The following is a 144,179-nucleotide window of genomic DNA, read 5'->3' as shown; positions in this document are numbered from 1 at the left end:
CGATTTGCAAAGCCATTCAGACCATGGGATGTAGCAATATCAGATGATAATGAATACTTTATGTTAGATTATAATAACAGACAAGTAGTTGTGAGTGATGTGAACGAAAAGTTAATTAGATGTTTCGGATGTCCCCAAATTGATAATCCATGTGGAATTGCAATTAATCCTGTTAATAAGAATGTGTATGTGAGTGAATGGAATGGAGATTGTATTAGAAAGTATACACATAGAGGTGTGTATATTAAGTCTTTTGGGGATAGCGGAGACAAGCAGGGAGAGTTCATTTGCCCTTGTATGCTAGCTATTAATAGTAAGGGGTTGGTGTATATACCAGATTGTTACAACAACCGTATTCAGGTATTCAATTCTGATGACCAGTTTATGTTTGAATTTTCCTCCAATGGTGACAGTCCAATGAATCGTCCCAAAGGAGTAGCTATAGATAAGAATGATTATGTATATGTAAGCAGTTTACATGAGGTCACAAAGTATGACAGCTATGGTCAGTTCATTTGTAGGATTGACAGTGATAATGATGCACTGAGTTCTCCATGGGGTGTAGCATGCAATGCTGGAAGAGTAGCTGTAGTGAGCAGGGGCAATGATTGCATCAAAGTGTTTGTAGAATGAAGCAAAATTGTAAAATTTGAATTTATGTATTAAGAGTTATTTATTATTCCCTATACATGTTAACTGTGGTCGGCATTTCTTAGTCCCTGTGAAGCAGTACATGACATTGTTGTGTATGTAGCCATGATACTGAGTTATACTCCTGTGATGTCACCAGTACATGTTCAACCTGACCAGAAATCTACGTGGATAAAATGTCTCATGCATGGTAAAATTAAGCAAGAAGGGAGTAGAATGACTATATATTTTCGGGCAGCTTTGACAATTTCATAAATTTTTGGATTATCTATCCTCAAAATCTGGAATTTTGGTAGATGATAGACCCATACGAAGAAGTTTGTTATTTTCATTTTGTTATATTTTTCATTCATTTTATTTTAGTTTATTTCACTCATATTAGCCATGGTATCAAACAACATGTATTTCACACGCACTTTATGTGTACTTTATATGGAATGACAAAAAGATGAAACGAATATGGGGTATTATTAAAAGTTACAGCTGTATAACAATCTATTCAGAAACCATGACAATAGTGATAATTTCAGTTACGTTATAACCACAAAATAAACCAAATCTATTGTGGAGCTATATATGCGTATGGTTATGAGAAATATTTTTGTTTCAAGATATAATTAAGTCATTTTATCTCAAGGAATGGACATCTTTTGAATTTTATTGTTATCTGTTTTTTACATTGTACAATTTCTGTTTTGTTTGTAATTATTTTATCTATTTTCACCATTCTAATGGATATTTGTTGATTGAATAAATAAATCCAATGAGTTGTCAAAAAATATGATAAAATGTCTACTAAAATGCTCCCAGTTTTGTAATCTTGCTTCAATGAAATACACAGAATCTATTCAGAAACCATGACAATATGAATGATAATCTCAGTTAGATTATAACAACAGAATAATCCAAATCTATTGTGGAACTATATACGCTAGTATGATTATGAGAAATATATTTGTTTCAAGATAAAATCTGCATCAAGTAATTTTTATCTCAAGGAATATGTACATGTAATGAGTATATTTCATAATCTTTTATTTTTTTTAGATTTGTGTCTGTGTTTTTTTTAGATTGTAAAGTTTTTGGTTAATATGCATCTATTTCCACCTTCCAATGGATATTTGTTGACTGAATAAATAAATAAATAAATTCAATGATTTGTGAAAGAATATATTGAAATGTCTACCAAAATGCTTGCAGTTTTGTAATCCTGCTTCAATTAAATATTCTGTTTATTCAGCCTCATGGTAGAAACGGAGATAATCTTGTGTAAAATATAAGTCCTAGCTAGCCAATCAGAAGCCAAAATATGAAGCTCTGGTATCGTTAAGGTTCAAATCTTACACAATGCTGAATAGTAAACTACGTCCCAAACATTGACACGTTCTAGGTTATTGACGTCTGATTCTAACTCAGACAGTATGGTTCACAACAACCCCCGGTATGGGCCGGTCGATATGACACCACGCTGCTTGTGTGCATACTTCGCAATACTCATTTGACAACCTGATAATATACCCTTCTCATTGTGACATGTTGTTATTCAATACAGCCCTGAACTGTCAACTGAAACACAACCTAGTTCTCTCAGTTAGTGCCGTTTAAAATCTGGGGAAGGGACTGAAAAAAACATAAGTCAATTGCAATCTTTGTCATACTGCTGTTGCCTGAACAACGTTTTTTTTTCATTGATTTCATCCCACATAAAATTATTGTTAAAACACCTATATTTTAAATGATATTTACTATCCGACTATCGGGACTGTACCCTGTATTGTATCAAGAAAGACCCAATCATGTGAAACTGTAAGACAATAGATAACTATGGCTCTGGTACATGTATATTTATAATTTTTTAGGTGACTGTAAGGACTAGATTGTGGGTGCAGCCTCCTGTAGCTCTCACTCAAACAGTAAAACAGTAAAAATGCTCAACGAACCAGTTTCATCTCCCCTGCTTAAATAAACTAGATTTATGATTAATATACACTGTTTTTTTAAAAACTAACCACTTCACTACCAGTAACGAGTACATGTTTATGTTAGTATTTGTAATTATTTGGTAAAAATGGTAAGAGTATTCAGCATTGTGTTCTACAATACTGATAATGAAACAAATGTATTGAACCCGGAATATGACTGAATAAATAAATGATTACTGAGTAGTATTTTCTACAATTAAGTGTAGAAGTTTAAGTAAAAGTTTCACAAAATTATTTACATCATCAATGCAGTGTATTACTTCAAGAAAAAGTAAATTAAAAATATCTCTACCTTTAGTCTGGGAGATTAACAACAAAACTAAAAAACAAGTATGAAAAAAAATGAAGTGAACAACACAATCAAACACAGCACTATATTGAATTGATAACAAATTGAAATAAGGAAGAATAAAATAAACCTGCCCAATTTTTTTCAGGAATTGAAAAAACAATTTTTACAAACCCAAACAAAATTTCTTCTTAAACATTTAACTCATAATATATTTGTGTATATTCGTTATATGGTCTGACAGATAGATTTACAACATAACTAATAAAACAAGTAACCTAAATTATCAAATAGCCAAATAAAGCAATCAATCACAACACTACATTACAATGAGTCGTTAAAAAATTTAATTCAAATGAGGAAGAATCAAATGAATGTATTTTTCATTAACTTTAGCTACCAACTCATATTTGTTATGAATTGGAAAATATTATTTTATACAAATCAAAACAAAATTTGTTATCAGACATTTAACTAATATAAATAATATATTGTTGTACATATCTGTTATGGCTTGTAGATTTACGACATAATTAATATAACAAGTATGAAATAACTCAGTTGTCCTTGAAATCAACATCACTATAAAACACAGTACTGCATTGAGTTGATAACAAGTAGTAGTTTGAATTAGGAAGAATTAATTAAACATGTTTTCAAAAACCATAGCTACCTGAGCATATTGTTTGGGAAATGAAAAATATGATTTAAATTAAACCAAAACAATTACGCTCATAAAACAGTTTATACATTTCATATATTGTATCAATGATAGATTTACAACATAACGAATAAAACAAGTGATCTCAAGTACGGAATAGCCCAGTGGTTGTATTATTTAAATTATTGTACTTCCTTCTTCGTAGTCAAAGACATGTACTAGTAGTTGTATTTAGGAAATACATGTATTTTATGGAAACTAACTGACAGCAAAGCTGAATAGTTGATCTAGTCGTATGTACAGTTTTGAATAGAAAGACGGAACAGCGTCTGTAGTCACACATTTATTTGGGTCAGTATCAAACCACATGTTGGAGATACACTGATAACAAAGCCCCCTAAGCAGGTAACAATTTTCAAATTTTTTAACCGGACTTGTCATCAGGACATTGTAAATATCAATAAAACGAAAATACACATTGCAAATTTACACTTTCTTAAAGTGCTCATGTTATATAACAGTTCAAACATTTTGTCCACCATGGCTCAGGCACCTGTCGCACCAAAGTCTCTCCTCGATGAAATTAGTGAAGATTTCCTCAGTTGTTCAATCTGTTTGGAGATCTACAAGAATCCTAAAGTTCTGCCATGTCTTCATACATTTTGTCAGCAATGTTTGGTGACTTTTAAGGCTAAATCAGGAGGTGTTTTGAAGTGTGCAACATGCAGAATTCAGTATGACACACCCATCCAGGATCTGAAGTACAATTTCTTTTTCACAAGCCTACTTGACACATTCCAGAGACAGAGGCAGCTGAGTACTGACCATCCACAGCGATGTGATATATGTCAAGAGAAGACAGCAAGTCACAGGTGTGTAGACTGTGTCCAGTTCAATTGCGACGGATGTGTTACTATTCATGAACGAATACCAGCTCTCCGTTCTCATGAAGTACTTACACTTGACAAGTACAAGGAGATAGAATCTAGCGGTCATTTCAAGGTGCAGACAAAGGTTTTCTGTAGTGTCCATAAAGACAGCCATTTAGAATTTTTCTGTTACACATGCCAAGTACCTGTTTGCTGCAAGTGTACTATAGTTGAACACAGAGTTCCTGAACACATTCATATAAAGTTGCAGAAGGTAGCAGATAAGTATAAAACACAACTGAGGGAAATGTTAGGACAGTTAAAAGTGAAAGAGGAACAAGTTGAAGTAGAAAAATCCGTTGTTATATCTACAAAAGAAGAAATTCAAAATCAGTGTGAGGCAGAGAAACAGAAAGTTGTAACAAGAGCAAAGGAAATGATAGAGAGAGTAAAGAGAGATGCGAAGAAGCTGATAGATGACTTAGACGAAAAAGCCCAGATAGGATTGAAAGATATGGAAATGAACATCAATGAGATAGAATTTCACCATGGCAACATAGTCAGCACACATCATTATCTAGAAAAACTGGTGCATCATGGGAATTCTGTTCATCTACTATCTACAAGAACTGAAACTATGAAGCACATACAAAAGATGATTACTATGGAAACCAAACCACCAATCAGTAATTAAATCGCTGAGTTCCATCCAGGAAGTGACCTTGCTGCACACGCATTTATGGGGGTGATCAAATCAGACGTCTGTCCATCCAAATGTACAGTTGAAAACATTCCGAAACAACTCCTGAAAGGTGAATCTGTTAAGCTGCTCATCACGACCAGAGATTCCAGAGGAAAACAAGTCATTCCTCGTCAAGATCTCACAGTGAAGTCAATAAATCCTGATGCATCATGGGAAGACATTGATGTTACGGACAATTACATTGGGACTTTTCAAGTGATGATAGTAGAAAAAATGGTAGAAACACATCAAGTTGCCATAACGATTGGGAACCAACATATTCCAGGATCGCCTTTCAATATTTCTGTTCCAACCAGAGGGTGGGTACAGACAGTGGGAAAAGTAGCAACTGATGGAAAGTTTGGATATCCCTGGGGACTATCGAATAATAAACATGGTGACTTTGTCACAGCTGACACAGGGAAACACAGAGTGACCATTCATGACAGGTAATTACAGACAATCATTCAGATTTACTGATCAGTTTGCAAAGCCATTCAGTCCATGTGATGTAGCAATATCAGATGATAATGAATACTTTATGTTAGATGATAATAACAAACAAATAGTAGTGAGTGATGAAAATGGAAAGATGATTAGAAAGTTTGGTAGCTCTGAAATTGATAATCCACGTGGAATTGCAATTAATCCTGTTAATAAGAATGTGTATGTGAGTGAGTATGAGATTGATTGTATTAGAGAGTATACCCAGGGTGGCGTGTATATAAATTCATATGGAAGAGCGGGAGAGAGCAGAGAGAGTTCAATGGGCCTTGCATGTTAGCAGCTAATAGTAAAGGGTTGGTGTATGTGCCAGATTGTTACAACCACCGTATCCAGGTATTCAATTCTGATGACCAGTATATGTTTGAATTCTCTTCAACAGGTGACAGTACACTGAGTTATCCAAAAGCAGTGGCCATAGATAAGAAAGATTATGTGTATGTGAGTAGTGATAATAAAATCACTAAACATGACAAGTATGGACAGTTTATTTGTAGGATTGATAGTGAGAAAGATGGACTGAGTTGCCCCTATGGTGTAGCAGTATGTAATGATGGTAGAATAGTTGTAGTGGACAATGATTGCATCAAAGTATTTGTACAGTGAGGTAGTTTCACAAGAGTTACATTTCAAGGGTAAATAAAAACAAAGGCAGGCAACAAATCATACACTACAAATGGAGATCACAGTGAAATTAAGTGATCATATATTTTTTGTTATTAAATATGCAAAATAAATATTTGAAATTAAATATTTGCAAACAAATAAAATAAATATAATCATACATGAATAGAATGTAACAATTAATTGTTAACTATATAAATTAATCCATCCAAAAAAAGATAAAATTATTAGTATGCAAATCAGCTAATTAATTTGTATGCAGTATTGTAGTTATTCACATGTACAAAGTTTCAAGTCAACTGAGAAAACTATTGTTACGATATAGAATAAACAAGCAGAAGACAATTAATATGTTAATTAGCTCATTAATATCCACACATAATCTCAGTTGAAAAAGCTTGTGGTATTTGTAGTAATTAATGAATTATGAAATTGTATGTATTTTGATTGATTTTCAAATCAAAATAGCTGATTAACCCTGCATCGGAATCACTTTATCACTGTTTCTATGGAAACAAGTTTGGGTACCCATTCATTTCCTTTTCTTTTTATTATTTATTGAATGATTTTACTCAACAAAATGAGTAGTTTTATTTTAGACATGTTAAGGGGGAAGCTGTTAATCTTTGGGACTGCATCAATGAATTATGGGCCAACATTGATTTTGTTATTTACATTATTATTGTAAATTTAATCCAGTAAATTGCATATTATATTTGAACTTGAGGTGACCTTTTCTTCACATACTATGGTCATCAATCAATTATACATATTCTAATAGCTCAGTGAAAATTGTTAAACCACGGTTAGTATTTTTTTTAAATCTATGTAAAGCTGTACATGGCATCGTTTTGTATGTTACCATGGTAACTGTGATGTCACCAATTTTCCGTACAATCTGAAGACGTTATGAGGAGAAAAGTTTCTATTTATTTATTTCCATGGTTACTACGTTATTGAAAGCATTCAAAAGACAGAAAATGAGGAGGTAGTGGGCTCATAAGTGTGTGTGAATAAAATTATTAAAATAAAAATATTTGTTTTGTATATTCATCAATTATTTCAACAATTTCAAAAGATAAACTTGGTGACTGTATGAAATCAACATGTTTAGTACAAAACTGAACTTGGAATAGTAAAATATCTGAAATCTATGTGGCTTGCATGGTAGCTAATGTTAATGTTTTTATAAAGATCTATTTAGAACATGTGACAACACAAATGAGAATCTTAGTTAAGTTATAACCACTAAATAAATCAAATCTATTGTGCTATTACAATGTATGTATGTATGATAATACACGTATGAGAAATGTTTCATGATAAAATCTACATTTTTTTTTAAATTAACCGTACTGACCAAGTCAATTTTATCTTAAGCATGTACATGTACATGTCAATCTCAAAACATCAATCATAATTTTTTCAATTTTTAAATTTCTTGTCTTGAATTCATAATTGTATTGTTATTTGTAGTTTTTACATTGTATTACACCCGTTTTTTTATATATTTGTGTCTTTCCATCATTGCAGAGGATGTTGGTTGATAAAATACATAAATTCAATGAAAGAAGGGAATAAAGGATGACCCACTGCCCATTATTGCGTCTTAATATGGCAAGAATCGGCATGAGCTCAATAATGAGTGAAAAGTAGTTCATCCCATTGATTTATGCAGACTACCCCACCCCATCCCTTCTCTCAATTAATGGGGAGACCTTTATTTAAATTATAATACCCTACTCTTCAAAAAAATTGAGTTATTTTTTTTCCTCACATGAAATGTGTTTTTTTTCTCATCACATCATTTTTTTCAACAAAATCCTCTATCCCCCCAATTTTAAACGGGTTATGCTTTATTTACACGACACGGCACATTAGCTCAGGTATATATCCTCGGGGCGGAGCTACATCACAAGACGTTCCACGTTGCTAAGACGCGCACCACTGTACCATGTATTATATGGGTTCTGCATGCGCTGCTGAGGAACGCTGAGCGAAGAGCCGGTGAAAATTCGAGAAAACAACAGTAACTCAACTTTGAAGTAATCCTGAACAATCAAAATTATATGAGTTACACACACAGGGTTAATCTTGTTACACTGTTCAGGGGAGTCTCAACAACCATCCCTAAGTACCGTTTCTGAGATTTGTCGGCCTTTGTTTTCACCGTGATTGTTGCCATGCACTAAAAATGCCCGGATGTCCGTTTTGAGAATAGGTGATAGGTGCAGTCAACCTACCTCTCACATAAACAGTGGAAATCCTCAACAAGTCGGTTGTCACCTCCCTACCTAAACAATTTTAACGTGAACGAGATTTATGATTTCATACACTGTATTGATGTCAATTCCGCAAAACGTTTTATTTTACACAGATCACAGAGACTATGCACGGTGCACAGAGACTGTGTAAGGTCAACCTTGGGTTAAACAACTAACCTCTTTTGATATGCAAATTTCCAGTGATACCAGGACAGGACTTCGCCACTCCGCATTGATTGTTTATCTATTGTTACTTACCTTCTATAATTTGACACTCTAATATTATGCATAATTCATATATACACATTCGTATTTTTGGGCAATGTTGAGACGCTCTCAGGCTATTTGAAATTTTACCAAATGTTGGCAAATTTATAGAAACGTAGACAATCACCATTTCCATGATGTGTCTGAAGTGGCAAATGGCAAAAAAGGGAAATGAAAAACAGATTATCCTGGAAAACCGAAGATAAAATAACGATGCTGTTTGTTGCTACTTACACACTATTGTTAATAAATAACTTATGGGCAATACAACTGTTATATTGAGTATCGAGTAGGCAAGAAATTAGACCAGCATAAGAAGTCCCAACGTCATCCCAGCATTTGCACCAGAAAACAAAAACGCTGACATAGTTTTGATATTCAGCTGCCATGCCCACCCACAATGCATTGCGTGGAAAATACGCACCAGGCTGAAGAACACAGGAATCTCTTATCAGTGTCAACAAAAATGCTGACACAGTTTTAATATTCAGCTTACATGGCCTCCCAAAAAGGAAGATGAATATTCAAGTGTAGAACTGATCAAGAACATGAATAATCATGAATGTTGATCAATAGAACAAAAGAAAATAGATATCTGAAATTTACCACTGACACATTATGTTATTTGTTCAAATAGTTAAGAAAATGCTGTGCACACATATACAAATAAACAAATACTGAACCTAAAATTCCTTGAGTACAACCCCCTTTACAGCAGGTGAGCTGGTATACGATTTAAAAAAAATGTACATAAATCAGTATTAAGTAATATGCTCCAAATATCAAACTATCACCACTGGTGGCGCACTCATGGATCCTGTACTCAGCCACAGATGACCAACTTTGTGTTTCTTTTCTTTTTATTTAAATATTTATTTGGACTAGTTATAAAAATAGTGTCTTTCAATTAAATCTATGTTTTAATGCATAAAAGTGATTCGTAATTTAAGATATGGCTGCCATCGCTGTCTATGTCTATGTTATATTTTCATTATTTCCCATGTGATCGCTTTTTGGCTCCGAAAAACAATGTAGTACTAGCCAATATGACAAAAACTATTTCACTTTTCACTCGGTAAATACACCAACAAAAGGGTGCAGACATCAAAAATAACATACATACTCGATTGCATACACCAAAGTGGCCGATATCACAGTCGATGTCATGTGACCATTTGACTTTGAGCGTCGACCATCCCTCAATACCAATATTTGTTGTATTTGACAAATAATCTAAAATTAAATTCATCTCATGTTCTTCTTCTTGTTCATCGTCATAGAAACCACCATCTTCTCCAGTGAAACTTCAAAAGTTGAATCAGTTCTGTGTCATATTAATAATATATAATAAACAAAAATATTGTTTTACTGAGTTTCAACATCAAGACTACATGCACAATATATGGTCTTAGTGTAACTTAACATTTAGCTAGCTAGCTCAGTTTGCTTTCAAATCGCAATATATCTACATATTGGTCTAAATTGTTCAGTGCAATCTGCCTAAGTATGTTTTACTACAAAAATAGTTAAAAATTTAAAATCTAAAAATATCTGTGGCTTGAGAGCTGCATCATTATACGTCCCCAACTCTTAGCGATATACAATGTAGCTCTTACGTTTCCCAAGCTAAAATATTAGGGAATAATATACAAGTATTTTCTCAATTATTAGTGTACGCGCTTACATAAATAACAGACATGTGTCTATGGTAACTACAGTACAGTCAAAGTGTCACGATATCATACAAATGTACAATATTAAAGTGCAGAGTTTGAGGTAATATGACAAAAACATGAAATAAAGGATGCTGACAGTATACTTTTCAATAATTTCAACTCACGTTATGCATGTCGAATTAATGCTGGGTCAAATTGCCAATTATTGTCCTGTAATTTCACGCAACACCACCATAAAGTCGTTCACATCCATGTCATCAATTTGACGAGCAATTCGTTTACACTATGACTTCCATACCTCAGGTATTGAGGACAATTTGGTAGATCGTGACAGTGATATAAAACATCATTGGGAAACCACCACCATTGATGAAAAACTCACACCTTCCTTAGAAAACATCATTGTGCTCACATGGTTACGCCTCTTAAACCCAGAGCTACCAAGCTTAGTGAAACAACAGTATGGCACTGTGTTACGCTCAAAGATGCTTGCTACTCTAAAAAATTAGATTCACTTATGGAGGAGGTTCACGCTTCAGCTGACGCCAAGGTTTTGCGCTATCAGTATATACACACCAAGGACCCTCCAAAACCGACTACAACATCAACCAAGCGCCAGAGCACTAAATCATGCCCATTGTGTAAACAACTGGTCGTCCTAAATACCAACATTTCTTAAGCAATTGTAAATATTTACCGACAGATGATTAGGTCTTCACTTGCTAAATATATAGGAGCTAAAACTCAATATAGTTCACATAAAGCACTCAAGGCTGATGGGCTGACAACACTTTGAGTTATCGGTGAGACTCATATCACACTTTGTAGAAGCGACATTGATCCTACACTCGATGCACTTGTCATTGAAGAATTGAATGTTGACATTTTAGCTGGCACACCGTTCATGACAGTCAATGACATTTCCGTACCCCCAGCTATGCAGCAAATAAACTATCAAAGGCTCTCATGTTAATGTTGTTAGGTATGGAATCAAAGACGACACACTCCATTCACATACAGTCTGCCACACGCAGGCATTTGTATTGCGTTCTCCTCCAGCCTCATCTGTTATTTTGCCCGGCGAATTTCTAGTGAAGTTCAACTACCACCTAATATTGAAGATGTATTTTTGCTATTCAGTCACGTCAAGTTTCACCCACTCCTGACAAATCTCGTCCACGCTCACCAACAATGCACTCAGATAATGTTAACCTTGACCCTGACGCAATTTTGAAGGATGATAAGCGCTCCCAATTTCGCAATCTACTTCGCACATACGACAATGTCTTTGGTCCATCAATTTCTTGTTACAACAGAGCATGTGGTAGCTTTGAGGCATCTGTCATCATGGGCTCCTCAAAGAAAGAGGCGCTCAGGATAAGGTAATAAAATTACAAAAAAAGACGACTTTGAAAAATTGGGGATATTTCGTCAACGTCGGAGCTACAGTAGAGTACTTAAATCCATCATTTCTTGTCAAAAACGGTGGTTATAGACTTGTTACTGCATTCGCCGATGTAGGTCGTTACAGCAAACACAACCTTCGCTAATTATAATGCCGGATGTTGATTCAACACTACAAATCACCGACTGCTGGAAATACATGCTCAAGACTGATCTCACCAGTGCATTATACCAAATCTCATTAGCAAAGGCCTTGATGAAATACTGTGGTGTTGCAACACCTTTTCGTGGTGTGAGAGTATATACCCGTTCAGCAATGGGCATGGCAGGGTAAGAAACTGCTCTTGAGAAGCTAATTTGTTGTATATTGGGTGAGTACATACAAGAAGGGTGTGTTGCAAAACTCACTGATGACCTATATTGTGGAAGAAACACCCCATGCGAACTACTCCAAAACTGGAAAAGCATTAAGTAAGTGTAACATTCACTTGTCAGTTAGCAAAATAAGTATCTTCCCCAAGTCCCTGACCATTCATCATTCCACCTCCTGACACTGTCCGTGGACTACGCTCATTCATCGGCGCCTATAAAGTATGACGCAGTGTTATTATGGATTGTGCATGTAATTGCTCCATTTGAGTCAGCAATTACAGGTCTGTCATTACCAAACGAAATTCAGTGGTAAGACGGCTTACTACACAGCTTTAAAACAGTGCAACAAGTCTTCTTCCTCGTCCCTCAGATCACATATGGATCATAACCGATGGTTCCGTCACCAAGCATGTCATCGGCGCAACTTTCTATGTTACATGCAATGCCAATACTTCACTAGCAAGATTCTTCATGGCCAAACTACGCAAACCCAAATTACATGGCTGCCATGTGAAATCAGTTCACTTCAGTCCGTTTATAATCCAATCAGAGCACCAAACCTGCGTTGTCACTGATAGCAATCCATGTGTACAGGCAATTAACAAACTCTGCCGAGGGGAATTCTCATCAAGCCCACTTCCCTTCTTTCTACTGTCAGTAGGTACCAAGTTGCATTACGCCACCTTGCGGGTTCAGCCAATGTGCCATCCGATTTTGCGGGTCGTAATCCACCAGTGTGAGTGTGATGAACCAAATTGCCAACTCACCCAGCGCACTGAGGACTCGGATGTACGGGCATCCCAGACATCATTAACGGCAAGCTACGCATCCCATTTACCACTAGATCGGCGTGGCTAAGTACACAATCACAGTGTCCAGATTTACGACATGTGCATGCTCACCTAAAACAAGGAACAGGACCATCAAGGAAACTCACCACTATCAGCAATGTGAAAAAGTATGTTGCTATCGCTGTCATGGTATCCTTGTCATTAAACACAACGAGCCCTTCCAAGTGTCATCTGACCTAATCATCATCCCACGCGCAGTTCTTAATTGACTTTTAACGGCTTTACATCAAGTAGATCATCCAACTAAACAACAGCTAAAGCAAGTCGTTAAATGCAATTTCTACGCTCTACGCTACCTGGACAAATCCATAGAGTTAGTGTCACAACAATGCCATGTCTGTATGTCTCTTAGTAAGCTGCCTGATACGCTAATAGAACAAATATCTGAGAACCCACCAAACTCTGTTGGAATATCTTTAACAGCTGATGTAATCAAGCACAATCGCCAACTCATACTCGTCCTTGGAAAATCAACCAATATCGATAGTGAAAACCAAACTGCACTATGTGAAGGTATAACCTGCTTAGTCATAGAAATGTGTGCACTCGATGGCCCATTTGCAGTGGTTTGTGTCGACCATCCATGAACTGGAAGAAGAGCGTCTCCGACAAGAACCGAGTGATGACCCAGTTACTGGTGTAAAACTTGCTATAGCAACCACAAGATTAAACTCTCGCATTCGCAGTCATGGACTATCGGATATGTTGATATGTGGAAATGTGGATACAACATGACCAATTCAATGAGCAAATACCACTTGACGACCATGAGCTCATTACACAACAACATGAGTCATGCACTATTAAGCATCCATAGAGTCAAAAGTCTAAGACATTGCAGTCAGCACCATCAAGGTCGGTGACCTTGTCTACTTACAGTGTGATCGCAACAAGTCACATGCTCACAGTAGATTCCTCATTGTCAGTATCAATGGGGAGTGGTGCTTCATTAGAAAATTCACTGGCTCACAGCCACGCATTACTTCATACAATTCAAATATACTTTGACACCACTACTTACAACTATTCAAGACAACAGTGACATAGAAGCTGATGATCACCAAGTTCCAGCTTCCCTTCTATTCCGATTACACCTGAGACACGAATCGAAATATGTCTCCCCACAATCGATGACAATTTGTATTCTTTAGATAATGTAGTCAGTAATGAGATACAAGAAACAATGAGAATATTGAAATTGAATCATTGCCTAGTCCCCCAATATCTAGACCCCAACGTAAACCTCCAAAGTATTTAGGAGTTTATGTAACATAATAATGTACTCTTTGCGAGATTTATTGGATCATTTGCTTTTTATGCCATTGCCACATGAGCGATGAATTTTCGTGTTTTTTCATTTTAGTTCAAGTTTGATTTTCTTCGAAAATGAAAGAAAGAGGTCACGCTAGTGGCTAGTATTTATAGTTCACCAGCTGCTTATATTTATAGTTGTGTGCGCTCCTTTAGTAGCGCTGTGCATGACGGGTGTCTGCCATTGTTGTTGCTTATCAATAAGGCTATTTCTTATCGTTCACCAGTGTTTATATCTTTACTGGCGTAGGTAAATATTACTATATTAATATATAAAAGAATAAGTTGAAATTATTGACAATCATAATCACTTTGCAAATTATTATTTTTTATAACTGTGCTGTACATGATCCTAATGATAAATAACTTAACTATTCCAGTTGTATGTATGAATAAAGGTATAACGTGGTCAGAGGTCACTCCTTATTTGGGTTAGTGACACCATAGACTACAGAACTTGGTGAACAAGGTATTTGGAATCAGTCTACATGTAGGGGGTATACTGATAACAATGCTTGGATACAAAATACCCCCTAGGCAGGTGACAATGTTATGAACATTCAATTTTAGTTGTCATCTGGTCATAAGGAAATACATATTGCAAATTCACACTTTCCTAAGGAGCTCAGTTTTCGACAGCAGTTGAAACGCTTTGTCCACTATGGCTGCGGTACCTGTCACATCGAAGTCCCTTCTGGATGAAATTAGTGACGATTTCCTCAGCTGCTCCATCTGTTTGGAGATCTACAAGAATCCTAAAGTTCTACCATGTTTTCATACATTCTGTCAGCAATGTTTGGCGACTTTTAAGGCTAAATCAGGAGGTGTTTTGAAGTGTGCAACATGCAGAATTCAGTGTGACACTCCCATCCATGGACTGAAATCCAACTTTTTCTTATCAAGCCTACTTGACACATACCGGCGACAGAGACCGCTGAGTACTGACCATCCACAACAGTGTGAGATATGTCAAGAGAAAACAGCAACTCACAGGTGTGTAGACTGTTCTCATTTTAATTGTGATGGATGTGTTACTATTCATGAACGCATCCCAACTCTCCGTTCTCACGAGGTACTAACACTTGAGAAGTACAAAGAGATAGAATCTAGGGGTCATCTAATGGTGCAGTCCAAAGTGTTCTGTAGTGTCCATAAAGACAGCCATTTAGAATTCTATTGTGAATCATGCCAGGTACCTGTCTGTTACAAGTGTACTATAGTTGAACACAGAGTTCCTGAACACAACCATAGAAACTTGCAGGAGGTAGCAGATGAATATAAAGCACAACTGAAAGAAATTTTAGGACAGTTAAAAGTGAAAGAAAAACAGGCTGAAAAAGAAAAATCAGCTGCTGAATCATTAAGAGAAGCTACCCGCAATCACTATGAGTCAGAGAAAGTGAAAGTTGCAACAAGAGCAAAGGAAATGATAGAGAGAGTAAAAAGAGAAGAGGAGAAGCTCATCGATGCCTTGGATGAAAAAGCCCGGTTTGGATTAAAAGATGTGGAAATGAACATCAATGAGAGAGAATTTCACCATGGCAACATTGTCAGCACACATCATTATCTAGAAACACTGGTGCATCATGGTAATGCTGTTCATCTACTATCTACCAGGACTGAAACAATGAAGAGCATAAAGATGATGGTTTCTATCAAAACCAAACCATTAACTTGTCCGGAAATCACTGAGTTCCATCCATGGAGAGAACATGCAGTGATGGGGGAGATTAAATCAGACATCTGTCCTTTCAAATGTACAGTTGGTAACATACCAAAACAACTTCGGAAAGGTGAATCTGCCAAGCTGCTCATTACAACCAGAGATTCCACAGGAAAACAAGTCATTCCTCGTCAAGATGTCAAAGTGAAGACAAAAAATTCTGATGCATCATGGGAAAGCATTGATGTTGAAAACAATAACGATGGGACATTTAATGTGATGATAATGGAAAAGGAGGTAGAAACACATCAAGTTGATATAGCGATTGGGAACCAACATATTCCAGGATCACCATTCCATATTCCTGTTATTAGATTGGTGCAGACAGTGGGGAAAATAGAAAGTGAAGGACACCTCAGCTATCCTTTGGGACTGACCATAAATAAAAATGGTGACTTTGTCACAGCTGATAGAGGTAACAAGAGAGTGACCATTCATGACAGAGCCGGTAATTACAGACAATCATTCAGATTTACTGATCAGTTTCCAGGGCCATTTATTCCATGTGATGTAGCAATATCAGATGATAATGAATACTTTATGTTAGATGATAGTAACAATCAAATAGTTGTGAGTGATGAATATGGAAATTTGATTAGAAAGTTTGGTAGCTCTGAAATCGATAATCCACGTGGAATTGCAATTAATCCTGTTAATAAGAATGTGTATGTGAGTGAGTATGATAAGGATTGTATAAGGAAGTATTCCCAGAGTGGCGTGTACATAAAGTCATATGGAAAGAGTGGGAGAGAGCAGAGAGAGTTCAATGGGCCTTACATGTTAGCTACTAATAGTAAAGGGTTGGTGTATGTGCCAGATTTGCGCAACAATCGTATCCAGGTATTCAATTCTGATGACCAGTTTATGTTTGAATTCTCCTCTACTGGTGAGAGGACAATGAGTCGACCCAGGGCAGTGGCCATAGATAAGAATGATTATGTATATGTGAGTAGTGAACATAAAGTCACTAAGCATGACATCCACGGTCGGTTTATATGTAGGATTGATAGTGAGAAAGATGGACTGAGTTATCCACATGGTTTAGCAGTATGTGATGATTGTAAATTGGCTGTAGTGGATTATGGAAACACTTGCATCAAAATATTTGTAGAGTGAAACCAGTGTGTAATGATGATAAAATTGTAGAGGACAAGGGCAATGAAGAGCATAGGAGTGTTTGTATATTTGTTTTGCAAGAGATACATTTCAAGGGTGAATAAAAACAGGGCAGACATATCATAAATTGGCAGACAGGCAACTTCCGAAATAATGAAATTAAGTGGTGTCATTTTGTCTTTTTGTAACTAATCATGAAATTGCAAATGAATAAAAGCGGCTAAAATTATTAGAACCATATGTGTATGTGCTTCTATTTTTTAATTGATTGTTACCTATGCAAATTAATTACATTGATTCATTATGGGGATGTGTATTGCTATACTGATAAAACTATTAACATTTAAAAAATGAAAGTAGTTAATTAGGATGCAAATTAGCTTATCAATATGGACATATTAATTACAAACTAGAGGTAGATATAGTTGGGAATCATCACGCCAAACTACACAAAAAGTGTGTATGTATGACTTTCTGAAATATTGATATTATCTGTGAATGACTTTTTACAACTCAGAAAAAAAAAATTGTGGTACCTGTAGTTACTGAATGATGAAGTTGTATGTATTCTGATTAATTTTTAATCCAAAATGGCCACCAGAGCCACCATTGTCTGATTAATTTTTAATCCAAAATGGCCGCCAGAGCCACCATTGATTCTGTTATTTACACTATTGAGGTTTTTTGTTTTGTTTTGTTTTGCCACCAATTAATTGTATATATTTCTGAAATCTCAAGAAAATTTAAAATGTTAATTTTCAGATTTATTTGTTCTGAATTTATTGCTGTCTGTGTGTTTTGACATTGCATTACTCATATTATTTTTCTTTTGTTTTATTGTTATCTATTTTTCAATGAATTGTAGTTGATTAAATAAATTAAATATACCTTACTAAGTTGATTTCATCATCACTCAAAGTAAATTATTCACAGATGAACAAAAACTCGTGTATTCTATGTTTTCCCATTTACATGCTTTTAATTCATCAAAAGGGAATGAGAAATTTATACTTATAATGTAATGAGCAGCAACACCTTGCTATAGGATTAATTAACTGCACTAATGCTGCCTATGAAAAACGAGAAAATTAAAATGTTATTCCATTATGAAATTGCATTTCTTGCTGATATTTGTTCTTTTATCTAACCAAATCATTATTATGTATATGCCCGAAAAAGGAATGTCAAACCTTATTTACGGTGATACTATTCTATTCAATTCTTTCTTTTATAATGACTTGTGCTTAAAGCTTCCCATAAGTCTGCACCACACGAACCCAGGTGCACCACACGAACCCAGGTGCACCGCACCACACAGGTGCACCACACGAACCCAGGTAAGGTGATGGCCTTTTATGGAGCTCAGTCAAAGGCAGGATTTGAACTGATCATAAGACTAAAACAACACCCATAACAATATCCTAAATGATTACCGAGTAGAAGTGATAGTATTTTCTATAATTCAGTATAGATGTTTGAAGTGATTTCACTGTGGTTGGCGTGCATCATTCATAATAGCAAATTCAACACCTGCAATATTATTTACACATTAACGTAGTTTTTTGGCAAAAAAATTGCGTTTCAAAAATTGACATGACATTGCACTGCTTCATGGGGAGGTCGGGTCAAACTATTTTTATATTTAGTCTAGTAAATTTACAACGTAACCAATTAAACAAAATACCTGAGGTATGAAATAGCTTAGTTGTCTTTGGAGTCAACAACGCAATAAAACATAGTACTACATTGAGTTGATAAAAAGTAGTAGTTGAAATAAGGAAGACTGTGTTTTCCAATAACCAAAGCTACATACACATATTTTTTTAGGAATTGAAACATATTATTATATACAAACCAAAACAAAATTAGTTATTGAACATTATAATAATACATTTCATATATCAGATGATAATGAATACTTTATGTTGGATGATAGTAACAAGCAAGTAGTTGTGTGTGACGAGTATGGAGGGTTTATTAGAAAGTTTGGTAGATCTGAAATTAATAATCCATGCGGAATTGCAATTAATCCTGTTAATAAGAACGTGTATGTAAGTGAGTATGATGAAGATTGTATTAGAAAGTATACCCAGGGTGGCGTGTATATAAATTCGTTTGGGGGAATTGGGGAAATGCAGGGCGAATTCATTGGACCTTACATGTTAGCTATTAACAGTAAAGGGTTGGTGTATGTGCCAGATTTACTCAACGACCGTATCCAGGTATTCAATTCTGATGACCAGTACATGTTTGAATTCTCTTCATCTGGTGACAATACAATGAGTTTCCCAAGGCAGTGGCTATAGATAAGAAAGATTATGTATATGTAAGCAGTATTAATAAAGTCACTAAGCATGACAGCTATGGTCAGTTTATTTGCAGGATTGATAGTGACAAGGATGGACTGAGTTTCCCCTATGGTGTAGCAGTATGTAATGATGGTAGAATAGCTGTAGTGGACAACAACAGTGATTGCATCAAAGTATTTGCAGAGTGAAGTAGCTTCACAAGAGATACATTTCAAGGGTAAATAAAAACAGGGGCAGGCAACAAATCATACACTGCAAATGGAGATCACAGTGAAATTAAGTGATCATATATTTTTTGAAATTAAACATGAAATTGCAAAAAATTAAAAAAATATAACAAAATAAAATATAAACAAATAAATATGACAATACATAAATAGAATTTAATAATTAATTGTTAAATATAGAAATTGATCCATTCAAAACTAGCATAGGTACAGTACATATTAATACAGAATAAAAAAAGATAAAATTATTAGTATGCAAATCAGCTAATTAATTTGTACGCAGTATTGTAGTTATTTGTCTTCACGTGTACAAAATCAACTGAGAAACCTATTGATATGGTATAGAATAAACAAGCAGAAAACAATTCAATTAATATGTTAATTAGCTCATTAATATTCACACATAATCTTAGTTGAAAAAACTTGAAGAATTATGAATTATGAAATTGCATCTTTTTTGAGGAGAATGAGGAGAAAAGTTTTTATTTTTTATTTCCATGGCTACTACATTGTTGAAAGCATTCAAAAGTCAGAAAATGAGAAAGTAAGTGTAAGTGAATAAAATATTTGTTTTCTATATTCGTCAATCATTTCAACAATTTCAAAAGATAAACTGGGTGACTGTATGACATGTTTAGTACATGTACAAAACTGAACTTGGAATAGTAAAATATCCAAAATCTATGTGGCTTGCACGGTAACTAACTAACCAGAAAGTATAATAACAATATATTAAGATCTTGAAAATGTACATTTTTTGAGTAACTTTCCACAATTTCAATTTTCAGAATCTGGAATTTGGGTGACAGACCAATAGAAAGTATTTTTTTTTTATTTTTTATTTTTTTATTTTAAAATTGTTTGGCAATGGTATCGAACAAAAAGTATTTTAACGCAGTCCATGTATACTTTACATGGGAACCAAGTTGAATACAATGTGATGTGATGACTGTGAGGCGTTAATGAAAGTTAATGTTTTTATAAAGATCTATTTAGAACACGTGACAACACAAATGAGAATCTTAGTTAGGTTATAACCACTAAATAAATCAAATCTACTGTGATATTGCAATGTATATATGACAATACACGTATGAGAAATATTTCATGATAAAATCTACAATTTTTTTTAAATTAACCGTACTGACTAAGTCAATTTTATCTTAAGCATGTACATACATGTACATGTCAATCTCATAACATCAATCATAATCTTTTCAATTTTTCAATTTCTTGTCTTGAATTCATAATTGTATTGTTATCTGTAGATTTTACATTGTATTACTCCTGTTTTTTTATGTGTGCCTTTTTATCTATTTTCATCATTGCAGAGTATGTTAGTTGATAAAATAAATACATATATTCAATGAGAGAAAAATTGTTTAGTGTTTGGACTGAGCTATTCAGTGAATAAAGGATGCCGCACTGCCCATTATTGCGTCTTAATATGGCAAGGATGGGCATGGGGTCAATAATGAGTGAAAAGTAGTTCATTCCATTGATTTATGCAGACTACCCCACCCCAGCCCTGCTTTCACAATTAATGGGGGAGTCCCTTATTTAAATCATATTACCCTTGACTTCAAAGAAATTGACAGAGAATTATTTTTCCCCCATTGCAGAGCCAGTGGAATGTTATTTTTTTTCTCATCACATCATTTTTTTTCAACAAAATCCTCTATCCCCCCAATTTTAAATGGGTTAGCCTTTATTTACTCTACCAAGAACGACACAGCACATTGGCTCAGGTATATATCCTGGGGGCAGAGCTACGTCGAAAGACGTTTCACGTTGCTATGACGCGCACTAATGTACCATGTATTTCTACGGGCTCTGCTTGCGCTGCTGAGGAACGCGAAACGCCGAATTCAACTTTGAAGTAATCCTGAACAATCAAATTTATATGAGTTACACATGCAGGCGTAATCTTGATACACTGTTCAGGGGAGTCTCAACAACCATCCCAAAGTACCGTTTTCTGAGATTTTTCGGCCTATGTTTTCACCGTGACCGTGATGGTTGGCATACACTGAAAATGCCGGATGTCCGTCCCGAGAATAGGTGGTAGGTGCAGTCTCCTTACCTCTCACATAAACAACAGTGGAAATCCTCAACACGTCCGTTGTCACCTCCCTACCTAACAATCTTAACGTGAACGAGATTTATGAATTATATACACTGTATTGATGTAAAGTCGGCAAAACGTTTCATTTTACCATGGAGGTCTACCTCCATGATTTTACACAGATCACAGAGACTGTGCACGGTGCACAGAGACTGTGTAAGGTCAACCTTGGGTTAAACAACTAACTTCTTTTGATATGCAAATTTCCAGTGATACCAGGACAGGACTTCGCCGCTTTGATTGTTAATATATTGCTACTTACCTTCTATAATTTGACACTTTAGTAACGTACATAATTCGTACATACACATTCGTATTTTTGGGCAATGTTGAGACGCCCTCAGGCTATTTGAATGTTTACAAAATGTCAAATTTATAGAAACTTGGCCAATCACCATCTCCCTAATTTATACAAATTCAAAACTCCAGGATGTGCTTGAAGTGGCAAATGGCAAAAAATGGAAATGAAAAACAGATTATCCTGTTATTGTTAATAATATGGGCAATACAACTGTTATTTTGAGTATCGAGTAGGAGTCCTAACAACCTCTCAGCATGTGCACCAGAAAACACTTGGTTGGTAAATTTGTAAACATCTGCATTCAGTATTTACATTTCGTAAATAATTCATGAGCGCGTATTGAAGTCTTCCTACCAAAACAATCTTCATGTATGAATCTGATCAATCAATAAAGCTGTGTTTGTGAGTGAGAGTCAAAATAAAATTAATAATTTCACTATTCAATTGGAGATCTTTCTTGAATAGTAATGTTCATTTGTTCACCAATGTTCGCAAAAGTGAAAATTACAATTATTTACAAAATATGATATTGTAGGATCATTCATGAGATCGACATTCTATGGGAGTGGGGTGCATAAGGCATTTCATTTGTTTGAAATGATATTGATTTTTAAAATTCCCAGTTTAAGGAGCATTTTGCTCCATTTTTCCTAAATGATTTAGAAGTATTCAGCTCTCGGCCAAAAACCTGCTAGGTTTCAGGCTTCAGTAGTCATTAGATAATCTGAACTAGGTTAATTAAGTTAATAATTTATCCATACAATTAGTGATCTGAAGAAAATTAAAGTGTTACAAAGGATAGTATGGTGTAGGAACATTGTGTGAGCAAATATGTGTAACAATTACAAATTTGAAAATATCTTTTATTGAATAAATAAATATTATGTATTTATAAAATATACAGTACCAGGTACATACTAGATATGTATATATAATCCAACTATATTTTCTCTTTGGTTGACATCGGCATAAACAGTGATTACAGGCAGAGTGTTGTATTAATCTTAGCCGAAGGCGGTAATGAAGAGTGCATGTTGACGTTAACCTAAGAGAAATATTGTGGGATTATATATATATATCATATTAATATTTCCACAGTACAACAAAGTGAAACGGTGGAGTGTTGACAGTGGAAGTATTGCTGAAATACCATCAAATACAAATAAATGATTGCGCACTATTTACGGTAGTTTTGTTGACGCCACTGTGTTCTATTTTATGTGAAAGCCGAGCGCAAGTTGTGTGGTGATTCTCTAGTTCTGAATATTTGCTCAATTTTGTTAAAATATTCTAAAAAATCAGCTGATTTGTTTTTGAACCACTGTTACCACAATCCGTAGTTATTGGACCGTATATAACCTTTGGACAACCTACAATTCGCGGTCTGTGGTAACCTACTGCTACCTCTAATGGCAAGGTCCAATGTCATATTTATTCATGATATCTGCCACAAATTCAAATCTGGTATTTCTGTTCTCCAACCTCCTGAATGGGTCCTGTAAGAATTTCTGAGTATCCGGTGTACTCCTATGGGGGATATGAACAGCCCAGACATCGGGTAGAACCAGTAATTCATATCTGTAATCAAAATAAACCATCAGTAAGGCTAGACATTTATTATCCCTTGTTTCATGAACCGCCGCATGAACAGGAGCCGAAAATTAAATAAAAATAAAATTTTATTTCAGCGTAATTTCTCGCGCCCGCCAACTTGTAAGCGCAAAAAATTGCTCAACAAATATTTATCTTTATTTATTTACCACCCGCCGCATAACAAACCCAAGTTGCATTTTCGTGGGAGTATCATGATCAAAGTACCGAAGTCTCGCGCAGATGAGAAACAAGGTTATACATGGAATAAAATTTTATTTCATTTCTTCTCTCCGATCAATGATCTCACTTACAATTCTTTGAGAATCACACAAATCTAATGAGAAAAAAAAGGATTAATTATATTTTTTTTCGCCCTCCTCAAAAAAATTGTCTTATAAAAACTCGAGAAACAGGAAATAAAAAAAAGTCTGGCCTAAATAACAATATTGTATGAGATGAGAAATGTCAGGTAACTTCACATGACAACTCATCTTATTGGGTGACGTGTCCTGTGACTTAAACCAATGGTGATTTGTCCGTTCAGATAATTTCTTACCCAGCTGCTAATAACTCCATAGTATGTGTAACTTTATTCATACCATATCCTGTGAACCGTTTATCGTACATCGGTGTACGGTCAGTCTTTCTGTTAAGAGAAGACATACATGTATGATTGCGACATTAGTCAACAAATAATGTACTTTGATTCATGGGTAATATTCAATACGCCACCGTTGTGTAACAAACAACGTATTTTACACATGTTGTGTACAACTGTCAAAAACTGGCACAGATGAACACTCTAATTTGCATATGAAGCACTTCTGTGTAATACAAAAGATGAATGATGAATTGCTATTATAATATGACAATCGTCAAATCTTTGTTCAAACAATGAATATGTGGCATATGTTGATGCTGGGTTTAAATTTGTTGCTCAACCACTACTACCGTACTCGACCACGTTAGCACCCAGGGTTCTCAACCCAGAAAATCGTGATTTTTTTTCCCCAGCATATTATGTCGTTGAAAGAAAATAAAATTACGAAATAAGTTTTACAATGAAGAGACAGAAATGGTCACAACAAATATACAAATTTTATTACGAGATTAAAAATATTATAGTCTGTTGGCAGTCGAATTGCACTAAAGTAGGGAGTGGGCGCTTGATCGGGCATGGGTGTCAACACGGTATTTGGACAGTCAGTTTGCAAGATGGCTTGCAGCTTTGCAAAGCTTTGTTCAGGACTTGTCTAGTATGATGATGAAATGATCTAAAATATACACGTGTCACAATCAAGTCTAAACTAGCTGGACAAAAAAACAAATTATTTTGCAAAGCTACAATCCATTTTGCTTACTGACTTTTCGAATTATTCTCAGAATGGCTGTAAATTAGGCAGAAGGTTTTCAACCCGCCTATTCACATAATTCATACCCACCATAGACTCCGGTCAGTCAAAATGACTATTTTAAACTATAGGCATTAATCTGCGATTCAGCCAACAACGGAGAGAGAAATCTAGGTCAGGGGAAGCCCCATGACCTCATAGATTTTCTTCCATTTTCGACGCCATCTTGCCTAATGATCATTTCTGTTTTTTTCTTCGTAAACGAATTTATATTAAAATTACTCAGAATTGTTACACTCCTGTTTCTACGGTATTTATCAACACTTACTTTAAAATAAAATATGGTTCATACTTGTCTTGGTACGTTGTTACTTTGTACGGTTCGTTCGCTGTATACCATTTATGATAATCGGTTGCACGATGAGACTCCGGCGAGTCTACAAAACGTGATATCTAAGCTAAGGAAAAATTATTGTGCAGACAATATGTACGAGTCTGAAAAACATTAACACAGGAATCTCATCAGTGCCAACAAAAATGCGGACACAGTTTTAATATTCAGTTGCCATGGTCACCCACAATGCATTGCAATAATAATATGCATGAGTCTGAATAACATTAACACAGGAATCTCATCAGTGTCAACAAAAATGCTGACACAGTTTTTATATTCAGTTGCCATGACCACCCACAATGCATTGCATTGAAAATATGCATGAGTCTAAATAACATTAACACAGGAATCTCTTATAAGTATCAAAAAATGCTGATATAGATTCGATATTGAGACATCATTACCATAATGCACTGCAAACAATTAGTCTCTGTAATGATTTGGAAACCTAAGAACATCTATATAAATCAGGAACATGAATATTCATAAAAGAATATCAATATTCAAGTGTAAACATGTACAATAACATGAATATTCATAAAAGAATATCAATATTCAAGTGTAAACATGTACAATAACATGAATATTCATAAAAGAATATCAATATTCAAGTGTAAACATGTACAATAACATGAATATTCATGAAAGAATATCAATATTCAAGTGTAAACATGTACAATAACATGAATATTCATAAAAGAATATCAATATTCAAGTGTAAACATGTACAATAACATGAATATTCATGAAAGAATATCAATATTCAAGTGTAAACATGTACAATAACATGAATATTCATAAAAGAATATCAATATTCAAGTGTAAACATGTACAATAACATGAATATTCATGAAAGAATATCAATATTCAAGTGTAAACATGTACAATAACATGAATATTCATGAAAGAATATCAATATTCAAGTGTAAACATGTACAATAACATGAATATTCATAAAAGAATATCAATATTCAAGTGTAAACATGTACAATAACATGAATATTCATGAAAGAATATCAATATTCAAGTGTAAACATGTACAATAACATGAATATTCATGAAAGAATATCAATATTCAAGTGTAAACATGTACAATAACATGAATATTCATGAAAGAATATCAATATTCAAGTGTAAACATGTACATTAACATGAATATTCATGAAAGAATATCAATATTCAAGTGTAAACATGTACAATAACATGAATATTCATGAAAGAATATCAATATTCAAGTGTAAACATGTACAATAACATGAATATTCATAAAAGAATATCAATATTCAAGTGTAAACATGTACAATAACATAAATATTCATTATTGCTTGATTGATGGAACAAAGGAAAATGGATATCATGTAAATCGTTCAAATTGTTTAGAAAAAGCTGTGCACACAAGATACAAATAAACAAATATTGAACATAAAATTCCTTAACTACATCCCCCTGTACGGCAGGTGAGCTGAACAATAAAGGATATGAAATGGTAGAACATTTGGCACGTTGCCAAATATTTGACTGTGAAGTTCATCTTTTGTTTCTGGTATATGTGGAAGTTCCTAATATAAAAAAAGTAAAATTATGATAAATACAACTCAGAATGTTATTTTTTATCATATAAATATGATTTGAACATAAAATAATTAAAAATAACAAAATCATACAAATACAATACATGTATGTAAATGAGTTAGGTATTGAGTAATATCAAAATATCGCCACTGGTGGCGTACTCTTTTTTTTTTTTTTTTTTTATTCTTATACAATTAACAATACATGAAAAGGAAACAGAACAAAAAGTACAACACAATCACAAATACAACAAATTATCAGAGTAAGGTAAAGTACATAAAATTTGACCTATTCGACTGGAAAATCACTCCATTTATTAACATGATGCACCATAATATTTTTACGAGTTGCAATATATTTTTCAATTTTATAAATATTCAATACTAAATGTTTTAATACTATGAAACTGGGTAAGGTATCTTGACACCTAGCAGTGTATATAGCCCGTTTAGCAAGTAATATAACCTGATTTGTAATAGTACTAAAATTTCCATCCCCAAGTAGTAATTGATGTTTATCTGGCAGACTGTTTAGATTTAAAAATTTGCCCCAGTTATGAAATACTTTACCCCAAAGCTCCTTTGAATATTGGCAGTCTACAAATAAATGTAGTAAAGTTTCATCTGTTTTTTTACAAAAAGTACACAGGGGAGATGATGCATAAGCTGGGGACATTTTAAATAAAATAAAATTAATATATAGAATATTTCTCAAAATTTTACAATAAAATGCACGTGACTTAGATTCTATTGTAACCTTGTACGGAAGTGCATACAATTTTTTCCAGTCTAAAGTTATAGTAGGAAACAAATTTTGGTAGTATATTTCGCTTTTCGGGGGGGGAAATTTCCTTTTAACTAGTATTTGGGAAAATATTCTCGTAGACATTTTGCTAATAACTATAATTTTACCATCACTAGGAACACTTACCGGGAGAGTGGGTCTAACAACATAAGAACGTTTAATATGCCAAGTTTTCGGAATTGCATCCACAAGACCAAACCATTTTAAAAAAAGTCTGTGGAATTTCTGCACGACAGTGTTGTGCAGTTAAACAAGGATAAAATAGCATTGGAGGAGAAAGTTAGAAGGATGGAAGAAGAAATTTGTCACCTTAAAACCGAAAATAAAGAGATTAGAGAAGATGGTATCCGGCAACAAAGATATTCAAGGAGTTATAATTTACGTTTCGGAGGGGTGAAAGAAGCTGAAAACGAAAACTGTTTACAAACTATTGCCAACATATTATGTGATCAGTGTGGTTTTGAAAATGCTAAAGATATGCTGGAAAACGCTCATAGAGTCCCCACAGTTAAACGGGCAACTACCAATGCGGATCCGAATAGACCTGCTCGCCATATTATTGTCAAGTTTTTGCGTAGGCCTCAGCGTTTGGAGGTGTTCAAAAAGGCGAAAACGTGTCTCCGTGGTAACATATTCGTGACGGAAGATTACTGCCAAGCCGATTATAAATTAAAGCGTGGGTTGAGATCAGTAATGGAAAATGCGTATAAAACGGGACAGAAACCATACTTCAGTAATGGTCGCTTATTTATTAACGGTAAGCTGTATGTGACAAATAATTAAATTAAGAATCGTTATCTGTGCATTGTTACCACTGCTGATTTGATTTTGGGGACAAAATACAGTCCTCGCTTTGTATGGATTTTATTATATTAATTACCGGACGGGTGTAATTATTATCACTGCTGGTTTGTTTTACAGTATTATGTTTAAATTTTGCCTAGCGGATGGATAGTTAAACCCATTCTATTCTTTAATGCTTTGGGTTTTTCTCTTTTTGTTTTATTTGTTTTTGTTTCGTGGGTGTCTGTGTTTTATTATCAGAGTATTTTTTTATGAAATATGTAATCATTGTGACTTATGCCAGAATTGAATTTTATCTCATTCAATGTACGGGGATTACAGGGATATAAAAAGCGAATGAAAATTTTCAGCTGGATTAGGAACTCGAAAGCTAATATTATTCTGCTTCAAGAAACGCATAGTCTAGAAAAAAATGATCATTTGTGGTGCTCACAGATTAAAGGTAATGTGATATTTTCTCATGGGACGGGGGGATCAAGGGGTGTCATAATAATTATTAGAAATATAGAATGCGAGGTGAATAGTGTTATTAGGGATTCAGAGGGTCGTTTGCTAATTATTCGGATAACCATTGAAGATAATAATTTTCTTATTATAAATACATATGGCCCGAATTACGAACTTGATCATTGTAATTTTTTAAACATCGTTAACAAAAATCTACACAAAATGAATATTAACCCTGATACTCAAATAATTTGGGGAGGTGACCATAATTATGCATTGGATATTGTTTTGGATCGTAAAGGGGGGAATCCAAGAGTATGGCGGCGATCATTAGATTGGTACAACATGTATAATAAACTAATGGAAAAATTTAGCCTCATTGATATCTGGCGTATACAAAACCCAAACTCTCGTTGCTTTACATGGAGTCGTTACAGACCTGAACTCATACAGAGTAGAATCGATTATTTTTTGATTAGTGAATCATTGCAATCTTCTGTATTATCTTCTTCAATGAAACCAGGATTGAAGTCAGATCATTTGGCAATAACTCTCTCCATTTCAATAAAAACATCAAAACGAGGGCCCTCATATTGGAAATTTAACTCTAGTTTAGTGAATGATAGCGTGTATATCGAACAAATCACATACAATTTTCCATTATGGTTACAAAAATATAACAATCTGAGGAATCCCCTTCTAATTTGGGATTTAATGAAATTTCGTATAAGGGGTCTTACAATTACCTATTCAAAGAAAAGAGCTGCAGAAAAAAGAAAGAAGATTCAGAAACTAAATGTTGAAATACTAGCCTTGGAATTGGAATATAATTCGGATCCATCGGAACAGTTGTTGGATAGGCTTGAAGGCAAAAGAAAATCACTAGAAGAAGAATATGACTATATAACGGAAGGGTGTATAATTAGGTCGAGAGCAGATTGCTACGAATTTGGGGAAAAAAATTCAAAATATTTTTTAGGCCTAGAAAAGACTAACCAGACTAAAATTCAGATAAATAATTTAATTGATATATCAGGAAATATAATACATGGGGAAAAGAATATTTTATCAGAAATCGGGAAATTTTATTCAGAATTGTTCCGATCAAAAGTTGTGACTGATAATACAAACATTGAGACATTTTTGAACCCATTGAGACTTCCCCATTTAAAAGAATCTGACAAAAATTTGTGTGAGGGTCCAATTACATTGAAGGAAGCTTACGAGGCTCTGCAAAAAATTCCAAATAATAAAACACCGGGGAATGATGGTCTTAGTGCCGAATTTTATAAAACATTTTGGGCTTTGGTGGGACCCTGTGTGGTGAAAGCATTGAATTATGGGTATGAGGTGAGTAAATTATCAATTACACAAAGACAGGCAGTGATATCATTACTCCCTAAAGAAGGAAAGGACCTCAGATACATTAAAAATTGGCGCCCCATATCGCTGTTAAATTTGGATTATAAGATTGCGGCTAAATGTGTTGCCTTGAGAGTGGAGAAAGTATTACCCTCCCTTATTTCTGAACTCCAGTCTGCTTTTGTTAAAGGTAGATATATAGGTGACTGTGCACGTCTGATAGATGACCTTATGAACTACACAAAAGACAGGAATATACCTGGAATTTTATTTTGCATTGATTTTGAAAAGGCATTTGACTCTTTGGAATGGCAATACATTTTTGCTGTTCTAAAGAAATATAATTTTGGGGAGTCATTTATTAACTGGATTCATTGTTTCTACTCTGATATCTCAAGTTGTGTAATGAACAAAGGCTTTTCAACTGGGTATTTTAACATGAATCGAGGTGTAAGACAAGGTGACCCTTTATCTCCTGCTTTGTTTATTTTAAGTTTGGAACCTTTACTAAATGCTATATCTGAAAATAATAAAATAAATGGTATTCAGATTGGTCCAAATCAAGTGAAATACACTGCTTATGCAGATGATCTCACCACTTTTGTTAGAGACTTGGCTTCTGCTACGGAACTATTTAGCAAATTGGACTGTTTTAGTACTGTATCTGGGCTGAGGGTAAATGCGGATAAAACGGAAGCAATGTGGATAGGTAGCTGGAGACACCGAAAAGACGAACCTTTAAAATTAAAATGGTGTTCAGATTGTGTTAAAATTGTCGGTATATATTTTTCATATAACGATGATCTTGCGACTTCAATGAATTGTGAAAAATATCTTGTGTCAGTTGGAAAGCTTTTAAAATTTTGGGCTTGTCGTAATTTATCTTTACTGGGTAAAATACAAGTTATTAGATCCTTAGCTATTTCCAAATTACTGTATACGTTTAACCTTATTTCCGTTCCTAAATCAGTATTAGTTAAACTCAACTCGATGTTTTATAATTTCCTCTGGAACGGTCCTGATAAGATCGCCAGAAACACTGTGATTGGTAATATGTTAAAGGGGGGTTTGGCTATGCCGGATTTATTGAGCATGTGTGTTGGAGCAAAAGCAAATTGGGTTAAAAAGTTTTTTGATAAAAATTACCATCCATGGAAACAAGTTTTTGATTGGTATCTTAATTCGGTAGGTGGAGCAAATTTGTTGTTCCAGTGTAATTTTAATAGGGAAATGTTACCGATAAACTTGCCACCCTTTTATGAGTCTGTTCTTCATGCATGGTCGTCAGTAAATTTACATAAACCCCCGGAAAATCTTCAAGAAATCGCAAGTGAGATTATTTGGAACAATCAAAATATTATTATTCAAGGAAAATCTATCTTTTATAGGGAATTGTATAACATAGGTATAGTTTATATTACGGATTTATATGATAAGAATGGTAAAATTCTGTCTTGGGATCTATTGGTTAATCGTTTGGAAGGCACGACAATTTTTTTAAAATGGTTTGGTCTGGTGGCGTACTCATACTCATGAAACCTGTACTCAGCCATAGATGTCCAAATTTGTGCTTCTTTTATTTTTATTTTATTTTTTTATTTGAAAGTTTATTTGAACTAGTTATGAAAATACCATCTTTTAAGTAGATCTATGTTTGAATACACAAAAGTGATTTGTAATTCAAGATATGGCTGCCATCGTTAAGTGACAGTTAACTATAGCAGTTACTGTATTTTAATTTGATTTGAGTTCGCTTCTTGTTTAAATGTTATCGCTTGGTGTGACTTGCGAGTTGTGATAACAATTAGTAACAATATAACCGCATCCAATTAAATATTCCTAATTCACAAATGTCTGTTGAGTTCTCGCTGAGAGTGAGAGTGAGAGTGAGAGAGACATATGACTTTTGACCCATCTACCCCAATATTGTTCCCGATCACTGTCCCAAATACCATGATTATCATGATCAGGGGAACGGTGGATGGAATATTGCATTTCGAGTTGAGAAAGGGGATCTCAATGGGACCATTTACAAATTATAAAAGTAAACAGAAAAAAGGATTAATCAGTCCAAGATATACATGTGACCCATTACAAGTAGGTCTCTTGGGAGTAAAAATTCAGTCTAAGAAATACCTACCTCTAGTCCCTCCATGAATTCAAATGCTGGAACAATGAATGCAGTCTGATCGTTATTCCATGTTTTTATGTGAGCTGTAAATTTGTCTCTGAGTTTTGACGATGGTATAAAATCTGCATCAAGTAATAACATGTAGGATGTTCTACTATTTCTGTAATGACAATAAAAATAGTTGATGTTATCAGCTTTTGATGCCTTTGCCAACTCATCGCCTCCAAAAAAACAGAAATGTGTTCCGTATGTACATATACATCATTACTCTTTCAATTATTTGAAATTTTTGTGTGTAAATTATACATTCTGTGTGCATATTAAATCAGGTAATTTGCATATCATCAACACTTTCCCTGCCATTTTCAACTTTTGTCACCTTCCACAAGTTGTTCAATGTTCTGTTTATGCACATTAATTAAATATTTAAACATTTCTCATGATCAATGTGGTCTTTTCAGCATCATCACATCACCATAGTCATATATCTTCTCTCTATTTTATATACTACTTACTTTATTGCTAAATTTCTTAAGTAATTAATTGGATATACATCATATACCTGAAAAACGGAAGACACATTTATTAAATTTAATATCAAACACAATAGAATACATGTTTCATTTGTTCACAATATTTGATTCCTTCAAAAGCATTTCTTTTGATGATCAATATTTTCTTTATTTGGGGTAAACTACCAACAACCATAAGGTTATCACGAGAATACAGCAATTTATGCATGAAGGCAGTACAGTGATCTATTGACCGACACTTAGAAGAGGTGGGTACGACCTGTACTGCCTGAGTGAATACTTTCTGGCATTCTTGTGATAACCTTATTATCATATATCTTTTTCTTGCTTTTAGCAAGAATTCATTGTGAGATGACAATGAAAAATATTCTGTGTTATATGTGTGAGACGGGATTCAATTTCCATTGCGTGCTATAAAGCTTCTGTTTAAAATGTAAACAAAGAAAAGTTTTCAAATTTGAAAAGAATAAGTCAGAACGTGTCAATGTTGGTGACATAGTTCATTACACATAAGGGAAAAATCTAATGCTCAAATGAATGCTGATATTACTTTTTACGGAACAGCAAATTCTAATTGTTTTCTGTTCTACAATGTAGGAATTACCGTAAAAACCCGCAAATAAGCGCCACCCTCAATTAAGAGCCACTCAGTGAAAATTTGGTACATTTGACCCTCCATTAAGAGCCACCAAGAGTTGAGTGGTTTTGTCAATAAGAACCCTGAAATAAGCGCCAGCCGCCCGGTTGTTTACAATCAGGCAGACACCGAGCTTGTCGTGCCTCACTTCCACCCTGCATTGTTTATTGCCCCACAGAAGGTGTGAGACAAATAAAGATTATCCCCATAACTTGCCTGATGTCCTATGTAATTGAGAACGGAAGAATGATAGACGAAAGAAATGCACTGAGAGCGTGAATGTGACTGTCAACTTATCCATTTTATATTTCTGACACACAATCGACCAATTCACAAACTATTCAGTAATAACTACTAGTATGTTTTTTGCCGAAACACCGAAGGACACGTTGAGATATTCATTGTCAATGTTGTCTTTATAACCAAGTAAAGAACGTCACGATTTTAGAACGCCTTTATCGGAAAATCGGAGGTATCGAAAATGCATTCTCACAGACGGACCGGAACAGGAAGTCAGCAGAAAACAAAAGATTTTTTCCTTAGCGTGGGGGAAAACAGAGGTGTTAATCCGGAACGTTTGAGGGATCGTGACGTAGCTCCGACTGTGAGAATGTAATGATTACGCAGCCCACTCTTGCTGATCGTGATTTTGGGTTATTTTTTGCATTTCATTTGAGACGTTCGTTTTGGGGTGATTCGAGACCAAATGTTCAGGGAAGTAACAAAATAACTGGCATTAGTTTGGAGAGGGCTCTCGTGCCGAAAATAATCAAAATCGAAGTCGAATGGATTAGTTCCATAAACTTGCGCGATCAACTTGTCTTACAGCAAAGTGAAGTCTACGTGACCCGCCTGATCCAAATATTTAAATTAGCTATTTGTGAGAATTGAAAATAATCTGAACTTGTACCAATCAGAAAATGCCTTGTAACAGGCCTGGGCTTTCGTGAATGATTTCGTCTCTCCGATTGGTCACAGGAAATTATTTTTAATACATGTAATTGTTACTTTCTCGGTATCGTCTCATATTTGGTTATATAGGGGTGGGGCTATAGTTTGACCCTGTTTGCGTGGACTGTGAAGTACGTGAATATCATTAACATATCATTATAAGCTGGCTTGATTATGAAACAGGAAATATAAACCAAAGCTGTACTGTCAGACTTTTAGCGCAATTAAAACAATGCCCAAGTACCCAAGCTGTAAAAATCTATAGAAAAATGTGTTTTTATTTATTGTTTTTGCCATAAATACAAGTGATTGGGCATCATTTTTTTCATTCGTTCCATGCTTGCTTTGCAAGTATGTCTTCTCCTGTCGCTGCGTGTCAGATCAATTCTATCCGAAACTATTTTATATCGTCACCAAATCAACCACCACGCCCGCCACAGCCACGCAAGTTATTCCCAGTTTTCAAGAAAAAAGTTTGCCGTACCAAACTTGGTAAACAATTGTACAACGGAAGTACAAGTGATTCGAGTGTTGGGTCAGACACTGAGAGTGCTACCAAATCAGACTTCAGGCATCGCTACGCATTGTCAGTGAAACGTGACTTCAGGCATTGCTACACATTGTCGATGAAACGTCGAATCGTCGTATTTATTTGACTTTTGTTATTCCCATAACAGTATTTTTACAGAATAAATTAATTGCAATGATACATCATTAATAATTACTTGTCTGTTTTGGTTGTGTGTGTGTTTGCCTATCCCCTTCCCTATTTCACAATGAAAAAAATTGATGACCCTGGTTTAAGAGCCACTGGCTACAAAGTTGTCAACATGTTACCTCAAATAAGCACCACCCAGAAATGAAAGTGTTACAAAGTGGCTCTTATTTGAGGGTTTTTACGGTAATTAATATTTAAACCATTAAATGATGGAATGATCTAATATATTTTTATTTATCATTAAACACAGTGTCAATATAACTGGTCCAGTAAATAGAATCCTGACACTCGATGCAAATTATTACACGAACACAAATCCCAAATTTAAGCTGTTAATTATCACTAAGTTATGACTATAAGTAAAAGTAAGTAAAATACTAATGTTATTATTAGAATAGTACCAATACAACACAGTATGCAATCTAGAGTGCATTTGCGCCAAGTGACAGTAGAGATCTGTAGCAATGCAAGGCTACCCTGAGGAAGTAGTTTCATGTGATTGTATTGTCAGTTACTGTGAAAATTTTAAAAATATACCCAGTTGCATTGTATGTTTAAAAAAATTGTTTTATACCCATCAATTTCGTCATTTTACCAAAACTTCCCAGGCACTGCGAGCAGGGGCGGTGAAAACTGCCTGAGGCATCCCAGTTGTGACGTCGCTTAGCAGTTGAGTAAAAACTGGACAGACTCGTGGCTTCCCGTGGCTCCCTGAGGCTGCAATGTGAAAGCACTCCTGATGTGTGTCATAGTTTGTGATAATCTCGTAATAACATTATAATAAAATGAACAAATGATGGTATCTTACCGTATTTGCATAAACTGCTGTAATTACAGTGTGTGGTGAAAACTGAGCGGTTTTTAATTTCTTCTGTATATATAAACTGAAATTAAGAAAACAATTAAATTAAATTAATCAAATATTCATTTGACATAGTGTTTGCAGCAAGAATATACAATATAATATATATGGTGAAATTGAAAATGATGTGGTGAAATTGGTGAAATTGGTGAAATATGGTGAAATTGAAGTGTTATGATAGCGACTTCACGTTCGCACATTCGGTTCACACGTCGTTAGATTATTGTCACGCCTTAGAGATTTCACTTTTAATATAGAGGTTGTAAACTTTTGTAAGGGATTTAGAGAGAACGAGAGAACAGTACAGCGAGGGGTCACCTCGGCTGACTGCTTGTGTGAATAAAGCTGGACTGTCTGTAATGAACTTGTGTATTCATTTGGGTCGAATCTGGTACCTCTACGTGTAAGTGACATCAGCCAATCGAGATGAAGTTCCCTGATCCCCGAACACAACGCCAGTGTTCATGACAGAAGGGTCAAAGTTCACAATGTGGTAAAGGGTGGCAGTTGAGATGATGAACATTACAGAACATTTCCTTACCGTTTCCATTCATGATCGGTGTCCAAAGTTTCCGATTTTGTCGGTACGTAGAGAACAATAGACATTGGTCCGTCCCATGATGCAACAATTTTATTTAAAGTGTCAATTCTATCCATTGAAATTTGTGTTACCATGGTTATATCATCTTTGTCCTGTGAAGGGAGTTATTTTTGCTTTATATTTTAACAATATGTTGTATGTAATTTTATAATAAAATTTGAGCAAGTAAACCAGCTGTACGGGTCTCCAGTTAGCTGCATGGTTACTAAACGCCTCTCATAAAAATAAGATCTGTTTCTTACCATGGCTGCACCAGAGTTCAGTACTGTTTCAGTGACAAAATTATGTTCAATTTCACTACTACTTGACAAAGGAGGACACGCTGGGACGTAATTTCTTCTCTGGAAACCATTTTTGAAAAAAGTATCTGAAGAAAAAAAGTATGAATAAATATCATGACAATTAGTGCTTCATTTTTTAATAGTCTGTGAAAGGTGGGAAAACACTAAACAGCCTAAAGAAAATATGTTGTCATGTCAACTGTAATTCAAATCTGAAATAAGAGCAATGAAAATAACTGAAAGACTTACCTGCCACGATTGGACGAACTACGACTGCTAAAAATTTAACGATGCCAGTGTAGCCATAGCAACCAAGCATCACAGTAATACTGACTGGCTGTTTATTCTCAGAAAACATCTGAAAACAAAAAGATGCATCATGGTTATATTACAATGCAGTGTGGGATATTTCCTATAAAAAACAATTCTCTGTATTTAAACTGCTTCCACCTGGACTATTGAATCATGGGTATTTGAACTGTTGCATTATGGGTAGCTGAGTTGTTGCATTGTTGCTACATAAACAGTACAATACATATAAAATGACTTATTTTCACTGGGTTTAAATTTCGCTGATTTACCATTTCGGGCATATTCAGTGGGGTTTAAATTCACGGTTTTATCATTTAGATAATGTGTTCTATGCTCAATTTTACATATTCACTGTGTTTTAATTTAGTGCATTTTCCAGTCAGCAAAATAAGCAAAATTAAAACCCAGTGAATAATTAATCCTTTTACAGTACTCACAATGTTATGCTCTGCTTCTAGGTATGTATGAGTTCCTCCTGGAAAATCTAATCTACAAAAAAAGTGATATCAGAGCGATAGCTTTCACATATTTGAATAAATATATAATCAGAAATTAACAGACACATTTGAGGACACAAAATTATATCTTGTCTTCACATCAACTTTGAACAGAATCTGTCAAACCATGTCCGAGAAATGGTTAGAGACACGTAAAAATAAAAATACAACTTTGAAGCAAATTGATGCAGACATATTTCACAGAAATGACGTCAGACGGACGCAAAAATTCACCAACAGAATTCAGAATATGACCTAAATATAATATATATACATATGATATTCAATTAGAAATCAATTATGTTAATAAATGTAATACCTGATGATGTCATTGCCTCCTGAGCTGTACTTTATCAATGCTATTGCACTGTACATGGAGGTAACTTCCTATGAAGAGGAAAGAGTTATTTTGTTAGGTAGATTTATCTAAACTAGTATGCATAATCAATGGGTCTGTACCTCCTCCTATGTGTGCCACACAATGGGGTTCGTTCCTCCTCCTATGTGTGCCACACAATGGGGTTCGTTCCTCCTCCTATGTGTGCCACCAAACGAGGTCCGTTCACCATCCAATGTGTGCCACTCAATAGGGGTTAAACCGTTAACCCATCCATATGTGCCACCCAATTGGGTTGTACCGTTAATCCTCCCATGTGTACCACTCAAGGAGGTTGGACCGTTAGTCCTCCCATGTGTGCCCCCCATTTGTCACATGGCATACATTTTACAACTTCTGATAGGTCTATTTTACCAACAAGTTATATTTTAAGCCAGTCTATCTCAACCCATGTACACTAAATTGTATACCATGAACAATCATAATAAATTAGACACGTCTTCATTATGAATATTAATATTAATGAACATGTTCTATATTTGAATGTTCCTCGATATGGTCAGGTCTTGTGACAAATTTGTTTATAACAGGGTATCATCAAAGAGTATGAATTTTGACATTTTTTAATTTGGGGTATCATTTCTGACCAAAAAAAATTTGGATCTTGATTACAAAGTATTGTGATTACAAATCCACATCAAGGCATTCTGTGCTACTACCGTAAAAACCCGCAAATAAGCGCCACCCTCAATTAAGAGCCACTCAGTGAAAATTTGTTACATTTGACCCTCCATTAAGAGCCACCAAGATTTGAGTGGTTTTGTCAATAAGAACCCAGAAATAAGCGCCAGCCGCCCGGTTGTTTACAATCAGGCAGACACAAGCTTGTCGTGCCTCACTTCCACCCTGCATTGTTTATTGCCCCACAGAAGGTGTGAGACAAATAAAGATTATCCCCATAGCTTGCCTGATGTCCAGTATAATTGAGAACGGAAGAATGACAGACGAAAGAAATACACTGAGAGCGTGAATGTGACTGTCAACTTGTCTATTTTAAATTTCTGACACACAATCGACCAATTCACAAACTATTTAGTAGTAACTATGTTTTTTGCCGAAACATCGAAGGACACGTTGAGATATTCATTGCCAATGTTGTCTTTATAACCAAGTAAAAAACGTCACGATTTTAGAACGTCTTTATCGGAAAATCGGAGGTATCGAAAATACACAGACGGACCGGAACAGGAAGTCAATAGAAAACAAAAGATTTTTTCCTTAGCGTGGGGGAAATTTGGTTAGCGTGGGGGGAAACAGAGGTGTTAATCCGGTCCTGGCAACGTTTGAGGGATCGTGACTTAGCTCAGACTGTGAGAATGTAATGATTACGCAGCCCACTCTCGCTGATCGTGATTTTGGGTTATTTTTGGCATTTCATTTGAGACGTTCGTTTTGGGGTGATTCGAGACAAAATGTTCAGGGAAGTGACAAAATAACTGGCATTAGTTTGGAGAGGACTCTCTTGCCGAAAATAATCAAAATTGAAGTCGAATGGATTAGTTCCACAAACTTGCGCGATCAACTTGTCTTACAGCAAAGCGAAGTCGACGTGACCCGCCTGACCCAAATATTTAAATTAGCTATTTGTGAGAATTGAAAATAATCTGGAATGGACCAATTAGAAAATGCCTTGTAACAGGCCTGGGCTTTCGTAAATGATTTAGTCTCTCCGATTGGTCACAGGAAATTATTTTTAATACATGTAATTGTTACTTTCTCGGTATCGTTTCGTATTTGGTTATATAGGGGTGGGGCTATAGTTTGACCCCGTTTGCCTGGACAGTGAAGTACGTGAATATCATTAACATATCATTATAAGCTGGCTTGATTATGAAACAGGAAATATATAAACCAAAGCTGTACTTTCAGACGTCTAGCGCAATTAAAACAATGCCCAAGTACCCAAGCTGTAAAAATCTATAGAAAAACGTGTTTTTCTTTATTGTTTTTGCCATAAATACAAATGATTGGGCATCATTTTTTTCATTCGTTCCATGCTCCTGTCGCTGCTGGTCAGATAAATTCTATCGAAACTATTTTATATCGTCACCAAATCAACCACCACGCCAGCCACAGCCACGCAAGTTATTCCCAGTTTTCAAGAAAAAAATTGGAGTTTGCCGTACCAGACTTGGTAAACAATTGTACAACGGGAGTACAAGTGTGGGTCAGACCCTGAGAGTGTTACCAAATCCGACTTCAGGCATCGCTACGCATTGGCAGTGAAACATGACTTCAGGCGTCGCTACACATTGTCGGTGAAACGTCGAATCGTCGTGTACGCTAAGCAGCACGGTCAGCGAGCAGCCGTTCTTATTTATTTGACATTTGTTATTCCCATAACAGTATTTTTACAGAATAAATTATCCCTTCCCCATTTCACAATGAAAAAGTTTGATCACCCTGGTTTAAGAGCCACTGGCTACAAAGTTGTCAAAATGTTACCTCAAATAAGCACCACCCAGAAATGAAAGTGTTACAAAGTGGCTCTTATTTGAGGGTTTTTACGGTAAATACCATACAGCAATTACAGTAATATCCACACTTCACTTACCATGCCTTCGAACATTTTCATTTCTATGGCGGCACTTTTGACTGAAAAAGTGATTCCTTTTAATAGAATATTATTTACAATCTGAAAAAGAAAGCATTCACAGATTATGAAATGTAAATAGAATAAAACAAAATAAACAACAAATATTTATTCCTAGATATTGATGTTAGTTGCATCCACAAAAATAATAACACTGTTTTCAAATTTGATCAGGTAAATGTACAATGATAAGGTTATGACCACATAATGCCAGGATGTGTGACCTTTAGGGGGTCATGCATAATACCAGGATGTGTGACCTTTATGGGTCATGCATAATGCCAGGATGTGTGACCTTTAGGAGTCATGCATAATGCTAGGATGTGTGATCTTTAGGGGTCATGTATAATGCCAGGATGTGTGACCTTTAGGGGTCATGTGTAATGCCAGGATGTGTGACCTTTAGGAGTCATACATAATGCCAGGATGTGTGACCTTTAGGGGTCATGCATAATGCTAGGATGTGTGACCTTTAGGGGTCATGTATAATGCCAGGATGTGTGACCTTTAGGGGTCATGTGTAATGCCAGGATGTGTGACCTTTGGGTGTCATGCATAATGCTAGGATGTGTGACCTTTAGGGGTCATGCATAATGCTAGGATGTGTGACCTTTAGGGGTCATGTAAAATGCCAGGATGTGTGACCTTTAGAAGTCATACATAATGCCAGGATGTGTGACCTTTTGTTAGTGAACTTACCGGTAAATACTGGTATATTGCTCTAACACTCTCTGGTTTACATGACACACTGAGAACCTGTCAATAACAACATAGTGAAAGAATGTAAAGTCAGTTGGCTGCCATTAACCCCTTTAAAGCGGGGAATTCGTCACCTGCGCATGCGTCAGATGCCCATAGCGTGTCACTGTTTTCAAACAAGCGTCTACCCATGAGCCTTTGCATTCTTAGCGTGTGTTGTTATCAACGCTTGGGACTCAATTCCTGCGCGTGTACAGGTGATGATCCTCCTGCTTTAAGTGACAAAGTTCACTTTCCTCACCATTCACAAAATGAAATGTGTTACAATATTTACAGATTTTTTCCAAAATTTTGAGCAAAACATTTATGAATAAAAAAATACAGAAAATACTTAAAAATAGGAATATATTGCACCAAATGTTGGCAAAAAAAATTATGGCACTCAAAAGGTGAAAGTTGTATTATCGGAAGTATTTTGTTTAAATAAGACATATGAAAAATGTTGAACCTGGAACATTGAGCATACAAACTTGAACTTGAGCTAGTTATGTTGAGGTATAAACAATGTAGTACAGTATTAGCCACTACATGTATGGTTAAAACTATTTCACTTTTATCTCAGCTCTGAATCAACAAAGGGGTGCAGACATCAACAAGAACGGCCTAAAATAACATACTTACTCGTTTGCATATACCAAAATGGTCGATATCACAATTGACGTCATGTGACCATTTGACATGTGGCATCCACCATCCCTCAATACCAATATGTGTTGTATCTGACAAATCATCTAAAATTAAATTCATCTGATCAGCTTCTTCTTTTTCCTCATCGTCATAGAAACCATCATCTTGGATATCTCCAGACAAACTGCAAAAGTTAAATCAGTTCTATGTCATAATAATGTAATATAAGTGTAAACTAAGAACTGACCTGTCACGGTAGAGTGAACCAAGTGAAAAAACATCAAGTTTCAACATCAAGGCTATATGCACAGTATATGGTCTGAGTGTAACTTAACATATATTTTAAAGCTAGTTCAATTTGCATCTTTATTTATTTTCATTATTGCAATAATTGTAAAATAAATAAATAAATAAATAAATAAAATAATAATTAATAAATAAATAAATAAATAAATAAATAAATAAATAAATAAATAAATAAATAAATAAATAAATAAATAAATAAATAAATAAATAAATAAATAAACTTAACCACTTGTCAAATAGAGAAAATGTGTTTACTCTTTTGACCGATCTATTTAGGAAATAGAGGACTCCGTACTGCCCATTATTGTGTCATAATAGGGCAAGGATGGGATGTGTGCGATAATGGATTATTTATGCAGACATCACAACCTGCTATCATATTATTATAACATTATTACAAAGACAAATTTAGGGATATTTACAATATAGACCCCATTACCATACCAAAAAAGTCATTCTTAGGAAAAACTAAGAACCACCACACATATTCATGGATTAGTGACATTAATAGAACAGATTCTAAGCTCAGAACTTGCAGCCTCCTTAAAAATGATATCAGTACATCACCCTATCTGCATTTATTACATAATAGAGAAGACGTCAAAATAATGTCACATTTGAAATTGAGCTGCCATAAACTTCAAATTGAAGTTGGCAGACATAAAAGGCCAAAAATACCAGCAGAAAAAAGAATCTGTAAACAATGCACTTCATCAGAAATTGAAGATGAAATACATTTTGTAACAGGGTGTGATTTTTACAATACTGAAAGAGAAATACTTTATACAGAATTCACAAATGTACTTCCCACTTTTCAATCAGAAAACAATATAAACAAATTCAAAATTATAATTAAAGCGAGAGGGTCTTCACCTGAGCATGGGTGGGAATTGAGTGCCAAGCGATGATAACACATGCTAAAAATGCAAGGGCTCATGGGTAGATGCTTGTTTGTAAACAATGACACGCTATGGTCGTCTGACGCATGCACAGGTGATGACTCTCCTGCTTTAATACAAAAGAACATAAATTAATCAAGCATGTGACTAATTACTTAAAACTTTGTTTCAAGAAACATGACACATAGACATGTACTTATCATACATAATTGTATATCACCACACTATCTCAGGCTAATTTGCAATTTTAAACTGCATTTATCTTAATTTTTTTTTAACTTTTATTTTTGTTACTGTTTTTAAAATTTGTTACATAACAGCCTTAAATGATTTGTTAACTTATATTATGGTGTAATAAATGAAATTATTATTATTATTAATGTTGAGTGCAGAGTCCTGTATTTAAATTATAATACCCAGGACTTCGATGAAATTTAGAGAGCCTTATTTTTTTTTTTTCTTTACAGAGCTTGTGGAATATTTTTTTACCCTCATCACATTATTTTTTCTCATCAAAATCCCCTAGCACCCCCCCCAATTAGTTATCCTTTACTAACCCTCCGACCAACAATGACACAATGCCATGGCCCAGGTATAGATAGTGGTTGTGACAGACTAGATTTCGAGTGCAGGCCAAACACTAACAGTACACATTCCTAACGAATCGGTTGTCACCTTCTCTACCTGAACGTACGAATTCCTTGGGGCCCTCTCACACCTAACTCTAATTCTAACCTTGCCCCTCCAGACAGTGCCCCTCCCCAAATTTCCAGGACATGGATAATTATCTGGAGGGGCATATACATGTACAATTACATTAGGGGCTAGCTGGAGTGTTATATTTAAATTTTAGTTTAGGGGTGAGAGAACTCTTTCCATCAAACTTAACATGAATCAGATTTATGATTTTTACATGCACTATATCGATGTTAGTCAGAAAAACGTTTACGTAGAATTTGTCCACAGATCACACAGATTCAGATAAACCTGCAAAACAGTGCACCGTTTTAAGGTCAACCGTGGGTTAAACAACTAAACGCTTTTGATATGCAAATTTCTAATGACAACCCAGGACGGGACTGACACTTCGCCTTGCTGGTTTATCTATTACTACTCACCTTCTAAAATTTGACACTCTGGTAATATGCATAATTCGTAAGTACATCACAATCACTGAAGCAAGCGAGATGGCAAAAATAATCCAAAGAATACAGGTCAAATCGAGTCGAAACACTCGGCGGCAAAACCAAGACGCGAGATACATGGGCGCCGCCATTTTGAAATTGCGGCGAACCAATAGAATTCGTTAGGGTTCATCGATTGAAAATTAAGGGTAGATTTGAAGATTTTGTAAAGAAAAAAAAAGTTTCGAGGGTGAAGTGGGGGAAATGTGGAATGCTCAATAGCTATTCACATAAAAAAATCGGACGGCAATAGAAGTTGAGAATAATAAAATTGTTGTTAAGTAGGATGCATAAAATACGAGTACTTCTACGAGAAACCCTCACCCCGTTTTCAGATGGGTAATCCCTCACATTTCCAGAAGTCCGATTGGCTTCCAGATAGTGTTTTTTTTTTTTTTTAAATACAGTATCAAATCTTAGAAATTAGAAATAATATTCTTATTATACAATCGCGCAAGTTGCATTTGCCAGAAAAAAAAATCGTGCATTCAAAACCGTTAATTAATGTCAGACAGGTACAAGAAAACTCCAGGAGGAAAAACGATTTTTTTTTATAAGCGATGTATTTCAAGAAATATACATTCGTTCTAGATCTAGTCGTATTTATTGCTGGTATGTGCGTATTTGGTTTTGTGTCACTTCGAGCGTGCGCACGCCCTCTAGTGTTCATAACTCACAATAAAAACAAACGTTGTTCCTGAGACGCGCAACGTCACACAGCGTCCATGGTTACAATTCAACATCGAAACGACTATGTCTTGTGACGTAACAGTGAGTCTGACAAATTCAACCGATATTCAATACTTAAATAGTCAGATTGTCGACAGTCGGTGCAGACAGTTTTCAGTAGTTGTCGCAGAATAAGTTCCAGTAGTGCTACTCCGCCACCAACGTCTCAATCATGGCAATGGAATACATAGCCGATAAGGCAAAGACCACGGCCAAAAAAGCCGGGAAAAGGGCGGGAGAAAAGGTAGGTCGATTACATATTAAGAATCGTTGATCTTTCATTTGTGTCTGTTTGGCGGAAGGAAGGCTCAAACCATTTTTTTTTATTCTAGATAAACATGTTATTTTACTCTGACTAGGGGACAACATCAAAAGTTCAATGTCGGATAAAGAACTTAATTCCTTTAGTTTTTTTTCCAAACCCCCTACTCCCACTGAAACTTGGATAGAAAAAACGAACTACAAATACTCCAAGATTTTTTTGACTTCATTAAAATATATAATCGTTTTTGTAGGATAGAAACTTTTTGAGGTCAAAACCTCCCACCCCAAACTAAAGCAAATAAGTTTATTATCGATCTTTTGACGTCGTCCCTTAGCATGACGGGTTAATTATGGAACGCCGTTTGTGCATTTAGTTATATAGCGTTTTTTATGGATTTAAGCTTATTACACGTATTTTTTTTATTATTAAATAAATAATGACGTCTCAAATCAATTATATAAAAATCATCAGTCAACGTTTTGGTTTTGCTTATTAATAATACGATCACACTATTACTGTAGAATACTTTATATTAGCTGGAATTAATTTTCGCTGAAAAGACTTTTTGAGTGTTTCGTATGAAATTTATTTTTACTGATTTTTAACAAGTTGAATGTAGAATAGAAAAAAGGTATATTCGCTAGATTTTATTTTCATTAAACAATTCCTTTAGTGAAAATAGCGAAAATTAATTCCAAGCGAAAATAAAGTATTTAACAGTATATATATATATAATCTTTATTCACACTTTATCATTTATAAAGAATTTCACTGTCATTACTGAAATGATATTCAATTATGACTCGAGATATTTCATAAATATAAAGAAATTTAAAAAAGATGGATTCAGTTGTATGGAACTTCTCGTTACGTCACATACATTCTTCGTCGCTTGAGGGCGTCATTCATAGGCACGGTGTATTATTTATTTTTATTGTAGCTTATTCGTAAAATTGGCGGCGATCAGACACGCGATAGGATGTTCGACGATCTCCAGTTCTCATTTGATCAGCAAGTCGGTCAGGCTGAAAAACTCAAGAAGGAAATACACCGTTACGAAACACTGGTAAAAGGTGAGGATTCAAGGTCGTACTTAATATTTTTTTTAATAATGTTTTTGCGCCAGGCGACAGTTCTGGACAATGAGTGTCACTGTTGTCTCTCCTGACTCCTGACGCAAGCACCTGTAGACCTTAACCAAGGTTCCCCCAAAGTCGCATTCGTTAGTGAATGAATTTCAGCTTGAGGATTTGGTCTTCCCATTGAGCCTGTGCCACACTCACTCAGGGTAGGGGTTGACAACCACTATGCTACCAGTGAGCGGTACTTAATATTAATAAGAATTATTTTTCAACATAATGTTGTCAGTTACTATTCGTATTTGTAAACTTATTTTTATTTATCTATTTTCACGTTATTGGAACATATGATACAAAAAAGAAGCATACAATATTATGAATGGTGTGGACCAAGCAGATAATTGAGCTGAACTAGTCAAGCATCTGACCCTATTGAGGAAACATAAAAATAATTGAATCCTATGTAAAAAAAAAAAAAAAAAAAAAAAAAAAAGTTATTTGATGAATATATTTCTTCATATAAATAAAGTTCGAACTTCGAACGTGACTTTGCTCATAGTATACGGAAGGTCGTATTATTACCTTTTTTGAAATTCAACATGTATATATTGATTTAAATACGTATATGTGGCATGTTAGTGCGCACTTCGAAACTAAAAAGATTTAGCACGGCAAAAATTGAGATAGAACATTGGAATTATTGTTCATGGTTAATTCTTATTATGTCTTTGCACTTCCAGAGGTGAGAAGAAGTATGAAATCTGTCAACGATATCCTCGCCGATTTTTTCGAAGAATTCTGGCCGAGAACCAAAGATTTTCAGATGTGTTTGCAGGTGAGTGTTCACAATTAGTGACTGTCACGTGACATTTTTTAGACATAATGGCCGCTGGTTGACATGTGTCACGTGATTGGAAATGACACGGATGCAGAACTTCTGTGACGTCAGCATATAGGGATGGTTAACGATGATGAATCATCATATATTTGCATACCAGACATAATTTTGAATTGAAGGAACACAACTTTAATCACATTTGCCCGCAAATCGGGCGATATCGATTGTTAAAACGGCAAATAAGGAAAACCGACAGACAAATTATTCCAGAAAACTGAAAATAAAATAACGGAGCAGTTTGTTGCTACTTTATAAAATATATATGTATTTATGTATCGCTGTTAATAAAACAATTTATAGGCAACGTTATCACCGCACATCAGTGAGTATTTTTAAAGCGGCGGAGTCGTCACCTACGCATGCGTCAGGTGGCCATAGCGTGTCGTTGTTTACAAACAAGCGTATACCCACGAGCCTTTGCGATCTTAGCTTGTGTTGTTATCGTCGCTTGGGACTCAGGTGACGACCCTTCCGCTTTAACGAGACACGGTTCGCATGCTGGTTGTTGACAACAAATCCATTTTTTTTTTAACTTTGACAACTTGTGATCTTTCAGGATCAGGAAACACTGTGGAATGATTTGGTGCGGAATGTGCACAAGATGAACGATCCAATCAGAAGATACCAAATCCAGTTCGAAGATATCAAGGTAACGTAAAACGGGTGACTACGTATTTTACGTCAAATGTCAATCGGTGATCGGTTTCACGTTAAACGGCGAAAACGTTGACCATTAGTAGAGTTGTGAAAACACGTAATAGATAATAAACACGTTTTCTACACTATGCGTCATGAATCGAAATGCGACCCCGGGGTTACTCCAAGTAAGACCTGGTACCAATGCTGAAGTATAGATTTTCAAAAAAAGCCTCTAAACACATACTTATTTTTGTGAAATTATCCCCTTTTCAAGTGCAGAAACTTAAAATAGATACCCTATACACATACTAAAATCATACTGATTCCAATTTGATTACGCGTTTTTTTTACTTCAGCTTGTGTACTATATTTTATTCAGAGAACCCCCCCCCCCCCCACCGGGGTGCGAAACTCTGCCAAGCGAGTTTATCAACTGACTTATTGCACGACATGATTGGGTACTAGTAAGAGCAAAATATTTGGAACATTTCGCAAAACAAATTAATTATCTGTGTTCGCTGTATTCATACAAATAAAATAACGTAGAAAGCAAACTCCACAAGTCCATAGTGCAAGTAATTAAGTATGTTTTTTATGTTTTCCATCAGGAGCGCGTCCAGAAACGAGAGAACAAGTTAATGGACTTCGATATCGCACGAAGAGCACTCGAGGTAAGTTTCGCGCGTTGGCGCTTTTATAATGCAATACGGTAGAGCGCCAACGTGATAATAGCCAACGGCTATTATCACAAACGATTTCTTTTTTATGATTGTGGACCATTTTGTTCTCTTCATTGCCATAACTGTGAATATGTTCTCATGTATTTCAGATGGCTTACAATAAGGACAAAGTAACCGGGGACAAGTTGACGAAGGTAGGCATGATTTTATTGAATTGTCACGTTTTCAGTATCGTGATGGCGAGATCTCGGGTGACCTGGTTTTTACCACGATAAGGTAAAAAGGCTTCGAATGCTCTGTCTTAAACCCTAAATAACAAAGAGTATCATTTTTTTGTATATAGCTCGAGGACGATTTTGACGACGCTGAGAAGGAGTATCAGTATATAAACGAGGATCTTTTGAGGGACTTGCCCCCAATCTTAGAAAGGTAAGAGTTCGAAAAAATAAATGCTATCAAACTTCATTCATTTTAGTTTTTAAAGCGCGGTAGTCGTCGCGTTGCACATGTGCGAGATATATGGGTCTCATATAAACAAAGATGGCGACTTTGACTATTGCGCAGATCAACGAGTACGAACTGAGACGTTTCCAAGCTTTAATTAAGTAATTTTCATGTTATTGGAAGATATCAAAGGTGGTAATCATTGCAAGTCGCGCCCAGGTCAAACCTGATACTTGTGATTTCCATTTGAAGAGCGCATTGGATTGTGGGAAAATCAATGTTTATCAACACAAATGTAGCACATGCGCATCGCGACGACTACCGCGCTTTAATATTATGAACAGTTATGATGTATGATTAATCGTGAGACCGATCCGCGGGACATGAAGCGCCGCAGTCGTAACGCAGCGCGTGTTCGAATTTAATGTAAATAAACAATGTATTTTACGCGCGTTTTATACGTCACTATTAGTCCCATATCGAAAAGGACGCGACGATACGACTAGCGATTTAAAGGGTGGTGGTCGTCGCGCCACGTATGCGAGAGATATGGGTCTCTCATAAACAACTTGGCGACTTTGACTGTTGTGTATGCGCAAATTAACAACTGCAAACAAGTGCAGACGTTACCAAGCTTTAATAGGTAATAGGTTGTAAGGTATCGAAAGAGTCACCGGCAGTAATTGGTGCAAGTTGCGCCCAGGTCAAAACTCATACTTGTGATTTCCCTGAGAAGAGCGCATTGGATTGTGGGAAAATCAATATTTACCAACACAAATGTCGCACATGCGCGGCACGGCGACTACCGACAATCATGTATTAAAGTATCCTTGTTTATTTTATGTTTTAGTCGCGGTGGATTTGTCATCGAAGCTTTCTCCAACTTTTTCACCAGCCACGAAATATTTAGCTCAGAGACGTTCAAGGTACATACATATTTACATGAATATTATTATTATGCTCACCACAGTGCACGTGACGCCATTCTATATCTGAGGACCAATCACAGGGCGCGTTTGAATATCATGTAAAAAAAAAAAAACACGCGTTGTATACGTCACATGGTACCCTTATCGTATACGGCGTACGATTTGTAAAAATCAATATCAGACCTAATGAGACAATACTAGCATCGTAGCTAGGCGTGGGCCTGAAATGGCTTATAGCGCCGGTAGACTGGCCCAGCTGTGGTGATTTCTTTTTCAGTTAAATTATAATAATAAAAAACTAGTAGGAAAAAAATAGTTTTGCGAAATTTATGGTGAACGCGAAACCACCACATTTCGCGGTTACAGGGGATTTACACCTCCATTTCGCGATATTTTTTTATTTAATTTGAACTTGAAAAGGAAATCGCCCAGACTGTGCCAGTCTAAGTGCTGGGTACAAAGTCGATTTACGATTTGCAAATTTAATTTATATTGCTGCCTTATATAGAGATGCAATTTAATTAAACTTAATTGCAACTAAATTCAAAGTAGTAAAAATAACACCGTACAAATTGTAACTCGATTTACAGTGGCGGCAGCTCAGGGCCCCCCTCGAAAACAATGTCGCGCCCTCTAAAATCTAGCTGAAACCTTTTGTGTCAGCAAAATTGCCCTTCGAAATGCAGAAAATAGCGTTTCAGAGGGTCTAGGTTTCAATTTTTTTTAAGGGGGAGCATGCCCCCAAATTCCAGTAGTAAAGTCGCACCGACGGGGCAAGGGATGGGGAGCATATCTCGCCCCCTTGCCGACGTCTCTGATTTATAATTGTTTGCGTATCCATACCATACCTCTTTCTATACCCTAAGCTACGCAAACATCAAATAAATATTAATAAATATCAATAAATTACAAATCGCGGTTTAGTAGTGGCCCCTGCCACATACTCTAAGAAAGGAAGCAATGAGGTACGCAACACCAAAACTTGTGATAAAAAATTGCTCGGGCATTTTTTTGATATGCTTTTTAAAGAATATTTGTACATTTTAGTTCAAACTGGGACGAGGGGTTTCTATTAATCGAATTTTCTCAAAAGGTGACTTTATTGCGAACTGCGCTCGTTGATAAACTGGTTAAATTCAACTGCCATTCCCATTACTTTTATAAATACTTATGAAAACTAAAAAAAAAAACTGGTTTGGGGTCATCATACTATCGACACAATAGACCCATTCTCGTCATTTAAATATTTATAAGTTTCAATGGCTGTTCAATCCAACCAGCCAACCAACGCGCTATTTAATGACATCATTTGTAAACATTCTATTGTTATTCCATTGGCCCTCAGACAACCAACCAAACCATCAAGGTGATAACAAAGGTCGAAAACTCTCAGAAAACGGTACTTCGGGATAGTCTAAGACTTCCCTGAACAGATTAACAAAAGATTACCCCTACATGTGCAACGTATATAAATTTGGTTGTTCAGGATTACTTCAAAGTTGAGTTTGTGTTGTTTTCTCAACTTTAGCTGCTTTCACCGGCTATAATTGTAAACTGAGAACAGACTTCTCAAGGTAGAGTGAACCAAGTGAGTATTGGTCATCAGATCCGGGAGGAGAATAACGCACTGGAGAGGAGCACTTGTAAGCCAAGGTGTTTTTGCTCAACTGCTAGGCCTGGAACTGAGTCTAAATACTCACGAGATGTTACATACAATGTATCAATATCGTTATGCAAATAACTAAACTAAACGTTATAACCTCAAATCATTACAATAATGTACGTAAATTTGGTGATAGCGCGGTGTCTCAAGCTTGGAGTTTGTCGCCGCGCGGGTTCCTACAGATGTCGGAGTGAAAAAATCCCCACTGTCTTGAGTTCGTGGGCAGATCTACGCCATTGTTTCTTCTACAGTACCATCTCCTTTTATTTTGATTTGAAATTTCGATAATCATTCGAATACACCGTTCATATAAATCGCGCCCTCTAGCGACAGTTTCCCGTGACGTAATGGGTTAAAAGGTTGTCGTTCAGTGTTCACATTGTTTGATCAATGTCGCCCAACAATAAAATATGCTTTATATCAAAAACAAACTACGTCACTGCTAATTCATCTTTATCATATCACATTCCAAGCTTCGTTTTCGGGCCTACTGCAAAGATACAAGGCTTGGAACAAAAATACTGTAGAATACTTTATTTTCGCTGAAGGGATGCTTCAGTGAAAATGAAATCCAGCGAATATACTTTATTTCCTATATTTCACATTCAAAAATCAGTGAACATAATTTCCAAACAAAACACCCAAAATAAAGTATTTTACAGTAGTCAGCAGTAGTCGACCTACGTCATTTGGACGTCACAGAAGTGTTTCGGCGCTAGAGGGTCGCGACTATTAGAAGGATGTATCTTTCGACTCCATTATGTGAAGCTAAATTTCTCAAGTTTGTTCCCAGGTTCAAGGTATGTTGAAAGAGGTTATAGAGGGACTACGAGGACAGCGTCTCGAAGTCAGTATTGGTCGTGAACGCAAAGGGCGCCAGCGTGGATCTGGCCCCACTCGCTCCGGACAGTGTGGCGAAAGGAAAGGTCGCGGCAAACGTAACAGAGACACCGCACCAGCCGGACAAGCGGTACAACATGGCACACACGAACAAGGAATGAAAATGAAGTATAATGACAGACCAGGACGTAAGTTTTGTTTTTATTATGTATTCCGACCGGGATTGCATTCTCTGTCATTAACATGAATTCTTTTTTCAACGTTTGTTCTTGAGTTTAAAGCGGGAGGGCCGTCACCTGCGCACGCGCGGGAATCGAGTCCCAAACGACGATAACAACACACGCTAAAAACGCAAAGGCTCATGGGTTGACGATTATTTGTAAACGCTATAGCCATCTTACGCATGTGCAGGTGACGACACCCTCGCATTAATAATACAGCTAATGCTAAAGTCAATGGTGGCCAAGTTGCTTATAATGACGATGGTGATGATAATTATGATTACAATAAATTAAAATTCTCTATTTCTTTCCTCCCCTCAGCCTCTGCTGGAATGCCTGGTATGAATGAAATGCAGATGCAAGGTGCCGTGCCAGCATTCGGTAACGGAACAGCACACGTGCCCATATAAGGACATACACTGCAGCGATGATTATTATCAAATAAAGTTTTTTATTTGTCTTACTTAGTCTGTAAAATGAATTTTAACAAATTGTAAATAAATTTGTTCAATAATTTCTGTTGCATATATATGTATATAGAATACGATGCAGTATACAAAAACAATATAGACCATTTTCTGTTTGCTGTAAGATCTCCTCTCATTATGCTCAAAACAAAAACAAGTCATTGGACTTGATTTTTTCAGTTTAGAGCGTGAATTTCTTTATTTTTGCAACAGACAGATTTTTAATTTTTAATAGGCATTCACATAATTCGGGGAAAGGCACCGATCGTGTGATCGATGCCTTTCCCGATATTATGCGAATACCTTTTAAAAATTAGTTTTGTGGTACTGCAGATAACCAGTTATTTGTTGTTATTGATGCTGCACCTTTATTTACACAAGTTCCACCACCTGTACAACGGGGTTGGGTGGGGGTGGGGGGGTTGGGTTTCTTCCATAGAAAAGCTATACCGGGTATGTGTCGCCCCCCACTGGGTGGCTAGCCTTTCACACCAGCTGGTATAGAAGTGTGTATCAATATCGACGTATTTAATGGTCTAGAAGTGGGTTGGACTATTTTAGATGTAAAACATATTTAAACTGTTATTCAGGAGCATACGGCTCTGTTGGGAAACAGGAAACGGTCAGAGCCCCCACTGACCGTTTCTTGTATCCCAACAGAGCCGTATGTATTTTGAATAGGTGATTTTCCGAACAATTGCGAGATCTCGCGAGATGCATGAAAGACGCGCGTCGAACGTCTGCCGCAAAAATCGAACGATTTGATTTTGAACTCGAATTTCTTTATTTCGTAGCTCACATCGACCGGCCGATCTTCGACAGGGGAATATTGCTTCCGAATACCCTCACTTAATCGAAATTGCCTATCATGAAATGTGGACAGCACATTATTAAGCATGGAAATGTCCCCGAAAGTACTTCGCGTTTGTCAAATCCCACGCGATGTTTGACGCGACTACGACGCTATGACCTTTGTTTGTCCTGTTTTTACGTTCGATTTCACGCATAACGCGTGATTCTCGCAGTGAACGGAAAATGGTCTATTCTTACCTGTTCTATATATATTTTGTATGACATCATCGTATGACACTGCACATGCGTAATGCAGTATTGAAATCAGATTAATATGTAGGTCAAGCAAGTAGTGGAAATGTAATTACATGTACTAAAGCAATGGTCTGGGAAGTGGGGGAGTAAAAAATAATTAGGCCAAACACTCCTTACCCAGTGTGTTTGAAAGAAGGAAAGTGCAGACTATAAACGGGACTATTTTTGTGATGAAAAGAGGGAACTTGTGGTTAAAAGGTAAAAATAACGCATCTACTCAACAACACGATGGAACTTTCAGGCCAGCTGCTTTGAAGTTTTCAGTACCAATTATAGGCAATAACACGTGACCATGGCTCGTCTCTACACTAATAATACAAGACATCACAAGCTGCAATGCAAACCACAAATTACATACACGTATAGGCAAGGTGATATATATCGTCTTGTAAACTGAGAACAGACTTCTCAAATTGCAAGGTAGAGTGAACCAAGTGAGTATTGGTCACCAGATCCGGGAGGAGAATAACACACTGGAGAGGAGCACTTGTAGCCAAGGTGTTTATTGCTCAATTGCTAGCTAGGCCTGGAACTGAGTCTAAATACTCACGAGATGTTCCATATACAATGTATCAATATCATTATGCAAATAACTAAACTAAACGTCATAGCCTCAAATCATTAAATTACGTTGTATGTTTGAAAATTGAAATTGCAGCTATAATGTATAAGCCGTACGACCGAAGGCGACATCATATAGATGTTGCCTTCGATCGTACGGCTTACTCGCCCCTATCACGCTCGGGAGCTCCCATCGCATGACGTGACCTTGGGCTGCAAAAGCAGCATTCAGTCCATATAGATTGACATAGAACAGCAAGTTACTCCAAAATTCTTGTATCTAAGTCAGTCCACAAACAAAATTCTCATTTTAATAGTGACAGAAAACTAAAATTCAGTTTTCAAAAACACTCAAACTGTAACATTTTGCATTGAAATACTTAAAGCTGGGGGAGGGGGAGTCGTCACCGGCGCATGCGTCAGATGGCCATAGCGTGTCATTGTTTACAGGCAAGCATCATCTACCCATGAGCCTTTGCATTTTTAGCGTGTGTTGTTATCGTCGTCATGTAACATGTAACTTATTTACTTAATTAATGTATGCCATCGAGAAAGTGATGGACCAATCAGAATACTGGAACCGCTACTAGTTACCGGCCTCTTGTGGCTTGGTATGCCATACACCAATACAGATGGGAAAAGAAAGAAAAAATAAACATCCACAATACTGGTAACGCCTCAAAATGAGAATATATTTACAGGTACGAATTTCAAAATATGTATATTTCTTCATTACTAGGTTCAAGGTATGTTGAAAGAGATAATAGGGGGACTGCGGGGACAACACCTTGAGGTCAGTGTTGGCCGTGAACGCAAAGGACGCATGCGTGGATCTGGACCCACGCGCTCTGGACAGTGTGGTAAAAAGGGCAAACGACGGAGAAACAAAGGGGCAGATGGAGGACAGCCGGAAGAACCAGAAACTGCACCTTTACGTAAGTATATTATAAACAAGTATTTCAAAATAAATATCCGTTTTACGCAAATGGCCGGCGAAATCTCATTAGAGCACGAGAAGTCTGTCTTACCCCTAAAATAATATTCTCCCCCATCGCGTCCACTGTTCCCCTAGGTAAGTCACGTGAGGTAAGTATTGTATTTGGAACAGTGGACAAATGGCGTGGGGGGGATATGAGGGACCAATACAAGCCTGGCGACTTTCTCGGTCTCGGCGAGATTTTGGCGGCCATTTGTGTTTAAAGTATATCTCTGCAAGAAAATGGAAAATGTTTAGAGAATGACGCTAATGAAAAGTTTCAGAAGTGATCAAGATCTCGGCTGTGTTCAAATGACTAAATTCAGTTCATATTTATCAACACCTGTATCAATATAACCATGGCGACGACCACCACGCCAATCAAACAGCGATGACCACATTTCTGAGCGATTATGTATTTATATTTTTTTTCTATCATTCTGCTTGTTTATAGCAATTTCAGCTGAGGCGACTGCAGTTGCTGCTTCAACACATAAGCAAACGGGATTTGTTGGAGGTACCCGGATAGTACAGGGATAAGTGAATTGAAATATGAATACGGTTTGTAAAGTATCATGTATTAAAATCATCAAACAACTCCTCAGTGTCTTTGTGAACTTTGTTAAATCTTTGCCTCTAGAAATGCCACGGTTTGTGTGATTTGAAACCCGTACTGTGAATGCAAAATTACACGAGCAATGTAGCATTCCTATAAATCATGCACTCTAGTGACAAAGTAATTCTATGACGTAAATTGCAACATGGGCGTTTAAGGCGGGAGGGTCGTCATCTGCACACGCGCAGGGGGAATTGAGTCCCAATCGACGATAACAACACACGCTGAAAATGCAAAGGCTCATGGGTAGACGCTTGTTTGTAAATAATGACAAGCTATGGCCATCTGACACATGCGCAGGTGACGACTCCGCCGCTTTAAAGCGTCAAGATCATTTTGATCTGTAGTTGTGTTTCATTGAAGATTATGTCTTAGATTTTACTGTATTCTAGACGACGAATGACTACACAACCGAACACACTGTCCGTCGGTTTGAGCGACATTGCCTTCATCCATATAGTCCAAGAGCCAGATAGGTTTTATTTATGTTGGAAGCGCCAAATGGTCTGAGGAATGATTCTAGACCAAAATGTCCTCAGGAATTCAAAAATCAATTTCTGATGAGGATATAGGTAGACCTAAGACTAGACAATTGAGCTTGAAGTTGGGTACCGTAAAAAAAAAGTTGACAAAAAATGTCAATTTTTCATATTGTCTTTATAGTTATTATGAGCTCTGTCGTGGTGTGTATTAGTTATTTAATAACATATTTCATTGAATTTTATTATCAGCATGTGTTTAGTTGTTTAGATTGATGCATATAGGTTTTGAAAATCCAAGATGGCCGCCATTTTTACTGATGGGTTGTCTTCAAAATCCAAGATGGCTACCATTTTTTACTGATGGGTTGCCTATTTTGTGTCGGTTATCAATATAAATCCTTAATAAAACATTCTGAGAAATTGTGAATTGAACTGTCATCTGGTCTGAGGGTTTATTGTATATGGCAATTAACTCAATTAAACTAAAAAAAAACTGTGGGAAACATAAAGGCTAGGCAAGAAGATTTTGTATGAAGATCTGTGCTGGCATATATGGTGGAAATCGGATATCATCTTAATGTTGCAAGGAGATGTCGGTCGGTATGTAATAATTATCTGTTGACATATTTCAATTGATTCCATTATAGTGATATAATCAGTATTTCATATATCTTGACAATCCAAGGTGACAACGCATAGACATATGTATGTTTGTTATACAAATCTTTGGATAGCATTATAACATTTCTTTACTGACATATTTTCACATGACATATTAATTTTAGAAGCATGTTGCATACTTTATTTAAAGTGGTCAACCTCTAGACAACTTACACTTTAGGTGAGGTTTCTTTTTCCTGAGCACCATTGAATCAACATCACACTAGTATTTCAGAATATATTGTATATCAACATTTATTAAGGTATATTAGATGTACTAAATGATAATAATTTTCAAATGCAAATGCAATGAGCTGAATGTAATATTCTATTTTCAGGTAGATAACTGATTGTAGTGAGATATCATGATGGCAGACAGCAAAATTCCGGAAAGAACTGCCAGGACATGCGTTTTACATTTGGACAGAAAAACATCTGCTGAAGAAATAAAATTGTTTGATAAATCTACCTGGAGGAAAGTTAAATTGTGTCATGCACACAGAAGAAAGCATTGTGGGACATCAAAATATTTGTCCCTGAAACTACCGGAGATGCATGATGATACAATTGGCTACCACACCACTTGCTACAAAAACTACACAGCCATTTCAGTATCTTCAGGTGAAGACGAAGATGATACTGACATTAAACAATATACATTGAGATCAGCCATAGAGGGTACACGTCCACAGCCATCTGGTATCTTTTCAGCAGTATGTCTCTTTTGTGGTATTGCCAAAAAGTCTAAAGGCCGATATAGCAAGGAGATGCTTGGAAACTGTGAAACTACAGATGCAGCTAAGGCCATATACGATTCAGCTCTCATGCTGAATGATGATAAACTGTTAACCCGAATCAGTGGTGTTTGATTGTTCGATTGTTGAAGCTGCCTTCTACTTGAGAGGACTTGTGAAACAAATTGAGAGAAACCTGGACGAATTACCTAAAAGCTTATCTGTAGAGGCTCTTGCTAAAGGTCAAGCAGAACCGCCAGATGAGTTGGTGAAGTTCTTTCGTGTATTGTACACTGGCTCCTTAGGTATCTTAGATTAAAGATGTGTGATATATGTTGTTTGATGTCATGTTTAAAGTCATGTTGTTTTGCCAATTGTCTATTTAAATCTATCTGATTATACTGTGAATTCTGTTTACTCACTGGCAAATTACAGATCCAGTATTTGCGAAAAATTAATACTTAAATATTTCTGTATATTTTGCAGATGAGGAAACCAGTGAGAAAGTGACACGTTTGATCAACTCCACCAGCTGTGATGTCCTATTTGCTGCCAGTTGAGGAGTAATCAAACCTGGAAAACATCTGACGATGGGTCTTGGCATGAAAAGCATCACAGGCTCCCGCAAGGTTATTGATGTCTTGAATCGCATGGGACACAGTATCAGTTACCAGATAACAGAAGAGATGGAGACACGACTTGCTCCAGAAATGAGCGTAAGATTGCAACGCCTGATGGTTTGCTGAGACAGTCTGGTCTGGCAATGGCTTTGGCTGGGGATAACTTTGATCAGAACACAGAAACAGTTTCAGGCAAAGGAACAGTCCACGACACAGTTGGCATTTGCTACCAGAATATACCTACAAGCACCACCACTGATCTAAACAAAGATAAAATCGTCAGTGCTCCTCAAAAGAAAAAGCAAAAGTTAAGAGTATTTGCTGAATCTCAAAAATCTTTAGTACCTTATCGAAAGAAGCCAAATATGTCCAAATTTGATTATGAAAACCGAGAGATTAAGAGACCACCTAATCTTACTCTGGTTGAGTGGAGGGACATCCTTTGGATGATCAGTATGAATTTGGAGTCTGCCTCTCTCTGGACTGGATGGAGTGCTCTAGTTACAGAAGATCTCTTACCTTTACAGAAGATTGAGTACATGGAAAATATCAGCCTCCCACCAACTCAACTTGATGTTGTAGCTGAAACACTTAAAGTATCACAGAAGGTGGCTGAGGAATGTGGAAAGAATGTGCAGTATGCCATTGTTACTTATGATCTTGCCATAGCCAAACCCGCTCTTCAAATCCAAGGTCAGGAATCACCCACCTATGATATTGTGTTCATATGATTTGGTGCCTTCCACATAGCTCTTGCATATTTTGGATGCCTGGGATATTTCATCGATGGTTCAGGTGGCCCAAACATCATAACAGAAATGGAAGTGTTAGGTCCAGGTTCATTCTTGGAAAACACTAAACCGGTGCAAAAGACTACATCCTTTGCTAACTACAACAATGCAATCCCTCCAATTTAATGCCTTTCTAGACAAGATAGGGCCACTGAGTGATGAACTCAGAGACATGCTTCATGATGTGACAGCTTCATTGTCACCATTAACACTTTGAGGAATCCCAGCACTATATAGATCTGATGGTCAAATATGAAACCTATTGTAATGAGACCTTGAGTGGGCAGCATGGGAGCACACAACAGTACTGGTTGATGTATATAAACCTTGTCAGGAGATTCCTCCTCTTCATGCAGAACAAATGATTTGTCTCTCTTTTTATATGCTCTTGAGCAGCTAATTCCAGTATTTTTTGCAGGAAATCATCCAAATTATTCCAGGTGGATGATACGTTATAATCTGAACCTTTTGAATGCAGAACATACTCATCCTGGTATCATCAAAATGCTAGAAGATGGGGCATTCTCAGTGAGAAGAACAAACAAGTCTTTCTCTCGTATGGCAGTTGATATGACACTTGAACAGACGGTGAATGCTGATGCTGCATCACGGCATACAGGCATGGGGTCTTTTGTGCACTCAGAAAATGCTCGAAAGCGTTGGATGATAACAAGGTTAGTACGTAGTTCAATCGTCAGCAGTCTGTTGCATTCAGCTGGTTTCAATATTCCTGAAGATATCATTAAGGATTTGAAGAAACACAGAATTTTGAGAGATCAAGAAGAACTTGAGAAAATAGTTAGTGGAATCCAGTCTACTATGACAACAACCTATACTGCCTCACTTCTGGTCAGAAGGTACTGCTCCTATAAAGGATGATTTGCTGAGTTTCATAGTGAAGGGTGAAAAATGGTCAGCAGAATTTAGAGAAGGCTGTTTTGAAGATCCTACTCGGTTTGAAAAACTCATTTCCAGAAGAAAGGTATCCAATTTTGCATCAGCATCAGTGAAGACAAAGCTTCCATTAAAGAAAAAGGTTCTGGAAGTTGAAGGAACGCCTGATCTCTTTTGGCGTCTACTGTTAATAAGTACCATGGAGAAGATAGACCTGGAAACGTTCTGGAATACCCACTAACACCAGTTTCATTATCATTAGCACATAGCGATGGAAGCATGAATACCACAGACAAATCAAAGCTCATGCACAGACTTGAAACTCATTTGAACAACCCTCCAAAACCTATTGATGTAGATGTGTGTATTGTGGATGCTTCGTTCCTCTTGCATACTCAAAGGAATCCTCCAATGTTGTTTGGCCAACTAGCAGAATCCCTTCTCTGTCAAATAACTTGTATGACCTTACAGGTGCATCTAGTCTGTGATGTATATAACACCGCATCTATCAAAGATGCTGAGCAACAAAGGAGAAGGCAGATGAAATGGTATACAACATCACTGGGCCTGATCAAAATAGGCCCAAGGATTGGCAGAATGCACTTCGATCTCTCTCCTTCAAAACCCAACTCATGAAATTTCTGGCAGTTGAGTGGTCGAATACATCTTATGCACAATTACTTGCGAATTTTGCTGTGTATCTTACAGTTGATGACAAGTGCTACTGCTTCACTGCAACCGATGGTGAAGTCAGCAGAGTTACTGTTCCAGCACTAAGGTCCTTCCACGAAGAAGCTGACACCAGAATGGTGTTTCACTTTGACTTCGTAGCTTAAGTGCAAGATGCAGTCAAAATATCAATTAAAAGTAATGATACAGATGTAGTGATCATACTGCTAAACTACATTGCCAATACCGACACTGACATCAATGTATGGTTAGATGCAGGACTTGGTACTAACAACACCAGAAGATTCATCAGTGTCAACAATCTTGAGGATAATCTTACAAAGGAAGTTACACGTGCCTTGCCTGGATTACATTCAATGACAGGGTGTGATTATATACCATCCTTTCTCGGAAAAGGTAAGGTGAAACCCTTTGAATTGATAAAAAAGCAGGCATGTTTTATAACATTTATGGCTACACTTGGAAATGGACCCTTGACAACAGACACTGTCAAGGCTTGTGAGAAATTTGTATGTCATTTGTATGGACAATCCGAGCTGTCTAGTGTAAACCAAGCTCGTTATATGATGTTCCAAAAAATATATGATCCAAAGTGTTTGGATGACCCCCTAGATTCCATCAAAAGGTGTTAATCCAAGTTCAATGACTCCTTGTTCCCAAGTTCTTCTGAAACAGTTAGAGAGGGTGAACTATGTTGCATTAATGTGGAAAAAGGCTGCATTCCAGAAACCCTGTGATCATTCACCTGATGGTCATGGTTGGCATCTGGTTGATGGTGTGTATCAAATCCAATGGTATGATCGAGATCAGCTGCCAACTGATATCTACAAGGCTCTCAATCTTTCAAATGAAACAATCACAGATGAACAGGAAGATGAAGATGTCACTTATGGTGAAAACCTGTATGGAGCTGATGACATGGACATGGATGAAGATGTTGTTCAACTTGACAAACAGTAAACTGTATTCAGATTTTTGTTGAATCATGTGATAACAAATTATTCATACTGATCAATAGAAAGTATGGACGGTGTGGACTTAATGCCATAACTGTTGATATAATTTATAGATATGCAGAATAATGATAGAAATTATTATGTATGTTATGATAATGAATCTGGGTGGAAATTAAATTATTTAGTTTGCCACACATGTTGTGTCTAAGTGATCCTAATTTCTCATATTTTTTCATGGCCATCTTACAATGGCTTATAATATCATAGTTATTGAAGAACAAATCATATCAACTACTAGTAGATATTTGCATAGACTAACACTTAATTGTCTCAATAAGCTCATTTCACCAGAATTTACAATGTTTGTAATGAATGTTTTGATTGCATATATTATATGCAAATGTCAATATGGTAGCCATTGTAAACATCTGCACGAGAAACATCAAACATTGAACATACATGTATCTTCATAATAAAATTAAATGAGCTTTACAAACTATGATATAACTAATTCTGGCCCAAACGGTGATATGTGTATGCAGTATATGATTGGTGATGATGCCCAACTTCAAGTTATGTTTTTCTAGACTTAGGTCTACCTATATGCTTCTCAGAGATAAATTTCGGAATTGCCGAGTAAATTACCGAATAGAATAAACCCTCAGACCCCTGGACAGTACTATTCATCAATTATATTAATAACCGATACAAAATAGGCAACCCATCAGTAAAAAGTTGTCGCCATCTTGGATTTTGAAGGAAACCCATGAGTAAAAATGGCGGCCATCTTGGATTTTCAAAACCTATATGCATCAATATAAACAACTAAACACATGCTGATAATAAAATTCAATGAAATATGTTATTAAATAACTAATACACACCACGACAGAGCTCATAATAACTATAAAGACAATATAAAAATTTCATATTTTTTGTCAACTTTTTTTTTACGGTACCAAACTTCAAGCTCAATTTTCTAGTCTTAGGTCTACCTATATCCTCATCAGAAATTGATTTTTGAATTCCTGAGGAAATTTCGGTCTAGAATCATTCCTCAGACCATTTGGCGCTTCCAACATAAATAAAACCTATCTGGCTCTTGGACTAATATATGTCATCGAAGAATTCCGTTGCTAGATGAACTGTAGTCAACCGACAGAGCGTGAGCAGAAACCACATTCGGCCATGACACTTTGCCTTGACCCCTTCCTGTATTGAAAAGTGTCTAGTTTTATACCTAGTTCAATATCGAGAACCAATATATAATTTTGCAAGTTAGTGTAAAATACTATATTTTAGCTGGAATTGATTTTCGCTGAATAGATTTTTTGTTGTATGGAATTCATTTTCACTGATTTTTGCCGAGTTGAATGTAAAATATAAGACCATCGGTATGTTCCCTGGGTTTATTGCATCACTCTTTCAGTGAAAACAGCGAAAATAAAGTATTCTACTTACTGTACACATTTTTACACCAAAATTTGGGGCTCGACATACAAAATCGGAGGACACAATCCCTTCCTGAAAAAATACCTTACTGTGCCATTTTAACCTAGTACCAAACTGAACCTACATCGCTAATCGTGGTACAAGACTGAACCTACATAGATAACCATGGTACCAGACTGAACCTACACAATTAAACAGGGTACCAAACTGAACCTAGATCGCTAATCAGGGTACAAGACTGAACCTACATAGATAACCAGGGTACCGGACTGAATATACACAATTAACCAGGGTGGCAGACTGAACCTACATCGTTAACCAGCGTACCAGACTGAACCTACATCATTAACCTGTGTACCAGACTAAACCTACATCATTAACCAGGGTACCAGACTAAACCTATATACTTAATTTGGCTATTAAACTGAACCTACTTTATTAAGCAGGGTACCAGGCTAAACCTACACCATTAACCAGGGTACCAGACTGAACCTACATCATTAACCAGGGTACCAGACTGAACCTACATCATTAACCAGGGTACCAGATTGAACGTACATCATTAACCAGGGTACCAGACTGAACCTACATCATTAACTGGGATACCAGAATGAACCTACATCATTAACCAGGGTACCAGAATGAACCTACATCATTAACCAGGGTACCAGACTGAACCTACATCATTAACCAGGGATACGTGAATGAACCTACATCATTAACCAGGGTACCAGACTAAACCTACGTCATTAACCAGGGTACGAGACCGAACCTACATCATTAACCAGGGTACCAGACTCAACCTACATCATTAACCAGGGTACCAGACTAAACCTACATCATTAACCAGGGTACCAGACTGAACCTACATCATTAACCAGGGTACCAGACTGAACCAACATCATTAACCAGGGTACCAGACTGAACCAACATCATTAACCAGGGTACCAGACTGAACCTACATCATTAACCAGGGTACCAGACTGCCATTCTGCTCTTACCCCACAATAGCAATCATTTTCCATGACAGTAACATTCAAACTTTTTACAAAATTGCACGACATTGTGTGGTCATCACTACGGATGAATATTTCAATCAAAGTTATCACTACTGACCTGAAAATAGGGTGTACTTTTCTGTGTACACAAATAGACATGTGTAATGTTCATAATGGGGTATATAGGGAAATGTTGAAAATGCACCAGTATGACAGCCAGTATCTGGGCAACAACAATACAAATTCTGCTGACGAGTTGGTAGTATCAGTGGGTGCATCTCCTTAGTACTGCTGCATACTTGAGACGTATAACCAGAAATTGTATTAGCGAAAGGCATTTAATAATATGAGGTTGTTACCTTGTATCACTTATTTTTAGAAATAGTTGATATGAGTGATGTTACCGACAAACCAGCGCTGAGTATCAATCAAAACTATGAATAAGTGATACCAGGTGATATCGCTTTTTTTTTAATGCAACTACGGGTACAAATGATATGCTAATTCATGCACGTAAGTGGATGCACATTGCAGTAACAACCGACAATGGTTTTTCGAAAATTAGAAAAAATATTGCCGTTCTCAGTAATATATTTTGAAAAGAAATATTTCTGGTAATTTTTTTTCCCTGCTGATAACACACAGGTTCAATCAATTTGTCAACAGAGAGTGCTGTGCAGATGTGTAATAAGTGGGGAAAAAAAATTGGCACACATTTTTTTTTTTTTCGAAATAGTCTTATAACTGTGATAAAAAGGGAACTATCACACACTTTGTTTTTCTACGCACACTGTTCGAATACGCACAAAATGTCTACGTATACCGCAACCTATCAGCTAGTGATATTTCACAATTAACGACAAAAATGTAAATGATATTCAAAACAGTCATGTGATAATGGCTTAGACTGTAGGATTTATTTCTTCACACTACACTGGAAGGAAGTATAAAATATCAATCAAATTTAGCATACAAATGATCCCATCAATCAATTTCAAATATGCAAAGTAGTAATAACATCATGCCAATCAAATTTGAAAGCAAACAGGTCTGATGAGTCAGATGAGTATGTATATATATATATATCAAATCAAATCTGAATATTTAAAAATATTCAACATACAGATGAGCCATTAGAATATTTGAATATTCACAACTGACCTGACCAATCAATTCTGAATATTTGAAAATATTCTACAGATGAGCCTTTAAAAAATTTGAATATTCACAATTGACCTGACTAATCAAATCTGAATATTTGAAAATATTCTACAAATGAGCCATTAGAATATTTGAATATTCACAACTGAGCTGACTAATCAAATCTGAATATTTGAAAATATAAATATATTCAACATACAGATGATCCTTTAAAATATTTGAATATTCACAACTGAATCAATTTCAACATGCAAATGATTTAAGAAAAAATGTCAAACATGAAGGTTCTATTGGGTAACTTATGAATATATAATATTCACAAAATATTTGATTGTCAAAGTTAATAATCCACCACCACAGTTTGGCCAATCAGATGTCTCGATTCACACTATAAACTTGGCCAATCAGCTGTCTCCATTCACACTATAAACTTGGCCAATCAGATGTCTCGATTCACACCATAAACTTGGCTAATCAGATGTCTCGATTCACACTATAAACTTGGCTAATCAGATGTCTCGATTCACACTATAAACTTGGCCAATCAGCTGTTTCCACTCACACTATAAACTTGGTCAATCAGCTGTTTCCATTCACACTATAAACTTGGCCAATCAGCTGTCTCCATTCACACTATAAACTTGGCCAATCAGCTGTCTCCATTCACAATACATTCACCTGAATATGTTGAGTATATTTGCAAATTTAAATGAATAACAGTCAATATCTTATGGCTCTGTTAAATTTATCAACTGCACAAAGAATATAAATGTAATATGGTCAAGGTGCAAATTCAAAAAATTATGAATATTCATGAGTGGATTTACATGAAAATCATGCATATTCATGATACAACTCATGAATATTCATTACACCTATTATTCATTCTGTCACGATAAGGAATTGATGAGATCCACAAAACTTGCTCATGAATTTCACGATACTACAACTCATGAATATTCATAATAAATATTACCATCAGTGTTTGATTACAAGGAACCTGTTCATCAAATAACTAGACCTTCATTACATGTATTACTGTTTCTGTCAATATACAAATTGTCTCGTTCACAAAAAATTCAACTACACAAATAAATTTAAATTATACAAATCAACTAGTGAATATTCATGATGCAAATTTTAAAATGTCATGCGCATCTATGATTGGTGGAAAATGCTCATGAATATTCATGATTAGTGGAATTTACTCATGAATATTCATGAATGACCAATAACAGGTATGCAAATAAGATACTAAATAAAATATTGTACTTGCTCTAATAGAAACACATTGTTGTATGCAAATTCAGTGTTACAATGCAGTGGCCGCCAAACTATGGTGCATCAATTTTTATGTATTTTTCTACAATATCTTTTATTTTAGCTGGAATTAATTCACTGAAAAGACTTTTATGCAATGTTCAAGTTTATATACCTCATTTGCATACACCATATTTGAGCCCATTCAACGTGCATTTACCTCATTTACATATACCATATTTGAATACAGTGTATTTGAATCGTTTGCATACACATTTACGCAAAAATGAACAATGTTTTGACCTTATTTGCACACTGTTTATGCTAATTTGAACACAATTTATTAACCTCATTTGCATACACTAATATTCAAGTGTATTTGAATACAATGTATTCACCTAATTTGAATAAACCATATTTATATTAATTTGTACACAATGTTTTTACCATATTTGCATACACTATGTTTAACCTTATTTGAATACAATGAATTTACCTCATTTGTATTCACCATGTTCTACTACATCTACCAGCTCACTCAAATAAAAAAAATGACACCATACAACAAGATACCTATACATGTTCCTGGGCACAGGTAACAAATAAAATTCAGCTTCCCTGACAAAATAGTGATAGCAAAATAATTACATGCATGTAAATAGGGCGGTGTAACTAGCCCTTGTTTTTCAAACCCTAAAAATACTCCACTCCTCTTAAAATATTTGCACCACTAATACAGCATTAAAAATTATTCAACTATTTTCAACCAAAACTTATAGTTGCTTTCTTATTCAGCAATGAATGCAATAAAACTATTTATTATTTTACATTTATCACAAAATGTTGAAAAACACTACATGTAAAAACTACTATTTTTAGCAAGGCGAAAAAACTACTGAATTACAAAAAAATACAGGACACTGTTTACAAGGTAGTTGTGATATTTGTTCAACATAAAATCTCTAAATGCAGTGATATATTTCCAACAATATTTGAACGCTATCATTTTTCCCGCCAAAATTTTGGCACAACATTTTTTTTTATGTATTTTACAAATGATCAATTAATTTTAGACCAAATGGACTTAGTTTGTCAATCGTTACAGAAGTTGAATTTTTTTTTAAAAAAATGAAAAAAATTATGCAGATTTGTGAAACGTGACTTTGGCATTCAGTTGTCAACTACACAAAGAATATAAATACAACATGAAGCAATGAATATTCTTTAATGATAAAATTACAAAAAGTTATGAATATTCATGATTTATAAACTCATACATATTCATGATACAATTCATAAATATTCATGAGCAGATTTATAAACTCATACATATTCATGAATGATTCATGAATATTCATGAGCAGATTTATAACCTTATACGTATTCATGATACAATTCATGAATATTCATCACAACTATTTGTAAAGGTCAAATAGTTAAGAATGCAGTTTGACTATAAACTGAATACTACTATAATCATGAAGCGATATTTTTATGAATTTTCTAAAGTTTCATTGTTAATTTGGAACCAAATGAACATAATTTGCTGCAGCTTTTAATGAAAATTTGTGGACAAAAATTGAAAAATTTCATGCAGGTTAGTTTTGTTAAAAGTGACAAAATTTACTTTTTAAACGTTATACAACAAAACTTGCAGACATTTTTTATGGGATGTTTTCAGTCATGGTTATTTAATTTGTTAGATTTCAAAGAAATTTTGATTAAAAAAAAATGTACGAGTTTCACACTGGCAATGAAGACTTAATAATAAATAAATTAATTAATACAAAATAAGATTAACTCAAACAAAAGACACAACAGTACACAAAGCGTAAAACACACAAATTAACTTTTTGAACGCCACAAATTTACCCGCCAACAATTTGTCTGTAACAATTTTGCATAAATTTCAATAACTTTGTCGATAATTTTGGATGTATCAACACAAAAACTTACAGATCAGATCAATGTCTCAAAAAATAAATTGAAAAAAAAAAAAGAAAAGTAAAAACAATTTAATGGCAAATTAATGGCTGGCAAATTTCCGGCCCAATGTTTATTATCTTGTTGAAAACAGTGTGATTTTTTGCCAACAATGCAAACTGCAGATTGACTGTGTCACCATGACCACCAAAATGAATATTTATTGAAACTCATTGCAAGGCGGCATAAACTTCGCAAATTCAAAGTATTGATCTTGCCGACAAGACATACACTATTCTGTCAGACGTTAGTGGGGTCTGATGCCGTTCAGCTGGCGAGGGCGCTACACACACCTACATATCAGCCTATAAAAGAGTCAATACCATATTTTGCTTGAGAGAGTCCATTATGCTGCAGGCAGGGTTGTTCTTGCAAAAGCACACGTTATATTTCAGGATGTTTTGTGTGTTTACAGTTTAGGTGGTTCATTACATTTACGAAAACAAAATCAGAAATTACTGACTATTTGGGTAAAGTTACTTTAATGTTTAAATTCAAAAATATAAGATATATAGTCAGCGAACTAATTTTTCCACAAAAACCACCTTCAAAATTGATAAAAAATGCATGTTTTGAGTAGTTTACAATTGGTTCTAACGACAGAAATATTTCATCATAACTCAAATAATTTTTTTTCAGTAACCTATCCAAAAAATATAATATGTAGTGTTATGAGAGCTATATATGACAGTCATGAAGTTTGAATAATAAAGGGGGATGGTAGTTGTGCAATGCATGTTCTGATTTAACGTAACCAACAATATATTTTACACACGTTGTGTATGTCGCTATGAGTTCCATATCGAACACAACACCGACCATTTAAAGTAGGGTGTCGCCACCTGCGCATGCGTCTGTTGGCCATAGCGTGTCATTGTTTACAAACAAGCGTCTACCCATGAGCCTTTGCGTTTTCAGCATGTGTTGTTATCATCGTTTGGGACTGAAGTCCCGTGCGTGCGCTTTAATAAAAGTCATCAAGGAATATTGTGTTTAACATAGATCCCGATGGAAAATGTTCCAAAATTATTTTGCATGTTTTCTTTTAAACACATACTGTAAAACATGTCTTTTTCGCGAATTTAGCGGCAGAACTGATTCGCTAATTCAAGATATCGCTAATGACTTTATTATCAATTCAAAATGGCCACCATACAAAGAAATCAACAATGACGAGAGATTCGCTAAATCAACATTTCGCTATTACGTCATTTCACCACAATTCGCTAAAATTGCATGCAGCTTTTTCAACATGTTTTACAGTAATTCTTTCTCTGTAAAAAAAAAAAACTTCAAACATGAATGACTTATTCAAATCATTACACAACAGTTTTTGAATAATTTAGTGTGAAATTTTTTTGATAGTAGCAAATTACCTTAACACGAAACCTCAATAAATACAAATTACATTCTTCTTTTAGATAAAACTGCAAAGGACTTGTGTTTTCTAAGTCTCCTATCCTGCATTTTTCTCTGGAAATAGGTTTGCTTTCAATTTTTCCAACCTCAATGTACGCAAATTACATGTATGGCTACTTGGTAAATCAAGCACAGTAATGTATGAATGACAAAAAATTCATTGAAAATAATTTTGTTTCTAGTTCTCTAATACTCAAAAATTATACGTTTGCATTCTTGTGTGAAAAAACTCAATATATGCAAATTACGTGTTTTGTTTTTAGCACTAGACTCATGGTTTCCAACTTTCCCAATATGCAAATGAGATGTTGCATTCTTCTCTGGAAATATTTTACACTGGACACATTGTTTCCAATTTTCCCAACTTCACTATGTGCAAATGATGTGTTGGGTTATCCAAATATAAAATACAGTATGAATTCATAAACTCAACATTTAAAATCGATTTTTCAAATGAAACCGAAAATTGGTGCAGATTTGCGGCTAAAATCTTTTTACAACACTGTAATTTGAAAACTGGTTTCTATCAAAATTCTTGAAGACTCATCAGATTATTAAAGCGGGGGAGTCGTCACCTGCACATGTGTCAGATGGAATTAACATGTCATTGTTTACAAACAAGCATCGTGTTGTTATCGTCGCTTGGGACTCAAATCCCGGGCATGCGTAGGTGGCTTTAATTTAACAAGACTGCTTGGCGGAAGGTTATATGTTAGCAACGACAGTGAAAGGGCATTTGTTCGAAGTTGAAATTGGTAAAAACGAAATACACTTGACGTGTACAGGAAGACATTGTCATCAACACTTTGATTCGGATGATGCGCTTTTTAAAAATGAGCGAGTTTTTACCCACAAACAAATGATAATTTGGCGACATTTGAAAGGAAAATGACATCTTCCTAGCATAAACACACAATAGCATGATTATTTAAAAAAACAAGAATGATTATTCAGCTGATATATAGAAAGTTTACTCTCTAAAAACTTGTATACATAGGGGGAAAACCAAAATTCATTTGACGACCAGCGTCAACTGTTCGCTGGTCCGTACAAGCGACAAAGGCTGATGCAATCTTCATGCAAAATCTACCCCTGCTTGAATAATTTATCGGATAGTCATCAAAGCAACGGTGTGTGATAGTATTGCTCTGATGAGCCAAGTGTAGATCGTTTCATTTGACGTTGCGTGTACGCCAATCCTTGGCGGGTATTACCGGTGGTCAGTGATCATTGCCATCTTGAACAACGTTTGCTGCACAGCAGCCACCTAAACGAGTGATAATAATTGCTGAACCGCAGAATACCACGTCTTACAATCGCAAACCGAAAAGAACCACGTCTTACAATCGCAAACCTGTGAGAAGCACGTCTTACAATCGCAAACCTAAGAGAATCACGTCTTACAATCGCAAACCGAAAAGAACCACGTCTTACAATCGCAAACCGAAAGGAACCACGTCTTACAATCGCAAACTGCAGAACACCACATCTTATTCTTAACCAGGTGTAGGTATGGAAGTGAAGAGAACGAAAGGAAGATCCAACTAGATCCAGAAAGCTGCGTATTCTTGTGAACAGATCATATCTATTTCATGCCACTACGTTAGATTCTTCAAGCATGTTACACTAAGTTTTATAAATCCTTAGAATACACTGTAAACCATTTCATTTTTTGATGCGAGAAATTTTCATGAAAAAGAACACTACTACGTAATTTGCAAAAAATTAGTCTCTCGCAATAATAAATCGGTTTACAGTGCGTGATAGATGAATCCTATATCTTAATTGTAAAATTTTCTGGGAAAACGCCCCTGGCTCCGTCTGACGATCTTGTACCCATCAACCAACCGTCATCCTGTAACAAACAAGGATAGAACATAAATTTATTGTTTCATACATGTAGTTTGATTCATTGTTTCATCAGTTTTCATTTCTGGTTCATTGTTTCAATTTTTGGTTTATTGTTTCATCAGTTCTCATTTCTTGGTTCATTGTATCATCAGTTTTCATTTTCTAGTTCATTGTATCATCAGTTTTCATTTTCTGGTTCATTGTATATCAGTTTTCACTTTTGGTTCATTGTATCATCAGTTATTTTCTGGTTCATTGTATTATACGTTTTCATTTTCTAGTTCATTGTATCGTTAGTTTTCATTTTCTGGTTCATTGTATCATCAGTTTTCATTTTTGGTTTATTGTTTTATCAGTTGTCATTTCTAGTTCATTGTATCATCAGTTTTCATTTTCTGGTTAATTGTATCATTAGTTTTCATTTTTAGTTCATTGTATCATCAGTTATTTTCTGGTTCACTGTATCATAAGTTTTCATTTTCTAGTTCATTGTATCATCAGTTTTCATTTTCTGGTTCATTGTATCATCAGTTTTCATTTTTGGTTCATTGTTTCGTCAGTTTTCATTTTTGGTTCATTGTTTCATCAGTTTTTATTTCTGGTTCATTGTTTCATCAGTTTTCATTTTCTGGTTCATTGTATCATCAGTTTTTATTTTTTGGTTCATTGTATCATCAGTTCTAATTTTTTGATTCATTGTATTATCAATTCTAATTTTCTGGTTCATTGTATCATCAGTTTTCATTTTGTGGTTCATTGTATCATCAGTTCCCATTTTTTGGTTCATTGCATCATCAGTTCTAATTTTTTTAATTCATTGTTTCATCACTTTTCATTTTTTGCTTCATTGTTTTATCAGTTTTCATTTTTTGGTTCATTGCATCATCAGTTCTAATTTTTTTTAATTCATTGTTTCATCACTTTTCATTTTTTGCTTCATTGTTTTATCAGTTTTCATTTTTTGGTTCATTGTATCATCAGTTTTCATTTTGTGGTTCATTGTATCATCAGTTTTCATTTTTTGGTTCATTGTTTCATCAGTTTTTATTTTTTGGTTCATTATTACATTAGTTTTCATTTTTTTAGTTCATTGTTACATTAGTTTTCATTTTTTCAGTGAAAATTAATTCCAAGCGAAAATAAAGTATTTTACAGTACTAGTATTTTACAACCCAAAAACCAGATTAGTTTGGGGTTGAAAATCATTAATATAATTTACCTAAATTTGCATAAATTAGACAATTTTCTAATAACCAGATTTAAATTAGCATTTTTAGAGTTTTCTGTTAGTATTATAAATTGTAAATTATACAAGACTCAAAAAAATTGTTTGTCCTAATGTTTCATTTCATCTGTTCATTGTTTCTCATTGTGTAGCCGGTGGAAGAAACTATTACTGGAATGGGGGAGGCCACTCACCTGATCATCTGGATCATCGAAGGGCACAACAAATATAATTTCTCCTTTTTCAAAACTAAGTTCATCCGTGTCCATACTTTCATATTTATGTGTAGCTCGCACCTGAAGTGAAATAAAAAGTTTGTTACCATGACAATAAAATAACAAGCAGCCTCTCGGCTGAGATAGCTCCGCTGTTAGCAATGCACATTTCAATTAAAGAACAGAAGATATCATTAGAAAATGAACAATATGTATAGTATCAAGCAATGGGACAAAAATATCACTTTTTACAAAAAATTTCAAAAATATTCACCAAAATTAGTGAATTAAAGATATCATTACAAAATGAACAAATCTGAGAGAGGTCCACATGTAGTACCTATAAATGTAATATAAATGCAATCGGACTTGCGGTTTTTAACAAGAAGTCGAAAATATCACTTTTTATCAAAAATTACAAAAATATTCACCAAAATTAGAGAATTAAAGATATCATTACAAAATGAACAAATCTCAGAGGTCCACATGTAGTACCTATATATGTATTATCAAAGCAATTGCACTTGCGGTTTTTAACAAGAAGTCGAAAATATCACTTTTTACCAAAAATGGCAAAAATATTCAACAAAATTAGAGAATTAAAGATATCATTACAAAATGAACAAATCTGAGAGAGGTCTACATGTAGTACCAATATATGTAATATCAAAGCAATTGGACTTGCGGTTTTTAACAAGAAGTCGAAAATATCACTTTTTACCAAAAATGACAAAAATATTCACCAAAATTAGAGAATTGAAGATATCAACATGAAACGAACAAACCTAAGAGAGGTCTACCCAAGGTACTAATACACCAAGTATCAAAGCATTCAGGCTTGTAGTTTTCAAGAAGAAGTCGAAAAAGTAAAACATTGACACGGACGACGGACAGTCACTCATATAAGCTCCGCTCGACAAAGTCGACAGCGGAGCTAAAAACAGGAGTAAACATATAATTAATTGCATTATGGTTTCCATGAGTTATCAAGTTTAAAGCGAGAGGGTCGTCACCTGCGCACATGCGGGAATTGAGTCTCACGCAAAGGCAAAGGCTCATAGGTAGATGCTGGTTTATAAACAATGACATGCTATGGCCATCTGACGCAGCACAGGTGACGACTCCCCCGCGTTAAAGGGTGGTGGAGGTCGCATCGTGTCGTATTTGACATGGGACTCAAAGCAACGTACGCAACACATGTAAAACTCATTTAAACTTGTTCAACTTTAAAAATTTCACCAGTCGGCCATCTTGAATTGCAACATGAAAGAAATAGACACGTATGTATGTATCCCAAGATGCATTGTGTACATGTCAAGTTTTTATTTTTTTTATTTCTTTGTTAGAAGATAATTATATAAATACATGACATTGTACAGAAAATGAAAAGAATACCTACAGGGAAAGGAAGAAAGAATTCACAACTAGTACATATCAAGTTTGTGCATGTGACCCATCCAAAATACGGGTACAAGGTTGAGGTATCTACCAGTAATCACCATATTAATCGTAATTTTCATTGCACTCAAATACTTAAGACCATTCACATGTGTGCATGTATGACTTATTTTATTTGAGGAAGAACTTCAAATATGATTTCAAGATTCTGTTGAACAAGACATCTCGTAAACTGAACAAAAACCGAAATCCTTACAATGCTTAGAGCAGTCAGGGGTCAGTGAGACGTTTTCTGTAGATTGTACATCAGAATCAGATAGTGATAATTAGGTAGTGATAATTTGTCATTTTACAAAGTGAAATCATACCTACCTTGCACCAATAATAAATAATTTGATTGAACTCTTTAATACGATTGGTATAAGGAGAGTACGGTTTAACATAGTAAAATAGTGTAAAATCTGACTCACATAGTGATAATTTGTCATTTTACATAGTGAAATCATAATTATCATGCACCTTGTATTGCCCGACCTTGTAACGCTATTGGAAGTGCGCCCTCACATCCGGGCAATAATTTCTTGTATCCCGCCTGGCCCAGCTTTCATCAATCAAAACAAAGTGCGTCATTCTAAATTGCCTCCCTGTGGTTGCGGTCACACCATGGTAAAATTGTAATTATACCCATAAGGTATATAATAAAACCTCTATGGACTGAATACGGCTATTGGTGCCCTTAGCCATATGGCTTACGCGCGCAAGCTTGGTTTGACATTGTCAAATAGTCTAAAATCTGACTATTGGGAATGCGAATTCAAATAACAGAATACATGTACAAAAATATAGCTCAAAACTGATGGTCATTAAAACTAGTTCCTCCTACCTTATATAGTACACCCGGTGGTAAATATTCCTCTGTTGTTGTTATTGTTGATGTAGTTGTTGTTGTTGTTGTTGTCGGTGGGACTGTTATTGTTGTTGTTGCTGGGTCAATTTGAAAATCAGATGATGCAGTATGGTAGGCTGGAGAGGGTAACTTGGAGATGGATACAAAAGTCAGTAGATGAATTACAACACTAGAAGGCACTTAGTACAACACTAGAGGGCGATATTCTCAAAACTAGAGGGCACTACACTGACACAGCAGCATGGTAGGCCGAAGAGGCTAACTATATAGAAGGAAGTACAAAGGTCATCAGATGAATTACAACACTAGAGGGCTAAGTACAACACTAGAGGGCAATATTCTCAAAACTAGAGGGCACTACACTGACATAGCAGCATGGTAGGCTGAAGGGACTAACTTTCGAAGGGAGTACAAAGGTCATCAGATGAATTACAACACTAGATGGCCCTTAGTACAACACTAGAGGGCGATATTCTCAAAACTTCTGACAGAGCAATATGATAGGAAATAGATGGTAACTACCAGTATTGAGAGGGGTACAAAAGTCAGAGGAATTACAGCACTAGGGGGTACTACATTCAATACAAGAGGACGTTATATTCAACATATTTAGGACTACAACAAAGCACTATTTCTATAGTATGTCACTAGATGGCGCTGTATGACAAATAATTACCTGTGCACCAATTTGAACCATTTCATAGGCACCTCCTTCAGCGCCACCCACAGGCCGACCCTCATCACCATTTTCCACAGTTGCCCTGGGAACCTTGTACTCTGTATCATCTTCGGGTGTTGCAGCTGGAGCCGAGAGAACTTTAGTTTTGTGTTTGTCCAATTCATTCTCATTGTTCGGAATTGTGACATTATAAACTCTTGCTAAACTACTTTTCTGTTCCGGTGTTGAGGGCGCTTTTGGTGATGGTGAATGAGAATCATCATAACTGTCAGAATCTCTAGTTAAAAAAAGAGAACAGATTCTAAATGAGAATATAATACATTTTTTTCCTTGGAAGAGGACATATAATTAACATACAGTAGATTACTTTTATTTTCACTGGGTTCAAATAACTTTTGACAACATGACAGGGCAGGACAGCAAATGACAATTCAACTATTCAGGTGAGGCCAGAGCTATGAAGCCTGGTTGACCACTATCCCTATCAGTTTGAGAATAATTCTTGACCAATGGCTGTGGTTTTTTCATTGAGTCTGTGGCACACTTTCCCAGGATGCAGTTCTTTTGTTTCTGTGTTCAATCCAAGGTGACAGGTATGCTACTGACAAAGAAGTTTTGAGGTGAATACTTTTCAACAATTTTGATCAAAACTTGTAGCCAATGGGAAATTGTGTCCATTTGGTCCAAAATTAATGAAGAAATTGTAAAAAAAACAACATGAAAATGTGCAAAATGTTGTGCAAAAAAAAATTACAAGTATTGGACTCACCTTGAAGGCCTTCCTACATTATACGAGCCATTACTGGCGGCCTGTGCTAACTGATCCATGATATCGTTCAATTGATTTTTTGCTTTTGATAATTCACCATGGAAAGTAGATTCCGCTGAAAATGCTATCTGGAATGTATTCGCATACAGAGGTATCCGACTGTGAAGTAAACACAGAGAACTTATTGAAAAATTGCAATTTGGAAATACAGAGAACTTATTGAAAAATTGCAATTTGGAAATACAGAGAACTTATTGAAAAATTGCAATTTGGAAACACAGAGAACTTATTGAAAAATTGCAATTTGGAAACACAGAGAACTTATTGAAAAATTGCAATTTGGAAACACAGAGAACTTATTGAAAAATTACAATTTGGAAACACAGAGAACTTATTGAAAAATTGCAATTTGGAAACACAGAGAACTGATTGAAAAATTGCAATTTGGAAACACAGAGAACTTATTGAAAAATTGCAATTTGGAAACACAGAGAACTTATTGAAAAATTGCAATTTGGAAACACAGAGAACTTATTGAAAAATTGCAATTTGGAAACACAGAGAACTTATTGAAAAATTGCAATTTGGAAACACAGGTGACATGGATGTCGTAGGACAACTTCACCTGACCTCGGACATCACATAAACAAACATAAATAGATGTTTTTCAGTCATTCAAAGCGGGGGAGTCGTCACCTGCGCATGCGTCAGATGGCCATAGCGTGTCATTGTTTACATACAAGTGTCTACCCAAGAGCCTTTGCGTTTTAACGTGTGTTGTTATCGTCGGTTGGGACTCAATTCCTGTGCGTGCGCACGTGACGACCCTCTCGCTTTAAGATGCGTGTGCTTTTTTTTCTTCTTTTTTTTGTCTTATGTTTGTCGAAATGAAATAAAAATTACTTTCTATATAATAAAAAAAAATGATGTGTGTGATTTGGTCAATTCACACATCTTGTTTCATATTATCGGTACTTATTACATATTATCAATTTAATTTCATGAGAAACAAGATTTCACAATTGATATTGGATATTTCCCTGGGGTTCTTTGAAATTCAAGTTTCCATGACTTTTGCAAAATTTTGTCTTTACAAATGCCACAGAATCAAGAAATCACCAAAAAAATGTTTGACAGTCTGATTTCACAGGTGACCATCTCATATTTTCACTTTTCACATTCCAGAATAGAAATGTAACATTATTTTAATGCTAGAAAATGGCAGGTACACAAAAATATGTTATTGTCTATTTATAATGTACACTACAGTCCGGCATAAATTAGTACAACACGAGAGGGCGGTATTCTCAATATTGAAGAATATAACAGAAAATGCAGCAAAATTTGGGCGAGAAAGTCTGGTGGTGAAAAGGCTAACAGTACATACCTGTCGTATAGTGATGGTAATTCTTCTAATAATTCATTATTTAAATCATCATACAATTTCTTGGCCTCTGTAAAACTTTCTTGCGCCTAAAAAAAAAAAAAACCATTGGTCAGATAATGCAGTATAGGACAAAAATACAATTTATTCTGTGTTTTTTGTCAAAAAAATCTGATCCAAAATTAGCTAGGAAAAACGAATACAAACTAGGCGTAATAAAAATGCGAAAAATGATGGTGAAAAAAAAATGTAGGCACTTGGTCTAAGACACAAAAATTGATACTGAAAATATTATGCAAATCAGCTAATTAATATGCAATGGCATTTTAAGAAATAACAAGGTTGGTTTCTTCTGACAACTACTTGCATACAAGGCCACATTTGACAAACAATAACCCAAAGTAAATGTATCATATATTTTAAGTTTTATATACTTAAGTTACCTCTTTTTCATCACAAATTCACAAAATAGTCCTGTTCATAGTCTGCACTTTCCTTCAGAAGATTGAGACAAAAATTTGTTGAATAAAAATTGAAAATAGACTAAAATTTTGTCTGTTGGCTCAAAAATTAAGGTTCATTTCCAGATTATTGAAAAATATTAGAAACAAGTCATTGAAAATGACACAGACCCCATTAAGTTCTCTTTGTGCTCGTCATATTGTCGAGAGCATGTCCTTGAAACTTGAGTTCCAAATGACGTATACAACAGATTGTTTATTTACATCAAAACATGTGTTTCGTGTAATATGGCCAAAATAAAAACAGCCGTTATTCAGCCATCTTTGATCTGATTATGAAACACACTGATATGTATGATGTATGTGCCAAATTTGAATGAAAACTGACAGAGCACGTCCAAGATACCGCATAAAAAAACAAGAACAAGATGCCTGCCAGTCGACCATCTTTGATCCAATTGCGAAATAAATCGTCATGGACATGTATCCTAACATGTATAAACTATGTACCAAGTTTGAATGACAACTGACAAAGCATGTCCAAAATACAACATTATCAAAAAACAAGATGGCTGCCAGTCGGCCATTTAGAATTGAATCGCTAAACCACTGCATGTGCATGTCCCACATAAAGTACTAGGCACATGCAAAGAATGAACGGAATCGGTCCAAGGGATTCTGAGATATGACTCCAGACGGACGCACGGACGCACAGATGCACTGAGACCGAATTATAAGTCCCCGTTTTCGGACTTCGACCGAACGGGGGCTAAAAAGTGCAGACAAATGTTAAAAGTCAACAAACTCAGGTATTTGACAGTGGACTTTTGGGCAAACATTACCATATTTTATGGGTAATAACCAATTAGCATAGCACAAAAGTCGGAGAGAGAAAGAAAACTAGTTAGTAGAAATTATTTTTTTATTTGAAAAAGTTCAAAAATTTAAAATATTTTGCACCAAAATCTTTGCAAATACAAAACATGAAATACCAGTTGTTGTGATCATGCACTACCTTCATGGTTTTAGCCTCGTCTTTTTTCTTCGTACTCTGACAAGCGTTCACAGCGTGCCTCGCACTGTCATAATCTACTAGTTTTCTACCTCGTTTTGATACTTTTCCCTAAAAAAAAAAAGATAAAAAAAAATATAAAAAGTTGTGACAGAATTGCGTTTATGACGAATTGAGAACCAATCTGTTGAACTTCAGAGGTAAATCAGAAATTAGCTATTTGGATTGCTTACGTATTGAGAGAGGTCAATTATGGGAAAAGATACGACTCTACTTTGGAGATCCCAAAAATAATAATAATAATAATAATAATAATAATAATAACTTTATTTAATTAAGCGCAACAATTCCAACATATGAAGATCAAAGGCGCTGATACAATAAACAATCAGTCAAATATTAAAAGCACATTTAAATAAGTGCGTTTTCAGTCTGGATTTAAAAATGTCTACTGAAGGACTAGAACGAACAGACAGAGGTAATTCATTAAAAAGTTTAGGACCTAAATTTTCAAAAGCACGGTCTTTGTATAACACCTTGGACTTTTTACTACACACCTGACGAGTTTTAATAAGAAACTTTGATTCAGATCTTAAACTACGACTAGGTACATAAAATTCGATTAATTCACATAGATAATTTGGGGCAAAACCATACAAAGATTTATACACTAGTAAAAGTAATTTGAAATTGATTCTTTGTACAACTGGTAACCAATGAAGTTTAATAAAAATGTCTGTAATGTGGTCATATTTTCGAGCACGAGTGACAAGGCGGGCTGCTGCATTTTGTACACGAATAAGAGGTTTTATCTTAGTTACAGGGAGACCAGACAATAATGAATTACAGCTGTCTAAGCGAGAAGATATGAATGCATGTACCAACTTTTCAGTATCAGATTGGGATAATGATTTACGAATACGATTAATATTTCTTAGATGGGAATATCCAGATCTACAAATAGTAGAAATGTGTGTTTCCATAGATAGCTGCGAATCAAACAAGACACCTAAGTTTCTAGCACTTGACGAAGCACTAACCAATTCTTCACCAATTGCGATACTAGACAAAGGACACGAGTCTTGTGAGAATCTCCGAGACGACATGCACACAAATTCAGTTTTCGACACATTCAAAAGTAGGAAATTACAAGACATCCAATCGCTAACGTCTTGAATACATGTCTGAAGTATCACCCGGGCGAAAATATCAAAAGTTGTGTTATATATTGTGTTCATGAATGAATGGGAATAAATCCGTTGATCTTAAAGTGAAAGTCAAGGCTAACAACATAATACTCCTCGATGGAAGAGCTCAGCAAATGTAAGAACATGCAATTTACTACCCCAGACCATTCGTCCCGGTGTTATCGCTATCGCCACACGAGACTCCAGCTTGTCTCCTATACAATTTGACTGCGCACATCCAGAAAGTAGATGTAGCTGTGATTGGTGGAATACTAATGAGTTGAGTGTCAATCAAACGCCCACGCTATCTTTAGTAAACAAAGTCACGTGACACACGCCATTTTAGTTTTGATTAGTTCATCGGATCGGAGTGTCGGTGCTCGCCATCCATAAATCAAATCAAAATGATTTCTAATTGGAAATGGCATATTTTCATCAAACTCCTTTTCAACATCATGGTTGTTAATGTCCGTCACGTCGCTAAGTACATATGAACTGCGGTCATCATTGCAAATTGAATGTGAGAAAGTTATGGAACGTCGTTTTGAACTTGAACGTGGTCGGGCAGGTTATCCCTCCTGCTTTTCCTGGCTTGAATAAATTCACACATGACTTTAACTGTCCACAAACTCGAAGACTACACGAACACAGTCTACAATAGTCGTCCGCAACAATATGTATGTATTTCTTCGGTGTACTGATGCACGAATGCACCGTGACACGGTGTTTCTCGGGTGTCGCCATCGCTGAGAATGCCGCCGGCGCAATTTTTCACCCAACTCGCGATTCTGTTTTGCAACATTTTATCAATATTCCCTTTGACAAAATCGCCGACAAAAGCACCGCTTTGCTGATCTTTTGTTCTATAATTCTTAATGCAAACACCGACCCTAGTAGTAATTAGTAACGTCGCCTAGTACATATGAACGGTCGTCATTGCAAATCGAACATCTTTTTGAAATTTGGACGTCGGGCAGGCGATTTCAAGGCACCGCACTTAAATATTAGCAACATATTTTTCTGAGCGGTTGTTTATTCTCTTTCAAACGAGACATAAATGTGACGACATAGTCGATCCCTTATCCACCGCTAAGAATGCCGCAATGTTTCGTTCGTTTTGCAACATGCCACAAATCGTCGAAAAAAACACCACTTCGACGGAAGCTTGCGTAATAAGGGGGTTAAAACAAGAAAACAAATGCCATGTTTAATACATATCGACCTATTTTACTTGCGAAAGATAACGGAACATGAACTCGTTTCGTGCGACTTCGGAACCCGAAGCAACACACCAACAACGTTGAATTTACCCGCTATCTTCCAAATATGGTATATTAATTTATTCAGTTGTTTATTTAGAGTGACGTCCGCGGTCGAATGCGATTGGCTATCGATGTCAGTGCAAAGGTCATATGAATATTAAAATTAAGTGGGCGGAAGGAAAATTGTATAGGAGACAAGCTGGAGTCTCGTGTGGCGATAGCGATAACACCGGGACGAATGGTCTGGGGTAGCAATTTACAGTTTTTTTATATCACTTCTCATTCTCTAGATATTCAATTTTTCATCAATTTTTGTATACCGCCATCTTGATTCTTCAGCAAAGGATTGTGGGTAAAATTAGAAGTTATAGATGAAATCATTTTCTTAATTTCTGACAACAGATTCTATGATGTCATACTTTACCCATAATCTTTTGCTTGAGAATCAAGATGGCTGACTACATAATACTGATGAAAAGTTGAATATCTAGAGAATGAAAAGTGATATAAAAACACTGTAAATTGCATTCTCCTACATTTGCGAAGCTTTTTCTTGGGGGGGTCATTGTATTGTTTGGCTTGACTTCCCCTTCAATAGTGAGTTATAAGTTAGCTGTTTACATATCTAGCAAAGCTATTTCAGGGAAAAATTACGACTCTACTTTGGAGATTTGCAAATATTTACAGTTCTAAGGTACGAGTTTTTCAACCCAGAACACTTATTTTTGCAACTCGATTAGCAAAAGTTTAATCACATTGCTGATATTCCACATAAGTTGCATTGATATAAAACAACGTTTCTTGATTACAAGATTTCAATAATTTATGGCATAATATCTCTGCCATTAGAACCTATTGTAAAAATATTATAATACTGATAAAATAGCCACTATCCAATTAAATACAACGTTTAATTTCTCAAAAATGATTCTGGTGACCACCAATTTTTTTAAGTCAATATCCTTATATTTCTCTGAAGTACAATTTATTACAAAATTAATAAATCCTTGGCATGTTCATTTATGAGTAGGCTTCTACATTAAATACACCAACAGCTGCCACAAAAAACATTTGAAAAAGCATCCTTTTTATTACGCTGTTCCCAAGTAAGGAGCGATCTACCCCTGATGTAAAGAATAGCAGTTCAGTTGACATTTTTAAAAAGAAGTTGAAAACCTATCTTTTCAAGCAGACTTATTGTCATTAAGAACTTTTTATGTGTTTTGTTGAGTATCTTAAGAGCATTTTTATTTTGTGTGGATACACAATGCTATTCAAACAGGCTTATTGTCACTGAGAACTTTTTATGCGTTTTGTTTGAGTACCTTAAGAGCATTTTTATTTTGTGCGAATACACAGCGCTATACTAACGTCTACTATTATTCAGCCTATGTCAATATAGTAGTATTATTATATACCCACTTATCTACAATGGCTGTAAAGTAGGTAGGTCATTTCTATGACAATACATTGGACAAACAAAAGATATGACTCAAATGAACACTTGGGGGCTAGCCTGAGACACAGAGGGCAATATAACCACCTGGATTAGTTGTACATACTTTCATATCTTGAAATTGATCCAAATGAACACTAGGGGGCCCAGCCTGAGTCATAGAGGGCAGTATTACCACCTGGATTAGTAGTACATACTTTCATATCTTGAAATTGACCCAAATGAACACTAGGGGGCCCAGCCTGAGACATAGAGGGCAGTATTACCACCTGGATTAGTTGTACATACTTTCATATCTTGAAATTGACCCAAATGAACACTAGGGGGCCATCCTGAGACACAGAGGGCAGTATTACCACCTGGATTAGTTGTACATACTTTCATGTCTTGAAATTGACTCTGGTAAATAGAGATGGGTTTATGAACTTGTTCCGACAGTCGATGCTGGTAGTCATCCCATAATAGTTCACACGTCTGAAAAAATAACAAATCTCAGTAGTAGATTAACTGCAAATACTGATAAATATAATCTACTAAATTAAATATATATCAGCATGAAAAAAATAACAATAGAACTCATTGTTTCACTGGCATTTTCATGAGCTTAAGGTAGAAGCCAACTCATAAATTAAAATACCCAGAATTTATTTATTTTGCAATAAACTGTACTCCAAGGCAATATAAGGATATTGACTTAAAAAAAGTTGGAGGTCACCAGCCTTATTTTTGAGAAATTGATGGTTGTATTTTAGTGGAAAATCACCATTTTGGCACTTTTACCACAGGTTTCTATGGCAGAGTTATTATGCTATATCTCAAAATCTAGCCTGGTGACATGGGCTAAAAAATTTATATACTGTTAATGATGGAGTACTTTTTGTTGTTCTGAATTATTTTAAAAAATCTGGGTTCTAAAAAGTGTCAAAAAAATGCAATTTTTTTTCAACCTTGTGTTCTATGGAATTGTTCTAAAAATAAAAATTTTCAAGAAATATTAGAACACGTTTCCCAAATAGCTCAACTGTAACACACAAAATAATGCTATTTCATTGTACCATGAGACATTAGCTTCATGATCGTACATAATAAACTAATGAACATTATCATGCAATTAATGACCAATTTTGTCAAAAATTATGACTGGGCTACTACCTTTATACCCAGTGAATATGCTCATACATCAAAATTACTGTAGAATACTTTATTTTCGCTTGGAATTTATTTTCACTATTTTCGCTGAAGGGATGATTCCGTGAAAATAAAATCCAGTGAATATACTTTTTTTCCTGTATTTCACATTAAACTAATCAAAAATCAGTGAAAATAAATTCCATACAAAACGCCCAAAAAGCCTTTTCAGCGAAAATTAATTCCAGCGAAAATAAAGTATTCCACAGTAAGTGTCAGTGAAAATAAATGTTTTTTTTAAGTACTGTATTTAATTTTTCGCTATTTTCGCTGAAGTCAGTGAAAATATAATCCAGAGAATATATCTTTTTTTTTCTACGTTTTACATTAAAGTCATCAAACATTAGTGAAAGTAACATCCATACAGAACACCCAAAAAGTCTTTTTTTAAGCAAAAATTAATTCCAGCAAAAATGAAGTATTTCAGAGTACGTCTTAAAAAAAGATAAGATTTCGTTTTTAAATTATTGAAAATTGAAAAATTATACGGTTTATCATTTTTTTTATACAACCTTTAACATTTATTAAATAATACAAATTCACAAAATAGTCTGCACTTTCCTTTAAAAGATTAGGACAAAATTTTGTCTGTTAGGGTTTATTTCCAGAAATATTGAAGAATGAGAAAAAAGTTCTATAAAATTTGGGCGAGAAAGTCTGGTGGTTTAAGGCTAATTTGGATTGACAAAACATTCTTCAAGGCACTTTCCATTCTACCGTATATTAGCACACTCTACTGAAATTTGAAATTGTATAAACGATTTGAATTCAGATTTCAAACTCACAAGCACAATGACAATCAAAGAAAGCTTAGAAAGAACTCTCGTGTGCTGAGAGTATTGAAGACATTAAAAATTAATACCAAAGTTACTTGTACTTAAGATATTGATGGAAGAACTAATTATGCAAATCAGGTAATTAATATGAACAGATTCTAGTGTAAAACTAATAAGGTCTGCGCAATGTGCACAACAGACTATCCATGTACCAAGTTTCATTGAAATTGATCAATTGATTTAATTATGCAAATTAAGTAATTAATATCCACGGCTTTTTATCAAAAACTCATCAAATCTGCGCATTAATTCAGAGCATCTATTTACCAAGTTTCATCAAAATCCAATGACTGGTTCTTTGGATATCCGTGGAACAGTCATGGAACAGCTGAAAATTAGCTAATTATCACGCAAATTAGATAATTATTATGCATGGATTTTTACCAAAACCTAATCAAATCTGCGCATTGGTCCAGAACATCTATGCACTAAGTTTCATCAAAAAACGATGTATGGTTCTTGAGATATCAGTGGAACAGACGGGCACACTGCAAACTGCAAAGACTCCCATTGTCAAAAACAAAACATTTTGTTGCCCTAATAGCACTTATTATTCACAAAACTGATTCACTGTAAACTATATGTCCATATATAGCAGCTATTTTGCATATCAATGTTTGCATATAAAGCATATATTTACATATCTATCATGGCTAATTTGTAATTTGAACATTGTGAATCACCAGTTTTTAAAAAAAAAAAAACAGATCGTGAAAAAATGTCAATATTCAGAAATTTGAGAAAAAATACCATACTTCTGTAGGACACGGCATTATATTGTTGTTTTTTTCCAGCTGGGCATTTAGTCGGATGCGTATGGATGTTGTATTGTAAAATTATTAAAAACAAACCTCAGCAAGGTCATTTAGTTGATTGTAGCCTTCCCAGTCTTCTTCATAGACATCCCGGAGTGTTTCATAAAAACTTTTGCTGGCAGCACTCATTGCTGAAATAAAGTACATCAAATCCAGTCAAAACTGGTTTAATCCAGTGTAAACTGGTCATCTGTCAAAACTGGTTTCATTCTGTGTAAACTGGAAATCTGTCAAAACCGGTTTAATCCAGTGTAAACTGGTCATCTGTCAAAACCGGTGGTGAACAGGTTAATTTAAGTGGTGTACTACTGTACAAGAAAGAACAAGCATACATTGACTTCAGAATGGAAATACGAAAACGATCAGAGACAAATAAACTAAAACTGACGAGATTTCACATTAATTACAGATTGCTACAATCTGATAACACCAAAATATTTGCTGTGAGTATCAGTGATTATTATACATCTGTCATCTTAACGCCATAAGTTACAGCGTGTCGTAATTTTGCGGTATTTTACAGGGTATTTTCATCCTACCATATTAGGAAATGCGAATTCCAAACATAGAATGATTACGCACGTAAGAGACCTCTAATACTAAAAACAAACATGGCTGCCACCAGAGTTTGACCGGACTCCATACAAAGAAGTTCGCTGATTCTGTTCTAAACTTTTTGGATTTCGGCATTCCCATGATATATCCTTGTAGGAAAAGATGTATAATACGAGCCATTGCTATGGTTACCAACCTTTGACACACTGGATATACTGCTTGACTTCTCGTTGTAGTTTACCGGCTGCCGCTTGTTGTTTGTTGAAATTCTGGACATACTCATCGAATATTTGGTCTTTTGTTTCATCAGCCTTCCCTAATGATCGGAGCATCTATGAAGAAAACAAGAGGTAAGTATAGTAAGTAAACCGGTCACTGGTAGCATAGTGGTTGTTGCATCAGACTCATGATCGGTAGACCCAAGTTCAAATCCTATCTTAGGCTGAACATCAAAGGGTCAACCCCTACCCTGGGTGAGTGTGCAACAGACTCAATGGGAAGGCCGATTCCATTGGTCGAGACTTGTTCACTAACAAATGCGACTTTAGGGGAACCTTGGTTAAGGTCCGCAGGTGCTTGTGTTCGACTGAGCCTGGTTGACGCCAAGACAACGCATTAAATTGATGTCGTGTAGTCCCAAACAGGAAATGACTTCTGTGGCAAAAATGCACTATGTGTCAGCACTAGCACTTGCAATTTGCACATACAAAAAAAAAGTCAGGAGAGACAACAGTGACATTCAATGTCCAGAACTGTCGCCTGGCACAAAAAATATATTTAAAAAAAAAAGAAAAAGTATGGCATATTGTAAGCTCTGTATCAGAAACAGTGACCAGGGATTTTTTTAAACAAGAGATCAGGGGGGCAGCGCCCTCATGCCATGGCCATGCGCCCCCTTACCCTGGGGAGCATATCCTCTGGCAACCATAAAATTCGGATTGACCAGCAGGGATCACATGTGGCCTGAGTCTTCAACTGTGACCTGTCTGATAGTAATTTTTGGCCCCAAGGAAGCCATAGAATGCGCCATTTTAACTCAGAATTATCAAAAACTCCACACCCTGGTAGAGAGAACCCTATCTCCCCCACTTGGTGGCGCCGTTGAATTGCAGTGCTCCCTCTTGCAGTTGTTTTCTAGAAAAATCCCCGAGTGACTTCTATTAAAATGGCACAATACAACAGTGAGAATGTGGCTTGAGCATACACAGAAATGGGGAACATTTGTGGTTCTTAATTTTCGTAAAAGAATGTGAGCGGCTTCTATTAAAGCGGCTTCTAATACAGATATTACGGTGATAAAACAATTGAGTGGTAGATTAAGATTTCTTTCCCTGATGTGACAATTATACATTACTGAGGCAACGTCACATCACAAAAACAAATCATCGTATACAATTCTTTTGTCATCTTGAATTTGGTAAATTCTTGTGATGATTTATATGTCCGAAGTGAGTTACAAGACATTAATCCTCTTTTGTCTGATGGCAAATATCTACCATATCTATCTACCAAGTCTGTCACACCTGCAACAGGTTGTATGACCAACTTTTGTACCAGCCTTTGCCTGACATAGGATAACCTGATTGGCTACAAGCTATCCAATTATTGACAATAATGATACTCACAGCTACATACACACAGAGACGCCTGTAGTAAGTAAGCACAGGGCAGGGCAGGGCAGGGCAGGGCAGGGCAGGGCAGGGCAGGGCAGGGCAGGGCAGGGCAGGGCAGGGCAGGGCAGGGCAGGGCAGGGCAGGGCAGGGCAGGGCAGGGCAGGGCAGGAACCTCATCAAAAAAATGAACAGGTCAAAGGTCAAGCTAACATAAATATTTGTTGTAATACACATGTGTACAATGCATTTCAGCATGGGACAATGTGACCATCATCTGTTCATAATGTCATTATGGCAATTTAATGCACACATACAGTCCATTGTACCACAGAAACCATATCCCATGTTTGGGACTACGGTATGTGTCAGGGCTGTGTGACCATCTTCCTATCATAATGGTATCATGGTAATTTAATGTGCTATCCTGACATCAACAAGACCTGGTTGAATACAAGCACTCGCACTCGCGGCCTTTAACTAAAATTGAGCATGACAGACACACATTATTCACATTGTCACTCTAACCATTTGAGCACCATTGTCAATTTCAGTCATCACCTACAAAATAGTTTTTATAGTCTTCTCTTCCTGACATTCCTCACGTTTTAAACATGTTTAATAAAAAAAATAACCATATTCCACAACAGAAACCAGATTCACTGTTTCAACTACAGTACAATCACCAATCACCTCTATCTTTAAAACCACCAAAGCCGTGTCATGTTAAAAACTAGTTTACACACAACCTAACAGAGGAAATCAGAGGGTGTAAAAATAGCATCATTTTTTAGTTATAAAAGGCAAACAACGATTTTTCTTGGATTGCTACAGTGAATTTTGGGGAAAATGTAATTCACTATGTTTGCTGTGTATATAGATGTTCATTCTGTCTGCTAACATATTAAAAGCTGATATCGAACGCCACTGAGCGGCTGACCCAAACAAGGACATGTATTATTAAAACTTTTCATAATAACCGCATTTCCAGGGATGCATGGGAGAATCTGTACCAGTCTAAGCACTCTCATTGGATGATTATTATTGTTTGAATTTATTTTTATTATTATTACGTACATTATTGACTTCCTTGCAGAGACATAAAGTAACAGTTTGGATTAAACTAAATCTTAGCCCTGGATCCACAGCGTCATCAGAGTCAGTGGTATTTACATTTGATTGCTGGCTTCCCTCTCAAATACTGCAATGGATTCTGGTATAGCGAAATGTGGATGGAATTTGCTTGGAATTTATTTTCGCTATTTTCGCTGAAGGGATGATTCTGTGAAAATAAAATCCAGCGAATATACTTTTTTTCCTATATTTCACATTAAACGCAGTGAAAAATCAGTGAAAATAAGTTCCTCACAAAATGCCCAAAAAGCCTTTTCAGTGAAAATTAATTCCATGGAAAATAAAGTATTTCACAGTAACTCTGATTGTCTATACTCTGCAAATTAAGCAAATTGCATCAAATTTGTATTGCAATTTTTCCAGACAGTTACTTGTTCATGTTTTGCTCATCTGCTTGATAAAAAACAGTGCGCACCAATTTGCTGTGCATCCACCCTGGTTTTTCTATATCAGGATCCATTGTGGTGTTTGAGTGGGCAGCCAGCGACTGAATGAAAATATTACTCACTGGAAAAACTAAACCTATGATAAACAGTAATTTTGAAGACTCAAACGACTGTTTAAAATAAAACATGCCCTATCATCCATCTCAGCAACACAAGTTGTGTCTTGTCGTGTGTGAAATGGGACCCATAGCAATACTGTGGAATACTTTATATTCGCTGGAATTAATTTTCGCTGAAAAGGCTTTTTGGGCGTTTTGTGTGGAATTTATTTTCACTGATTTTTGATGAGTTTAATGTGAAATATAGGAAAAAAAGTATATTCGCTGGATTTTATTTTCACGGAAACATTCCTTCAGCGAAAATAGCGAAAATCAATTCCAAGCGAAAATAAAGTATTCTACAGTATTATGTTTTCAAATTGTTTGTTTGTTTGTTTGTGTGTAACATGGAATGCGCTTTGAATTATGCCAATCAGGCAAACTAACTATGACATCATCTTACTAAATACACAATTAACAAACAATGTCTACTCGGGTTATTAAATCACATACAGAAAGCCTACAAAATAAGAAAAGTAAAGGTGAAAATCAATTGATGTATTGTTGTGCTATATTTTCAGTGTAATTTAGTTGTTGTTTATTTGAAATCTATCATTGTATTGTATGTGTAGTTTATTTTTCATCACCAATCCTCCTGTTAGACCAATGGTAATGCTTATTGGCACAATATATTATTGTATTGTATGTGTAGTTTATTTTCAAAAGCTTTAATACAGCAATTACCAAAACTGAAATGTCAGATTTCATTAAGGTGGTAATAAAGCATTATTCAATTCTATTCTATTCTATTCTATTCTATTCTATTCTATTCTATTCTATTTTATTCAATTCTATTCAATTCTATTCTATTCAATTCTATTCTATTCTTACACATATACTCATGATTGTTATGCAAAACTGAAACTGTAAAAAACAAAATACTGTGAAATACTTTACTTTAGCTGGTATTAATTTTCACTGAAAAGGCCTTTTGGGCATTTTGTATGGAATTTATATTTGATGAGTTGAATGTGAAATATAGGAAAAAAAGATTATTCACTGGATTTTATTTTCACGGAATCATTCCTTCAGCGAAAATAAATTCCAAGCGAAAATAAAGTATTCTTCAGTATACTTAATTGCATTTTGATAGTTTTAATTACAGGGATTTCCTGACACATTCAAGTATGATGCACCGTCACAGATTACTATTTAAATACTGAAATCTTTTCATACACTGTATCTGCGGTTTAAATTATTTGCTCAAAGTCATAGTAACACAAACCCCACATCTGGGTAAATATATAGATACTGATAGTTGCTGTAAATAGATCCAGGATTCTAAACTACAAACATACTATTTTGACAGCTAAATTAAGTGCACAGATAACCCATGGCCAAGAGAAGCACTGAATGAAAACGAATCAAGGTCGGAATCTCGGTGGAAGTCACCTTCAAAAAAATAACGTACTAGTAACGAACCGGTACTGATAAGCAGGGCGGCACGACATCTGTCAATAGATCTAAATCAAATATCAACCACATACGAAACTGGGTCGCGGCGTAACGTCTCATTAACTTGAACCTTTTTGCCTCAGTCAACAGTCATAGTAGAGGGACCGTGCTTTAACGCAGATTTCAATGCCGTACGCAGTGTACTACAGAAACATTATTCACAGTAGCCTCAATGCTACTTCGTTTAACTGAAGCGACGACCCCGGCATCGTTAGCAGATACGGATTAAATTAATAACTGTCGGGTATTTGGATCGCTGACGACGAATGACGACACTTGCTCAAATACCTGACGGAACAGTACGCAATGCAATGGGCGTGTTTTTGTTGTGAATTTGAATGTTGATCGATCAGCGATAGGTGTGGTACAGTAGCCTAATGCATCTACGTAAACACTACGCCGCGTTATGGCGCCTAGTACGATATCTGGAGTTACACTGAATCTACCGTACTCACCCGCTCCTTCGCTCGTGTTGTGTGTTTAGTAAAACTTTTGCCCAGGAAACTGCTCCTCTTGCCTCCTTCCGCCATCTTGGAAAGTAGATTGAGTACTGCGCATGCGTCTGTTACAAACTGACGGCGATTTTGCTACGAATGCTGGGAAAACGGTTTCACTCCGAGCCCTCTGTCGGTCGTTACGGTTGAGTTGACTCCGCACAGCTTGGACAGATTTTTTTATATATGTGTTTCAATTTTAAACGTATTACGGGTAGTCCATTTTAAAACTTGGGGCTGGAGAAGAAAAATGTTCGAGGACGAAAAACGGCCAGCAATGTACTAGGAGTAATGCGAATACAAAAACAAAGTGTTACAAATCGCGGCAGACGTATAAACAATACTTTCAGAAAACTAAATTCTTTGTGTTCCCTAGTTGTCAAATTGACAAACCCTTACTAAGTGTTATGGCTGAATCAGATATAATTCAATACAACAGGATTAGGCGCTTCGTTGTTTTTTTTTTTTTTTTTTTTTTATGAACACAATATATCAGTCAATAAATTTATGTCATTTTAGGCCAGACTTTTATTATTCCTTGTTTCGCGAACCCGCCGAATGAACAGGAGCCGAACATGAAATAGAAATAAAATTTTATTTCAGTGTCATTTCTCGCGCCCGCCGACTTGTAAGTGCAAAAAATTGCTAAGCAAATATTATTTTTATCTTCATTTATATTCACCGCCCGCCGCATACTACCAAATCCAATTTGAAGTTGCATTTTCGTGGGAGTATCATGATCAAAGTACCGAAGTCTCACGCAGATGAGAAACAAGGTTGTACTTGGAATACAATTTTATTTCATTTCTTCTCTCCGATCAATGATCTCACTTACAATTCTTTGAGAATCACACAAATCTGATGGAAAAAAAGAATTAATTTTATTTTTTTCCCACCCTCCTCAAAAAAATTGCCTTATAAAAACCCGAGAAACAAGGAATAAAACAAGTCTTGCCTTATTTAAGTTTACGCACAGTGGATTATACCTCCACGGCCCAATCTAGAACTATTTCTTTAAAGCGTGCGTCTTCTCATTGTTTGATATTAATTACTAGTACTCAAGTTTGATCAATACATATCCATGAAATGCCTTGGATTTGTCATACTAGTACTTTGCGAAATAATTGCCTATTGGAAGAATGTAATGTGGAGGGTTGGCCACGGTTTTTTTAAAAAAAAAACACGTTATATTACTTAAAGTGGCACTTCCAGTTAAGCCTAATCTCACAACAAATTTACTTTCTGGATTAAAATTACAATGGATAACAAAAGATTGATTAACTTTGTAAACAACATAAACAATAGTGTTCCATGATTCTTTGGTGCAATCCCTGGGATTGAGCGGGTCCCCTTTAATTAATTAATTAATTAATTAATTTTATTATTTAAATTAATTAATTTAATTAATAAAAATAATATTAATAAATTAATATTAATAAAATTAATTTATTAATTAATTAATTAATTAATTAATTTATTTATTTATTTATTTGTTTATTTGAGCAATATGTGCCGAGAACTATATTTTTAAAATAATAAAAAGGTGGCATGGACCTACTTGTAAAGATACTCCAATATCCAATTGATAATACATGGGCAATAGAACTTGTTCACACGTGAAAATTCCTTAGCGTGCACTTCGAAACAACCTACATTCGTGATTCATATTGACCAACCTTCACCCATCCAATTTCAAATTCGTACTTATTTTTGTTTTATCGATACACACATTCGTAGTAATTAAATTAAATAGGAATTCTCTCTTACCGAAATCAGAAAAAATACTAATATTACTCGGCTGGTATGACAATACACTGATCAGCATTGTTCTCGTAAATCGCGCCATCTATCAGCGAAGCGCTTCTATGACGTAATATAGAACACTTTCCCGGAAGTAGCGAGACTGGGTGCAAAATACTTCTGCTTTTATAGCACGATAGAAAATACCAATAGTCGATAGAAGGGAGTTTATTTCTGTGACGTCGATTGGCACGCCCCGAACACAATACCACACATGCAAGTTTACGTTACACCCCAAAACGCCATGCGGGCGCATGCGAAACGCTGTATCTTCGACTTCCGGGAAAGTCGTCACCGCTAAGGGACAACGAAAACAGATCGATGTCGGATAAAAAAAAACTTATTTGCTTTAGTTTGGGGGTGGGGGTGGGGTTTGACCTCAAAAAGTTTCCATCCTACAAAAAAGATTTTATTTTTAATGAAGTCAAAAAAATCTTGGAGTATTTGTAGTTCGTTTTTTTCTATCCAATCATGGACAAAAATAACAGAAAATGAAACAAAATCCAAGACGAGAAAATGGTTTGGTCCGAGTGTAAAATGAGGTCAATTCCAGGGCATGGACCTAGAGCATGCGCAGAACCCAGAAAAGTATTTTGTGCTTGCGTATATTCCCCTTTTTTACACCCACGTAACAACCAACTGCTATGCCATACTACTGTCCGATAATCAGTTTGTATTTAATGGTGAATTCTGACGTCTGACGCCATGATCAATATTTATCAATTACTAGTAAGTTTCAGTGGGGGTGGGGGAGGGACTAAAGGAATTAAGTTTTTTTTTATCCTACATTGAACATTTGATGTTGTCCCTAATAGCGTCCGATATTGTTTGGATTTCTCCCGGGGATCTCTAGCGGTCCGTCAACACTATTTTGTTGTAGATGTACGAAGATGTACGGCATGGCTTACATCCATCATAAAACTCTGCTATTACGTCATTTCACACGATTTAACGTCACAGAAACACTTTGTCGCAAGAGGGCGCATTTTTTTGTAAAGGTATACCCATCACTCATGAAAATATCTTTACAACTTATAACATTCGCGGTCACTTTTTGAATAAGGGATTAAAACAATCTGATTAAAATCTGATGTATTATACGGCGTGAATTTAATTTTCCTTTATATATTTTATTTGTATACTATATATATTTTTTTTTTATTTTTTGTAGTTGTTTTTATCATTATTACGTACCACCTATTTTTTTATTATTTCAATCGTGGGTTTCGCGATTACCAAAACTCTCAAAACAATTGCCGGCAAATAAATAATAAAATAAAGTAAAGTAAAAGAAAATGTATAATAATAATAATAATTTTATACAAATATTTTTCTAAAAAATAAAAAAAATAAAGCCCAAACTAAGATCTCATTTTAATCAGATCGGAAATAAGATACTTATAAAAATAAATATGACGTGCAGATATCTCGTTGATTTTGTTACCGTTAGGCAGTGGCATGGCGATGACGTTGACTAACACAGCGCCCTCAAGGTAGCATTCGACGATGAGTTCAGTTGGTGACAATTTCGGGCACAGTGAGCATGAGACTGGAACGGAGTCTAACGGAAAACGAATATTTGATCAACGTCAAATAAAAATAATAATAATAGCTACCCCGGGCACTGGCTACACAATCCTCTATTTTTGTGTTCTGCGTCTTTTCAGATTAAAGCGGGAGGGTCGTCACCTGCGCACGCGCGGGAATTGAGACCCAAGCGACGATAACAACACACGCTAACAACGCAAATGCTTTTGGGTAGACGCTTGTTTGTAAACAATGACACCATTGACGCTGCAGGTCGGCGTTCTTTCAACACCAATCTGACGCATATGCGCAAGGTGTGCCGGGAGTTTGTTCGAAATTTCGAACATTTCGAAGTCAATCGTCGATTGGCACGTATTTTACGGATATATCAAATCGTTTCAGGGGCCTGTTTACTAAATAATGATAAATGAAACTTAGACATATTGTAAGAACAAACTGGACCCAAAATTGCACAAATTTGCAATAAGTTTACGCTGCTAGTGTCTGGTTCGGAAGGCGTTAGTATTTCACTCACTAAACAGTATTTCACTAAAATACGTGATTAAAAAGCAACTTAAACTGTAAAAAGAAGTATCAAGTTCCGTGTATAAACACTAGTGTAAAGAGGCGGCGGAGCGCTAATTTAGCCAAAATCGGCTAGTAAGGCGTCATATGACACATGTCTGTGCCGGGACAGCGCTTCCTGTGACGACACAATGCAATGACACGCTATGGCCAACTGACGCATGCGCAGGTGACGCTTTAAAGATAATATTGAAATAAACAAAGTCCCGTTACCGTGACGTAGGGGATGAGACTACAGCGAGGACTTGAGTATAGGGCAAAATAAGAATACAAGTTACTAAAGGTGACATCTCTTTGAACGCAACTTAAATGGTTGCTCTCTAACCAGCATGGGCTCACCATTGTCTTTGTTGTCAACAATGGAGTGGGGTTGGGCTGGTGTATAGTAGGCCTTTGTTTCCGACCTTACGAAAGTGCAGCAGACCTGCATTTTCTACTTGCGGTTTATTTTGACGATGGACACTCCTTAGAGGTTTATTTACAAACCTTCTTTAGGCCATGTAAAGTGATTGGCTATTCAATGCCAATAACTGCGTAGCGGGGTATTTCCTAACAAATGAAAAGCGCGAATTCATAGAGACACGGTTCCTTGTGTATATGTTTGCTTTCCATGGTTACACGCCAAGGTGAACAATCCGCGATTAACCACCCAATGGGAAGAAAGAGTGTTGAGGCAAAACAACATCTACAGTCTCAGCAACCAACATTCGAATTCAGACGGTGCACGCGATTACCGGTGGACTTCAAACATGGGGTAAGTATGATTCAGATGCGAATAAGTTTGACTAACACATTTACTTGAATTCTTTTAAAAAGCACCGATACTTTGTTTTTATACAAGGTCGTACGTGAGCACACTTTGAGATAAACATGGCAATAATTTACGCAGACTGCTGGGTAAATAGATGCGACTCTGTGGGAGAAAAGTTAAAAATGGTCAGTTCAATTTAAAAAATATGTGTTATATATATATATATGTATATAAACTCCAGATAATAAAACCAATGTGCCGGAGGCTAAAAAAGGGGTTATTTGTAAAATAACTGTAAAACTATTTATTTTCACTAATTTCATATTGCGAGCATTTCACTGGTTTTTAACTTCAAGAATTTGCTAGGAAACAATTAGTTATATTGTAATTTTACATGTTCTCGTGGATTAAATTTAGCAATTGTTTTTGTCAGCGTAAAAAGTGAAATTAAAACCTCGTCAATAATTATAGTATGGTGGTTTCTTGTCAGTAATCTGCCCTACGCTTGTACACGCGTGAACACTCTTGTGTGTTCACTTCGAACCCAACTGTACTGATCATAACCTCGACCCCAAAAAATATATTAGTACCCAAGCTTCCGAACAAGAGACTAGATAAACGCCACCAAACACAGTTAACACAAAATAAGAATTTTATAAGACTCGAACATTATATACCGGCTCGTTAAAACCAAATATACAAGCTAGAAAACGACACGTCATACTTTGACTTCAAGTTGGTACCCTCTCAAAACCAGCTACCGTTTTATCACAAACAATATGCGATACCAGCACCTCGATCATGACATATTGCTGATATAAGGGCTGATATAATGGAACAGCATATCAAATAGGAAAGCCTCCAAATGTGCACTGTACTCGCAGAGCAGAGACCGGATAAGGAGTGGGCCTTGAAACGCTACTATCTTCGCGTTGTATCGTGTTCGACTACCACGGCGTGTGCAATAATAAGTATTTGCTTACACCGTGGCGAATTTCATTTAGTCTTAATGTCCAATATAATAATTTTAATTCCCCTCGGGAAATTGTGATTCAAAATCATGTAGTTTGTTTTCTTTCCAAGTCTATTGTTACGTTTACACGACATCATTTTATCGGAACCCAATGGTCGGCTCCAATAAACCCTCGGGGCTGAACACCGATAGGGCTGAGCCCCGACATGATGGCCCCGATCGCGAGCGTGTATACGCACCTGGCCCAACTATAGGAGTGCCAGCGATTGTTTACCGACTCATAGCAACAAACACGTAGTTCGGATCTCATCAATGAGTGAGGCATTTTATGAGTATTCAGTTGACGACTGAGTTGCGGGTTATTTGGTTGCTTAGCAACCATGCGTGCGAAAGGGATAGATTTGACGTTTATTCTTTTCCGGTCAGAGGGAATAATCAAATATTATACAATATCTATTATCTGTTATCTATACAAGTGTATGTGTTACCTTCGAAAATATGGAAAATGTCTTCTTCATTTTTCAACTGACAATGAAGCTGAAAAAATGTTTTATTTTGATATCCGTGTGTATAGTTATTTCTGGGACCAACATAAAAGTTCATGAATTGGGGGCGGGGCTGATTTCCTTGCACAATGACAGGAGGTGTCGCATGCGCCTTTGACATGAAGTGTCTAACTATCACATTTGCGCATTTGCAATATTGCCGCGTATCGTGTTCCCCTGACAAGTTATTTGCGTCATATCCGGTAAATTCAGAAGGAAGGTACCCGGATGGAGGTAGACATACGAATATGGGTACCTGTAATGCGCGAATCTGATTGGCTGTCATGGTCATAGTAACATAATATGAAATACAGACGTGCGTGTAACAAGTTCGCTTCCAATTGTTATCCGCATGAATATCGGGCCCCGAAATGTGCATCTCTCCGTCCGCCAGTCTCTCAATCTCCGGTATTGCAGTTCATCATGCGTTGCCATAGAGACCAAGTTTCTAGCAATAAGTTTACCCGGCCACCTAAATCTAAATGTCATGTCACGTTATTTCCTTTTATTTCCGTTATTTCAATTCACTCAACTACATCTGCAACTTGTCTTGGGCTGAGAATGGATCCTGAATTAAAATGGTGTAACCATATAGCCTACCTTCGTAGAACATGTGGATTCCGCCTATCACGCCTCGCAAGATCTCGTCGCTGCATTTCTGAGAAAGCCCGCAAGGACATTATCTCTGCCACAGTATTCACACTACTTGATTACTGTGACACTGTGTGTTCTAACTGCAGCATTACACTAAAAAGTAGTCTGCAACGTATCATAAACCTTGCTGTACGCATCCAATGTGGCTTGAAAAGACATGAACCTGTCTCCATTGCAAGATCAGCTCTTGGTTGGCCAACCATTCAAGACAGACAAACTAAACACTTTAATAAACTCGTTTACAAATGCAAGCAATATTTAGTCCCACCATATTTATCTGACCTTCTCATTTCAAACTCTGCTATCCATTCCTACAACACCAGAAATCGATTTCATATTTCAAAATCTCACACTCGCTCTTTTTAATATCGCGCAGCTACAGCTGCTAATAATATTGTATAATTTTATCTTACTACTTTGTTGTCAATTCATATTTTACCCCATTTATGCATTTTATCGTTTTGTTCAGACTGCTATGTTATTGTCATATTATTTCGTAGTCATTTTATTTTATACCCTATTTATGCTTTTCTTTATTGTGTTCTCGTCATTTTTGCAGTGGATTGTTTAATTCTATGTTAATTTGTATATCTATATGCTTTGCATGAAAAACCATTTATGGATGTACTGTTCTAAATGAATAAATTACAAATTCCTTTTATGTTTTAGACGTTTAACTGCTGTGACGACATTGTTTCTCGTTGTTGCCATGGGCACTGTGACGTTAGCTGCAGTGGGTAAGCATATTATGAAATATCATACACTAGCACTTTAAAACACGTCCTACCATCTTAGCTTCAGAGACAAAGACATCTGGTAATATTTTTTCATTCCTTCATTCAATGTAATAGGCCTAAATATAAAAAACTCACCATTTTAAGCAGTAAAAAAGTGTTTCCTCTAAGAATTAACGATCCCGGACCGTTGTTTGATCCCCAGGGTTCCCAGGGGGATAAGTGGCGACTTTGAACCTCGGGTTGATCTGTATTTAAATACAAAAGACTGAAAGAAACACTTTGATTTTTGTGTTTAATATCTAGCATGCGTTTGATTGATTCCCATGTACCTCGGCTATTTACGATACCCTTAGTTTTCACGAGTTTAAAAACAAAATCCGACCGACCGACCCAATTTTCCGACTTGAGGGCAACATAAGTTTTTTGTTGTTGGCCTAATATGAAAACTGGAGTAGCCGCCGATTCGTTGAAAACGCTCACGTGACGGGGACCGTAGAAAATTATGGCACACAACGGACACTACTATGGGGAATAACATCATCATTGAAAGACCGTCAGAGAGAGGCTCAACCTCTCAAGATGACAGCGTATTTTGTCCAGAGCCCCCGGTAAGTTGTCATCTTCTACCGCAACCCCTGATAGAAAAAAAAAGTACTGTAAAATGACTAATTTTCACTGGGTTTAAATTTCACTGATTTACCATTTCAGGCATATTCAGTGGGTTTTAAATTCATGGTTTCGTCATTTAGATAATGTGTTCTATGCTAAATTTTACATATTCACTGTGTTTTAATTTAGCGCATTTTTCCAGTCAGCGAAATAAGCTAAATTAAAACCCAGTGAATAATTACCCCCTTTACAGTATTTCAATAGATGGCGCCCTCTGGAGACCTAGTGGGTTTGTGCCTCGCGGCATAAGCAAACGATACAATCATAAACACCGGCATGTATGCTTAACGGGATCTCATTTCCGCGATGGTCATTGCAAATTGGCACTTACGACACAGAAGACGTTTTATTAAAAATAAAAATCGGGGGAAAAAAAGAATGATAGTTACAGCTATTGCCGTCATTTGCATGTTGTTTCTTTCAATATAAGTAAATCTGCAAAAATATTTATACGTTGACTGACGACTACATATCCAATTAGTACCGAAGATTCTAACGGCCTTGTATTCACCTATTTACATATTCTCGTGAGCCAGAGAATATTGGTCCGGTGGACCCGAAAATAAAGCAAAGAGACAGCATAGTTCAGAGTCGCCGCAAGAGGGCACAATAAACGACGATGTTAGTTAGGCCACAGAAGAACCGTAGTACACGGCGCGACATGTATTCCCAAGACAAGTTATAAATAGGGAAACAAATTAATAAATATTATAAAATCTTCTTAAATAAAATAAAATAAATAAAATAAAATAAAATAAAATAAAATAAAATAAAATAAAATAAAATAAAATAAAATAAAATAAAATAAAATAAAATAAAATAAAATAAAATAAAATAAAATAAAATAAAAAAAAATAAAATAAAAAAAATGTGTTATATCTTTACAGAGCTAACAGCAAATACTATGGTTCCGATGGCGGTAAAGCCCACATTTGTTCCCGGCACCGAAGCCACAGTCTCCTTCATGGCGGCCATTACTGTTTACGATGGTATCGAAATTATGGAAATAGAAGTGTTTTTCAGCCAATCGGATACCGACATGACGCAGGCAGTGTCGGACGCTGTGGCTATTTCGTCATCTGATCCCACAATCCCTCTCGGTTCCGGTCAGGCTGTATTAGATATTGAGTGTATGGCTACCGTCATTATGGACCAAGGCAACTGTGAATTGTACGAATATTTGTGCTACAATGTAACAACATCGCCAGAAGATTTTGAAGGTGACCATATTGCGTGTGCTAAGCTCGATGCAGACCAGGCAGGAGACAAGGACTGTGGAGGTGGGTTACTAGTATATTATTTCACATTAACATCACATCACATCGCATCGCATCGCATCGCATCGCATCGCATATCATACCATATCACATCATATCATATCATATCATATTACAACTTTGTTTTCGTATTTTCATTTTCAGACGCTATCAGTACCACACCAGAACAAATGTCAGCAAATCGCAATGGAGCTAAGAGTCTCACCGTTGGTTTCTTCGGTCACTTAGTTTCTCTGCTAGCTGCTCCTTTACTGTCTTATAAGTTGGCTTGATTGATTGATTGATTTTTTTAATTCAAATTCAATTCAAATGGCCGACAAGATAGAAATCATGTTTCTATGGTAATGAACTTGTACAGCAACTGTTAATAAAATAACTAACCATTAATATCATACCAACCTTTTATGTAATAATTATCACCGGAAAATATTAAACAAAGTGAAGGTCAATATTCGGTTTTAATAACTCGAAAAGGAAATTGTTGACCGAGGCGTAGCTGAGTGTCATTAAAACTCAATATTGACGAACGCAATAATCTTTGGAAAGTAGACATGTCCTTAATAAAGGCACTATTGTAATTTAAAATTGTGTTTGACTGCGATTTAATAGTGTGCGTCTGTGATGTTACGGTGTGTGTGTGTGATGTTACGGTGTGTGTCTGTGATGTTACAGTGTGCGAATGTGATGTTACTGTGTGTGTCTGTGATGTTACGGTGTGTGTCTGTGATGTTACAGTGTGCGAATGTGATGTTACTGTGTGTGTCTGTGATGTTACAGTGTGCGAATGTGATGTTACTGTGTGTGTCTGTGATGTTACGGTGTGTGTCTGTGATGTTACAGTGTGCGAATGTGATGTTACTGTGTGTGTCTGTGATGTTACGGTGTGTGTCTGTGATGTTACAGTGTGCGAATGTGATGTTACTGTGTGTGTCTGTGATGTTACAGTGTGCGAATGTGATGTTACTGTGTGTGTCTGTGATGTTACGGTGTGTGTCTGTGATGTTACAGTGTGCGAATGTGATGTTACGGTGTGTGTCTGTGATGTTACAGTGTGCGAATGTGATGTTACTGTGTGTGTCTGTGATGTTACGGTGTGTGTCTGTGATGTTACTGTGTGCGAATGTGATGTTACAGTGTGTGTCTGTGATGTTACGGTGTGTGTCTGTGATGTTACAGTGTGTGAATGTGATGTTACTGTGTGTGTGTGATGTTACTGTGTGCGAATGTGATGTTACAGTGTGTGTCTGTGATGTTACTGTGTGTGTCTGTGATGTTACTGTGTGCGAATGTGATGTTACAGTGTGTGTCTGTGATGTTACGGTGTGTGTGTGTGATGTTACGGTGTGTCTGTGATGTTACTGTGTGTGTCTGTGATGTTACATTGTGCGAATGTGATGTTACTGTGTGTGTCTGTGATGTTACGGTGTGTGTCTGTGATGTGACGGTGTGTGTCTGTGATGTTACAGTGTGCGAATGTGATGTTACTATGTGTTTCTGTGATGTTACTGTGTGTGTCTGTGATGTTACAGTGTGCGAATGTGATGTTACTGTGTGTTTCTGTGATGTGACGGTGTGTGTCTGTGATGTTACAGTGTGCGAATGTGATGTTACTGTGTGTGTCTGTGATGTTACGGTGTGTGTCTGTGATGTTACAGTGTGCGAATGTGATGTTACAGTGTGCGTCTGTGATGTTACGGTGTGTGTCTGATGTGACGGTGTGTGTCTGTGATGTTTCGGTGTATGTCTGTGATGTTACAGTGTGCGAATGTAATGTTACTGTGTGTGTCTGTGATGTTACGGTGTGCGTTTGTGATGCGACGGTGTGCGTCTGTGATGTTGAGGTGTGCAACTGTGATGTTACGGTGTGTGTCTGTGATGTTACGGTGTGCGTCTGTGATACGACGGTGTGCGTCTGTGATGTAGAGGTGTGCAACTGTGATGTTACGGTGTGTGTCTGTGATGTTACAGTGTGCGAATGTGATGTTACTGTGTGTGTCTGTGATGTTACAGTGTGCGAATGTGATGTTACTGTGTGTGTCTGTGATGTTACAGTGTGTGACTGTGATAGTTTGGTGAGCTGTTATGATAGTGTCTTCACGCTGTACATTCGGTTCACATGCTGTTGCACTATTGTTTAGAATAAAAAAAAAACTTGCGTGTTTAGTAATGGCAACTTTGCAAGGCTTTAACCGAGTGACACATGTTTACTCTGCCACGCCTTAGAGAGAGGTAGAGAATGAGAGAAATGGGTGATTAAACCCGGACTATCTGTAATGAACTAATGTATATGCCTTTGAGTCGAGTCGGGTATGTAAATTCCTAACAGTCAAGTGAGACCAAGTTCCCCTCTCCTCAACGACGTAGTGTTCACGACACGTGGCGGAGAACCAAATTACTTCTACGCCAATACGAATGTCATTTAGAAGAGACAACACCGCGTTTGAAGACTAACAGATTTACACACTGCGGCATCGGGGCAATGAATAGGATTGGATGATCAGTGTAAAGTCAACAGCATCAGAAACAACGTGGCCCAAAAAGCTGAATCAAGTATACCCATGAGAAGCACAAGAAAAAAAACTGTCAGCTGTCACATGTTAATGACTGGTGCGACTTCTTGAAACAGAATTCAAACACCAATGCATGACGGGAATAACAGCGCAATGTGCCAGTTTTTTATCAGTATAACTCACTTACGCTGTAACATCTAGCATTGTTTTTTTTATAAGTTAATCACTAAAGTTCTTTCAGTTAAGTTTGGTTGACAATACAAGTTCAATTCGTATTGAAACTGTCATTGCATGGGACATATCTGTTCAAAATACGAAAATATTAATTTAAACCTATCATTGTTAATATATTTTCAAACAATTGACCCCAAAAGCAATGAACTTTCAGTACGAATTAAAGTTGGCCTGGTACCTAAATCTTGCAGTGTTGTGACCTCAAACCCTGATTTGTATTTGAGCAGTTAATGACCCCCCCCCCTTTGTTATGACTATATGATGTCATATAATTTGATTATATCTAGTACCCAAGTATCAATCTGATCCAGGCATCTTCTTGGTGTCTAAACCTGGTTAAGTCTGGTCCTGATGCATTTACGCAAATCCTTTCCTTCGAGTACCCCCTACTCTGGAAGCTATCAAACATCATGGACAATAGAGCAATAATAATACTTTTAAAAATAATAATATTTTTAAAATAGTTTTATGTATATTTAAGATCTCTTCCAAAAAGGTGATTTAAAAAAACAATTTAAAATACTCAATAATGGAACATCCTCCAGAGATCACATACTAATAATCAGGCTATCTTTTGTGGCATGTGAAATGCATGTTTAAGGACATTACATTTATGTGAAATGAAATGCATCATCATCTTTTCCTTATCTCCTTGTGGAGAACAGGGCCAGCATCTCTCCTCCTCCATGCTTCTCTGTCTATGAAATGCACGTGAAATGAAATGAAATGAAATGCATGTGAAATGAAATGCATGTGAAATAAAATGAAATGCACGTGAAATGAAATGAAATGCATGTGAAATGAAATGCATGTGAAATGAAATGAAATGCATGTGAAATAAAATGAAATGCACGTGAAATGAAATGAAATGCATGTGAAATGAAATGCATGTGAAATAAAATGCATGTGAAATAAAATGAAATGCAAGTGAAATGAAATGAAATGCAAGTGAAATAATAATAAAATGCAAGTGAAATGGAATGAAATGCATGAGAAGTGAAAATATTGCCGCCAATTCATTAAATGAAATTACGCCAAAAACCAAAAAGTTAGAAACCGGAAAATATTAGAAATTCACTTGGCCTTCATTAGCCGAAAAGGCCCCGAGCGCGTAAACAAAATGTAACGTCATAAAATTAAAATAGGATTTCGATTTTCGCCGATATTTTCAACTTGAAAACCTATTGTTGAAAACTAAATGTCGCCACCACAGGTATAACTTCGAGAACCAAAGCTGAAATATATATTGTTATTACTTACCGCCAATTCATCAACTGAAATTACGTCAAAAAAAAACACAATTCTAGACTCCAATAACTATTTGAAATTCAGTTGCCACAGACCCTCTTCGCGACGATAACAACACACGCTAAAAACGCAAAGGCACATGGGTAGATGCTTGTTTGTAAACAATGACACGTTATGGCCACCTGACGCACGCTTTAAGCTCACTGCGAGATTCCTGTCATTTGTGATTCAACTAAGCCAACCAAATTAAGCCATTTGATAAAAAAAATCCTAGATTATTTGTTCATACATTTAGTTACATTTATTCTTTCCTGGGCTGTACATATATATGCCATTTTGATAGAATGCTTATATTGTAGTATGGTTTATTTAGTACAAACAAAGCAATGTAGGCAAATATTCTTTTTTAATACTATAACGAAGACGAAATCTTTTCCTCAAACGCGTCCAGCGTGATAAAAGTAATGAACAGACCGCACCACCAAGTACCCTTATTAGGATAGTTAGTCTATTAACCAGATTTGTAATTCGATCCTGAATTTCAAACTCCTATTGATACCACTTTGTACATAACATACATGTACATTATGTTCCTAATGACTGATCATTAGACTGATCATTAGACAATGTATTTCCGACAATGATCACAATGTTAAAGCAATATTAATTAAAAAAAAAAACGAACTTAGAATTAAAATTATATTCATCGAGTCACTTTGGTTGCATATGTCTGATCATAAAATATCATGAACGTGTTGTTTATTATTACATACCTATGTGTATACTGTTATGAACCAATTGTTTTTATTATTAATTCGATATAGGTGCCAGTCATGGCAAGGTTGCTGGCGGTAAAACTATTGTTTGTGAAGCTATCTCGTTATTATATTTATTGTTCATACACGAGATGTTGAACACGCATATATTTTGTAATTTCAGCTTCGTTTGTGGAGTAAGATTCCTCGGGAAATGACAGGATACAGAATCTAATTGAAAGTTAAACAGATTTATTCAAACACTAATACAGTCATGACAATGATCGACTTTTATATATTGATAATTCGGGCGGAAATAGTATCAATTATATTGTTATAATTGGTCGTTTAAGATGATTGGCTACTTTTTACATCCGGTCGTATTTGATTGGTTACATAGTTGATGTATGATTGGACGAAAGGTCAAGGGTCATTGTTTGTAATTGGTCTTATAGAGGAGACATGTGATTGCGTAATAGGTTGAAATTCGTATCCGAAATTGTCACCACGCTGGGTGATTTTAATTTCTAGCATCTTTCAATCATATCATTAGGGATTGGTCAGTTACTTCGGCCTAGGGGGGGTCGGCAGATTCCATTTTGCCAGCTGTAAATCTCAGTTGACCCACCCCCTATCAAATAAAAAAAAGTGGGTGACCCCCCCCCCCACATTATATTTTAAAACTTAAAACATGTTGACCCCCCTAAAAAAACAAAGAAACATTAACAGTTTTGGCTCTGACATGATTACAAAATGTATTATATGTGCATTGAAAATATCATGGTTTGCCATAATTTTGACATAATTTTTTAGCGTTTGCATTTAATAGACCTTAGGAGGGGAGGGGAAGCATAAAGCCAAAAAATGACTACAGAAAAGGCTGCAGGAAGGAGGGAAATCTATGCTGCTAAAGATAGTAAATAAAAACAAAGCTGTGGAGTACTCACTCAATAAACGCCCTTATAAGATAGGAAAAGAGGATTTGAATCTAGGCGGTTTGAAAACTAATTTGGATTTAAAATATCTTTCATATCTTATAGACCAGGAAAGCTTTACACACGAAGCACAGTCTGTGCTTATGAAAACAAAGGAAACTTTGATTTTTGCTTAAATTTGTGTTGGATTTTGGTATTTTACAGAGCAAAATATGCATATTTAAAAGTTAAAAAAAACAAAAAAACTATTTATTTATTTTTTCATCATTTATTTTAATTTATATATCAGCATTTTCACAAATTTAACTTTTTTGATTTGCTGAACAAAAACTGTCACTGCTCTTTGTACTAATTGCTGTGTTGTCTTTCCGTCTCCTGTTATAATTGGATAAATCCAGTAAATATCTTATACAATAGTGACTTCAGACTTTAAATAAAATAATCTGATATCAGCAGCACATGGACTTGGGATGTGTTTAAAACTTAACTGTATAATTGGGGTTCTAGCCGCATTGCATAATCTGTTAGTTATTTGGCAACTTTAACCTCAAAATATTTAGCCTATAACATTTCTTGCATCAACAAATTTATAGGCAATATAGGTAATAGTTATTATTAAGAACACATTTGTACGATTAACTTTTTTATCGTTTGTTCTGAAATAAAATTTTTAAAAATATATGCATGAGCGCGTGTGTGAATTCTGGAAAACATGATATCAAAAACAGGGTGACCCCCCCTATTCGCACAATCAAAAACAGGGTAACCCCCCCTACTGATCCACCGACCCCCCCTAGGCCGAAGTAACTGACCAATCCCTTATTCAAGACAAATATAATGCCAAAATATTGAAAGTATAGCAAATAATGTTTTGAATTATCACATGTTATCGGAAATTATGAAAATTAATATTGGTACGAATATGAAATACATTGCGTTATGAAATATTCTCAATATTACGGTCAAAATCAAATGTTTTCAGTCTTTTCACAAAGTCGTAAACAGAAACTGTCTTTACTGTGGTGCTAATAAGGATATAACAATTTACAAATGGAACATTCGATCAGGTGATGTGATGTATGCTGATGACAGACAGAAATAGATGCTGTGAAGTGTTCAACTTACAGAGTAATTTGAGATCCTGGCTATCGTGAAGGAGAAGTCGTGACACAGAACACGAGTAGACTGACAGCAAAGCCAATTTCGGATATCTTGACAAGTGAATATTAGAAACGAGAGCAACAAACGCAACAGAGAAGATATACAAATATGAAGTAACTCAAAAGTACTAAAGATAGTAATATTAGAAGGCTGAGATAGATAAATAAAAAATATCACCCTTATCGTGCGTGTTTAACCATCCGTTGGTAACAACATGCTGTCAGTACTGTCCACAGTTCCGGCTTCTTAAATTCTTTAAGCAAAAAGATTAATGCATTGTTCTTTTTTTTTTTTCAAACTTTCTGAATGCACACAAACAATTCTAAGTGTAATATCTTTTGTGGCACACTTTATGTTGTTTTGTTATCCCAATCGGAATGTAATTAGGAGAAGGAATCTTAAAGCGCGGTGGTCGTCGCGCAGCGCGTGTTCAAATTTCATGTAAATAAAAGTAAAAAGTATTTTACACGCGTTGTATATGTCGCTATGAGTCTCATATCGAACAGAACGCGGCGCGACGACTGCCGCCCTTTAACATACAAGACAATGATGATGTTATCTAATACATTTGATATCAAAGTTTGAATATAAGTGACAACTTTTGATGCGACTCACTCATCAATCCATAAATTGTAAGATGAATTCCACATTTTCGTATATTAAGTGCATTAGCAGCATATTTCACATTCAGTTACTGAGAAAGTTGATAAAATGTCAATCAAGTTTAACGGTTACCATCAGTTGCTTTCATTAGCAATCTTATATATATACACAATAAAAACACTAGAGCTAAAAGTTTAAGTTTTCACGCATAACTTTGAAAGCGTGTGTTACAAGCTGTAGCACGTTGCCCAAGGCCGTAGGAACCGTACCGGCCATACCGGCTATGACAGGACCACTTCTGCACGTCCCCCTAGCGGACATGGTCCTTCGGCGCACGTGTACGCCTACGGCCCTCGATGGATTGCCGGACCAACTAATTTTTGCTTCCTACGGCCTTGCGTTGTCGGGTTTACTGTACTGTACTTGGTGATTTGTTCGTTGCTTGAAAATATAAAAAAACACACAGAAATTTCATTTCAAAATTAGGAGATGTAGAAAAGAATGCATTTCACAGAACTTATCTTATCGGTGTGTTAGTTTGGTGCTTCTTTTCAATTCATCTCATTATTGGTGTTGCCAATGTTGGGAACTGTGGGCAAAATACGTCATATTCAAAATAAAACGTGTGTTTATATTGCTACGTAGAAAACGTCCGGACAATGACGAATGCAGCATTGTAATCAAATTATAATATCAACTGTCATAACACATCACTCGTTAATACTGTACTGCAATTGGTCAAAACAGGGTCACGTGTTATTGGCTAAATTACCATAGTAGCGCCAAGGAAATTACTAGTTCCCAAGGGAGACTAGTACATCAACTAGTGCCCGGGGATGACGTCACTCGTCATCTGATCGTGTCATTTCCAATATGTCGTCTGCTAGTTCGGTCGCTGATATCGATGGTCCGCCTCGAAAGACTGGACGATTTAGCTTCAGTTCAGAAGAAGAACTTGACACACTAGTAGAAAATAAAGATGCACCGAAGACGAAGGACGCAATTAGATTTTCTAGAAGCGTCTTTACATCGTTTTGTGAAGAAATAGGGACACCGCTAGCAGACGTCGAGAAGAAGACGGCAGACGATCTGTAGTATTCACTTCACAAATAGTAATGTAAAAATGTAATTTCAGTTGAGACTCTTATGAAATCCAAAAAAAGTTGTCGATGTTAGCGATATTGAACACGAACTATAATTGCACGTGTAATTGAAACTTACTCCATGTGCTGACACCGGCAAATGACACTGTTGTATTTGCAACTGGTCATTCCAGATTCCATTAAATCGAATTGACAATAAATATATACGATACGCCTATAACTGGATATCAGACGTATGTGTTTATTGTCTCGGGACCACACACTATCTTTTTCGCGTGTCAGCAGACAATCGGTTAGCGTACTGTCATGAATTTGTTTTCGCGTATCTGTTGGTCGACTTAATTAGCTGATTATTAGCTGAATCGCTGTGTTATGTCTGTCATCGTTTAGGTCTATTTGAAGTTTTGGACGGAACTTGGCTCAGTGATTGGAACTAATTACAAGATACCGTCGCTATTCTGACATCCGTAGTTATTAATGTAGTGAACGATTAATCAAAAGATATGACGTGTTCAGTACTTAGTGTGATTGGCTTTATGATTGAAGGTTACGCCCTAGAGTCTTTTACTGTTTTGTAATTGGTTAGAGTTTTGAAAATGAATAAAGAGAGTTTGAATTGGTCTTGGCGAATACTCCACGACAGACGCAGTAGAGAGAGTGCAGTCGAGAGTCCAGTCCAGGGGCGAGCCTTGAGGCAGTCTAGTCTTGGGCGAGTCTTGGTTCAGCCTTGTGAGAGTCTTGGGGACTTTTCCCCAGGGCGCTGTGTCTTATAGAGTGCTCCAAAAGATAGACTAAGACGAGAGCTGAAACGTATTTCGTTGTGTGTGTCTTATTTGACTGTAAAGTTAAAGTGACTTTCCCGATCCCGTACCTCAAGGGGACGCGATAGAGAGACGAGACGAGATTCCCCCCTGACAAGTGTGGAGAACCCAGAGAGAGAAGATTTTCCCCCTATGATAGTACTGTCTTTGAATCATCCTGTGTTAGACAGGGAAATTCCACAGACTAAGATGAAAATGAATAACTTACGAAAAGTCACAATGCCAGTTATTTACCAAATATCACTATGAAATGCATACACACATCCTACCCAATATTAACAAATGAGAGAGAATGTTTTTAGATAATATTTGTGCCACGAGATTTTTACTGGACATTGAACTCTCAACTGGTACCTTTGTCGTGGTATTGTCGCGTAAACAGTTGGATTCCGATCAACAACTTCCTCAGATGAAGTTTATTATGAGACAGATATGATGGCAGTCACGGTGAAAGGCGGAAAGGCGTTCCTTAGTTTATAAACACATTTATAAAAAAATGGTTACCGATCATCATGTTTTGTTTCGTGTCATCGGCTATGATCGGTGCGGCACATGGTTTTTGAAAACTAAATTCGGACAAAAAAAAACAGAAATACTGGTAGCATATTTTTGTTGTTCTTTTTGTTTATATATGTGTACGTTTCTGTGACAACCGTGTTCAACTTTTATTGTTTCTTAGTAATTTGTGTAGATTCCTCTTGCAGGAATATTTGATGATTTCATTCTGGTTTCACAATACGCCATACATTAAAATAAAACTATGTGTGTGAAAAAATCCAAATGGTATGGTTGTTGTTGAACTAGTGTCAAATGCCGATCTGATAACACTGTTCATGGTGAGGGAGTAACGTTCGCCGGTTGAACAACTCTGATCACGTGACAGTATGTCTGCCTTACATCGTCCTTGCAATGTTGCAATCACTTTAGTTTTCACATATGTCTAATACAATTTTTACTTTTTGTATATTGTGCGCTTCTAGCGAGAGGGCGCTTTGTCCCAAAGAATTTCTTAATGAGTATTTCGCCATCAATGCATCAGATTTTCATGGAACCAAATGTGCAGTCATTACTATTAAAATGTGCGTGTGCGAATTTCTTTTGTGGAATAAAATAATTTGCATAAAGAAATTGTATTTAATGTATATGCGCATCACAAATTGAATTGAAAAATCAATGAGTACACGGTAATAGATGAAGGGCGCCATCTAGAATATAGACACGGTGGCGTTCTTCGCTCTCCGTCGTGGCGATGGCGTAATTCATTTGGAAAAATAGATGTCGCTGTTATTATAATTTGCACACACAGTGTCCTGGCGATCACCCGTTCATTTTATACATAATTCATACTTTTGAACACTCGGAAAAATAGGCTTTAAAATACGTTTGAAATAAACAAGGCTTCTTCTGCCGGGATCTTGTTTGTTTATTACGTAGAACCAGCAAATGAATTAGAACAATATTTTTAATCTTGTGCTGTTGTTTTGTTTTTGTTGTTGATCAAAAAATCATTCAAAATTTCGTGAAGCAGGCGTTCACAACTCCTATGTAAAAAACAATGTACTAGTATTTTACACACGCCGCAAGGGGAGCCAAACGAAATACACTGAACACGTCGCAATGAATGGAAATTTACTTAAAGCGGGGGAGTCATCACCTGCGCATGCGTCAGATGGCCATAGGGTGTAATTGTTTACAAACAAGCATCTACCCATGAGCCTTTGCGTTTTTAGCGTGTGTTGTTATCGTCGCCTGGGACTCAATTCCCGCGCGTGCGTAGGTGACGACCCTTTCGCTTTAAAGGCACATAACCTGGATAAGTGCGGTCAAATTGACGACAAATACACAAGAAATAGTATGCATGCATAGTATGTCGTACACCCCTCCCGCACATAACCACCATCTCAAAACATCTTTTACAGTGGCCCATTTAATCATACCCTCACAATCGTGTTTTCTAATCAAACATCTTGTATCCGTCGTGACCCATTACAGATGAAGTATACGTTTGATGACTTTATTGATAGGTCGGGTGCATCTATGATTTCATTGTACACTACTGCAAGGTATATCAAGGGGCAATTATTTAAATCATTGGGGGGGGGCTGGAATTCTTTCCGTATTGTCTTATCTGTACATTTAAAATTGTTTTGATTGTACAATTTTTTCCTTCAACACCTTTCATGCAATTTTCATTTCTCTCAGTCTGTAATTTTTATTTAATTGTACAATTCGTGATACTCACCGTGGTTTTAAATGGTCTACCCCTAAATTGTACATTGAAGTATGCAATTACATTTCTGAACACTATATTGATTTACCCGCGGGACACAGCATGGTGCTCGGGGTATTTATCGTGACTACAACTGCTTACAACGTGACATTCAACTTGACATTAATTATTGTGGCCAATTCAGTACAGAATTGTTTCAATATATTGATGAATTGGCCATGTTTAATTTCCCTCCCGCCTCGGTGCAACAGCCTGAACGCTACAGTATATTGAGAGCGTATGAACAACTAAGAACAAAATGGTGGATTACCACTAGAGATATTTTAACCACAGATTTGTTTCAAAATAAAGTTTAATAACAAGATATATTTTGTACATGGCGTTCCCGACCACCACGTATTATTTCCAGATAAAATATTAACATAAATGCTGAGGAGTGACCCCCACCCCGTTATTCGTACTGATTCTAAATAACAATGGGCGCAATAGAGGGGAAGAATTGAACACAATTTTAGAGACATCAACAAGTCTCGTGGCGCTCTCGCTCTATACGAGATATCAGCGGCCATTCGGCCATTTGCGTCTACCGTCTGTATATTCTGTTTATATTAAAGCGGGGATGTCGTCACCTGCGCATGCGTCATATGGCCATAGCGTGTCATTGTTTACAAACAAGCGTCTACCCATGAGCCTTCGCATTTTTAGCGTGTGTTGTTATCGTCGCTTGGGACTCAATTCCTGCGCGTGCGCAGGTGACAACCCCCCCCGGTTTTAAATAACACCATGCCAATCTACAATATGCATATATAACAAAAATGACAAGACCCGGACTAAAATCTACCGATATAAGCACTGCTGATATTCAGGGTAAATTTCATGTTAGAAATGCTAACATCTGTTTTCACCATTATTTCGACATGAACATTAGTTCAAATTCTGGCTATACCATGTATAAAATATTATATACTGCGCACAGTAAAAACATTTTTTTACTTATACTTTATAATGAAGTTAGTTATGATATGAATTTGGATACTAATGCTGAAAAAAAATAAATGAATATTTGAATGTACCCTTGTTTGCAATTACATTATATTCTTTACAGGAAAATGAAGGTAATCAGAGCGGAAGTTGTGTTGATACATTTGACTCCGTCATAATACAAGGAAAATTGTTTGGAATATACATGTCATTTCGATGTGGTGTCAAATCGTACGCTGTAGGCAGAGGCGGCGGCACGAAATTTAGCATGGGAGGGGTCCCGGGGGGGGGCTACTTCCACATTAAGTGGGTAAGGGTGTGAAGCCCACCTCTCAAAACCATACTCACTTCTAAACCATTTTTTTTTCTATTTATATACCCACTTCTAAACACAAGTGTTTTCAGCGAAAAAAAAAACCCACCCAGCTCACGACTTTCGCAACCAGTGAGCGCATCAGGGCAATGCATTTTATTCAGCCTTTTCCAGTATTTGGCTTTGAATATAAGAATCTGTGAAAAAGTAAATAAATGCTACACATTTCTAAACCAAACCATTGATAAATGGCTACCCACTTCTAAACAAAATAACGTGAAATGATACCCCAGTCGGGCGGCACATACCCATATTGCACTTCTATGGAAGTAGCCCCCCGGGGAAGGGGTGAGGGAGGGGGTAACATAAATGACCTAGTCAGTGCGGACGGACTGTGTATAAGAAGGACATGCAACTGAAATAAGGAAATCATATTTGCGCAAACTTGGCTGGAAATATTTAAATTCATAATTTAATTCTAAAAAAAAAAAAAAAAAAAAAAAAAAAAAAAAAAAAAAAAAACTCGATGCACTGCTTGGAGTAGCAGCCGAAACGTGAGTACCCGAGGGTCCGACTTGTGGAAATACCTGGACCCATGTCTGTGAAAGGGGTTTTCAAAATGACCCTAAACACGTTTTAAAAGGTCAAAATTTCGTACTCTTTTCACTGTTAGAAAGCTAAAAGATCACGCACCTTGGACTCGCGATATTTGAGCTTTCCAACCCTTCAGAGTAAGCACGGGTCATATGCCGTGATCGCCTGTGATCGAAGGTCGTTAACCAGGGGGCCGGACGTTTTCCCCTTTTTTGCGATCATTGAATTCCTTAAAGCAATAAAAAAAACGATAATCTCATTTAAAAAAATATAACCACCCTCATCACGTTGGCAGTACCGGAAAAGACACCATTTTTTTCTATTTTGACTGAAATAGTAACCCTAAACGCGTAACGCGCGTTAACGTGCTTTTATAAAAAACAAACACCCTTTTAAGGTAGAGATGCACTTTATTTGTGAATTTCAATCAAAAATAGTTTTTTTTCGTTTTTTATATAGATTTTTATCTAAAGAACATTCTGTGAAAATTTGACCAATGAATTCTTATTGGAACACCGTTAACATTGCTGTTTATTTTCTGGTTAAAAATAAAAAAAAAACACTCACACGTGGCAATGTTTATGTCCAATTGCCTAATTTGCATGAGTAACCAAATAACAAGACCTTTGATTGACAATATGCAAATCGAGATTGTACGGGTCATAGTTCATTCAATTTACGCGCATGTGCAATTATTCTAAAATCAGTACTCGCTCACTAGCAAACCAAACATTATATTTCTTCAGCGTTTTTTCTTAATTTTTATCATTACATTATGCGTGGTGTGAAAAGAAAGAGAGGTAGAAAACAGATTCAGATGATTTCTATGTCGGAAGAGGGAAAAGCTACACTGAAGGCATCAGCCCACCGAACGAAAAACAAAATCGATCGTTTTCTTTCACAGACATGCGTACCAGATCATTCTTTAAGTCGGGCGTGAATATGTTTGTACCCCAAATTTCAAGAAACTGTCAGTAATTTCTTTGATTATTTTTTTCTCCTCTACCGATGAGAAAAAAGTGACAAAATCTTTCAATTTTTTGGTTTACACGGAAAGTGTGTATCGTTATTTTTTTTCAAAATACTGACCAAGACCTGGAACCGATAAATATAGTGTCTATTTGGTAAATAAATATAAAGAAAAAAACGTAAAATACACAAAAAGAGAAAAAATGTCGCATCGATTTTTAGGCGGGAAAAAATGTGCACTTTAACCGAACGTGTCACCAAACGCGTCCAGTCTCGCAATGCGGATTGTATTTGTACGACAGCGAAACATGATTATTTATTTTCGTCGAACAAACGCACACACATCATGTCCAATTTCGCATATATAGTCTGCGGCAATTTGAAGAAACATGTACACGATTTCTCGAGCCATTATTTCATTATCTCGTCTGCCTGGCAGCATTGCTGCATAATACGCTTCCCGCATTCAATGAGATCGCTAATTTGAACTATATCGTCTGCTCATTAATATTCAAACCACGTACATGAACTTTGACCTTATTACTCAGTGAGCGGGATGGAGTATTTTGATTTCGACTGCGTATATAAATGCAGTACAAAATTTGCGGGTTTCTGGAGCGTTTGATATTCCGCTCGATCGCGTCATCGACTCGAGGCTCGTTCCATGTTCGTCAATTATTCCCAAGAACGCAGGTTCTTGCAAACAAACAACTGCTTCAAACGACTTTTCATAATGTCGCGGTCTTTCAAACTAAATATATTTACCCGTCATGCAGTTGTATGATTGACACATACTAGAAAACGACATTAGTAATTATTGCACGGCTTAGCTACGAACGAGCCTGGAAACAATGGCTGAACTACTCGGTCCACATACCGCGTAACACTGGAATACCATGCATACATTTTATAAGAAAAATTAAATCCGCAATATGGGATCATTTCAGGCAAATAGATACAGTACGTGCAAGATCACGTTCTGCCGGTTTACAATATTTTACCAGCGGCAATCAAACGTATTTCCTAGAAGATTCCCACACTCTTTTCACACTCGTTACGACTTCATGTCAAAATCTTTATGTTACCATGGCTACGTTTCATGTAATGTGAAATATTTTTACGACAATTGCTGAGGACTCAAAATTTATAGAACATAAACGTCCAAAACATGTCACGCCATTTGTGTTCATTCGGTATTTTTTTGGCTCTGTATTAAAACAGTCCATGTCCCCTCACGTTCAAAAATACTTGTTGAATTATTTAAAAAATGACATAACGTTTAGCGTTTTATTAAATAAAGTGCGATCAATGTAGTCTACGGAAACTGGTAAATTGTAATTTGTATAATATTTCTAAAAAACAAATCTCAAATTCAAAATTAAAAAAATACAACGATTTATAGAAGAATCTTATCTGTTGATTCCACATAGCGCCTTCGGTGAATAATTTTAGGGAAGTCCTAACCGATATTTATTGCAGGGATATAGCGAAATAGTATTTAGCATTTTCGTATATTGAAATTAATGCAGAATGTTTGCATTAGTCAGAACTGTTAGATGAAATAAAATCTTCTAAAATATATTTTGTAATATCGGGAATATAACTTGAATGGCGATTGTACTTTCCTCATATACTGTTAATATGGAGAATATTACTACAGTAAATATATAGAAAAAAAGTATCTAGAGAAATTTACACCCATTTTGAAGGATTTTGATTACAGTACTTTCAAGCAGCCTGGAATTATTATGACCATGAATAATTCACTTCACCATCAGAGCATGCAAAAATAATCAAAACAGCGCAAATACCAACATTTTTATTAGTAAATGAAATCACTATATACACGTAATACATTTTTAATTGATTGTTTCAAAACAGATCATTTTATAAAACCTTTTTGTAATATATATTGATCTTTGAGAGGAGTTGTAAACCAATATGGCTATACAGATACTGATGTTACAAACTGTAGTATAATTATTTGAAAATAAAATGTATGGTACAACTGTATTCAATCAGTTTCTGTGTTCTCCTATCCCTTACGCTACTTTCATTTATTTTTCGATTCTCTCCGTGTATAACCATATGTAATAATATAACCCACCCATTTGGTATCTCAATTCACAGCATCGAAATGGCTCTGATTGCTATTGCTATTTATAAAAAAATATAATTGGACAAAACGCTTTTCATTCATTCAAAATTAGAGACAGATTGAAATATAACTTCAAATAAAAGTTAATAAATTACCACCAAATCGATGTGAAAAAAAAATTACTCACCACTGATTCTGAATCTATTTCTGCGATAACGTCCAATTACAGACACTGATGAATACAGTCAATCTAAATCATTCTGACGTGTATTACCTGCAATCTGATTTTGGATACTAGCAGTACTGTGACGCACATTGCGACAGGAACACACTCGTGTTCGATATGGGACTCATAGCGACGTATACAACGCGTGTCAAATACATTGTTTATTTACATGAAATTCGAACACGCGCTGCGCGACGACCACCGCGCTTTAATATCTCGTAGCAGATTGTCAGGTATTTCGCCCGGAATTTAAAATAATGTAAACATTTGAACAAAAACAATTTGTTTTGATACGCCAGACGAAACCTTATTAATTAACCAAAAAAGGTCACTGATCGGAAAACAGCACGTCGCTAGCTTAGATTCAGTGCGTCTATCACGCAATACGGTACGATCCTGCTTTGACAGTGTACACGTTTAAACACGCTGAAAAACAAAAATTGCCGCCCGAAGCTATTCTGAAGATGAATACGGTAACTGAGTAGTCGTGACATGTTGGCAAGCACCCCTCGGGAAAAAGTCATATATCTTAGCCTTGGTGTGCATAGTTATATGAATTATAATTGACATTAATATTTTACAAAGATTACAACGATATGATCCGATGTAACACCATGGAATTCGGGTAACGCCAAGTTGCCACTCGTATTCGAACGTCGGGTAGCACCGGGTTGCCATTCGGTTTCAAACAACGGTTTGCGTCGGCCGGGTTACTATTCGATATCGACAGCATAGACAGAGATAGGTGTCTAGTGACGTTTACGTGACATATTTAAATTTCAATTTCTTGAAATTTTAGGTACAATCTACGTTTCGGCTGCTACACCATGCAGTGCATCGTGTGTGTTTTTTCGTCAGAATTTAATTATGAATTTAAATATTCTTAACCAACTTTGCGCAAATATAATTTCCTTATTTCAGTTACATGTCCTTTTACACAGTCTGTCCACACTGACTAGGTCATACTACCATTATGTTATCCCCACGAAGTCTGAATTTTCGCGCATTATAGAAAAAAAGAAGAAAAGCAATATTTTGGAACATAATCTAAAATAGGATCATAATTTGAGCTTTATTTGTTCTCATTGTTCTATTTTAATATGCGTTTAATTATACTTTATTTTACTGTTAATTCGCTGGTTGTCTTTGAAAAAAAAAAAAAAAAAAAAAAAAAAAAAAAAAAAAAACGGTAATCGCGAAAGCCCGCATGGCGATAGTTAAAAAAGTACCAAATAGAATGTCCGTATTATAATAAAACATAATAACAAAATAATTACAAATTATATTATAAATAAAATATAAAATATAAAAAAATACATGCTTTTAATCAGATTATTTGGAACAAAACAAAATATTGGTGAATCCCTGCACGCGTAAGCAGAGGAAATTAAACACCAAAAACCAAACAGGAAGGCGAAACGATTTCCATCATTCTGGCGTACTTACAAGAGTTTAACTTCGTATGCTTATTACACATTACCCACAATTCCTGCGAATTTAGACTACCAAATTAGTAGATCACAATGTACAGATCTCATACTACAATTAAACTCCCCATAGACGGCAATGTACTGATCTCATACTACAATTAAACTCCCCATAGATCACGATGTACAGGTCTCACACTATAATTAAACTCCTCATAGATCACAATGTATAGGTCTCACACTATAATTAAACTCCCATAGATCACAATGTACAGGTCTCATACTACAATTAAACTCCCCATAGACGACAATGTACAGGTCTCATACTACAATTAACTTCCCATAGAACACAGTGTACAGGTCTCGTACTACAATTAGCCATCGTCCGAATCGCACGATTTCGCTAAAGTCGGCCATTTATAACTGGCGCGCCAAGGAGCTGGCGCAACCAATCAGCGTTGCTGTATCATGAATATGAACGTCTGGGGTCATCACAGATTAAAACAATGGCGGCGTGTAGGCTTTGCGCTTAATTCACCGGGAGTCAAACACAGAAGGTGTACATTGCTAGCAGCACGTTGATTTCTATATTCCAGCGTTTTAATTTTACCAAGTACTAGTATGTGTCGTTTCTATCGCGAGTTCTGATTGGGTAAAGCAAATGAGTCCAAGTGAATCTTATAATCGCTTGAGGGCGTGCGACATAATAAATCGTGGTGAAATCTGTCAAGGGTTAATGTTGAGTCTTTGGTCGAATAAATAGTCCTTGGCTGGCGAACATAAACAACAATATACAAGTAAATAAACCTCTGCATAGGCGATAATGTGAACAAGCTTGGAAATAACGGTTATTTTATTCTTAAAACATGTTGAATACATAAAAATAGAGGGGATTAAATTGATACAAATTGTTATTGTGTGGGAAACCTTTATGTAGTTTATTTTAGAACGTTTAATCTAATTTTCCGTTTGGAATGTCAAAGTCATTAATTTGAGTGAGGTTAAATTTAATCCCGTACAAATTAAAGTGTTTAATCTGCGCCGAATCTAATCACAATCTTTAAATACATAGTTGTGTTATATCAGAGTTACATTACTTGGGGTTTGCAACGCGCATAGTACTGTATGGTGACATCATACCGAGATCCCATTCAAGTCTCATCTCGTGGATAGCGAGACTGATGCTACTACTTTCTGACATGACATAGGGGGTTTGTAATAAAACAATAAAACATGTATTACCACATTCATAGTGAAAAAAAAATGTAATACAAACATGAGAAGAGTGACTGCGCATGCGTCACAACACCAACCCTACAGTCTTGTCTCCCTTGTTTCATCTCTTCTTATTCTTGAGGGGTACGTGCAATAACATGCCCTCTAAAACAGGGAAGGTGGTACATTTTTAATGAATAGCCCCCTCTAGCAACAAGCGCTTCTATGACAACAAACCAACGCAAATGATGTAAGCAACGTGTTCGAAAAGACAACTTGGGCGTGAATATGACAAATCTGGTGGTGGTGGGCGGGGGGGGGGGGGTGTTAACAGATGATAACAAGCTGGACATTATACTATTCTCGGGAGCGGGCATCCGGGTATTTTCACAGCCTGGCAACCATCACGGTGAAAACAAAGGCCGATAACTCTCAGAAAACGGTACTTTGGAACAGTTGTTCAGACTATCCTGACTATTGTAGAAAGATTATCACTGCATGTGCAACATATATAAATTTAGTTGTTCAGGATTACCTCAAAGTTGAGTTTGTACTGTTTTAGTTATTTATACCGGCTCATCGACCGGCGTTCCACAGCAGCTCGCACAGAGCCAATAGAAATACTTGGTAAAGTGGTGCGCGTCTTAGCAACGTGCATCGTAGCTCTGCTCACGAGGATTCAAGTCAATAGAGAGTTTAAGATTTGCGTACGTAACGAGAACGTAACGTGATGTTCTAATTTCGTTTGCGTTACGTTCTCGGGTGTCAGAAAACGATTAAGTACAACAGCCCACAACGGGAACGTAACTGAAACCAGAACCATGTCAATCCGTCTTTCATTGGACAACAATAACTACCTAATAAAATTTGTTATGTCATTTCACGTCCGGAATCTGAATTAGTAGTTAGTTCCCAGATATTTGACAGAGCTCTCACTATTTCCATCCACTCTGCTGAGGTTCCAGGCCTGTTTGCCGAATCCTCTTTCAGCAGATCAATATCTTGCGTTTTCAGTGGGTATAAATGTCAGCTAAAATGCATCCAATATTTCTTATTTCATCATAAATATACAAAAACACTCTAATATAAAACGTTTTATCAATGTCAATGAAAATTATTCAAAATTGACAGCGAGAAAAGCTCTCGGAAATCAACTACGAGTCAGTCGCCTTGATCACGTTCAAAACGACTGCCGAACGACCAGGCAACCGATGACGTCATTGGTTCGCGCGGAGGTCATGCACGTATCCGTTCTCGTTCCGTTCTCGTATGCGCAACTTAATGTCTCTAATACGCGCTTTGACTTGTATATTGTCTACGGCGCTGATATTTTCAAAATATAAATAACATCGACATCCAAATTTATCGTCGAGGGATATGCTCAAAATACGATACTAGCCTGAGCAGCAAGAATACCATTGTGGTTTGTGTATTAATCTGTCCATTTACGTCGGCTACTTCTATGCTCGTTTGAGGACAGTTTTTTAGCGCACGCGATCATTTACGTAGCCTGCTACCTTCCTATTCATTCGCCTATTCATTCGCGGGTCCTTCTCCATATGTTGCCTCTGTGTCTTACTCGTGCGGTCATCTAACCAGGCTACGATGTTATCGATTTAAAAGTGTATTTTAATTATCACAACACGGAGAGCAGCGAACAAAGACGAACAAAAATGGCGGTTTGATGATGCATTCGGACATAAAAATCACGTGCTCGCATGCAAACAAGCGAACATGCAAATGGATGTTTACGCCCTCATTACACGAGCGAGAAAGTGTGTCAAGGGCATTGTAATTATCCTCGTGGAATCGAACACAAGTATTTGCAATCTCATGTACGTGCGACTGAATTTCAATATCCAAAATTGACCGCGGTATTACTTGAGATATGTGCTCTTGCGAGCTTCATTTAAACATGTCAAGCATTTTCTTTCAGAAGAGGATGACGTTGCCATAGCAACACCATTCACAAGTATTTAATAGGCAATATATACCTCTTAAGTGGTTTAATATTTCTTCTTTTGAGAGAGATGTTTTTGCTTTTTTCTGTTCGCCTGATTTATCTCACAGAACTTTAAAGGATAGAGCCTGGAGCGAATTCTTTCTTCTATAACATGTCGTAACACTGACTTGACGCAGCATTGGCGCCATATTGTTTTCTTAGCTTGACGGTAAAAGTCACAGATGTCTTCCGACGTCAAACTAATACAAACGATCATGACAATCTCGCTCCAGGGTCCCGTCTTTAACGAGATCGCGGCGGCCACGTATAAGTATACTAGTATTCCCGCCGATGCATTTGCTTACACGGTCGGCCGACTAAATTCTGAATGACTGCTGTTCGTTATAGCTGTAAATCCCCGGCTAAGAACAATAGCCAGATGACTTACTTTTTGTAATATCAGCTTAACCTTTTGTGAACTAGTGATTATAATCCCAGCAAAGGACCTTTTCTGTTTTTCCCTAATGTAATGTCGTTATTTTTTGATGCATTTTGTTTTCAGGGTGTAACATCAAACTGTAGTCTATTTGACATATGTTTTCCCTTACAGATTTCAATGTGAAATTGCGTAATATTAAGAACACGGCTATCCTTTCGCCAGAGAGGGCATACTTTAATTAAAATACAACTGAGAAGTGACGATGGGCAATGCTCTACGACGCAGTGATGTCGACTCTTGATATTAACAATTATTCAAGTATCCTTAAAAAATATAGTTTATTATATTTCTGCAACACAACAACGAAGAAATACTGGAGTCTTTCTTGCGGAGAAACGCTGGTGTTCTGAAAGGCACCGCTGAAAGCAGGAGATCGCAGAGAAGTCTCACAGAATGATGGTTGAAGCCTGCATCACTTGTCGTAACAGCAACACACAGGATACTAAGTTTAAATGATGGACCCCTACTGTCCTCAGTCTGTCCAAATTATAGGCATGATGCAGTGACACCACTTGGGTTTCCACATGAGCCAATCAGAATGTGATCTTGCTAGCAGCTGTGTTACGTAGGCTACTCAGTAGATCATAAACATCCTTTGTTATTCAAATAGCAGCACACCTGGTAGATTCCAATTCTCCTTCCAAAGTTGTAAACACCTTTTGTTATGCAAATTACAAGCACACCTGGTAGAACCCACTGTCCTTCCAGAGTTGAAAACAAGTATGACCTGTCAATCACCTTTATGACAGTTATCACAATGCACACCGTTTCTTCCCATGATTCCATGCACACTTCTATTTGCAGGGTTTGAGGTAATATGACAAAAAACATAAAATAAAGAATGCTGACAATATTCAACGACCGAGTCTCTACTGCATCTCAAAAAAATACAGTATATTAGAAAAGTCATGTAAGCGACTTCTACTATGATCTGCTCGAAAAATTATGACGTCACGTTTTATCGGTAGAGTACGTCATCAAATTCTCCATTTTAGTGACTTGTTTATGTATATTTGTTTGTGACATATGTCAAATAAAACATTGTTAGGTGGCCCGAGATTGATTTCGAGTAATTTGATTCAATGTGGACAACGTTTAAGTCATTTTCTATAAATCGCACCGATATCGCTTCAATCTGTAGTTAACTAAAAATTATTTAACAAAATAGATTTAACTATGGCGCACAACTACGACTACAGTTGTCATTACCCTATGCTAGTACGTTGTTTGACGTCACATAGGCGCCCGTCACTAGAGGGCGTAATTTATAGAAATGGTGTACTGTACGTACGCGTAGCGTATTATCTGTGCGCTTTTCGATGTCTGCAAAACAACAACTCCCAAAAACGATGGTTAATATACCCAATCACACTCAGCTATTCACCTTAAAATCTGATTTTTTGATTGAAAATGACGTCAACGTAAATATTATCAATGGCTAATATATCACGTGATTTGAAGGAGCTTTCTTACACTTCGACTGTTGAAGCATAGTGCATAGGTCATGACATTTGAAAAATCTTTCCACGGATAATAAGTTAAACCGACTATCATTCGTAGACGTTGTTGGAGGGGTTTTGCAGATCTGTTGACGCCCAATCGATGATATAGTCTATAGTTTTCTCTTTTTTAAATCACGAGTAACTCCGAATGCCAGCCCACCTTGCCGAAAGGGACACAACGATTACTGTCGGATAAGACATGTTTATACTTATAATCACACAGTTTTGGGAGATAATACATTTGTTGAAGATAATGCATTGTTAAAGGATTCTTCACCAGCGCCACTGCAGATATGGTCGTTGTCTGATTTTGCGTTCAAGACTCAATTCTCGGGGGCGGACATCCAGGCATTTTCACCGCCTGGCAACCATCACTGTGAGAACAAAGGCCGAAAACTCCCAGAATACGGTACTATGGGATGGTTGTTGAGACTCCCTTGAACAGTGTAACAAGATTAGCCTTGCGTGTGCAGCATATATAAATTTGGTTGTTCAGGATTACTTTGCACTGTTTTCTTGAAAATTTTGACCGGCGTTCCACAGCAGCGCTCGTAAGGCCCATAGAAATACATGGTACGGTGGTGCGCGTCTTAGCAACGTGGAACGTTCTGTGACGTGGCTCCGCCCCCGAGGATACGGTCTTATGCGAGTATGATAAATGTATGCAATAAGAATGTATATAAATAGTGGTGGCAACAAAAGCGGTCGAAGGCTCTCGCGATGCAAGCCCTCTGGTTATCATATGTTAGAGAATATGAAATAAATCTAATACTAGTCACGGTACAAGACTTTGAGGGGCGGCACCATTTTGTTTGTTGTTTCACAATTATGCAAAGTAGGACAGCTCTTTTATGATAAAACATTCTCAAAAATGGTCTCCAATGATGAAGTAACCATATTTTACAACGGACTGAAAATATTTTAACTTAATTTTTGTTTTCAGTCATTTTGAGCAGTGGCGACACACGAGTCGTGCGTGACGCCATCTTGAATCCCGCTCAACTCACGCGAGAACTGATAACTGGACATCCACAGCTCACGCACTTCGACATTCTATGGCTACGTCAGTTCTATTTTTAGAAAATCGATAAACTGCTCAGCTGTGCTCGCTAGCCAGGCTTTGGCTGTTTCATTATTTATTCCATTTTTGTATAAATCCTTATTATCAAGTATCCTTAGGAGGATTGTCCTATAGGGATAGGTACACATGCAAAAAAAATAAATAAAATCAGGATGTTTGCTGCACCGCCTTCGTTATGAATCCTGCCATTAACCCTGGTTAAACCATGGACGTAATAGGTCATGTTGTGATTTGGTATCAATTTATCTCTATAAAACTGTTTCCGAGCTGACCTGAATGCAAATTATTCACGTAATCGAATTATGGGAATGTTTACCAAGTAAATATATCGAAGCGATCAAGGAACAGGGCAGGACAATAGTGGCTTCTCTCCTCTCCTATTTCCTCATGGTTAAACCACAGTCCCTCCACAGTTAAACCACAATATCGAGGGACTGGTTAAACCATAGACAGTGTAGTAAGACTACTAAATCGTGAAACAAAAGAGCCATTTTGTGCACCAATTTTGTTAAAACCCAATCCCATAGTCCAACGGGCTAGAAAAAAATGTTGGTAAAATATTAATTATATGTCTAAGCACTTGAGGTCGTCGCGCATGTGCGACATTTGTGTTGATAAACATAGGTTTTCCCACAATCCAATGCGCACTTCTAATATAAATCACGAGTATGAGGTTTGACCCGGGCGCGACTTGCACTAATTACCACCGGTGACGCCTTCTGTACCTTCCAATCACCTAAACATACCTAATTAAAGCTTTGTAACGTCTCAGTTTCTTTGTACTCGTTGATCTGCCCACTAGTCAAAGTCGCCATTTTGGTTTATATGAGACCCATATATCTCGCGCATGCGTGGCGCGACGACTACCGCCCTTTAGGTAACACTTTGTTATGTTTAATGACGTAAGGTATATTGTGAAGCCCTTCTTAAAATGCAAGTCATTTGCATATTGATTATTTCTGTTGCCTTGAGTAAAATTTTTAATGTAAAGTAAGTCACGTGTATTTTAATATCATTGGCACCAATTAGAATTAGCATAATGAACAACAAGCAGTATGGCAACCAAAGAAATGCCACAGTTTGTGTGTGAAACCCATTGATAACAACAAAATATAGAATTTATCCACACAGTTTAGAATAACGTCTGTAATTTGTATATCCTCATTACGTCGAATGAAAAACGAACGAAAAACAAATATTACAATATTACACATATTTTTTGTTTTATTGAAATTTATAATAAATAAAAAAATAAACTAACAGACAGACAGACAGACAGACAGACAGACTTAACTTAACTTAACTTAACTTAACTTAACTTAACTTAACTTAACTTAACTTAACTTAACTTAACTTAACTTAACTTAACTTAACTTAACTTAACTTAACTTGAAGTATACATTGAAGTAATGTATATCTTGGAAATTGTTGATGTCGTCTGAAATTTCGCACGGAAACCACGCGCAGCAGCACAATTCCAAAGAAAGACGTAATAAATAAAACTTGAAAGTTCTTATGTCGTCTGCATTTCCGGACGGAAATTTCGTCAAGCAGCATAGTTTCAAACAATGACGTAATGCCAGATGTGAAATTTCTGACTATCGTCTGATTCTCCGAGCGGAAATCTCACCGAGCAGCAGAATTTAGAACAACGACGTAATGCCCATTATGGAATTTCAACTTGTCGGAGAACGTTATCTTATTTTATTTCACTGAAATTCCATGCCACTAAGCGCACGTCCGTATCACATGGTGATTGTCAGCACAGTCACTCTACTGGGAGAAGGACTGTGTTGTCACTATAATGTAAACTTGAAACTTGATGGATTCCCTGCCGCTACCAGAAGATCAAATAACTGTTACATGTTACCATGGTAATTATAGAGCCATTCACAACGACGCATTGTTTTAGAATTAACCAATCATTGTATAGTAATTTAACCCTCAGATATACTAATTATCTGAAGTTCCCGCGCTTTTTAGACTTTACGTGTCTTCTTTCACGTTCGATTTTAAGACATATAAGGAAGAGTATTCCCGCTTAAAGTCATGTATTTCTTCAGTTTGTATCCTGATAGTATGTTCCAGTGTTCGATGTTGAATAAAATAATGACGTAATGCCTAATTAGAATGTTTACTGTCGTCTGCAAATCGGGTCGTGTCGCATTGTACGACGCGAAACTATAACTGTCACGTGAAATTAAAATCAGAACGGAAATTGTATCGTACAGGAAAACAGAATATAGAGCGGACGGAGATGGACAACTGTCTTTCTAAATTCGGGACGGAAATAATATCAAGCAGAAGCCCAGTATATAATCAATGATGTAATGAAAAATACACAATGTAGCCGATGGAGCGTGACATAATCGCGAGTGACGTCACAAAACACCTACGTCGAAATAAATACTCGCCAACTGTCATTGGATATATTCATGTGCAACAGACGATCAGTAAAATACAAATTAGATAGTGTTGCAAAATTAATGAAACGAATTTGAGCATAATAAAAAATGTTCTTTTCAGTTTGATTTTGGGTTTAAAATAATCACCATTATGTATAATATCATATTTGTCTAACCAGAGGTGCATTAATTGGGATTTGCAGCGCGCATAGTATTGTATGGTGACATCATGCCAAGATCCAATTCAAGTCTCATCTCGTAGATAGCGAGACTGATGCTACGACCTTCTGACATGACATAGGCGGTTTGTAATAAAACAATAAAACATGTACTACCACGTTCATAGTGAAAAATGTAATACATCGAAAATGTACAGAAAATATAGTTATCGTAATCCGTCATATCGTGCGCAGCTATTTTGATCCACCTGGACATCTCAGTATCCTAGTTACCTCGGGCATGCGCATTTTTCTGAGTTGGAACATTTATGTGAGAGCGAGATTGAAACGGAATCTTGGTATCATGTCACCGTAGTTGCAAACTCCAAGTAATGTAACTCTGGTCTAACAAACACACGTGCGTTGTGTAAATCAGCGTTTGTACACGTGACTATGCTTAGAGCATTTGACTTACTGTGTGTTTTTTATTCATTTCATTTTCTAATTATGTTTATAATTTGGCATACAAACTTGTCAAATGTCATATCACAACATTTCAGTTGCTGCTAAGCACGTGTTCACCCATTTTTTTTAATTGTCGGATAGGATATTGTACTTGTGGCCACGTGACACATTGTTAGTATTATGCCTGTTGGGTATATAGTTTGCGGCGTCGACGTTGCTCTGTAAATGTTAGCTTGTAAGTCAGGGACTGACCAATAACAACAAGGGGTAAATCTACCGTGCAGATTTTCACGAAGATTTGGTGTTAAGAATGTGGTGTTTGTTTTTACATATATATTTTTTTGCTGTAACTTTCATTTTAGATCTTTTAAAAAAATTCTCTGGGTAGTGTAAGTTTTTTTTCAATCTCTACCATATCTCCCTCCTCAAGACTTCCTAATGTCCAACCCGTTACGAACAAAATTGTATATCGTCCACAAGCGCCAATCGTTAATAATAATACAAAAACCCATTTACACACGAAGATTACATTGATCCAGATTAAATTTTCGTGATGTTTTGGATTCATTTTAATGAATAGTAAAATAGTACGAACGTGGCTTTGCGAGTTAAAAAGCAATATACGTTTTGTTGGTAATATATTTGACAGCTAAGGTACCGTCTGCTCAACATTAAAAACTCATTCATCAATTTGTCTCTGTAAAATGTAAATGTCACAGAAAATAATCGTCAACAAATTCCATGTGTTTCTAATGACACAGTTTCAATACAATGCAAATTAAATGATTCGATTGGCAGTGGTCCAATACGCTGTATCCGTTGTTTGTAGAATTTGTAAAAAAAAAAAAAAACGCACAAGAATTCGGAAAGGTTCTTAAGCATCATGTTCGCATCGCTGTCGTGTCTGATACATTTTTTGGCGGGAATTGAACGACAAACGTAACGTCAACTATTAGAATGTTATTCGAAGACACGAATTTGCCGTTTCACAAACAATCGTTTTTTTCTTAAAGCAACGCTGTGCATCTCAACGTCCGTGATTCTTTTGGCGAAAATTAAAAACATAGTAAATCTTTCCTTGTTAGTGCTTGGTCTCATAGGACACAGCCATAGTCGCCCGATGGTCTCGTGCACCAAGGGCTCTTTTGGCGGGAATAGAACGCAGACTATATAATCGGACTGACTTGATAGTTACTTGGTCTCCGGGGACAGGCGCGAAAACAATTTAATCGTTTCCAGTCGCACACAGTAAAAAGTCGTCTGACAGCTTTTCGAAAAGCAACGTTGTACATCCCGTACACCCACGGTTCCAAAGATGTATTCGTCAAAATCAACAACGCCGATACATACTGCAGTTTACTAGAAGGCGCGTAGCTGTCACCATACCGCAACGAATACACTTGTACATACAGGTTCGGTGTCCAACAGACAGTGTGCAGAACTATCATTAATATCAGCGTTTTCGCTGTACGTCTATATCCCAGTTTAGTGTCGTGAAGCACCCGTCGCACTGTCGTCGCTTGATAAGCAAACGCTTCTGATCTCACCTTCATTACTTGTAATCTCGCGGCGCGATAAATGCGATAATAACAATATATCATGATTACGCTAGGTAGGACGAAACCGTACGCGACTGTCACATATCCGAACAAGGGCACCTCGGTGAGATCTGGTATACATGTGTTGACGGCAGGATGATGGATGTATTTCCCCCAGCCGAACAACGGAGGCAGAGTCGGGAAAATTAAAGCATGTATCCAGACGTAGCATATAGCGACGATACATCTAGGCGATTTCCAGTACTCCTGGTAGCGCAGAGGCTTCCTTACGAAGAGCAGACGGTCGATACTTACGAAGCAGAGTGTTACGTTGGCAGCGGCTGGGAAGAGTGTCGTGATGACACCGCTGAAATTACACAGGTATGGGTCGGTGTACCAATCTCCTAAAAAACCTGCAACGATAAACGGAGCTACAAATATCCCAAAACAGAGATCGGCGGAGGCTAATATGGCCACGAACATGTTGGCCCGGTTGCGCAAGTTCTCATTTGTAAATATAATCCAACACACAGTCGAGTTTCCGACCAGCAGAAAGAATAACAAGCACAGCTCCGGAATATGAAACGCAGGCGAGAAAACCACCGGTGTATTACCGGTCGAGGCTCCGAAAATATCGGCGTAGCTTGTAAAATTCGACTCCGAAAAGACTAGCTCTGTGTCATTCTCCATATTGTTCGTTCGCCACATTCTATTCAGATTCTGTCGTTCGCAGACTCGTTTTCAAATCGTGGGTTAAACATGCTGTAGTGAGGCAATTTGCAATATGGCTGATTGAGGTCGATCAATTCGGCTCTCGTTATCGTGTAATAACTTTCAACAACTTCCACGTACAGTAGGAACGACCTTTTAATCCATCCGCGATCACAATATCTGAAATATTGATAAAAAAAAAGTACATGAAGGACGTTTTATCGACGTCACAAATATAAATTACCAGTGATTGATTTATCCCTGAAAATATTAATTGAATATTCAGCTAGGAATAAACCATTCCAAGATATTTTTGTTATGTTTTTTTTTTTTTTTTTGAAAATGTGTAAATTATTTCTGTAATAATAATAATTCACAAACCATGTATCGTCGAGTCTTTACTTGTTCTATGGTCTGACAGATCAATTCTTACAACCACCTACTGGATCGATAATCGGGTTATGTTATTAAAGCGGGAGGATCGTCACCTGCGCACGCGCGGAAATTCAGTCCCAAGCGACGATAACAACACACGCTAAAAATGCAAAGGTTCATGGGTAGACGCTTGTTTGTAAACAATGACGCGCTATGGCCATCTGACGCATGCGCAGGTGACGACTCCCTCGCTTTAACCATTCTAATATATGAAAAAAAGGTCACACTAAGGACCGGCTTCATGCAACCAAAGAAGGTAAAATACTCCATCCGGGTTTGTTTACAACGATACACGGAGCATTCAACTAAATCTTATCCTGGTGATTAACAACGCTTACGATGACGTCATTTTCAATCAGCCAACATCTGACTGCAATTACGTCATGAGCCATGCTTCCTTTGCGTTACTGAGTTTCAGAGACCCCAGGGAGCGCACAAACTTTAGACTACGTACCGCTGATATATAACCGCGTAATGATACACGACTGCGCATAATAGTTATTCATTTACTTAGGCGCTTCTGTAAAGGGCAATAGGAATGCCCCTTACAGCTTCGAGAGATTTTAACCTTTTCACCACCAGACTTTCACTTTCCCGCCCGAAACTGCTTTGTACGTTTTCCTTATAATCTTCAAAAATTCTGGAAATACATTCTAATTTTGGGGCCAACAGACAAAAGTCATCTTGACATTGAGTCATCTGTCAGTTTTTACTCAAATAATTTGGCTTTGTTTCAATCTTCTGAAAATTAAAGTGCAGATTATAAGCGGGATTATTTTGTCAGTTTTTGATGAAAAGAGGGAACTGGTGGTGAAAAGGTTAATGCATTCTAAATGACGAACGACGGATTATGATCTATCATGAACTAAAACAACGTTTTAGTAGCACACAGCTGAGTATCAATAAACAACGACAGTCTCTAATGCGCATGTGCATTTGTTAATTTGGTACGTACCATAACAATCCCTGTGCATGCGTATTAGTATATTTCTGTTTGCATTGAAAGAATATTATACAAACTGCTGTAAAAGCAGCGTTTTAATTCACTATAAATAATAAATTAATCTTGTTCTAACATACCGTATCAAACAGAAATATCGCAGAAAATGCTTTTTGTCCATACTGCACCATTAACGTAAAACGAGAGCAATGAGCAACGAGTTTCGAAAACATCGAGTTACAAAAATGACCACGCCCACTTTTGTGAGACCTCATGTATGTAGTAACTCGATGTTCAATTAACAGTTAACCACACTTTGATTTTTGAGCAACGCAAATTGTTACTGTTGTTTAACGTCCATATTTATTAATTCGAACTTTAATTAATAGTCACTCAAACTTCGAGTTACGGGCAACATAATTTTTTTTGTCCTGTTTAACGTTTTATATTTCCCAGAACTCGAAATTTGGTTAAATGTTAATTAACATTCGAGTTACTAAATTTGAATTTTAAACAAAACAAAAAATCTATGTTGCCCGTAACTCGGTGTCTGGTTTTGTTAATTAAATTACTAAATGTGGACGTTCATTAAAAACAAAAATGTATGTTAATTGGGCACAGAGTTACAATTTGACGAGGTCTCGCAAGAGGCGTGGTTTCTAAAATATTGGCGTGGTCATTTTGTAACTCGATGCTTTCGTAACTCGATGCTTGTAACTCGAAAAATTCAACATCTCACTTTTTCAAGACATTCATTGCCTGTATTAAACTGGTAAATGGATCTCATAGATGATTTGAATGTTGACACTTCCTAGATTCTTGTAAATCGCCCACTCGACATCAGAGTTTATTCCTGCTTCGGGACTTGGATGCCGTAAAAGAGGCGATGGTTTTACGACGCCGTTAAGTCGATGTCCAAACTGTCTGCTACAGTAACTATACAGCATATCGTTAAGCTGATAACTGGCGTTGTAATTCTTTTGATTGACGAAGCACAACAACAACAACCAGCCAATAACGGCACAGACAAAACGTATCTAATTACGGTGATTCACTTATCAATAATATTGGTTAACCACTCGTACTTGTTGAAAAATCAATGTTATTTGTTACGCACTTAGTAATTATTCATGAATCAATGTTACTAGTTACGTCCTTAGTAATTATTCTTATATCAACGTTACTTGTTATGCACATAGTTATTGTTTGTATACTAATGTTACTAGTTACGCACTTAGTAATATTCTTATATCAATTTTACTAGTTATGTACTTAGTAATTATTCATATATTAACGTTACTTGTTACGCACTTAGTTATTGTTTGTATACTAATGTTACTTGTTACGCATTTAGTAATATTCATATATCAATTTTACTAGTTACGTCTTTAGTAATTATTCATGAGTCAATGTTACTTGTCACGCACATGATGATTGTTTGTATACTAATGTTACAGGTGACGCACTTAGTAATTGTTTATCTACTAATGTCACAGGTTACGCACTTAGTAATTGTTTATCTACTAATGTTACGGGTTACGCATTTAGTAATTATTCATGAATCAATGTTACTAGTTACGCATTTAGAAATTGTTGATATATCTATGTTACTTGTTACCCACTTAGTAATTATTCGTGAATCAATGTTACTAGTTACGCATTTAGAAATTGTTGATATATCTATGTTACTTGTTACGCACATGATAATTATATACCTACTAATGTTACAGCCTGCGCAGTTAGTAATTATTCAAGAATCAAAGTTACTAGTTAAGTAGTTATTAATTAGTCATATATAAACGTTACTTGTCAACATCACCATTTGAAATGACGCAAACACAGCTTGCAATGCGCACACTTTTCCATCCACACCGTATTTAAAATTGGCTAACCCTATGCACCATCTTGAGGATGAAATGTGATAACGATAACACACACTGCCTACAACCTGCAACAATGCACGCTGCGGTAATTAGAGAGCCAATTGAAAAAAAAAAATACCGATCCGCTGATGATGACGTTCATTCAAGTTCAGAGGTCATATTCATTTGTGCGAGGTTTCTATTCGTAATAACGACTGCCTGCAACTGTACACGCCGCGGTAATTAGAGAAAATAACTCTGGTAATACAAATGCGAGGTTTTATTTGCGATCTTAGGTAAAAAAAAATAATCGTAGCAACGGCTGTCATAAAAACCAGACCGATGTAGGGCGCATTTGCATTCTCATTCATTTAGCAAAACATATCGTGCTCATAGCGAGTAAGGATAATATGATTGAAGTATGCGAGGGTGGTTATATGACCAATAAAACAACCGTTGCATGGCAAATATTAACGTACGCTTGACAGGGGAACAAACGAGTTTCGTGTTCTCATGTTGCTAAGTTACTGATCGCGCGCCAGCATCGATTCATCAACAGTCATCCGTGAAACTGTTTGCATCATCAGTTTTTTCACAAGTGTAATATATTTCTTTGACTGCCGCTCATCAGATATGTCGCGAAATGTGTGGAAAGCAAAATGTCACTTTATATTCTTCAGTTCATCAATTTGCCTTCATAGCAAATACGTTTCTCATACTGTTAGCACAACAAACCCGTACTCTTTATTTTTATAAATATTTATCATATTCAAAGTTTAAAGGGTGGTAGTCGTCGTGCCGCGTCCTGTTCGATATGGGACTTATAGCGACGTATACAACGCGTGTAAAGTACATTGTTTATTTACATGAAATTCGAACACGCGCTGCGCGACGACCACCGCGCTTTAAACCGAAACGAAAGCATTCTATTGGCCGATTGAATAACATTGAATTGTCTTCGCGTGTCGATTGGCTGACTATAATAATAATAATTTATTCCCTTTGCTTCCTCCGATAGAGGTATGAGAGAACTAAATAATACAAACGAAAAAAAGAATGTACATGGAAGCGTCACACGAAATAAATTAATAAATTAGAAGAAATGCATAATAAGGCACCAGCCCAAAATGGATTCAACTACTATTTAAATTTATAAATATTTATAATAAGGAGAAAGGAGCGGGTTTGTTGTACCGAAGGTATTTTCCCGAGTCTAAGACAACTGGATTCCCGTAATACAAAATTAATATGTCAGTATTGTAGCCGAATTCCTAAAATCCCCGTCTAAACAAATGTTGATGAATGGACAATATTTTCAGCTAGAATGAGGTTTACTATTTATTTATATATTCATATATTCATTTTCGGATAATTATAGCCAGTTTTTTTGGGGTCAAAATAACCTATATACAAGACGGCAGTTTCAAACGCATAAGACGATTATGTATTTCAGAGGGGTTTTGAATACACGACTCGTGTATCTGTTCATGTCAGTCACGTACAAAGAACCGCGAGCGTGTTCGAGACAATAAAATGCACCGTCCCCCGAGCGGCGAAAAAACAAACAAATCAAACTGAGTGAAAAAAAACACACAATTACCATGCTTCTGTGTCGTATTACCAATACAGTAGCAATGCACTTTGGGATATCGTACGTGTGCGCGACAGGTGCATTTGCCGTTAATGGCGGCCACTACAAATAGATGTACAAGTATCACGTGATATGTCATATGACAGAGTACGTCATCAATTCGAAGTCTCGTAGATTATAGATTATAAAGAACCTTAGATGGAAATGGCTGCCGAAATCTCGTTGAAATCTCGAGCACCGCACGTCATATTTTGCCGCTCAAATAATGTTTCCTTTCCTCCCTTTTCGTGGACGGTCCTTAATACAATAATTAAATAGATCAGCGGAAAAGTGAACACGATGACGGGGGAACACAAGTCTCTCGGCTTCTCGCTCTCAACGAGACCTCGACAGTCATTTCTCCCTTATGTAAATTTCTGACAAACTTGTAGTCGCCTGGTGCAAATATGGTTGAATCAACTACGAGAACGAGGCTATAAGTTGCTGACGTAGTATGGAACCTCAGACTTGTATTACTAGTCTGAGATGGAACAGAATACCACGTGAAACTAGAAACCTGCAATTGGTCTATTGTGAACAGTCGTATCTGCTATGCAAATTTATTTTTAAAACTTTCTGGTTGGTAGATCCACTTTAAGTTGGAACTAGGAAATTATCCAACATCAACTGCATTTGCACGTGTAAAGTAACAAGTCTTCAGTCGTTTAAGTCTTACCCCCATTCCTTACTCAAATAATCTGTTCGATTTAAGAAATCGTAACCCTGTTAAAACTAAATGTACAATATCCTCGGGGGCGGACATCCTGGCATTTTCTACCGCCTGGCAACCTGCGGCGGTGAAAACAAAGGCCCAAAACTCGCATAAAACGGTACTTTGGGATGATTGTTGAAACTCCTCTGAACAGTGCAACACAATTAGCCCTACGTGTGTAACATATATAAATTTGGTTGTTCGCGATTACTTTAAAGTTGAGTTTGTGTTGTTTTCTCGAATTTTCACCGGCTCGACCGGCGTTCCACAGCAGCGCGCACAGAGCCCATAGAAATGCATGGTACAGTGGTGCGCGTCTTAGCAACATGGAACGTCTGTGACGTAGCTCCGCCCCGAGGATAGCAGACTTAGGCCATTATTTTATGTACCATTCTACATGGATTATATTTATTTATATTATTTTCGCAACCAAGGCGATTGCATCGCCACTAGTGCGACCACGTTTCGCCATTCTTGTCGTTCTGCAACAATGGAGCATATCTCACCAGTAACTCCAGCTGACCTCGCATCCCTCTCAACTGTCTCCTTCCATCTTGTCGGGTGTCTTCCTCTCTTTCGCTGACAGCCTACGTCCTCTGGATTCCGATCCATCGGGGCCCTAGATAGTAACGTCAAAATGTACGCTGTAGATTCCACTATAACCGTTGTGCAAGATATGTAGAGATCAACAAGTGAAGAAAGCCTCAATTCTGATTCAGTAAATGTTTACAATTATTGGAGCGGAAATACCAAAATGGCGATAAATGGCGACAAAACAAAAATTAAGATGATCACAAAACAAAACAAAAAACAGAACATTGTACCCTATATTTGGAGAAACAAAATTACAAGAAATTAATGCGAACTAATTGCTCATAGTATTTGTGGTTGTAAATCCTACATGTATAAACGTAGATCGTTCTGAATGAAAACTTTCAATATATGTGTTTTTTATAATAGCTATATTTTACGTCACTTAGACTGTAATTGTAATTTGCAGGAAATCACATTTCTTAATAAGCTGTATGAATTTCCAAACGTGTGTCACACGCAACGTAATATTACCGTAATTGGTATAGTACAGGTGTGATGGTTCAAATACCAAAATGGCAACAGTAACATACAGACTTCCCTGGCGGCGATGATAACATACGAACACGGAACCAACAGATGAGGTTTCAACTGGTACTGGTATTATTATACTCTGCAAACATCAAGTACAATAACGCGGTAAAACTCCACTACTCCAATAACTAGATACTTAAACTCCAATACAATTCAACGAGATCTTCGATCTGATCTCAGTGCTGAACAACTCCCCTATATATACCCACACTGTCTATAAATAGACCATTACATTAGTATACATAATGAGTCTGGAACTTACTACCGATTTCTAGAATGTTCCATTACCTTCTATTGCCTCCTACAGTGTTCTATTACCTATTCAACCAGTTTCTAAACAAAATCTAGAATATTCCACCCAGACACAGTACGGTTCTAAAACATTCTCAGTGACACGGAAGTGGTAAATAAGTCGTATGCGACAACGTGCATTGGGAATCATATGCGATGCAAGATATAATGATATAAAACAAGTCCCTACACCTAATAAAGATTTTCACAAATTGGTTGTAATTGTGTCAAACAATGGAACAGTATTATTCTCGGGGACGAAGATACGTCACATAACGTTTATTTGGGCTCTGCGCAAGCTGCTGTGGAACGCCGGTGAAAACAGCTTGAGTCGCAGACACAGCGCAAACTCAACTTTGAAGTAATCATGTGCACAAGGGGGGGGGGAGTCTTGTTACACTGTTCAAGAGAATCACTGCTGCTATCTAAGTTTGGGAGTTTTCGGTCTTTGTTTTCATCGCGATGGTTGCCAGGTATGATGTCGACACCAACAATTTTAGAATACGATCAGGTAGCACCTTGCGTAGATTTATTTCTTGATGCCTGAATGCGTATTACCGGTCTTTAACTTTCATTCAATTCAAACATTCGATAAGGATTGGATGAACAGCTAACATAGTCTACGACAATAATTCACGCGCATGTTTTCAAAGCCGATCACCGGTAGCACAATTGTTGTTATGTTGGGGAACTTTGGTTAAAGGCCGCAGGTGCTCGTGTCCGACCGGGACGTGTGAGCCTGAGGACAGCGCATCAAATTGCCATAAAGGAATTATTAGCGAAAGATGGTCACACAATCCTGTCATGTATGATGTTGTTCCAAACATAGACTATGGTTTCTGTGGTAAAATGCACTGTGTGTATGTATTAAATTACCATAATATCATTATGATAGGAAGATGGACACACGGCCCTGTCACATAGGCCCAAACATGGAATATGGTTTCTGTGGTAAAATGCACTGTGTGTATGTATTAAGTTACCATAATACCATTATGATAGGAAGATGGACACACAGCCCTGTCACATTGGCCCAAACATGGAATATGGTTTCTGTGGTTAAATGCACTGTGTGTATGTATTAAATTACCATAATACCATTATGATAGGAAGATGGACACACGGCCCTGTCACATAGGCCCAAACATGGAATATGGTTTCTGTGGTAAAATGCACTCTATGTATGTACTAAATTATCATAATGATACTATGATAGAAAGATGGACCTGTTACGTAGTCTTAAACATGGAATATGGTTTCTGGGGTTACTACACTGTATACATGCGTTAGTTTGCCGTAATGACATTGTAATAGAATGAAATACACTATATGTAAGCACTGGCACCTGCCATTTGCACACAAAAAAACAGGAGAGACAACAGTAACATTCCATGTTCGGAACTGTCGCGAAAATAGTAATAAATACAGTCAACCATATACTGTAAAGAATATGTATAAGGAACTCGAACAAAAGTGTTTTGAATATTTCCTTTCTAGCTGTAATTTATAATTAATTTAAAGTGGGGGAGTCGTCACCTGCGCATGCGTCAGGCGGCCATAGCGCGTCATTGTTTACAAACAAGAGCCTACCTATGAGCCTGTGTGTTCTTAGCGTGTGTTGTTATCATCGCCTGGGACTCAATTGACGCGCGTGCGCAGGTGACGACCCTCCCACTTTAACCCAAGCAAACAAACGGTAAAGTTGTTATTTTTGTATAGATAATTGATTGTTACATTCATTGTATTGACTGTTATGTTATGGAGCATGTTAATAGAACTGATATGTTCAAACCTCATGAGATATCATGAGAGTCACTAATACCTTACTTAAATGCGTCAATTTCATGTTGATGTGTTCGAAGAGTTTCATAAAGCGCCCAACTTGCAAATTCAATCAGAAAGACAGAGATCAATTCATGAAATGAATAAATAGTATAGACATGAAAGGTGGTGGAATTGTTGACATCACTAAGACAGCATTAGCACTCAGCAGATGGACCCTGTCTTCCAATCTGAGATCCCACATAACAACTGAAACCCTTGCAATGATTTGATGACATACTTTTCAACAACAAATGCAAAGTATCCAAACAAAGGAAAGATGCCGATAAGCAAACAATATTCTTTTCATGAGCTACTGCCAATCCTCGGGCGCGGACATCCGGGCATTTTCACCGCTTGGCAACCCTGGCGGTGAAAACAAAGGCCTAAAACTCGCAGAAAACGGTACTTTAGGATGATTGTCGAGACTCCCCTGAACAGTGTAACAAGATTAGCCCTACGTGTGTAACATATATAAATTTGGTTGTTCAGGATTACTTCAAAGTTGAGTTTGTGTTGTTTTCTCGAATTGTCACCGGCTCGACCGGCGTTCCACAGCAGCGCGAAAAGAGCCCATAGAAATGCATGGTACAGTGGTGCGCGTCTTAGCAACGTGGAACGTCTTGTGACGTAGCTCTGCCTCCGAGGATACATAATCATTCTACATTTGCAGTAATACACGGTGTCAATGTCAGTAAAGATACATTTATAAAAAAGAATCTTAAAAGCTAACAGAAACCTTTTTTCAACGTCTCATCACAGCATATTGTAAAACACGTCTTTTTAGCTAATTTAGCTAACCTGTAATTTCGCTAATTCAAGATGTCGTTAATTTAGAATAAAGTATATTCGCACAATGAGATTGTTGGCATTTTAGCTAAATTAAGATTTCGTTAATTCATGTATTGAAACAAATTCGCTAAAATGGCATGTAGCTATTTCAATGTGTTTTACAGTATGAAACGGGTCGACCAGTTGATTTGTCAACAATATTGAAGCACATACTTATATGTTTGTGTCATTTTTTAAATGGATGGCACTATTCGGTTAAGCAGACCAACTAACTGAGAATATTAACTGTCTTGAGTCTATTGACCACTTATGCTACCTTCATATACATGGACGAGCGCTTGCGAAACCCTACCTACTGATGCAGTTACTTTGGGAGCAGACACATTTTTGTAGATGTAGTATTGTTCAAGGCTTTGATGATAAAGCAGATCTTCCACCTTGATTTTTAATAGATGAGCCTTTTGCTCAGTTCCCAAAGTGCAGTGAAATTGCTGGTGGATTCATTGATGAACTATAAGTTCGGTCATCAAATGAAACAACGGATATATCCACTCTCAGATCGACACATGAGAAGGCTAGCGCTAGGTAATGGTGACATTCTATCGAGAGCAATTACCATATTGTTTTTGTATATGTAAGAGACACTGTACCTTTTTTGATATTATCTCATTATCTACAGGAAAAGTGCACCATCCACTGAATGACCAAAAGCAGTATATCCCCATTAGTTTTAAGTTACCAGCAAGTTCAGCAATTATCTCCACTTCTCTTCCATGCACTGCCAGGCTGTGATGAAACACAATACATGTGAAATCACATTCAACTGTCTGTATGGAAAATATCTGTAGAAAGCCGTACGCTGATTGGTGGATTAGCAGATGAATAACTGGTGACATAATCATCAAATTTACATGCGAGATAACAACATAAACCAGAGAGATTTGTGCAGTACCAGAGCTACCTGGTCCAGTATAGAAGCCGCTTACGTTAAAGGGCGGTAGTCGTCGCGCCGCGTCCTGTTCGATATGGGACTCATAGCGACGTATACAATGCGTGTAAAATACATTGTTTATTTACATGAAATTCGAACACGCGCTGCGCGACGACCATCGCGCTTTAAAATTCTTCGACAGTAAACAGTAAATATTCAGTCAGAAAATTAAATTGAATATCCGTTCGTCTTTTAGTTTTGTCGAGTCAAGAACAGTGTGCGAAATTTATAAAGGAATGAAAACAATGTGACGACCACCCACACTATCGGACTTGCAATGGTGTTCTAACGTTCAGCCGCGGAGAGATACATGTACATTATATGTGACACCGCAAGTCATGAACGTTTTTAGCATTACGAGCGGATGAGTAAATAAATAAATCACATACAATTCACAGAAATCTCAATATTTGTATTATAATCTCGTTTCATCAATGATTTTACAAAACTAAACAACTACAATGAAATTAGACATTGCCATGGAAACGCCGTTTTACATTTCCCGCTGACGTTCGGTTGTCTGACACACTAATTTCTTTTTATTGAATTTGTATCTTTTCATTAAATTTGGTTTTAGTGAATTATTCGTGATATCCCGCTAGGTTGGCAGGGTCACCTGTCGGAGCTCGTGTTTACTCAACCGTTCCATTGCTAAGTATACTCTAGTCGTGATACTTTGCAAAATATTCCCTCATATCATTTAAAGCGCGGTGGTCGTCGCGCAGCACGTGTTCGAATTTCACGTGAATAAACAATGTATTTTACACGCGTTGTATACGTCGCTATGAGTCCCATATCAATCA

General features: G+C 36.4%; 7 protein-coding genes and 2 long non-coding RNA genes across 9 annotated transcripts in view; 6 read left to right on the top strand and 3 right to left on the bottom strand.

The window, feature by feature from the left end:
* The window catches only part of LOC146730092 (E3 ubiquitin-protein ligase TRIM45-like), a 2,181-nt gene extending 1,548 nt beyond the window's left edge, over positions 1–633 (top strand). The window contains exon 1 of the mRNA XM_085494414.1: positions 1–633. This exon is cut by the window's left edge and continues 1,548 nt beyond it. Coding sequence (XP_085350540.1) covers positions 1–633 — 633 coding nt within the window.
* Positions 634–15,128: 14,495 nt separating this feature from the next.
* Positions 15,129–17,306, top strand: LOC146730091 (E3 ubiquitin-protein ligase TRIM45-like). Its single transcript, XM_085494413.1, has one exon. The coding sequence runs from the start codon at positions 15,129–15,131 to the stop codon at positions 17,304–17,306; it is 2,178 nt and encodes a 725-aa protein (XP_085350539.1).
* Positions 17,307–23,110: 5,804 nt separating this feature from the next.
* Positions 23,111–44,981, bottom strand: LOC102804782 (glycosyltransferase-like protein gnt15). Its single transcript, XM_085494412.1, has 16 exons — positions 44,819–44,981; positions 42,490–42,679; positions 41,809–41,865; positions 41,071–41,151; positions 38,439–38,506; positions 38,060–38,111; positions 37,560–37,668; positions 37,272–37,396; positions 36,970–37,121; positions 36,375–36,450; positions 33,243–33,289; positions 32,737–32,887; positions 27,089–27,166; positions 25,542–25,660; positions 24,418–24,507; positions 23,111–23,846 (listed from the first exon to the last, which is right to left on the bottom strand). Exons 1-16 carry the CDS (start codon positions 44,974–44,976, stop codon positions 23,675–23,677), a joined length of 1,725 nt encoding a protein of 574 aa, XP_085350538.1. The 5' UTR covers positions 44,977–44,981; the 3' UTR covers positions 23,111–23,674.
* Positions 44,982–45,785: 804 nt separating this feature from the next.
* On the top strand, positions 45,786–53,138 carry LOC144355857 (bridging integrator 2-like; the record flags this gene model as incomplete). Its single annotated transcript, XM_078010885.2, has 9 exons — positions 45,786–45,857; positions 46,819–46,951; positions 47,698–47,792; positions 48,412–48,504; positions 49,103–49,165; positions 49,324–49,368; positions 49,518–49,603; positions 50,469–50,544; positions 53,004–53,138. Coding segments are annotated over exons 1-9 (798 nt in total), but the record flags the coding sequence as incomplete, so codon positions are not given.
* Positions 53,139–53,141: 3 nt separating this feature from the next.
* Positions 53,142–53,785, top strand: LOC144355855 (uncharacterized). Its single transcript, XR_013421325.1, has 2 exons — positions 53,142–53,238; positions 53,593–53,785. It is a non-coding gene; the product is annotated as an uncharacterized LOC144355855 (long non-coding RNA).
* Positions 53,786–56,150: 2,365 nt separating this feature from the next.
* LOC144355856 (uncharacterized) lies at positions 56,151–56,979 on the top strand. Its single transcript, XR_013421326.2, has 2 exons — positions 56,151–56,341; positions 56,837–56,979. It is a non-coding gene; the product is annotated as an uncharacterized LOC144355856 (long non-coding RNA).
* Positions 56,980–66,170: 9,191 nt separating this feature from the next.
* Positions 66,171–93,610, bottom strand: LOC100375974 (myc box-dependent-interacting protein 1-like). Its single transcript, XM_002736648.4, has 11 exons — positions 93,497–93,610; positions 88,495–88,630; positions 87,780–87,874; positions 85,283–85,378; positions 81,003–81,110; positions 79,530–79,615; positions 78,143–78,301; positions 77,371–77,650; positions 76,671–76,823; positions 74,369–74,470; positions 66,171–72,953 (listed from the first exon to the last, which is right to left on the bottom strand). The coding sequence occupies exons 1-11, from the start codon at positions 93,569–93,571 to the stop codon at positions 72,873–72,875; spliced, it is 1,371 nt and encodes a 456-aa protein (XP_002736694.1). The 5' UTR covers positions 93,572–93,610; the 3' UTR covers positions 66,171–72,872.
* Positions 93,611–98,082: 4,472 nt separating this feature from the next.
* On the top strand, positions 98,083–103,638 carry LOC100375826 (uncharacterized). The gene is made up of 4 exons (XM_002736647.3): positions 98,083–98,201; positions 101,040–101,107; positions 102,664–103,056; positions 103,198–103,638. The coding sequence occupies exons 1-4, from the start codon at positions 98,197–98,199 to the stop codon at positions 103,323–103,325; spliced, it is 594 nt and encodes a 197-aa protein (XP_002736693.1). The 5' UTR covers positions 98,083–98,196; the 3' UTR covers positions 103,326–103,638.
* A 27,832-nt stretch (positions 103,639–131,470) lies between these two features.
* Positions 131,471–132,756, bottom strand: LOC102804669 (adenosine receptor A2a-like). Its single transcript, XM_006818817.2, has one exon. It carries the CDS (start codon positions 132,754–132,756, stop codon positions 131,695–131,697), a length of 1,062 nt encoding a protein of 353 aa, XP_006818880.1. The 3' UTR covers positions 131,471–131,694.
* Between the last annotated feature and the right edge of the window lie 11,423 nt (positions 132,757–144,179).

Source organism: Saccoglossus kowalevskii, chromosome 20 (genome assembly GCF_978046115.1).
Source record: "Saccoglossus kowalevskii chromosome 20, keSacKowa6.1, whole genome shotgun sequence".
NCBI lineage: Eukaryota > Metazoa > Hemichordata > Enteropneusta > Harrimaniidae > Saccoglossus > Saccoglossus kowalevskii.
The sequence above is the reverse complement of the archived record's forward strand: the minus strand, read 5'-3'. Positions and strand labels throughout refer to the sequence as shown.

What these genes read in the sequence shown, in the direction of transcription:
- LOC146730091 (XM_085494413.1), top strand. Translation starts at nt 15,129, where the DNA reads ATGGCTGCGGTACCTGTCACATCGAAGTCCCTTCTGGATGAAATTAGT.
- LOC102804782 (XM_085494412.1), bottom strand. Translation starts at nt 44,976, where the DNA reads ATGGCGGCGCCCATGTATCTCGCGTCTTGGTTTTGCCGCCGAGTGTTT. An exon ending in AGTTCGTCCAATCGTGGCAG is followed by an intron (nt 37,397 to 37,559) that starts GTAAGTCTTTCA and finishes TTTTTTCTTCAG; the next exon opens with ATACTTTTTTCAAAAATGGT. An exon ending in TTAAGAAATTTAGCAATAAA is followed by an intron (nt 32,888 to 33,242) that starts GTAAGTAGTATA and finishes TTGTCATTACAG; the next exon opens with AAATAGTAGAACATCCTACA.
- LOC100375974 (XM_002736648.4), bottom strand. Translation starts at nt 93,571, where the DNA reads ATGGCGGAAGGAGGCAAGAGGAGCAGTTTCCTGGGCAAAAGTTTTACT. An exon ending in AACTAAATGACCTTGCTGAG is followed by an intron (nt 85,379 to 87,779) that starts GTTTGTTTTTAA and finishes TTATTTTTTCAG; the next exon opens with ACGTGTGAACTATTATGGGA. An exon ending in ACGAGGCTAAAACCATGAAG is followed by an intron (nt 79,616 to 81,002) that starts GTAGTGCATGAT and finishes TTTTTTTTTTAG; the next exon opens with GCGCAAGAAAGTTTTACAGA.
- LOC100375826 (XM_002736647.3), top strand. An exon ending in TGTGACGTTAGCTGCAGTGG is followed by an intron (nt 101,108 to 102,663) that starts GTAAGCATATTA and finishes ATATCTTTACAG; the next exon opens with AGCTAACAGCAAATACTATG. An exon ending in AGGAGACAAGGACTGTGGAG is followed by an intron (nt 103,057 to 103,197) that starts GTGGGTTACTAG and finishes TTTCATTTTCAG; the next exon opens with ACGCTATCAGTACCACACCA.
- LOC102804669 (XM_006818817.2), bottom strand. Translation starts at nt 132,756, where the DNA reads ATGGAGAATGACACAGAGCTAGTCTTTTCGGAGTCGAATTTTACAAGC.